Source organism: Vicugna pacos, unplaced genomic scaffold (assembly GCF_048564905.1).
Source record: "Vicugna pacos unplaced genomic scaffold, VicPac4 scaffold_21, whole genome shotgun sequence".
Classification (NCBI taxonomy): Eukaryota; Metazoa; Chordata; class Mammalia; order Artiodactyla; family Camelidae; genus Vicugna; species Vicugna pacos.
This window is the reverse complement of record NW_027328742.1, coordinates 483,952-628,130: the sequence shown is the minus strand read 5'-3', so window position 1 is coordinate 628,130 and position 144,179 is coordinate 483,952.

Genomic DNA, 144,179 nt, shown 5'->3' with positions numbered 1-144,179 from the left:
TTGGCCTCCCAGATCCTCCCACAGCAGTCCCCAGGGATGGCTTGCTGCTGCACTCAGGCAATATTTGTTAATAAGGCCCTTTCCTCATCTCTTCTGAGCCTCCGTTTCCTTCTCTGCACAATGAGACCGTAGACTAGATAAGTCCTTGTCAGTTTCTTTTAAAGCCATGTTTCCTTTGAGAAACAGAAAATGCAAATCTCTCCTCCCATTGTAACCCTTTAGATTTTGATACGTCCTCCAAGGATGACATAGCTGTTTGTGGAAAACTGATGCGATTGTGATTCCAGATGGCACAGAAAAAAACTCTTCAGAAATTTATTGCAGGGTAAGGGCAGGAAAGGGGCAGTATGTCACACTTTCTAGCATGAGCAATGGAGTTGGGGATTGGGTTTAAATACGGTGTCTGTTGTGTTCTCTCTCTAATCTTGCACAATGTGATAAACCTCTCTCCCTCAGTTTCTTCATGTGTCAAGTTGGGGTGATAGTATTTTAGGGTTTTTGTGAAACATTATACACATAATCAATTTGTGTCTTGGTAGAAATAAGAGGTGCTAGGGAGTCAGTGATTTCTTTAAAAAAAAAAAAATCTTGTCCATAGCACTCTGTCTGTGTGTATTTTGATGTTCCTGGAGGGTGAGTGTTGAAACTAAAGTCCATCGTGGGACAGGTGGCCCATGGTTCTCTTTGTCCCAGATTGCCCCCTCCTGCCCAGTCCTCTTCCCCTCAGTCCAGGATGAAGTTCCCTGGTAGATTTACACAGAGTTCTTGTGGAAATGGCTTTTCATTTTATTGTTTCACCAAGGAGGGCTGCCATCATGATCTCTGTGGTCAGGTTTTGGTGACCTGAAGGCTATGCATATGAGGGTTTCTATTTAATAAAAAGAAAAAAATTACAAATACAACCTTAGACCTAGGGTGGTGACAGGGGCTCTTGAAAGTGGGGACCATTAGCTTTGTTAGCTTCAGGTGCAGTGGCCTCTGGCCATGAGGACCCATCCTCGTGCTCTGAAGTTGGAGGGACCATTGGGTTCAGTGGGAAATTTAACTGAGTGTATCTCATGGTCTAGGGATTGTCCTATTTGTGCTGTGTGTTCCTTATTTGAGACAATGAACTCATTTAACCTCAATAGCCTCTTTAAAAAATTAGACTTTTAATTTTGTGATATAATGTAGATTCCCATGTAGTTGTAAGACATAATATGGAGAGGGCCAATGGACTCTTTGCCCAATTTTCCTTAATGGTTCAATCTTGCGAAATTCAGGTACAGTTCATTATTGACTCACTAACCCTTTGAGGTTTGTATTATTGCCCTTATTTCTATTCATGATTAAACTGGGGGTTATAGAAGCACATAGTCCTGCACAGTTCACCCACATGGTTAGTGTAGAGTCGGGTAAGCGTGGGCTTGGGACTTCCAGGCAGTACCATTATGATGGTCTTTGGCAGGGAGCAGCATGCACTTTGCTTGTTTATTCATTCATTCAACAAACATTTATTGAGTAACCTCTATGTGTCAGATGCTTTCATAGGGTTATCAGATTCTTTAGCAGTACTGAGAATCAGGTAATATTTTCTTTTTTTTTTAATCTGAGAAAATTAGCTCTGAGAGGTTATAAACCCCCCAAAGGAAATATAGCTCATAAAGGAAGGATAGTAAATTTGTACAGTCCCCCCTTTTAATGCAGGTGGTACCCTAGGCAATTTACATTTGCAAACTTCCGTAACCCAGATATATTCTTGTAAGGCAAGGATTTGATTTTTAATTGAAGTATAGTCAAGTTTACAATGTTGTGTCAATTGCAGGATGTTTTTTGAATTTTGAATTAAAGAATATTTTTTGAGGAGGTTAATTAGGATTGTTTATTTGTTTCATGTTTTAAAATGAGGTACTGGGGATTAAACCTAGGACCTGGTACTTGCTAAGCACGTGCTCTACCACTGAACTGTACCCTCCTCCCCAAGGCAAGTTTTCTTATCCATTATTCTGCAGCTTTGGAGTTCAAATAAGTTGGCGTTGAAATCCAGATGTTTTGATCCCAGTGTGGTTCTTTTCTTTATATTCTGCTTAAAGGGGTGTGGAAAGCAGTTCCTTTGTTCATTTCTTTATTCCTCAGTTTTGAGCAGTGACTTTGCATCAGTGTCTGGCTAGGTACTTGGAACAGAAAATAAGAAATTACCCTGCTCGGCAGGGGCAGGAAGCCTAGACCAAAAGCTGGGTAATGTGATCCGACCTACAGTAGCTATGTGCAGACACTGAGGACAAACTTTACCCCCGGCTTTGCTTGGACTTCCCTTGTCTTCTGGCTGGTACATACCAGGTCACCACAACCCAGAGGGGCCCACAGCCCACAGCAAAGTATGTATCTCGATCTCCTCTCCCCTCTTGGCAGGAGCTGAAACATGAGCATCCCTGACTACCTGCAGTGCGCTGAGAACGACCAGATTCTCCCCGTGGTGGTCCAAGCCGTTGGAATCATCTCAGAGGAGAATTTCTTTTGCATCTATAAGCGAATCTCCTTGGTGAACCAGATCAGGCTGTGCGGCTCAAATTGGGCACTCGGGCACCACTATGTGCCCGAGAATGGGTGGAGAAACTTCCAGACCTACAGCAAGGTAGTGGGCCTTGTCACCATTACCGACTGCCTGTCTGCCAAGGCCTTCGGGAAGCTCCGTGTGCAGAGGAGCTGTATGGCACCGCGCTTAATGACTCTCAGCTCTTTGTCTTTGTGCTGCGTGGAGAGGTAGCCTAGCAGACGCGCACCGACGTGGCCTTCAATCTACGAGTACTGCAGGCTGGTGAAGAGGATTGAGGATTTCACTGAGTCACTCTTCATCATGCTCAAGTCCGACTGGTTGGAAAGGGCCCCCGATAAGTCTGAGGACAAGATCCCCCTCCTCTGCACATTGTTTGAGAAGGAGGACTTCATGGGACTTGACACAGACAGCAGGTAAGTCTACCTGGAGGCCCGGACACCCTGGCTGTGTGCCGGATTGCTTCCCTACATCCAGGAAGGGATCAGCAAGGAAGAGGGCTGTCTTGTAGCCAAGGTTGGAGGGAGGTGAAGCCGGCCGGTTTACAGACATTTAAAAGTGAATCCACCTTTCTTTCAGAGAGATTGTTTTAGTGTTAGTGTGGACACTTCCTCCCGCTTTTCAGCCAGGAACCCTGGTGGGACCCCTGGAGTTGCTGTCCAATAAATTAGCCACGGCCACTGATACTAGGAGCTCTGGGGAGGAGGCTGGTCTGAGCTGACATGTGCTGTAGGTCAAATGCACATCAGACGCTGAGACTTATCTAGTAAAAGCAATGTAATCTATCTTCTTACTTTCTATAGTGATTACATGTCAAAATGATACTAATTTACATACAGTAGAATAATCAGTTTCTAGAATTTGTTTTCTGTTTGTTTGTTTGTTTCTTTGTTTACTTTTTAAATGTGGCAACTGGGAAACTTTCTTTACATAGATCTCATTTCATTTCTGTTGGGCAGCCTGTCCTGGGACAGTCTCATTCCTTTGCTTATACATGGGATGCTGAATCCCGAGATGCAGAACGAGGCTCTGGTTGAGCTGGGGATGGTGTTGGTGTCTCCTGCCTCCCAGGCCCAGCACCTGCACGGCTCAGGCCCTTTCTTCATGCCCGACAGCCACCATGCCAGTTTAGGATATCAGAAACACCGCCAGGGACTTCCGAATGAGCTCCTTAAGCAGGGAAAGGCATGTCACGGAGTATGGGACAGAGCAGTGAAAGATTCCTCCTCATTCTGTCCCTGTGATTAGGTCAACGGCCCCACTTTGCCTCGGAAGTGTAGATGAGATCTTCTGGGCTGCCTAACCCCCCACATTCTGCTCTGTTTCCCCGTGTGTCTATCGTGCTGTCCCTCGGGCAGAAGAGGGTGAGATGCCTTTGCCGAGAGGTGGTCCCCCTTTGCTGGGGAGAGTGAGGGAATTTGTGTCCCCCCGGCCTACGGCCTCGGGCCTTGAGTCCGGACAGCGCTGATTGCAACCCACAGGTGACTGTTGGAGGACCTGGCATGTGATGCCGGGACCGCTATGGAGGCAGTGCTCTGTGATTCTTGAAGTTACATAAGATCAGATCCTACTTTCTGGTTATTGGTCAGTTGGAGGAGAAGATGCCAGAGAATTGATAAAAAGAAATTCCAGACCAGCCCTGTGAGTGAGAGGCACAGGGGACCCGAGTCCCACCTGCGTGTGGTGCCTGGCGAACTATGGATTAATTTTCAGTTCCTCCCAGGAAATTCCTCTATGGCTTAAGGAAAGGGCAAGGAATTTCGTGGCCATGATCTGTACTTGTCTTCACAGGGACCTGTGATCTACATGTCCTCACTCCCCTTCTGCTCCTTGGAGTTGAGGTGGCAAGTTTAGGAGCCTGGGCACTGCTGAAGGCACAGCTACCAGCATCGGGCTTCGCCCAGACTGGCCCCGTTCACCTCACCTGTCACCTCCTGCTGAGCCCCTAGGCATCAGTCAAGGTAGGTGCATAAGTGCAACGTAAGCAGGGACCACCTTCTCCCCCTGGACACACTGGTTGGTGAGCAGTGGAAGCCTAGAACCATGCCCCGGTCCCCTGGCCAGTGCCTCGTCTTTTGTCATAGGAGGCACTGGTGACATTTTTGCTCAGCAACTGCTTGGCTCTGAGTCTGCAGACCCACCAGAGAATGCCAGCTTGTTTTTGCCTTTTGAAGTCTGTCCTCGGGATTTGGCAGAGTAGCTGGATGTGTGCTTAGCCCATAGTGGTCGACACTGTCACCATTGTTTACCAGAACCTCGTGTACCAGGCATGGCTCCTGGCATCAAAATACAGCAGCGCATTAAAACTGCCTCCTGGTGGGTCTGTCTGTTTTGGTACAATAAGCGCCCAGCCAGCATCTGAGCGTCAGTGAGGTAACGCGGCCAGTGAGCTCAGGTCAAGCACGTTCTCCTCCAGTCACTTTTACTCCTTGTTCCTTTTACTATTCCACAGTCATTAATTTATAAAAGAATGCTTTGGTGCAGGAGCAGAGCCTAATTTTCTCCTGCTACTCTTGGTGGGAGTGAGTAAAACTGTCTAGCCTGAAATGTGACCACATTTTGTAGCTCAAAAGCTATCTAGACGCATGTTGGTGGAGTTTTGGTTGGGGGCTCTGACCACGTTGGTGTCCCCCGGTAGCGCTGCTCCCCACAGGCCCCTGCCTTCCCTGGAGCAGGAGGTGATAGTGGGTCTCACCGACCCCACGTCCCTGTCCTCATCACACTCACGTAAGTTCTTGTACAGGCTGTCAAAGTCATTTTTCTTCTTGTGTGTTTCTAATTTTTGCTTGTTCCGCTTTTCCTTTTTCTTTTTTCCTTTTTCTCTTGTACTGCCCAGTGAGCATGTTGTTGCGTCTGAAAAGGTGGGCTGTGCACACCCTGCATTGGAAGTAGCTAGATCGCCCTCCGTGCTGTCTCCATCGCTTTAAAAAGCAAAAACTTAACAACTGCCTTGATCCATGTATTATCCTAGTCATCTATTTATTTTCTAATTTTTTGGAATATTTGCTTTGTTAGCACATCACCAACTGGTGTTTGATACCTGTTAAAATCCTTGCTTTGAGGAACCTGTTTGGTCCTCCTTATATTTGGTAACAAATGCTCCCTTATTAGATTTGTTTGTTTGTTTTGAAGAAGTGAGATGTGAATTGAATTAGGCTGCTGCTGAGGGATTCTTTTCATGGAGTATTTAAATTTGGAAAGTCAAAGTCTGCAGCAGCTTGCTCGATTTCTGCTTTTGCACAAACGTGCTTGGCATGTGGTTCCTAGCTGTCGCTGTGTGACGTGCGTGACGGCGCTGCCTGGCCGGCGGTCACTGGTGAGGAAGTGGCCAGCTCGGGAGTGAGCAGCTGCAGGGGACGCTGTGGGAGGAAGCATTAAGTTTTTTTTTTTTTTGCATCCAACTTCCACGTGCCATTTACTTTGCCTTCATAAATGGGCAGAATTGGGTCTAAAATCCATGCCACTCTTTTGTTTCCTTTACGAGGCTGTTTTTTCTGAGTATCAGGACAACATGGCCTTCTCCTTAGTAGCTGGCTCACCTGGATCTGGTGGACAGAGGGACCACTAAAGGGGACCGTGGCTTCCTCTGTGCTTCAGCCAGTGGGCATGCAGAGCCAGGTCTGTGGTTTGGCTCAGCAGCCATGCAGGCCTCCCTGCACAGGACTTTACCTTTAACACATGTTAGCAGTAAATAGCTGACTCCGTGTCTGTTGCAGCTGACGTCCACCACTGACGGCCGTGACGTTAGTTTGCGGTAGTGACTTTCCAACACCCCAGTCAGCCGTGTAGGAAGAAGCTTTGACCTACCTAGGACCTTGGATTCTCACCCCCACCCTGGTTCATCTCAGTCGGGGGAAGGGTTTGGCCACCACCGTCATGCTGGCCATGAGGCCTTGTTTGTCCTTTCATGCTCTGGTCCAAATGTGGACACTTCATCATTCACTGACTTGGTCTCGCTTGAGACAGGCCAGACTTTCTGAAAGAGTCCATCACATTCTTGGGGGGAACAGAACAGATTTAAGTGTCGCAAGTAGAAGGAGTCTAGGCTGTCCGGGTTGGCAAATGCAGGCTGGGATCTGTGATGGCTGGGCTGTGCCCTGGACACAGACCTTTTCTGTGGCTTCCGAGAGCCCAGGGGTTGGAGTGAGAACAGCCTTGCCTGGGTTCCCCCATCCTCATCTGCTCTCTGGCAAGTGTGTCTGCTAATTAGGAGCTTCCCCAGCCCTCAGGCCCTTCAAAGTTCAGACCATGGAAGAACCTTGAGTCACTTCTCCTGGTCCTCCTTGGTGAGAATCGAGTGCCTTCTGAGGTGACCTGTACCAGGAGATGCCTCCCCCTCCAGGGAGCACCCTTCGGAGGACTGTGACTCACTGCACCACGCTATGAGCTTGTGGGGTTCCGGCCGTGGTCCCTGCAGAACCAGACTTGAGATTGGCTTAGCGATGGAAATGACAAGACAGATTCCAGGGCAGGGCTGGGGGGAGGGAACAGGGGAAATTTAGTGTGACCTCAAACACCTAGGTGGGTGCTGGGGCTGTTACTAAAACTGGGCGCCTGGGAGGTACCTGCCAGGAATCGAATTCCAGAGTAAATGGTGGACATGAGGCATTTTTAAGATGCCATTTGTTATCCAAGTTAGGACTTCAAAGAGGCACTCGGGTCTATGAGCCTGGGGCTCAGGTGAGGAGCCGGACTAGAGATACACGTTGGGAGTCGTCATTCTTAGCTGGTGTTCACAGCCGTGTAGGTGGATGAGCTAATCTCTAGAGCTGCAGACTAAAGCTGAGGGGGGACAGAGCTGTGCCACGGTTGGAGGAAAGCCCAGACCATGCAGCTTTGGTGTGTCAGTCAGCGGCGTTTGCGATTTTCAGAGCAATGCGATTTGTCCTTAAGGGGCTGGGGGTTGGGCAGGGCCACCCAGGAAGAAATCTGAAGGGAAGGTTGTGGCCACGTGTGCGCGTCTTGGGAAGATCCAGAGGCTGCAGGGTCCTCAAGAGGAGACTCCTCAGAAGCTAGAGTTGGAGTGGGGAGTGGGGAGAAGGTAGTCACACTCACCTGTGAGAGAGGGAGGGAGGCCTAGGGAGACCCCACCTTACCGGACTCGCTTTCCCATGAACAGAAGGCAATCAGACAGAGGATCTGAGATGAGAAGGGATGGGCTCTGGGTGAGGAGCCAACCTGGAGGATGGTGCTTAGACAGTTCTGGAATAGTCTCCCTGCAAAATAGAGTTAAAAAATCTCAGAATCTTAAGAACATTGATCATGACTGGGGAGGAGACAGTCCTTTTACTGGCCTCCTAAGGGTAAGTCATGTATCTGGGGATACACAGAAGAATCAGGCAGTCTGTTCCGGGGGCTTGACCCTTAAAAGGGGGAACAGAGCAAGTTTAAAGGGGGAGAAGGGCAGTGGAGGGAAACTAGCCCGGCCCCATGTCAGGTACCAGTTGGCCGCGCTACTTGCGTGTTGCATTCACATCCATGCCTCTCATGTGGTCGGTGGCAGCCCCCTTTTGAAGGTTGGGAAGCCTTCTCAGAGGGATTAAGGAATTGGTCCATTTAGCGGCTAGTGAATGCTGTAGCAGGATTCAAGCAGGGCATTGGCAGACTTCAAGGTCATGTTTTCTCTACTAATTCTGGTACCTCCCTGCTGTACCTGGAATGGTGAAGGGGGTCAGTTTTGGAGCCTTTCAGAAAAAGTGCGATTTATGTGCCTCAGGACTGTTTCACAAAGCTCAGTGTTCTTTGATGGTTTGGAAGCACCGCAGTGCTTTTCGCCCCACAGAGGTAAGGTCTTACTCCTTTGACGATGACGTGGTTGCAAATGACGTACAGTTGCAAAACCAGACTTAGCAGCTTCTGAAGGGAAACTCTCCAGTTCTCCCTTGATAGGCTTTCTTCCACGGGATGTCACTGTGCTGCAGCGTAGGCCTGATGTTTCCGTATGGAGTGAGGGTTTGATATCCAAAGTTAGCATAAAGTTTTCAGATGATGAAAATCGACGTTGACAATTTATTTTTGGGTTTCATTAGACAAGGTATACTATCAGTTCATGGCCCATATAGCGAATGAAATTGAGTACAGAATATTGCATTTCTTCCTTTCTATTTAGAGTTCTCTTAGAGCATAAGGCTGCCTGCTTTGGAACATCAGTTCCACCACCAGGGCGCCAGTCAGTGTGTTGGTGTGATTGCATTTACACAGTGAATGTAATCTGGGCTTCCTCAGCCCCAAAAACTCCAGTGCAGAATCACGGGCTGTAGCTATCTGTTAGTCACGCAAATACTTCTAAAATTATATGATGATAGAAAAGAAAGAAGAGCGAGAGAGAGATTGCCTTTATTAAATGTCCTTTCAATTCTAACTGCAAACTGTTGTTGAGCAGCTTTGGCTTCCTTTGGATATGAATATATTCATTTCTTTGCATGTAACCTGGGTTTTGGATTAGAACACCAAGCTCTTGTCGTCCACAAGACACAAAAATAGTAGCCAAATTGCACACGTGTGAAATATTTTATTCTTTTCTTCTGAGAAATAAACCTTGAATTTGTGACTTGGGCTGTGATTTTTGCTTTTTGCTTCTCCCACCCCTCTTGTAATCTCTCACTCCTTCACACGTGGCCCCCAAGAGGTTGTGGTCTCAAAGGAGCGGGCAAACACCCAGTTGGTCGCCATGCAGTGCTGTTGTAGATGGAGCCCAGCCAAGACCTAAAGGACATCAGAGAGGACTTCCTGGAAGAAATGGGCTCTACATTCAGTTGTGAGGACATAGTAAGTGTCAGCCAGGAGAAGGAATCAAACGGATGGCTCACGTGGCAGGTGCAGCCCGGGCAGACGCCTGGAGGCTTGTGGGGTGGGGACTCGGGGAGAGTACATTGTGTGGTCCAGTATGGAGGGTGCCCTGCTGGGGAGGAAACTGGAGAGGACCTGGGAGGAGGGCTTTGGAAGAGGTTGGGTTTTACTAGAACTGACACAGGAGGCAGTGAAGGGTGTCAGCAAGAAGTGACCATCAGGAAAGTTACTTCTGGTTTTGCTTCTGATATTCTACAGAAAGAAGGGCTGGGAAGGGCGAGAGCAGGTATCTCTGTCCCTTTGAGACCCACCCTGTCATTCATTTATTCATAAAACGAGCACTTCTGAGTGTCTAGAGGAGAGAGGGTGGACCCACATTAGTAAGCAAAATGTATTTGCTTCTTGGGAGCTTAGCAGTGTCAGAAGTTGACTTAGCCTAGAATGTTCTAGTAACAGAGGAACGAAATGCGGAAATTGGAGGGAGGGAAGGCTTTCTTGAGAAACAATCAAAATGAGCCTGGAGGCAAGTGAGAAGTAGGAGCAAGTCAGGGGGCCCCTGAGGTCACTGGGGACCTGGGTACTGAGGTGAAGCTGGGCGAGCAGTGTCGCGGGGGCTAGAACTCCACCAGGGAGCCTCTGAAGGGTTTGAAGTGGTGGTGATGTAATCAAATTTGTGATTTGGGAAGGCTGCCCTGGCTCTGTGTGTGTGTGTGTGTGTATGTGTGTGTGTGTGTGTAGCGGGGAAAAGGGGGAGGGTGCCACCAACTGGGGGGGTGTCATTAGAAGACCATTCACAGGCTGGGAGGTGACCCGTGGGAGAGTGGCGTTGGGGCTCCTTGGGGACGGCAAGGGCAGTGTGGATGCCGGATTTCCTTATGGGGTGGGCTTGTTAGCGGGGCTGCCCTAGCGGCGCATTTTGGCTGGAAGAAAACAGATGGAGGCCGCCAGGTGGACTTTCCTCTTCTCTCCTTCCCTGCCTTGTGTGATGATCTTAGCTCAGCCAACATTTGGAACAGAAGAGCTAAGTTCCAGGGTAGCCCAGGACTTTGTTGAGCTCGTTCGAGGGAGATCTGATAGGATTTAGGTTTGTGTTCAGATCTGCATGTTCACTTAGCTAGAAATGTCCCATCTTTTGGATTTCCATAGGCGTTTGATTCTTGATAAAAATTGCTTTCTTGGTGAGAGGAAATTTAATACAGCTGTTATCTTTCTCAAAAAAAAATCATATCTTTTAAGAACATTAATATTCAAAAGACTAGGAATATATAAAAATGATAAAGTAAGACTTTGGTGTAGTTTCTTTGGTTTCTGAGTTAATATGGGCTTATAGCCTTCGCATTACTTAATAGCACATCCTTGTCAGTATGTAAAAAATAGATGTTAGTGAGTGCCCCAGGCCCCACCTCTCAAAGCATCATTAAAGTTTGCTCTGAAATAGTGAGGTCATAAAGGTCTTGTTTGCAGAAGCCAAACGGTTTATAAAATGCAGCATAGCTCCCTATATAAAATATTAATAGGATCAACATTAAGAAAGTGGAAGATAATTGTTTTTTTTTTAAAGCTGAAACATAAACTTTCTTGTGCTAATGTTGCAATTGGTAATTTTGAAAAGAAAAATCCTACTGTAATATCATCTACATTGAATATATGTGTGCCTTAAACATTTCAAAAGTAACTGCGCAGTGGTTTTTGAAGTCAGGAGCATTCCAGCTCAGATAGTGGCAAGGATGGTTGCTGGTTTTGAATGGAAGAGCCTGAATTTGCCTTCCTAGGTTTTTTTTTTTTTTTTTTTTTGTAGTGAGAGGGTTGAGTAGTGCTTTGCCAGCATGATATTGGGGCAATTTAGGGGCAGATGTCGTGTACCAGCAGTGAGATATTTCCATGCATTTTATTTTCCGGACATCACCAGGGCACTTGTGGGGTTTGTGCCTGCAGGCTGGGATGCTGCAAGACTCCCAGATCCATCACCATTATGTCGTGGAGCTGCTCCAGTCAGTGAATGATTTTCTGTGGCTTGGAGGTAAGGTGGTCTGATGCAGATGATCAGATGTGTAGTTAAGGTGTTATTACTTGAAATAAGAGAAATCAAGAAACATGGCTCTAAAAATACAGGATGAGGGAGGAGAACTGTCAGAGCTGCTTGCAGTGGGGCGTCTTCTCAGGTGACTCCCTCACCGTGATTCCTGCCAATATCCGCCTCAGCCCTGCACGATAGTCCTGCCGAAGCAAGCATGCACTTTGCTCAGAAACGCACTGAATTTCCTTGTGCCTCTGTTGACTATTTTTTTACAGCACATCTTGCCCTTTGCTTAATTGCCATCCCTGCTACTCACCTCTTAAACTCATTTTCTGGACTTCGTCCATACATAGCTGTTGAATGGATGAACAGAATGTAGTATCTCCATGTAGTGGAACATTATTCAGACATAAGTGTGAATAAAAATGAAAAAAAAAATTGAGAGGAAAATGAAAAAGGCCACCTGTTCTGGGAAGTCCACCCTGACTGCTCAACCAGAACTTTTCCCTTTGAAACCCAATCCCTTATGCTCCACTCTACTCTTTTTGATAGTACTTACCACCTTCTAATAAACTTTAACGTTTTCAAAAAAAGAGAAAGAGATACTGATACCACTTCAACATGGCCGTGCCTTGATAACAGCATGTTAATTGAAAAAAAGCAGACACAAACGGCCACATATTGTTGATTTCAGTGATCTGAAATGCCCAGAAAAGGCACATGCAGAGGCAGACAGCAGGTGTTGGTTGCAAGGGGCTTGTGAAGGGGGGATGGGGAGTGACTGCTAGTGGACAGGGGGTTTCTTTTGGGATGATGGAGTGTTCTGGAAATAGATGGTGGTGAGGGCTGCACAGCAGTGAGTTTGCAGAAGACTGCTGAGCGCTGTCTCTGGGAGTGCCTGTTGTAGGGCGGCTGTATATTGTTCTCATCCTGCAATGTGAAGAGTCATCTGGTGCTGTGGCATTTCTACTCCTGTGAGAGGTGAGGCTCTGAGAATTTGCAGAGTCATTTTTCTTTTTTCCCCCTTGCTAAGTGTAGGCAAAAAAGGTTTAAGCCTGAGAAATTGCTCCATCTGTAGAAATGTATTTCAGTTTTGCATGGTGTAAGAATCTTGTGAGCTTTTATCGTTGAGGACAGTCTGTGGGGGGAAATAGCCCGTGAAGCCTGGGTGAGACCGGGATGAGCCGCGCTTTCTTCCCTGACAAGGGTGCGGGTTTCACCCCCTTTCATGCAGTGAAGTGCCAGACCCGTGAGCGGAGTTGACACTCGTGAATATTTACGTGTATCCACTGCTTCATCTTGGATATTAATTTCAAGCTGAGTCAGTTTGTGGCCGCAGCCTCATCCTACATCAGGAATTCATAGTATCTGCTCTTTGAGGTGAAGACCAGACAGACTTGATTTTTTAACAGTCTCCCTTGAATTGATATCTCAGATTCCTTTGTCAGAAGCAAAACAACAGAAATACCGACATCCTTTAATGCCAATGTGACCTGGAATGGGTTTAGTCTCAGTGCCTCAGTGGCCTTATCTGCAGGTGGAGAAGATGATAACAGTGCTTCCCTCAGAGGGGCTGGTGAGGGGGAAGTGAGAAGCACAAATGGAGGACTTACACTAGATCCTCATGAATGACCGAATTTAGTGCTCTCAGCCTTGTGAGGCCTCAGGGGCAGAGATGTCAGAACAAAGCAGTCCTAGCCGGAGCTCGATTTGCGTTGGCAGCTGTTACAATCACTATCACCACTGTGGGTTATCAGGTAGTTTTAAGACATGGTAATATGAATTCTTAAATAATGTTAAAAGAATAGACAACTCAGATTCGGTTTACATAGTTCTCAAGATCTCCTCTGAGAAATGGGTGTTTTTTTCCCCATCTTAAATCTGAGTTGATTCTCTAAAAAAATTGTGTATTCTTCCATCATTTTGCTTTAATTCTCCATTTCTTATAAAAAAAAGTTTTTAAATGGAGTTATTGGGGACTGAATTGAGGGCCTCATGCATGCTAAACACATACTCTCCCAAATGAGGTATAATCTCCCTCTGATTTTTTTTAAACTTTAATTTCTTAATTTTCAGAGGTTACAGGCCTCTAATTCTTTTTCTGGAGGCTTGTCCATGAACCTGTAAGTCTATAATTAATGGACAAAATTGGTTTATTAAAAACATCAATAGAATATTCTGCAATCCACTCCAAAAGGAAATGCTCTTTGACTTAAAAATGTTTCTCCTTTATGGTGATTTCTTCTTTTTGGTCTAGCTTAATTTATTAACAGGCATCCTCATCATCATAATGACCAAACTCGCTGTGAGTGGACACCTACTTAAGGCTAAAATGCTTTCCTCATGTTTTACTTCATAGCAGGTGTTTGAAGTTAGGTATCAGTGTCTCCTTTTTTGCAGCTGAGGGATTGAGAGATGGAGCAGCTTGTCCCACATCACAGGCAGCTGGCGGTGGCTAGCTGGGTGCTGGAACCCTGGCTGCACAGGATGCATTCATAATTGCTCCTCTTATCAGCCTCCCTTTGAGGGGTTTCTGAAATCCTCTGAGTCCATAAATGGCCGGTTTTAGTGATCTCAGCCTGATGAGGCCTTGAAAGGAGAGACACCAGTGAGAATGTGAGACAGAGTGGCATACATTAAAATTGTACATTTTCACAAATGTTTTATTCTCAGGTAATGACTTAAAAATTTATTATTTTTTTTATTTTAGTGCTCTGTAAGCACTAAAAACAAAAGATTAAAAGTAATTATAGTGCAAAAGAGAAGTGGGTTTGAAAATCCAACCATTGCTCTAGATGTTGCTTGTTTTTCTCTAGTGGCTCTTATTGACAGAAATACAAAGACTGAATTGGTTTTATGTAGTCTTAGTATGGAAGAAAAGATTGTCAGTGAATATTATAAGTAAAATCTTTACTATTTTCTTTCCTGATGATGAATATGTAAGTTGTTTTCATGGCTTAAGTACATTTCTTCATTTGTGAAATTTGAGTGATATCTTTTACCTTGTCTGACTGTGAGAGTTAGACGCCTTGTATACAAAGCACCCAAGAGGTTCTTAATAAAAATATGCTGTCACAATGACAGATAGTTTAGAAGGATCAACTCTGAATACTAAAGAGGGTGGCTTATTTCTGATGCATATTCAATATGCATATATATGATATATATTAATATGGTTTAAAGTAAAAGGATTCTTTCTTTTTAGCCTGAGAAATTGCAGTATGAACTTTTAATGAAATCTGTATCATTCTAGTGAGACAGGGACTAGTTAAATTGCCTTAAGCAGACAACAGTGAAGATTATTTACTCAGAATAAGTATTGTTACAACTCAGAATTCATGTTGCCGTGTAACCATCCACTCAGACATTTAAATTCGTGTGATTCTGAACAGATCCATTAAGTTTAGAAAAATCCACATTGATCATTTTCAGGGAGTAAGCTTCTCTCTTTTGTGCTTAAAGAAAATTTTAATTTTTTCCCTGCACTCTTAACACGTTTAAAATATGAAAATATTGATTTGACGTGTCACTTTTAATAGAGAGAATAAAGCTCATGCTGTTTTATTATGTAAATAAATGTTTTTGTATTTCAAAAAATTTGTATGATTTCCTGGCTCTTTGAGGAGTATTTTGCAAGATACTTAGATTACCTACTGTTGGAAAAATACAGACGGGACATTTATGAATATAGGTCTAGTACAGATCTGTTGGTTTTTGCTACAGTGCAAGACATGAGGCCTAGGAGAGCTTTGCTGCTGATTGCCAGGAGGACAGATCTCAGGTCTCAGTCTCCCCTCCTGTAAAATGAAGTGGCTGGACTGTATTCTTTCCTCTTCTAAGAAGAGTTTCTATGAGCCTATGTCTTTTGTTTATATTCAGGACTATTAGCAATATCAGATTAAATACTGAATAGTCCTTCTTTCCCCCCGAAGCAAAGTGTAGTATGTGATACGTAAGCTTTTACTTACCTGATTCTCGTTTCTGTTCCTACAGGCAATTTTTGTGTTGCATGTTTACCAGGAACCTGGAAGGTCTTTTTAGCCATAGGTGGCGCTGTTGCACCTTCTTACAGTCTTAATTTTCCTGTTTGTAAAAGAAGGCTTAAACAACGTGATTTTATTTTAATTTCTTTGCTTAACACTTCAGAATAGCAAAATGTCCATTGTTTCTGTCTACCTGGAAAAATTATTCTGCTTACATCTCAGTTTTATTCTGTCATCTCGCTGTGAACATTTCAGACTTGCTGTGCAAACAATGGCAAAATCTTACTTTGCTTCCAGTGTTAGAAACCAGTGAGCTGGGATTTTATAAAACAGCTGGAAGCAGCCGCTGGAACACCTTAAATGTGAAAAGTGTATTGAGTTCCTTGAGTATTGACCCTGCCGCTGTGTGTTAATAGGTGGGAAGTGATTTGGCACATATAAGAAGGGGTGTAGTGCTTTGACTTGGGTTTGCGTGCACGCGCTGCCACTGAGCCATGTGAGACTGAGTCAGTTCGTTCTGAGTTTTTCCCTCGTCTGTGAGATGGGGACGCTCGTATCTGCTTTGTAGAATTTTGAGAATTAGAAATTATGTACATTGTTTACCACAGTGGGTATGTCAAGAGGGCTCATAAACTTTAGCTGCTGTTTTGTGTGAAGCCATCATTTAATGGTCTTTGGGAATTACTAAGAAACAGGAAATTAAGTAAAGCTGGTTTTATGATGAAAGATATTTGAGGAGGTTCCATAGTTCCTATACCCATAATTAAGCATCAGCAGAGTCAGAACTGTTACACAGTCACCCTGAAACAATGTTAAGCCACAGAATTTTTTGTTACTTCATATATGTTGGAGCTTAACGGGATCCAATATTTATACCCATGTTGTCTCCAGCAGCCAACTCAGAGATGACTGAAAAGAGTAGGCAGTCGATAAATGTCTTCTTTGTTACTGATGAAGCCACGTTCTCCATAAAATTCAGGGCTGTGGGAAAATGCATCTCGTGATACTGTGTCCCAGATGTAGAGACTCACCGTGTCCCATGTAGCTCTGTGCGACAGCGAGCCTTCCCTTGAGAGGACCTTCCCCTTCATGCACAGGGCTGTCCTGCCATGGAGTTGAGCATCCCGGGTTCTTCCTAAGGGTGGCCAACACTGGAGGGAAAGGAAGGGTTTCACATGCCCTGCTTGTCTCCCCGGACTCACATCTCACTCTGTATTGTGACAAGGGCTATCTGTGGGCCAGGGGTCAGCGGTGTGAAGGAAGAAGCACTCTCCATGGCCCAGAGGAATGGGGAGGAGGAAACTCCTCCCTCAGTTTAAACAGGTGGTGGGATGAAACAGAAGGGTGCTCCCCATGAGTTTATAAAAGGAGAAATAAGGATTTTCTTTGGGACTTAGACTAGCCAGGAAACATATAAGATGATTAGAAGGGAGACTTGTAAATTACTTTAATATTAAGTTGACATTTGTTGAGCACCAAAAATGTGCTACATTCTTTTCTGAGAGTTTTACAGAAATGAATCCTTCAATCTTCTCAACAAGTGAGTAAGGAAGGTTTGATTGTTATCCCAGTTTAACAGTGTGCAAATTGAGGCACACCGAGGGTAAGTAATTTGGCCAAAGTCAGAGAACTAGTAAGTGGCAGAGCTGGTATTTAAACCCTGGCTGTCTGGTTTTGAGGCTTACAGAAATAGGCTTTGGTTGTTTAGAGGTATCTGCATGCCTTGATCTCTGTACCCCTGTGCATCAGTTAGCACAGAAAGGACAGGGAAAGGAGAGTTTCTTATGTGCTCACAGTCGTGTCTCAGCCAATGTCCATGGAGAGTGCACCGTGATTAGAATTAATTGTTTTCCAGGCAGTAGACCTTTTCGTAAAACAGAAATTTAGTTCATTGAGATAATCTAGAAACACTTCCTGCTCTGCTTCTGTCCACGCTTGCCATGTGACTGCCTGCCCGTGATTGGGCCGTTGAGGAGAAAATGTGCTCATGGTTGATATTTCAGTCTGGTTCATAGTTGCACGTCTTCTGTTACATTAATAAGATACGTTTCTGGTTTTCTTGCATCAGTGTGTCATGAGTTTGGTTAATGTGAAACCAGTCCATGGGAGCCCAGGTGTGCTGACTGCATAATTTTTGAGCACGTTGTGGCACTTCTACCCGTGCAGACCTAACTGGAGGATGTCCGCCTTCCGCACTGATTTCCCCCAACAGCAGGGTCCTCTCCCACCCCCGGACATGAGGCTGGGAGCTCTCTGAGAAGGCCAGTTAGAGGCCAAGTCCACCAATCAGAAAATGATGAAGTACATGGAAGTGGGTTTAATGAAGGAAAGGACTTCCAGGTAGTCTGATGGGCTGTTCAAGTCCATTTGGTGAGGAGCTGTCCACTCTCTGTGCTTGAGCTGCTTCTTTGCTGTTGAAAAGTCTGAAGTAGATGAAGGGATTTTAAAAAGCAGAAAGAAGTGATTTCAGGTGGTACATCCACACCGGGCAGATGTCATGGATGACCGCCTATGTGAAGCATAGACAGAGTCTTACAAACTTCATGAAACCGCTTTAAAAGCTCTGCCATGTGAGTGCACTTCATATGGGGTCCAGTTCATAACTGGTCGCGCTGAGAGGGCAAGTAACTGATGATGGCAGAAAGGACACGGAGGCATCAAATAGGTCTCAGTCATGTTCCGTGTTTAGAGGATGCGGCACAGTGTAATATATTTGAGCTGGTTTTCCACTGAACACTTTTGAATGTTTTCTGGGACTCCCCAGTTCCCCAAGTTTCCATGCAGCTGGGTGTCCCCTCAGAGGAGCACTGTCAGCGCTTGCCCTGGGCTGACGTGGTGTCACGGGGAGCAGGACGGTCAGCGTCCCCGGCTCCTCCGAGCTCCGTCTCCTCATCCGCAGCGCTGGGTTTCTCATCCGTGTCTACTTAGTAGGGTTGCTGAGAACCACACGTGATGGTTGTCAGGTGTGATTAGTGGTTGTCTCTGTGATTGCCATATAGTCAATATTTGATAGAAACTTGTTTTTTATTAAAATTATGGCTCCTAGATTGCAGTGGTTTTTAGTCTGCATTTCTTTTTTTATAACTTTATTCTTATTTTTAAATAAGCACTTATTTTTATTTACTTTTATGAAGGTACTCGGGATTGAAGCAAAGACTTTGTGCATACTAAGCAGGTGTTCTACAACTGAGTAATACAGACCCTCCTTGTCTGCACTTAAAAATAAATATTTCAATACACAAAATAGCTCTTAAACACCATCATGGGACCTAGTGTCTGTATAGACAATTGAATACATATGCTATTTCAATAAGAATAAATGTTGTTGGGACATACTTTCTGAATCTGTTTAAGTGTTTAAAAATGATCATAGGTAGTGATAAACACGAGTCTTGGATCCACTTCTTCTTAGGGTCTGTTTTGCCATAATGGGAAATTATATTCTGCAGAGAAGGCTAATTGGGTCTCGTTGATATTTCGATGATTTAGCAGATGATGAAGGCCTTCAAAAGCTGACAGTTTTGTATTTGAAACTAACTACAAAGTTATCTTCTAGGAGTTGGAAGTCCTCAGCTTGTGAAGTGCCCAGTAATTCAGTGTGTACAAGTCTGTGTCTCTGTGAACGTGTGTGTGTGTGATTTCATGAAGGTAGAAATAAGTTCCATATAGACTTCTGATACCTTTCTCCTCCAGTTCAAGGTGTAGGCTTATATTTACACAAATAAATTGATATTCTTTTGTCATTTGGCATATTGGTGGGAATAAAATGTTCTCATACTTGTTTCAGAAGGGTTGGGGAGCATGAGCTTAGAAAATAGGAGGAGATAGGGGCAGGGAGGTTCTTTACTCTTTGTGCAGTATATGAGAAAGAGTAGCTTTTCTTTTTTCTTCTAAAGCAAACTGGCACTGAATTGTAACATACTATTACTCAGAATTGCTTTTCTGATCATATACAAGTGCCTCAGATTTTTCAAGGCAACATGAATGATGAAATGTGTTTTAGCAGTTATCTTTAAAAGTAGTTGTATTTTTCATGTAAAAGGCTATAGCCTGTTCTTTCTTCCAGTTTTACAAGAAGTTCTCATTGATCCAGGTACATGATAATTGTGCTTAGTTTCTTTGGGTTTTTGTTTTTTTTTTAAGTGCTTGTTTCATTGTGGTGTGAATGAATGTTTAAAATTTCTGGATTTTAATCTTTAGAATATACTGATTTATCAGAACTGTTAATAACCTGATTGTTGTTTGGTCCTCGTTTGGTGGGGCAACCTATTGAATTCTGTTGTCTCTTAAAGAGGGAAATTCTTCCTCTAGCCTGCAGATCATTAAGTGAATGGTTTTCAGTGTGCCTTAAAATTCTTTGAATGCTTTGAGCATGTTTGTCCAGTGAATTTTGAATTGAGTCATTGTAATGACTTTGCTTTCTTTCTGTGGCTTTTGCTCCTCTCCACATAAATTTGAATTCTCTGTTTCATTTTGTATACGTGTTCTTAACAGGGGAAGAAATATTGCATTTTTTACAGAGGTGGGTTTTCCTATCCCCTCTGAATGCCTCCTGTAATTGTTACAGCGAAAATCTGTTATTGCAGTGCTTAATTATTTCATAAAGTATTTTTTGGCTTAATCAAAACAATGACAAAGAATGATAATAAAAAATATGAAAACCTTCCTTCTTTGAAAAATAGAAATGAGGTGGTCAGGCTTAGGCATGCTTTGTACCTGACACCCTTACTTTAATGACATTGTGTATCATGATTCGGAGATGGAGTTGCTTCAGGTTTGTAGATTTTTGTTTTAACATTTGTGTTGAATTCATTCTCTAGGCTGATGTTTCCTGTTGGGTTTGTGGAAAGTGTAGATGAAGGGAAACAAATGCTTTGTTTTGTATTCAGGAGGCCTGAGTTGCTGATGAGAAAAGAGTAGAGGGTGGGCTGAGGAAAAGAGTGGCACTCCCTCTCCTACAGGCTGAAATTGATGAACAGTGAAATCAATTAGGTGTATCGGTATTTGACCAATAGATGTCAGAGTGCCCAGAATGTCTAATTATGCGCAATGGAAAGTAATGAATTCACCTGCAGAATTAGGTGATTTACCAAGTGGAAGCAGCTTAGAGCAATTAGAAAAATCAGTCCTATGATGAGATATAAAAAGAATATAATATCTATTATTTCTGAAACTTTTCTACGTTAAGTTGTGTAGAGCTAAAGTTAAGTTTCAAGCACCAGGAGTTAAGAGTCTGGGTGGTTCTGTGGGGTCGTTATTCAGGGATGTGTCTAGACCCTGCTGGAATGGCTGAAGCTGGCAGGAAAAGACCCAGAGCCTGGATTTGTCACCCTAGGGTGTCCTCCATAATAGTTCCATGTGGTAGCCCATGATTGGGTTGACAAATTCTAACAAACCCCAGACGCATGTCAAATTTAAGAAGAAAAAATTGTGCTTAGTAACTGCTTTCAAGCAAGCACCTGTGCGTCCTCACTCCTGTCTCCTTGCCATAAAAAGCAGAGACAATGCCTTGCTTACATATTTGAGGTTTTAGATAGCACTCTGCTGGTTGCATAGCAATGACCCATGCCCTCAGTTATAAACGCTGGGCTTGTGTGCTGTTAGATAGTCTGTTATCCCCAAAACAGGGACCTGGCTGGTCTGGTGGTCTGCTTTGTAATGAACATATCTAAAGAATGTATTTTGTTCCCCTCTCCCCATGACTTCACTAAAGGTAAACTAAGCCTTTTTACTCATGGTGGATTCTACAATCTCTGTCTCATCCTGTCTTTCCCCAAGTTCCTGCTTACTATCACACAACTGTTAAAGACTATTTGCTTTGATTATACACAATAAACATGGGAGCATTTGAGAGGCTCTTGGAATTGGCTCCCTACTTCCTCTCGCTTTCTTTCCTTTTTCCACAGTCTTGAGTAATTCATTCCCTGTAGGTAAGACTTCTGCCAGCCAGAACCCACAGTTCCAGGTGAGAAGGATGCAGGCTTTATCTCTCCTACCAGAGGGAGAGAGAGAAGAGAATTGAGATCTGCTCCCCCATCGTCCCTTCCTGCCCCAGGGCCACTCCAGTTCACCTACAGTCTTCTGGCCTCTGCTCTCAGTGCCTCTGTCCCAGGACTGACAGCAGCCTTTTCTTCCCTTGTCAACATTTCCTGTGCCTTTCAGAAGTTGGTCTCTTCTCTGCAATTCAACCCTGGCAGATGTATTGGTGGTCAGCGTGCTGGTGGGCAGTCACTTGGGGACTACCAGGAGCCATGCTCATTCTCCTGAATCTCTCATTAGGGGTACAGAACTGTCGAGCACCAGAGGAAGCCCATTTACGTGAGGTCAACACAGCATTATATCACTTTCATTTTATTTTTGACTTTTCAGTGGAGAAATTATTTGTAGCACACTGTTCCAGATTTTTGGCCTCCTGCTTTCCTCACCACCATTTCTTTGTTGGCTCTGGTGCTTGTTTTACGAACCAGGTTTCTTCTCTGGTCATTTCTAGCAGCTGGGCTTGCCGAAGCCTTAATCTGCATTTGAAGCAGAATGCTTCATCGTGATGTGAAACTGATTTTCCTATTTCTGAATATTTCAGCAACTATTTCAAGTGAAGTTCTCTTGTCCAATTTCAGTTAACTCACATTTGCTTAACTCCTGCTTACATGTTGAGGGCAGTTTCTTCTTCCTGTAATAAAAGTTAGCAATTTGTATTTACTATGGGAAGGTACTGGCCCGAGGTGCTTTTGTTCTTAACAGTTTTAATAACAATTCACCCATTAAAATGTACGGTCTTTTTTACTCTATGCCCAGAATTGTGAATCCCATTCAATCTTAGAATATTTTCATTCCCCCAACAGGATGCCCCATACGCATAAGCAGACATTCCCATATTCCCCATCCTCCCACAGCCACAGGGAGCCATTTTTCTCTCTCTGTGGGTTTGCCTGTGCTGGAAATTTCATATAAATCGAGTTACTTCATGTAAGTGGAACCATCTATTGTGACTGACTTCTTTCACACTGAGTAACGTTTTCAATGTTTGTCCACGTTGTGGCCTGGGTCAGTACTCTATGCTTTCCTATTGCTGAATAATATTCCACTGTATGGCTGGGCCCCACTGTTTGCCAGTTCATCAGGTGATAGGCATTTTGGTTGTTTCTGCTTTTTGGCTGTGATGAGTAGTGTCGCTGTGAATATTCCTGTAGGAGTTTTTATGTGAACATTTGTTTTCAGTTCTCTTACATGTGTGCCCAGGAAGCAAAATTGTCTGGTCATTCAGAAACCAAATGTTCAGCTCTCTGAGGACCTGCCAGGCATTTTTCCAATGTGGCCACACTGTGTTACGTCCTCACCAGCAAGGGCTGCGCGCTCCGCTTCCTCTGTGTCCTCATTAGTGCTTGTTACACTTTTTTTGATTATAAATTATTGTAGTGAGTGTGAAGCGGTTTCTCCTAGTGGTTTTGACTTGATTTCCCTTACAGCTAATGATATTGAACATCGTTTCATTGTGCTTATCAGCCATTTGTATATTTTCCTTGAAAAATATTTTTTCAGATCCTTTATTCATTTTTTAATTGAGTTGCCTTTAATTGTTGAGTTGTAGGAGTTTTTTTGTTTTTTTTTTGGAGATACAAATTCCTAATTAGATAAATGATTTGAAAAAATTTTCTCCTGTGTGTTGTTTTTTCACTTTCTGGATGGTGTCCTTTGAAGGAAAGTTTTAAATTTTGATGAACTCCAATTTATCTCTGTTTTCTTTTTTCCTTGTGCTTTTGAGGTAATATTTAATATATGAGGTATTTTATTTAAACTTTTATATACAAAATAACTTAATTCGTAGGACCGTTCTAGGAGACGGGTGCTGTTGTTGTCCCCAGTCTATGGATCGGAGACTGAGATGCAGAAAATTTCACTGAAATATCAGTGTCACAGCTACCCAGTGCTGTGGGAGTTCAGACCCTCATGTTTGTCCCTAGCATGTGTGCTCTTCACCACCATGCTCCACTCCTTCCTGGAATCGTTAATGAAAAAGTCTTTCCTTTTTTTTATTTCTTGTTAGTTTTTGTTTTTCTCATTGGGGACCTCATCTCCTCATTTTCCTTGCAGAGATCAGTGTAGGTTTATTTTAGGTCTCATGTAGGCAGAAGCATTGCTATCAGTTAACTTCTTTATTACACACTCTCCAGTGATGATTGTTGCTAGTTGACCTAATCAAGTCATGCTTAAGTCTTTCCTGCTCATGACACTAACAACACAGTCATGACTTACAGAAAGCTCAAAGAAGAGAGTACTTGATTGATTTTATTTTGCTAACCAATCAAACCGATCAAATAAAAACCCCAGAGTTGACACAGACTATAAGCCCTCCAGAATAGGGTCACTGTCTTCCTTCTGTTTCATTTGTTTGGTCACAGTGTCTGGATAGTGCATTGCTGTCCAGCAGTTTTGTTAGGATACAGTGCTCGTGAATCATTGTAAGGACAAAATTTTGACAACAGACAGTTCATTTCATGAGGAAAAGTTAATGTAGAAATAATGCTCAGATCAATTTTAAAATTAAGCTTGTAATTTTGAGAAGAATTCAAGAAACCGTACAAAGATCTTTTTCACTAATTTTAGATCTATCTTAGACACATTATGGTTATATAGCAGAGTAATTTAGCAAGTAGATTTGACAAGAGGAGTTTATTACTGATTATTTGTTTTAGTTGGAATATTCTACCTGGGATAAAGTAATCAGTGCCCATAAATGAACAAATATGTTTGTATTTCTATGAAACATGGGAGCAGACTACATATGTTTCTATATAATATATATGACTGTGTGTTTTAATTTGTCTGTCAGTGTTTTCTTAGTTTTTCAGCAATGTTGTAACTTTAGAATTCTTCTAATTAAATCACCCCTGATTCTAGTGCAGTTTGTACTGTGTATCCTGCCTTATGCATGGGATTCCACTCTCCCCTCAGTGAGGAATTTCCTCTCCTATTGAGTTAGTAGCAGAGTTAAAGGAACTGTGATTTCTAGGCCTTTGCTCTCCATGTGTTTGCAGTTGGCTGTCAATCACGATTTTCCCTTTCCTGAGTTTTCATTGTTCAATTAGAATTTTTGAAAATAACTATTAATATGTTGCATCTGTCTCCCTAGAAACTTGACGTGTTTGTGCTTTTCACTTTTCAATTTATGAAAAATGTAAATGCACTCTTGTTTTTAAGTAGTCCTTCTTCACTAGATATTTGTTTACATCTTTATAGTTAAAATATTTTTTCCCAATGAATGAATCGCTGTGTATGTTTTAAAAGATACCTTACTTTTTATTTTTCTTATTCTAACAGGTATATTCATTGTACAGAATTCAGAAAATAAGGATAAACACAGTAATAACTTCACAATGGACTGTAATCTCATCTGGAGATACAGTTGTAAGGTTTGAAATTGAGAATTACAAGTCCTCTCACGTTGTTCTTCTTTTTCAAGTACGTTTTGGTTACAGAGACCCTCGAATTCCCATATGAATTGTAGCAGCAGCTCATCAGTTTCTGCAGAGGAGCCCGCAGGAATTGTGATCCAGACCACATTGAATATACAGATCACTCTGGGGAGTACTGCCATTCCAAGAGCACTGTCTTCTGATCCAGGAATCTGCGTGGTGTGTCTGTCCTGGTATTTAGGTCTTCTTTAATTTTATTATTTCAACAATGCTTTGAGTTTACAGAGTTTTATTTAACTTTTTTTTTTTGCCTTTTTACTGAGGAAAAGTGTGCAATGTACCGGGATCAGAAGTGTATTTGAGCCCTGCCACTTGCTGCCAACATGGTCGCTGTGCTCTTGCATTGCCTGCTCTACAATCTTGCACAGCATAGGACCTCAGTAACTCTCTCTATCGAATGATTATATGATTGTTGGATGATGTTGAGAGTCCTTGTGATGATTATTTTCCCAAGCTTTTCCCAACTTCTTTACTATGCCCTTTCTCTTCCTTTCCTCCAGCTTGTGGTTCAGGCTACTTGTGGCATTGATTTTTCTTCTCTGTAGGCAATTCTTTTCACTGATTCACGATAATCTTACATGTGGGCTTTGGAAACTTGCTAGATGTCAAGAAAGAGGAAATCCATTTCATGCTAGTATTTTTAGATTGTGGTATTCTTTTATCGATTGAAATTAAATCAGGCTGACCCCCTGAGCCCTCCCGTGAGCTGTTTTCGCCTTCCTACAGGTGATACTGCCCTGGTTGCTGAATGTGCCCTTCCCCCAGCCTTGGTTTTGGAGTTAAGTCACCATCAGTGGAGCCCTCTCTTTAAAAGATGAAGAGAACATTTGCTCCTTCTCCCTGGTTGGGGACCTGGATGAGATAAGGTAACAGATAAAGTATGGAGCATCACCTCATTCTGACCCCCGCTCGTTCCGTTCTTTTCTCCAGGGGAAAAGAGTACAATTCAACAGTATAAAGATTAATGTGAGCTAATGAGATAGACAAGACAACCGATCATTTATTAAATATCCTTTCATGCCAGAAACAAATGTATTATACACACAAACAGCACACAAAGCACGGTAGTACCGTGGTTACAAACGTGGGTCTGAGTTCGAGTCCTGCTCTGGAGTGGCCAGTCCTATGAGATGGAGAACTGGTAGGTCAGCTTAGCCTCTCCCGGGCTTGTTTTCTGTCCTGCAGAGACGGGGGTCGCTAGGCGTCCCCCCCGTAGAGGTGCTGAGTGGTGTAAATGACGCACGTGCGAAGCCCGAGCACAGCTGCTCGTTCCTCATAAGTTCAGGATAGAATGGATTTGCAGTGACGGCTTTATGACCGCCCCGTGTAGACTCTCAGTGCTCCGAAGGGATGCGTTGCGGTTTGGAGATGGGATTCTCACTTCTGTAAATACCCAAGGATTGTGTTATTGGGCCCTGCTGATTTCAATCTATTCTTTAGAAAGTACATATTTTAGATATATTTCTCAAGCATGCATGCTTTTTTCCTTTTATTATTTATAGTTCTACCCTCTCATCTCTTGGTGTGACTTTTCATGGAATCCAGGAAACACTCCTAAGTCACCTGCCTCTTCACACTTCACCGTGGTGGTTTTCTTCCCTGACTAGAAGAGGGTTTTGACAGGAAATTTTCTTTGTTCTCCTTGTCTTGGAGTCTCTCTGTCTGTCTGCCCATCTCTCACCTGTTCATCTGTCCATTTCTCAAACCACTCATTCTTCTGAGTTTTTCCAAAATGCATTTCAGGCAGCTTACAGAAGAACATATACCAAATAAACAGGTGAGAAAATGGGGCCAAGTTTAGACAGTGAGGCTAGGAGGTGAGCCTGTGTGAGGGTTGCAGGCGCGAGGGACACGTCTCTGCCCTGTGACTTATAAGATCGACAGCAACATTATGCCTGAGGCTCCCATCAGACACAGGGAAACAGGGTATGTGGGAGATGCTCACTGGCTGTGAAATAAATTAGTGGCTTAGGAGAAGCCCAGCTTTTCCTGCTGCTAAGGCTTAGGAGAATATTTTGAGTGTCTTTCAAAATCAGAGTATTTCATCTTTTCTTTTGTCAGAATTCTATGTATAGTTGGTTACATTCTATACCTGGAAATTTCTCCAAAACTGATTCCCACGTGAGTCCCATGGCTCAGGAATGGGGTGGTTCTGCTCATTGATGGGGATTGGCCAGAAACAGAAAATGACAGCCTCCAAGGATCCTGGGATTTTTCAGTTATGTTTTGTCAGTACTGTAGTGTTCAAAAAATGCTTTCAAAGTATCTCTCCATCTGAGGCGGCAGCGTGCTCTCTTACCAGCTTCAGGAGCTCAGGGCAACGGGATGGTGTGGGCTGACTGCACTGCCGTCAAGACAGCTGAGCTAGTCACGGCAGGTGCGGTTCTTTTACATACTGCATTTCATGTTCTTTACTAGAATGTTTCAACAGGGAGTTAATTGAGTTAATTAACATTTAATAAAGATGATCTTTGTTGAAAAGACATTTATAGGCAGAATATAAGCTGTGAAGACTATAAAAACGGTTTCATTACTGAAATTTCATTTGGGAAGATAGTTTATCTTATATATGCCTCTCTTTTAAAGTAACAAAGAAACAAGACAGAAAAGGCAGAGGGTGATTTCTGTTCTTCCTCTTGGCTTGCAGGTGCCCTCACCCCCAATAGCATCAATCCAGACACCAGCACTGACACTGGCCGTGCTCAGAACTGCTTCAGCCCTGAAGACACTGCTGACAAATAGAAGGGGGCCGCGCCCTGTTACAGCAGGTGCTCTCACTTTGAGGGTCCTTATGTAACTGAGTGGTGTTATTGAGGATCGCCCATTCTACATTGTGTGACACTGCTATGGTGTCTCCTAGCTATTTGTTTCTGTAAGTACTCGTATATTGTTTTCAATGTGTGGTACTAAACATTTAAAAATGCTTTTTTCAGATGAAAAATAATGTGTACTTAATATAAAAGTCTGAAAAAAGGGACAAAAGTGTCTTCCTGGTCCCACTACTCAGAGATAATAATTAACACTTTAACATCTATTTTCTGTTCTTTTCATCAGTGTGTATTACCTCTGTCATAAAAACCAGTAAGCAATCTGTGCCTGTTTATTGTGTGGAGACCTCCATTTTCCATTCGGCTTATTACACGTTTTTCTACAATATTCTATCTCCCCTGGCATCATTTTTAATGACCAGTATAGCATTCTGTCTTCTGGAGGCAACGTCCATTTTACTGCGGACTTAAATAAACCTTTAAATTCCAAGTATACTTAACTGAAATACTGAAAAGAGGACTGTGGTGGTACCGAAAGGACCCTACATCCCTTCCCATTTTTCCTGAGAGTAAAAACTGCTGACAATGTGGTGTATATATTTCATGACCTTTATGCCTATGTCATATATATATACACACACATACATACACGTATATGAGAAATCTATGTATATGTGTGTGTATATATGCTTTATTGAAAAATAAGGCCATATTATATGTTTTCTGTAGCTCGGTATATTTACTCAGGTGTATATCATAGACATCCTCCCACTCCAGACTCACCCGGTCCTTTCAGATAGAGTAGGGGGTCTCCTGATCTGTAGGTTTGGCCTCTTGTGTAAGGACACTTTTGGTGGGAGAGTACTGTGGACAAGGCCTTGGACCACGCCAAAACTCCGTCCCCTAAGTGCCCACAGCTCACCTTGATTTACCGCATCATTGTCTTGATGGTGGTCACTTAAGTTTTCTCCATTTTCCACTGTCAGAAAGGATGTTTGAATGGCATCCTTCTTGTACAAACATTCCTGTGATCTTGTATGAGTATTCCTTTAGTTAAGGTTTCTGGAAATTTAATCCCTGGATGTGGCAATTTCATACATCACAAGGTCCTTTCAAGTGACTATAGAAATTCCTTCTCCAGTGGGGAATGAAAAGATGCACAATTACTTATGTAACCAATTCTCTGTCGCTGGATATAATTTCACTCCAGCTTTTCTTCCCACCATTGTAAAAAGTTCTGTGACAATATCCTGATGAGTACATCGTTTTGAACTGATTATTTTCCCTAACGAAATGATTCCTGAAAGTGGAGTTCAGTCTGTGTGTACACACGTTTTTCAGAGTTTACATATCCATTGACATGTCGTCCTCCAAAAAGATCGCTCACAGTTTGTTCTCTCAAAGATGGACACTAGCTAGAATATCTTTTAAAAATATTTGCCAATATGATGAGCAAAAGTGCTTTTTCATTGTTTTAGTTTGCACTTGATGACCAGTGAGGTATTGAGCATTTTTCACTCATTAGCCATCTGACTTTTAAAAAGTGAATGATCCCTTTTGACCTTTGCACACATTTAAGTTAGGGAGCTTCTTGTTGCTTTGTGACAGCTCTTTGTATGTTATGAACATTAACACCTTGTCTTCATCAACATGTATCACAGAGCTTTTCCTTGTCATTTCTTGCCTTTCATTTTGTTCAGTATGTTTATCTTTGTTGTGGCCCAAAATAATCTTAAGATAGTAAATGTCTACTTTTTTGGTTTTATCCTTGATATTATTCTTAGAAATACTTTCTTACAATGGTATAAATCTCTTCTATAGGTTTTTTTAATCTCTAAGTTGGAGATGATAATAGTACTTGCTATAGTGAGAGGAAGCTGAATTAATATGAGCAAAGAGTTGTATTTGCTTTTATTAGTACTTCCTGATATTTACATCACAATTACTAACTGTAATTTTTCTTGTGGTCATTATGACTGGAATAGAATTTCTTTTTCCAGGTGATTCTCTGATTGTCCCAGGACAATTAATGAATTCATAATTTGCTCTTTGATTTGAAATCCCACCTGTACAAAATACTCATGTACACTAGAGTCTCTTTTTGAGTGCATGGTTTATTTCTGTCAATCTTACTTTCATACTCCAGTGCTATATCTTATAAAAATTTATTTAATATTTGACAGTGCGATTTTTTTTTCATCCTTTTTTCCATCGCTAATTTTCTTGGCTAGTATTATGACTTTATTACTCCTGAAGAATTCTAAAATACTTTTTACAAGTTAAAAAGAAACAGATAAGAGCTGTCATGGGATTTTTTAGTAAGTTTTGAATTATCTTTAGGATAACGTCCATCTTTACAAAACTGTTTTCCTCCATACAATATGTTGATGTCTCTACATTCACACCTCTTACTTTACCCCGTAGTACAGTCTTGTACTTTCTCCATGTACAACATGGGCATTGTTTTTGAGTTTATTCCAGATTATTGTTGATGTTTTTGTTAATTTTTTAAGTGAGAATTTTTTGCTACTATATATTTTAACTGTTAAATCTGACACCTAGGAAGGCAGATTCGGTTTGTAAATATTCACTTTGTAACTTGTCATTTAAAATTGTAAGTATTAAGTACTTGTTCCAGAATCCTTTCTTTTCTGTTTTTAAAAATTTGTTTCCAAGATTCTCAAAATGGTCATAGCTAAGTAGTATAGGTGGGGAGACAGATGGAGAGAGGTAGTGTGGCTCATGTGCAAACTGTGAGCACTTTCATGGCTGCCTTTACACTGGAAAAGCCACTGAAGAGCCCAGGTCAGACCAGGGGTGGCTTTGTATGCACTAGAAAGCCAGCTTTCCTGCCTTTATGGTGAAGCCTGCTGGGCGAGGCAGGTAGATGATCAAGGTCGAATGGAGGTTATTGGCTGCACAGAGCACTGTGTCTGAGAACTGGAGACCATCGCCATGGGAAATGCTTGGTGCCGGGAACACTGCAGGGGAGCTGGGGTGCCTGTGTGTCAAGGATTTTCAAGCCCTGGGAGTGGGAAGATCAGACTCTGCATTCAGATCTGCGTTTGAATTTATCCTCTTTAGTTTACTGGTCATCAGACTTTTGTCAAGTTATATACCCTCTTTCAATTCCTGTTTTCTTGTCTCTAATAATAGGAGAATTACGGCCTGCTGCTAGAGTATTTGATCAGGGTAAATAATTTGTGTCTATAAGATGCCATGTACAGCCACAATCTCAGTGAGAAATGGGCTGTCGCCACTTATTCTGCAACTCAGTGCTTGACAAGACATGGGGGAAAGCCAGTCCCTAATTTGTGTGTGATGCAAGTAGGAACAAAATTAACGTCTTGCCTTTTCCTAGCAGTATTCGTACTCCTTTGCTTCATTTACTTCTTACCTCCTTTCCTTTCCCCTTTCCCATCCTCCACCAAAAGAGCCTGAGACTGTCTCAGATCACTAGTTTCAAATTACTTTAAAGGTTGGCTCATCCTCATGAAATGACAATAACATAAAAAAAATCTGTACACATCCCAGAATACATTGTATTTGATTTACACACACACACGCGCACACACACACAAACACAATCAGGCTACCTCCCACTTACTGAGGGAGAAGGAACACTTTTCCTGAGTTTTCATTCACTGAGCGTGAGAACAAAGTCTCTTATGCAGACATTCACCAGGCTTCGTGCATGGTGTTTTTAATTGGATTTCTGCTTTGTGGCCATAGATGTAGTCTTCTAATAGAAGAGAGAAAGTGGAAACATAGACATTCTGCTGAGATATTGGTGTCATCATATTTGAGTTGGAAAGGACTTAAAACAGCATGGAGTCGTAACTTTTTATGGGTGAGAATCCATGATGGTGTAACTTGGACAAGAAACTGGGTCTTCTGCCATCTTGTCCACGGGGGTGAAGAGGCAACTGGGCAGAGGATGGCAGGGATCCATCTTGCTTGAGTTCCATGTTCTTGCTAGTTTTCATTGCTCAGCTGCCTTTAGTTATGTCCATGAGGCCTCTCATGTGAAGGTCACTCTGCCCTGATAGATTGAGTTTCTTATCAGCAAAAAGCTCTGGACCCACTCATATTTCCCAGAGATTTATGCTGACCTGCTGACACTTTACATAAATGAGACCTAAGAAACTACTGAATATAAAATCCATATTGTTATCATTTGCCCTCAATTTCCATAGGAATGGGGTGTTGTCTCAGGCTGTCTAAAGCTAGGTCTGAACAAAGATAGGGTGATAGGCTGTGCTGCTGGACCTCCCCAGTCGAAGGGGATTTCCACCTTAGTTTTTAAAATCAGGCAGATGAGTTCAAATCTTGCCTTTACCAGTTATTATCTTTGACTTGGGGGAGAAACTGTACTTTTTTTGTGTCCAATTTTCTTTATCTGTAAATAAGTTCAGTATTTATTTTAAGGTTTCTGTTTTAGAATTGAATGAGCTAATTCCCTCATTTATACCTAAAATAGTGATCGCGTGGTTCTATGCTGGTGCCTTGGTAGTTGATTACTAAGGGACTCGGCAGTGAGAATGGGGGTGGGGGACCCCTGGATAATAGAGCTTATATTCCAGGATATGCTTGTAAAAGTCTGGATGTGCAGTGGATTTTTAGTAAATATCCACTCCTTTCCTAATCTGCATTGTGTATATATCTTTATACTAATATATGAACAATTTTTATTGTAATTTAAATCTTATTAGTATTTAAATATGTAGCTATAAAAATATGTGAAATAAAATGATTTGACTTTTATTTTCTTTTCAATAAGCAAAACAAAATAAAATAGAAAAGAAAAAAACTTTTGAAGCAGTAGAAATAGTTTTATTTCCGTGGAATCAATTCAGTATAATAGGTTTTTTGGTCGTATTGTTAAACAGCATATAAAATTGATAGGTTGTGACATACTGGAAATGAGGAAACAGTGGAGACATACTACCTCTAATGCAGTCATTTTGTTACCAAGTCCAAACTCGATCTGCTTGCTGCATGACAGGCCAATAAATCGGGAGATGAGATGTTGGAGTAAGGAATAGTGACTTTATTTGAAAAGCTGGCAGACCCAGAAGATGGCATAATGATATCCTGCATAACTCTCTTCTCCAAGTCAGAATTCAGTCTCCTTTTATACTAAAAAGCGGCAGGGATGTGGTTGGTTGTTGCAAACTTCTTGCTGTATGAATTGTTTGTCCTTGGAATTCTTTGATCTTGCAGTTGTCCATGTGGGTCAAATCATGGTGCCCCTGTAAAACCTCCAAAAAAAACCAAAGGCTATTCTGTATTTTGCAACTTGCCATCTCTACATAAGTGTAGAAGAGCAAACATCCTCAAAGATCAGAACCCGGAGAATAGGCTCTCCTGGATATTTCAAGCTAAAGGCAACTTTCTTTTACAAAAGGTGCAGAGCTAGAAAGTCTGAGCCTAGAAAACAGGGTAGAGGTTTAAAGCCAAACGAACACATCTAACATGGAGTCAAATTTGTTCTTTTCTATTACAATTTCTTTTTCCACATCATAAATACTTTTAGTAAGAAACATAAGCAATTTTTTAATTTTTGCTCCTCAATAACGGATAAGTGGGCCAACTAAAGTTTTGTGAGCAGGGATGCTGTGCATGCCTTGGGGTCACAGCAAACTCTTGTTGGGGGTGGTCGAACCTGCAACATGTCTGATACCCCGTGACTGTTGTTGAGAGTCCCCCTAAACAGAGGCTCTCTTCAGGAACAACCATATGGGCATTGACCTCTGGAGACCTCTTTTCAGCTGCAGGAAATTTTTTCAGATACTGTGATGGAAAAATCACTCCAGCTGGGGATAATCAGGGAATAAAGGAAGAGGAAAAGGGCTTGGAGTAGAGTAGAAGAGAAGGACAGAAGATCAGGGAGCCCGGGGGCTTGGCAGCGGGGCCTCGGAAGAGAGAGGAGCAGAGGTGGGGAGGGGCCCGGCTCCGGAACCAGCTCCTGCACCTGTCCCCGCACCCAAGCCACACAGCTTTTAATTGGGCCCAAGACTCTCTCCTATCTGGATGTCACCCTGGGCAGAACCTTGAGAATCGAAGGTAAGGGGTGGGCAGCACTCCCCTATGGGTCACTGAGGACTTTGGTCAAGTCCACAGTGCCTTTTCTGGTCATGTGCCTTCACCTGTTCTTTATCTCAGGATCTGAGAAGCAGGAGCAAGGAACTCAAGGAGAGATCCAGGAAGACATCTGACTGTGTTAAGAGACGACAATCACAGCGACACGGGGAGCAAAGACGCAGCAAAGTAAAATAACTTCACAATTATTGCATCAGAGCTGCAGGTGTGAGAGAGCTTAAGCCTGTCTCAGAGTGCAGGGGACAAGAGGAAAGGAATGGTAAAATTAACAATGACAATTGAAATTTTGTTAAATAGCATGCTACTGTTTATTGCATCACTTGAATATATGCTGGTGTATTTCAATGAGCATTTATAGGTTCACACAACCCCACCAGCCCCTCTTGCTCCCATAGGAGATGGGAGTTCTCAAGCACAGTGCCCCTCCTGCTTGAGTGGGCCACACTGCGGGTCCTCGCCTGGGGCCGGACTGCTACAGGACACTCAGTCTCCGAGGCACGGCCTGGCATACATGACAAGAACATTTCTGCTCTTGACTGGGGGCCTCCTATTCCTCCTGCAGTGTAAGAATGCCGGTGACTCAGTTCGAAGCATGCATCCAAGCCGTCCTTCTGTGTCATCACCATCTAGAATCGGTGACTGAATCTTCTGAATTTCTCCAGAATGTGGATTACAATCACCTTCGACAAGTGAGTGTGTGTCCTCTTTCAAGTGGAGGAATTACTGCCGTTTTCCTGGAACTTACTCACCACTAGTCCATCTGATTTTTCTGTGCTAGGATTCAGTATGGCCTGCTAAAAATTCTGCAGTCAGATCTTGAAACCCTGATGAAGAGGATTATTTATTTTATTTCTTTATATGATAGTATTTTACTTTCAAAATTCAGAGTTTTCGGTTTTGGAGGAATTTTTTCGGAGGTTGGAGAAACAAATTTGCTCTTACCATCTTTGCGACCTGTTGCTTTATGCCTCTCACCTGACTTCTGTCACTTGTGAGGCGGTTCCATTTGTGACCCTGTATATGTACCCTGTTCATGTTATAAAACATAAAGTCTGTAAAAGTACAGTCCCTTTTACTCCGAAGATATTCCACAAATACTCCTTAAATCTGGGTGTGGTTTTAAGAAGACAGAATCATTAGAACGTGTCCTTGCAGGTTGCTAGTGCAAAATCCCGAAATCAATAGTCTACCTCAACATCTAAAATCTTTCTAATCTACCTTGGATTTGTAGGGATAAGTGAAGCAGTTTGCTAAAAACTCAAGACCAGGTTTAGAATACAGGCTGGTGTAGCTCAGCAGGTCCTCCCAAGCTGATGCTCTGCCAGAGGGCAGGGCCGAGGGGAGAGGGCGTGTCCTGCCCTGCCTGAGCTGACAGTTTGACGACAAAGACTTTCACCAGGTGAAGAACTTGGAGTTTCTTCTAAGAACTGTGGGTTTGAAAAGAGTCCAAAATGCGCGGGAGTGACATAATCCCATTTGTCTCAAGTAGGGGAGAGTGGCTGTGGGGCCACTTGGGAGACTCGTGTGTCCCGGTGGGCAGTGTTGGTGGCTTCCACTTGAGCGGTGGGACGGTCAGTGTGTAAAAGGGAACAGATTGAAGGCATGTTTAGATGGTAAAAAGGAAAGGATGAATGATGTCTGTGAAGGTAGGATGGAGTAAGGCCCAGGTTTCTGTGTGGATTAATGAGGTAAATGATGGTCCAGCTTTAGTCTGAGGAGGGAAAGCTGCAGAGGGATTTCTGGAGGAAAAACTGATGAGTTCAGCTGTGGGTAAAGTGAAAGGCTGTTCGATGTTTGGTCTGGGAGCTCAGGTGAGATCCAGTAGTGAGTAGGGGGAGGGGAGAGACGCTTTCAAATCATTTTGTCTTGTGAACATACAAATAAGTATGAGTAATGACACACTTAACACCTCTATATTCTGGATTTAAAGCCCAGTAACATTTTGCTATTCTGACTGCAGACGTTCTTAATTTTATTTTAATAGAAATAAATAGAAACAAAATAGTAGAGTTAATGAATATCTTAGAGTTGATGTGTGTCCTTGTATGCATTTTTATACCTCATCTGTTTATAACCATAATCTACAAAAGTTAGCTTGCTTAGCATAAGAATTAAACAGAGGGCCTTGACACACACTCTTGTGTGTTGAAGCTGATCTTCTTGGGCAAATTATGTCACGTCTCTGTGCCTTAGTTGCATCTTCTGTGACTGTCCCTGGGCCCCTCATAACAGCTGATTTCCTAGATTAGATGTTGGGAGGGAGGCTGCTGAAGGGAGTAAGAAGTGGCAACTTCTAGGGATACTGAAGAAAGAGACAAAAACAGATTAAAGCCGAGAAACTGAGTACAAATACCCTCAAAAGAGAAAGAATCCCGCAGTGTTTTGAGCCACTTAGTGTAAGGGAATCAAAATCACGTGGACCCAAAATCTTGAGCATGAAATTATTGTGGGTGGGAGGGTGTAATCAGAAAAGGGTTGAGAAAAGCCTCTTCATTTCCCTTGACGTTTCCAGTAAGGATGGGGAGCAGAAGTGAAAACCCCCTGCTTCACAGTTGAAGGTGCTGTTTTGTGCGAAACTGACCAAAGGTTGGAAATCACTCATCAGCGATGCTGGCAAATGAGAGGCTTCGGATTGGCTAGGGGACTTGCTGTGACTTCCAGGTGACCTGCTGGCTTGGGGCTGTGAGGCGGGCAGTAGGTTTGCAGGGTGACCTGGGCATAATCCCTGGCTCTGGGGCTGCTGGTCTGACTAGCAAACCTGGGCGCACGCTGTCCTAATGCGGCAGCTCGGGATGTGGCCTGGGACAGCTGCCGTCCTGAGGGCAAGAGGGCTTCCCTGAGGGGGTGTCCCTGCGGAGAGTGGAAACGTCCACCTGCAAGAGAGGAAGAGCCTCTGAGCAAGGGGCCGGATGCACAGGCAAGACCAGCCTGAGCACGGAGGTTTCTGGGAGCCGGAAGTCATACAGTGACCCAAACCGCCTTGTTCCTGAGAGACTGGAGAGAAAAGATGCTGAAAAGTCAGACTAGGGTCACACCCTGTGTTGGGTTATGAGTGACAGGAGAGGACTCTTCAGGCAGGCACGAGAGAACCCTGTGGGCATCCCAGCTGGGGCGTCACGACGAAGGGAAGAACAGAGTTATAGACTTTGCCACTTATTAGCTGTGTGACTTTGAGCAATATCACCCCACCTCTCTATATATCTATCTTCATCTGTTAAATGACAGAGTGACCAGCTCGTGCCCTGAGAAGGCTTAGTTTAGCTCTGATCCTCTTTGTGCAGTCCTGTCAATGCTTCCCTGCAAGGTTCTACAGCGACTGCTCTTACCCTGAGAAGGGAGGGCGTAGAGGGACATTGTAGCACCCGAGGGCAGGAAGGGGTTGCTTTAAAAGCAGCCATGTAATCGCCTGCAGCTGCAGACCTGCAGGCAGCTTGGTTGACGGTCCTTGAGAGGACTTTGGAGGCCTTAGCATTGTCTTAAGTCTTGTTTTCCCTTGGGGATCGGATTTGCCTTTGCAGATTGATGTTGAAGATTTGGGCTTCTGGCAAAGCTGCTTTCAGAAATAGGCATATACTTAACATATAGTATAAAATAAAATGATTTATTTAACGTGTGCGACTTTGCAGCTGTTGGGAACAGCTCTGTTGGCCTGGTATCCACGGAGGACACCAAGTATCAGCAGAGCGTGCGGGAGGGCAGGCAGCCTGCGGTGCTGCTGTGGGGGGTTCTCCCCAGCACGGTGCTATGCTGAGTTGACTCTTCTATGAGTTTGGTTGCCAGAGGAGCAGACAGCAAACTAATGATTTCTGGTGGGATTGTATAATGACAGGAAGAAAGAGGGACGCGTAGGTTTTCAGGACTAAAACACGCTTTTGTTTCCTGATCCAGCGTGTTCCATTACAGAATTGATGAGTTGTGTCTATTCTGGGACTTCATTGAAATAAACGTTCAGCCTAAATGTTAAGGGCTTTGTTTTATTTGGCTGGAGGACTCGAGCCGGGATGACATCCTCTCAGATCACTCCGAGGGACTGCTCCCAAGAGGTAGGGGAGGAGCTAGGATATATAGAATCTTTACAACAAAGACCAGGTAATTGGAACAATAAAATATTGCTTGTTATCTAAAGAAAACCAGATATCTCAAGTTCAAGTATTTAGTGCTTTTCTATGTATGGTGGGATGCAAACATTTGGGTCATTGAATTCCTTCCTTTGGCAAGTACCAAGCTGTCTAGGGCCAGTATCCTGTCCTTTCTTACTCTGAGTCCGCTCAGAGGGCACCACTGTGAGTGGCTGAGAGGCTGGGCTGCAGGCATGTCCTCGCTGGGGGTTGGCAGCAGCCACTGATGGCTTGGTTTCAGCATTCTTTGTTTACTGACATGGTTGCAATATTTTCATTCACATTGTAGTATTTTCATTCACAGTGCTCCCCCATGATCCTAAGTTCGACCAATATTTTAAGAGACATTTCATGACCAATTTTGTCCCACGGTGCTAGGATGGCTCATTCCTAGTTCAGATGAAGAATCTTCTGAGTTGCCATTCAAGGTGTTAGTTTTTTTATCAGGACCTGTTGATACTAAAAGTTCTCTGGATCAACTGTCTTACTAGTCTATTATAATCCAGGAAGTGTTTACCCTTCATTGCTCATTCCCATACCTGGAATCACACTATTACAATTACTTTATTCAGGGTTATAAATTTTATCTATTTCTTCAAGATGTTTAGCCATCATCAATCTTGTAGGCCTAGTTACACATTTGGAAATATAACAGACAACAATTTTATAAAATAGACAGTATATAAGTAATAAAGCTAGTAACGTTAAAAAAGTCACGAGAAAAAATTTAATAGTCGAGAAGTTGTATTTTTGGGTTAAAATTTTGCTTGTGTTTCTGATTGAGTTTGATCTTATGAGAAAGTTCATATTTATGGTCAGGGTCATAGCAGGTATTAGTTGGCTAGGTGAGGTCTCCCACCTTGTAAGATCAACTGTGGCCTAAACAGAACTATAATTTCTTTTTAGAATAACGTTTCTGAGGGCTATCTAGTTAGAGCCTTGGAGTAGGGCAACCCACCAAGGTAACACAGAAGTACTATACATAGATAATTTACCATAAACTTAACAATTGGTGTAGTTCATAATCAAAGGTAGGAGAAATTATCAAAGTAATTGGCATACAGTCCTGGTCCGGTGTCTTGGGTCAGCTGTCTAACTCAGATGTCGTCGTCTCCTCATCCTGGCCTGGTAGATTTCTCTCCATTTGGGCATTGTTTTAAGGTGAGCAGTGCTCTATAGGCCAGTGCACTGCAGGGGCTGTTTCTGATAGGAAATGTATCCGAGAGTCCGTTTCCTTCAGATTTGGTTTGTATGGTCTAGTTAAGAGTACCTGAAAAAGTGTCCTTCCGTTCAGGTTGGAAACAGTTCTTTAAGTCATGCCTGTTCCAGTATGTATAATCCCCTGGCTGCAGGTCATGGGGCATTGGAAATTTACCCAAGGATAGATTACTGAGCTTCAGTAACAAACCTAGAGTATCCTTTTCATAATTCAATTAAACTGTACAGCAATGTGACATAACAACAAGGAATGATCTGGGAAGTGTCTTAGTAAATATGGACCTCAATTAACAAAACTAGAATTTAAAATCCACTAAAATATAATCTTTTTCTCTCTAAAGTTACCCTCAATTTTCTCAAATAAAGCCAAATGAAGATTAATTTCTTTACAAGTTAAGTCTGATTATTTGATCATATAGGCTTTTTTAAATTGGCTGTGTTGGAAGTTTTAATACAGAGTCTAAGGATAGAATGTTAATAAGGTTTGCTAAGGCCAGGAAAGCCATGTCAAGGCTTGTAATGGGTTTCTGTCTTACAGATTTAGGTAAATTCTTTTCTCTTTAAAATCCTTAAAATAACTTTATAGTCCTATATCTGTTAGGAGATGATCTTCCTAATTTGTCTGATAGAGCCACTGGGGACCTAAGTGTTTTTAGTCTCTTGAGGGATCAGATAGAGAGAAAAGATAACTGTTTGAAGTCTGATTACATAGGTATAATTTATCAAATTGCTGTGAATCATAACTAGCTTAAGGAGAAGAGATTCTTTATGTCTGGGAAACAGGTTAAAAGCGAGTAGTATTTCAGACAAAATCAAAAATTATAACCCTATACACCAGTTTACTCAGTCCCATGTAACTAATTTTTTAATGAGAGTTTTCATTAGAACTTTAAAATTTCTTAACCAGTTTAGTTCAGTGCTATAGTATGAAATTTATTAGAAATCAGTAAATCTCCTTGAAGAGAAAGCATTTAGCAAAACCATCAGAAGAAAACTATTAACTGTCTATAAATGACAAAAGATTTAAAAGCATGGTTAAACACCGTTACACTATAATGGATAAAGAAACCTGTTCACTATACCCAGAATTATCACTGGTAACATTTTAGATATACCAGAATTTTAGGGAGTCCATATAATTTCTACAATATCTATATTAATAATATTTTCTCATTCAATATAACCTTAGAAGATTTATTATTCATTTGACAATACCATGTTATTTAACATGCCAAATGAAACTTACTAGTTTAAAATCTCTCTTTGGGATGATTCAGGAGCCCTCTGAAGCATCCCAAAGTTCACTGGAGATTAAAAGATCTTTAATTAGAAATTGATTTTGGGGAGTTTGTTAAAAGATTTCAGAACACTTGATCAGATAAACATATAGATCACTGTAAAGTAGTACTTATTCATTAACAAGAAAATACGTCAAAGGTAAAGGCAGAACAGATCAGCTAAGTGGTATAAGAAGTTTTACAATCTGTTACTGAAGGTGGATTAACATTTTAAGAAAATTTTGTCCTCTTAACAGAGAGAAAACCAAATCTAGTCTTGTACCAGCTTATTTCTAAGATTCATTTACGTTGCCCAATTTGATTCTAAACTTAGCCAATTCTGACCACGTACAAAACTTTCCTCAGGTTTCCCCTTCCACAAGCCTTCCACAGCTTTCTGTACTCATATTAGTGTGTCCCTTATTTTCTCTTCCATTCAGAAGTAACCAGCTGCAGGAGAAAGTCACTATTTTTCATTAACAAAATATAATTCCATTCTTCTATCTTCCTTTACACATTTATAATACTTTCCTAGGATACTGAGATCAATCCCATGCTAATAGAGACTATTTCAGTGTTGCACCAATCATTTATTAATAATTCTAAACACCTTTAGTCTCACTGTAAGAGGAAGTTAAATGTTAAGTAATTCATATTTCAATCTTACTTTATCTGAAAATGGCATAGCTATTTAATAAAATCCTATCATTTAACTTAATTTAGCACAACTCTAGAATTTAAAGAAACCAAACATTTAGAGATTATCTTAAGCATACATTTTAAAAATATATTTTAATAATTTACCCAAAGCTGTCACCTCATTTGCATTTAATTTACATAAATTTTTCCACACCACATTACTATTATATTTTTCTTGACAAATCTGCAACAGATATAACAGGGTCTTATTTGACTTTCATTAAACCTAGGTACAGTAAAGGTATTATACTTAATATTGATGACTTTAAATATGTCTATATTAAGTAGAACATACTTGAACTAAAAAATATCAAATATTATCTTAATATTGAATATTTTCCAGTTCACGTGATGCTGAAGATCAATTTGTTCAGTTTTTATTTAAAAATACTTAATTTTTAAGTCAATTAAGCAGAGCTCTTTGACTTTAATTTTTCTTTTTTAGCAGTAGAAATATCTCACATCTATAATGTGTATGCAGGCTTATAAAAAGACATAAGCAAGAGACCTCATAGCTTCACTTTAAAACTTACTTATAAGATAGGTATAATAATAGTTGGAGTAAGCTGAATTTGCTGGCTCAAATCACTAAGGCTTACTATTTATGAAATAGACAGTTAAGATTGCTTGCCAAAGTCTGAAGGACCCGTCAGAGTTCTGAGTTCTAAAATGCCAAAAATTTCTTGGCCTTAAGTTCTATTTCATGGAGCTAATTAATTAGGCTCAGTCCTAGGTCACTGTTTGCTGTATTTACATTTCTGATCGGCAAGACAAAGACACACACTTCCAGTTCCCCAGGAAACTGCTCTGTCACCCAGACCCAATTTTATGTCCTTAATTGGCATGTTTTTATCAATGAAAAGAGGTGTAAACAAAGAATTCCATGTTTTAAAACTTTAAGGTTTACTTTATCATGTCTTCCAAAGCTTGCATAAGGCATTTAGTAAGGTCTCTTTTCCTTGAGTTGTAAGTTAAACCCAGGGTAAACCTTTTATTATATTTTTTATTAGCCACTGAATATTAGTTTTCAGTTTTACGTTATATTGAACGGCTCATGTAACTCTACTGGTTTCCTTTACTTTGTTCAATTAATATTTTCTGAGGGACAGATATGTGCCCAGCCTTATAATACCAAGAAGGGGAAGCATTTTTCCATTGAAATATATCTATCCCACAACATAATTAAGCAAAAGGTTTATATAAAGACCATTTAAATATACCAATTTTACAAACTTTTATCTCAATTTTATTAAATCTTATACCTTTAATTTTTATATTTATTAGGTTTAATCAATAATTCTTATTTCTAGAAGGAGTGCCAGAAGACTATTTTATTTGGTGCATTGTATATAATTTTATAGAAGTCTCTAGGATGCCCAAGTTTCAGCCAAACAGCTTAGGCCCTTCTCAGTTTTTAATTTGATTAATTGGTTTGTTGTCCCAATCATTGATCAGTATTTCAGTCTATATATACATATATTTTAAACTGTGGTGAATAAAACGGGCTTGTTTCAACTTTAATGTTGGGGGGTGTAGGTGTTCTCTTTGGCCCTTTTTTTTAAACTTTATGTAGTGTAGTATCAAAACCTTGTATCTAAATCCAAAAATGTCCATTTTATTTATCTCATTCAAAATAACAATATAAAAATATTTATCCATTTGGGATAAGCCCGTTATCTCTCTTTTTTTTTTGACATTTTCACAATCCTTTTTCCAGTTATTCAAACTAATTAACATTAATTATTCTACGTTTTTATTAGCATCTCTAGAACCATTTATCGGAAAGGAAAAACACAAATGTAGCTTTTCAAACCAGTTTTATTTTTGTAATAAGTTCTTAGGTTAAACATTAGATATATTTTTCTACCTTTAAACTTGATTATAATAGGTACCAATAAAACAGCTGTTTATAATTAGATCTCTTTCAACTTTCACCAATTTAAAATTTTTTTGAAATTAAAGGATCCATCATATGGCCATCAATTTATATATATATATATAGTGATTTTAAACCAATAACATGAAAAGGCTCTTCCACATGAGAGTGGTGGTGTTGCCTAAATAAAATTCAAAGGTTTATTCTCCAAAAGCTAAAGGCCTTTGTGGTCCAGGCTGATGCAACAAAGTTAAAGATGGCAAAATATCTGAAAACTGGTACAATCAAAGAATTGCTTAGAATCCCAATTTATTTGCGTGGCCACCATATGTACACAATACTTGAACCTTTTATATGGCAGAGTCAAAGGTTTCCTTTAAAAAATAAAGTAAACATGTATATACATACATACACACACTTAAAACACCCAGAGAAAGATAAAACATTTACATTTCAAGGACACAGTAAGAGAAATCCAAGTTCCCCCTAAAGGGGATTTTGTTTTTATAAGTTCAGAATTCCAAAAAATGTTTTTATCAGGCATGGTTAGTTACTTTCAGAGTGAGTTTTTTTTTTTTCCTAATTCCCAATTAATGTTGTAAGTTTTGTACATACATAAACCTGGCTGGGATAATAGTTGGAGGCTGACAATCTGTCATTTCTTTTCCTTTTCTTTTCTGTTTTTCATATTTTTTTGAAAGTTCTATTCCCCATTGTAAGGTCTGATTCTCAGAATAAATTTGCTAGTAAGATTTCCCGCAGGGACAACTCTGTGGCCTGAAGTCTTTGCCTCTACCACTCCTGCGAGATACTCTGTAACCCGAGAAAGCTGTTGCCAGCCAGGAGGAGGGTCCCATTTTTGGAGTTGAAAGGTTCCTCATAAGAGTTTTATTTTACCCTGAAAAATTCAATGGAGGTAACTAAATTGAGGAAAACATTAGACCAGCCTCTTACCTAACCACTCAGTCCTGAACCCAGTGTCTTTCAACTTGGACCCACTCGGGACGTCTCCACTGGGTGAATATTTTCCTCGTATGTTTCCATCAGCCCCACTTTGGACATCTCCTCAAAGTGGGTATTTCTCGTTATCTTTCAACCAGGCCCCAACCAGTATGTCTCCACTGGGTGGGTAATTCACCGCATTTTCTTTCAACTGGAGGGCCAGGTACCTGGATACACCGCCAGATAAAACTCAGGATCATCAACCAATATGTGAGATCCGAGAACCAGGAGAGACTCACGCAAATTCATCTGGACTCCCCGAGGAGGCGGATGGGTACAAAGGGCCACTGCTGGTACCAAGGCTCCGGTTACTCGGAGAGTTGAGGTGGAGAGAAGTCTGCTCTGGGTCCCTTCATGGTGTCCAAATCTGTTGACTGAAATACATGTGCAGCCTAAAATTTAAGAGTTATGTTTTATTAGGTGGGAAGACTCGAGCTGGGATGACAGCCTCTCAGATCTCTCTGAGGGAGTGCTCGCAAGACGTTGAGGACGACCTAGGATATATAGGAGCTTTACAACAAAGACCAGGTTGTTGGAACAATAAAAGATTGCTTGTTATCTAAAGAAAGCCAGGTATCTCAAGTACAAGAATTTAGTGCTTTTGTATGTATGGGAGGAAGCAAACATTTGGTCTCACTGAATTCATTTCTTAGACAAGCACCTAGCTATCGAGGGCCAGTATCCTGTCCTATCTTATTCTGAGTCTGCTCAGAGGGCACCATTGTGAGTGGCTGCAGAGGCTGGGCTGTAGGCCTGTCCTAGCTGGGGTTTGGCGGCAGCCTTTAATGACTTGGATTCAGCATTCTTTGTTTACTGACATTGTTGCAGTATTCTCATTCACATTGTAGTATTTTCATTCACGGACTGATTATGAATAATCTGCAACCTTGGAAAGCAACCGAGATGGAATTACTGCTGGTACCTTCTACATTAATAAGCCGTGTGCAAATATAAACATGGAAGAAGCATACATTTGGATTTGGTGGTGTAGGGAAATGTTTCTTCACATTACAGGAGAACGCAAGGCAGAATTCCTTAAGTCCACCTTTCTTTACTGTAGTGGTTTCTGAGGACAGTTTATGGTCATTAACCAACATTGATAAAAGGTGGCACACATTGCATTTAAGAGCTGGCCGGCTGTAAACTTGTGCATTGGACCAGTGGAATTCATAGGCAAGTGGTCAGGTGGGTGGGAGAGAGATGGAGCCCAGGCCTGGGCCCAGATTCCGGTTTAAATCGCCATTTCCTCAGCATAGGGCCTTGGGCTAGAATGTAACCTCTCTTAACCTGTTGGTGAATCTGTGAAATAGGAATGATAATATTCGTGTGTTTCTGGGATTGGTGTAAGTTCTAAAGAGTATTATAGCACACATGAAGCACTTAACACACTGGCACTTAGCAGTGCTGACTGTGTGCGGCCGCCCGGCTTAGCGTGTGTCAGATCCGTAAAGGCAGCATGTGTCTGTTGAGGATGCACTGGTAGCCCCTTGAATAGGTTGTGAATTTGGTGATTTCCTTTAATTCTTGTAACTCTATGTGCCATGGGCAGTTATTTTCATGGACAGATGAGGAATCTCAGGGTAAAGAAGACTGTGTAATTTGCCCAAAGTCAGACCATAATTTTGGGTGCAGGGGCCTCGGTTCAGCATGGGCCCCTGGGCCTTCTGCCCTCTCCGTTCAGCACCAGAGCCAGATGTGGGGTTGGCTGTTTCCCTGCCCAGAATATCCGGCAGTCCGCAAGACACACCTGGCCCTGTGCTGCTTGAGCAAAATCTCCGGAGGAGAGGCAGTTACAAAAGTGATAAACATAAAAACAGACGACTGCAAACTGTGATCAGCTCTGAGAAGGACAGGAACAGGCTTCGCTGTGCAGAGCTGGGAGCTTTCCCGTTGGGGCTGCTCTGGGGGCGTTCATCTCAGCTAAACAATCTCTGCTGCTGCACCAAAGCAGGAAGGCAGAGCATGTGTGGCCAGGTAGACAGGGCCTCGTTGATCATACTCATTCCACATTAAGTGGCAGCTGTCACGGGAACTTACCTAGTAAGCAGATGTCGGCAATAATCATCACGCACTTTGCTTGGTAGTTTTATTGGCCCCAGCTTTGAGATGAGGTCATTGAAGCTGGGGAGTGTGCTGCATGCCCGTGATTACCTTGGAAATACCCCACTGGTCTTTCAACCTAGACTGGTGTGGCTTTCATGTCCCAGCTCTGTGAATGGCATCGTGTAGCTTCTCCCAAGTGGCCCAAATGGCTGACATTGATATGCTTAATTCGTAGGAAATGGTATGTGGCAATAAGAGAAAAAGGTAGTAAGAAATTGTATGGAAAACTAGAAAAAAATCCAATTCTTCCCCAGCTGGGGGAGCGTACCCTGTGTCACTCACCCCACTGACTGCTTGTCACCTACTCCCTACCGACTCCGCGTTCAAAAGCCACTTTCGGCCTTTGAACAACATTTTGCCTCATGAGACTGTTGACTAGGACCTCTGACCTCTTTGTCCCTGGTTAACTCTCTCTTCAAAGCCATTTAAATTTCTTGCAGGCTCCTCCACTCAGATGTAAGAATAGCCTCTTTAAACTTTTTGATGCAGCTCCTTAATGAAGACCTTCGGAGGAAACCCAGCCAAAACCTGGGAGGTATGCACACAGTGACTGCAACCACAGCACTTTGTGAAGTTCAGAATCAGAGGGGTGGGTGACTCAGGAAAGGCTTTTTTAAGGTAACAAGGGGAAAGTGAAAGGACGCAGGCTGTGTGAGAAAGAAACATCTCCGTCCCAGCCAGCAAGGCACCTGCGTTCAGGATGGTGTGTGGAGAGTGCAGAGTTCTCACTAATAAAGAAATAGTGGGATGGGAGGGAGGACAGTTTGGTACCTTACTGGGGAGGGAATAAGTGGGTTGAACATTTCCTGGTTGAACAAGAGGATTGTGACATGATGTGCTTGTATTTTGGAGAGAAGGGTTTTGTGGGCACAGGCCGAGGACTACGCTGTCTGGCTGGGGAGTCAGCACCACAGAGAAACACAGAACGGGGCAGACCCCAAGGCCCATGCTGGGGGAGAGGCTGCCCGCCAATTGGGGCCCTGGAGGCTGCTTCTGTCCCTTAGCTGGGGCCTCCGAGCTCCCTTCACAACCCAGTCCTGTTGATACAAGAAGAAAAACGTGGGGCATGAGTAGGGTTGTGTCCCAGGCTTTGGTTGAGCCCCGGGGGTGTGCCCCACCAGATTTTGTTCCTTGGCTTCATGCAGTAAAGAATTCAAGAGCAAGCCAGTGTTGAGTAAAGGTAGATTTATTTAGAGAGATACATTGAAAGGCAAGAGAAACATCACTATGTGTGGGGGTTTGATGCTCAGATTAAAAGTAGGTACACACTCCACAGACTGAGTGTGGGCCTTCTCCGAAGAGGGAGAGAGTGGTGACCGCGAGGTGGCGCTGTGTTGCTTGTTTTCTTGGGCTTTGTGGTTTCATATGCTAATAAGTAGAAGGACCAGCCTTAGGGCAAGGGGCTGGTATTCCCAGGGAGTTGGCCATTTGCCACCCTATTACATTTTGTGGCTAGCCTTGGAATTGCCTTGGTGCCTGGGGCCCTGTTATTCACCATGTTACTATTATAATGGGTGTTTAATGAAGCTCAAGTTCTGCTAGAAGTTAAATCTCTTCATCCTGAGCCTCAAGGCCTATTGGGGGTTGAATCCTTCATCATTTTGATGTTAATTGCTGTGACCTTCCTTGAATGGCTGTGCTCTGCCCCCTTAGATCCTGTCTCACTGTGATGACACAGAGAGAGCAAAGGCCGGGCCCTGCCTGTGCTCCTGCATTTAACAGTGGGAGGGGTGGGGTGGGCTGAGGATGACTCTGAGTGGTGAGAAGGATGTTTCAGATTTTCCCACGTGAGACATGGGAACCTGCCAGCAGCCACCGCAGATTTATCTCACGGCAATTATCGCTTGTGCTGTTACGGAAACAACAGGCCAGCCAAGAAACAAGCACCACTCAGAGGGTGGGAGTACAGAGATTTATTATGCCGGCGGGCTCAGAGGGGCTTCTTTTCCAAAGATCTGAGCACCTCCAAGACCTGCACATGAGGTTTTATAGGGTTAATTACAAGTATGGGCTATTAGCCAATAAGGCTCAAACACCAAAAAGCAAGGAATCAGTACACTGAAGCTTACCAATTTGGAACAGATCACGTTACTGAAAATTGTTGACCTTGGATTTATGAGTTAGCTTGTTAGCCCAGTAAACTGACTCTAAACTTCAGATTTACGAGTTAGCCCAGCAAAACTTAGATCAGTAAACCGAATCTTATCACACTTAGAATTCTGACTTAGCTTGTTAGCCCAGCTGGGTGTTTACTTCACAGTGTCACTTATCTTTTCTATTTTTTTTAAGTATTTAATCCAAATTTAATATCAAGGATTTTTGGAAAAGAAATTTCTCTTTTTCTTTTCTTTGGGGCTCTATTGTGTGGGTAGGTAATTAGGTGTATTTATCTGTTAGTGGAGGCCCTGGGGCTTAAACTCAGGACCCCGTGCACGCTAAGCACACGCTCCACCACCCGCCCCATAATCTTTTTCTTTTTGCTTTAGCTGCCAAGAATCTTACAGCTGAATTTCTAGTCGGCCTTCAACACTTGCCCTGACTTCATGGAATCCATTTTTATGACTTTATCTCCCCCTGGTTTCATTTAAGTATTGAATCTCCATTTTTTCTTCACTCTCAGATTTGCCTTTTTGTTGTTATGGTTGTTAAGCTGTGTTTAAAAAATTGTTTAATTTCTCTTTTATCTGCGGGGGGACACTCATGACCTGAGGACTGCCGAGCACAGAGGTTGGGCCTAAACTCCCACAGTGCAGGGCGTCAGGCTCTGAGGTTGATCTCTCAAGGACAATCTCTGTCCCGCCACCCCTTTGAGGAATGTGCCAGATGCATTAAGGCCTGAAGGAACATCCTGAGCTATCAAGTCACTAAGGACCTTTGGAAGGAGAGATACAATCGGCATGCAAGTTAGTGATCTTAGCCTGAAGAACAATCACCTGAGATAATAGTACACGAGTCACGATGTTAGCTTAGAGGAACAATGCCTTAGTTTATCATCTTGGTTCCAGGAACTCTCAATCTTAGTTTTACGAGAACTGTAAACAATAATGATGTCTGTAACAATATACAAGTTAATGATTTTAGTACACGTTGTTAATGTGCCTTAAAACAATACCTTTGCCTACATGCAGGAATGTATGAGCTAATGGGTTAAAATCATATAAATTAACTGCAAGAAATAAACTCGTCGTCCACTCTTGACCTAGCGTCTTGCGGGCTAGAGTGAGACCCTCTCAACCCCACCTTTTAGTCTTGTCTTTCTTTCTCAGTCCTGCAGCACAGGTTTTCTGGACCTGATCGATTGTCGGCAGGCTCCGACATTTAGCAGGAGGCTGAAAGTAAATAAATATGTAATCAAACAGCACAATTAAATGCTTTTATATATTCTAAGCTGTGTAGTAGTTACTTAAAAACAGAATTGAATATTAAAGTGATAAGATTTTTACATTATTTTTTAATTTTTTATAAAGATATAGGTGATTTAAAATATGATATGTTTCAGGTGTACAGTAGATGCTCCATTTATAGTTACTGTAAAACATTGTCTGTATTCCCTGTGTTGTAATATACATCCCTCTAGCGTGTTTACATTACATGTTGCAGTTTGTATAAGAAAGTTGGGTAACGCAGAGTCTGGGATGTGGCTGTGTCTGACCCAGGTTCACGCTCACCCTGCCTGTCAGAGCTCAGGCCTCCACTACTGTCTGCAGGGGAGCGAGTGGAGGCAGCTCTCATCAGCGCTGGCACCACCCTCAGAGTGGCAGTGACAGCAGTGACTGTCTGTGTAAGTGCAAAGTGTTGTTCCAAGAGCTTTACATGCATTTCTGCATTTAATAATTAAAGCCCTCCTGTGAGGAAGTGTTTTATGTTCTTAATGAATAATACATTTTATTTTGATATTGATAGATTTCAAACCTACGGAAAATTTACAGGAGTAGTACAATAAAGGCTTAGATACAGTTCACCTTAAAGTGCACTATTTGGCCTTTTGTGTCTGACTTATTTTAGTATAAAGTTTAAAGTTTCATCCATATTGTAGCCTGAATCAGTACTTTATTCTTTTTGTTTGAAAATATCCTTTTCCTTTTTTCTCGTTTTTGGTCTATATAAAAATATTTTCATTGAAGTCTAGTCAGTTTATAATCTGTTACTTTCTTGTGTGCAGCATAACACCTTCAGTTAAATAGTAAAATTCCTGTATTAATTTTCATATTCTTTTTGAACATAAGTTACTATAAGACATTAAATATGTTCTCCTGTGCTATACAGTGTAAGCTTGCTGTTTATTCTATACATACTCTGTATCTGCAAATCTTGAACTCCCAATTTCTTCCTTCCCACACCCTCTCCCCTCTGGTAACCATAGTTTGGTTTCTATGCCTCTGTGTCTTTTTCTGTTCTGTAGATAAGTTTGTTTCTTTTTTCTTTTTTTTTTTTTAGATTCCACATGTGAGCGATCTCATATGGTATTTTTCTTTCTCTTTCTGGCTTACTTCACTTAGAATGACATTCTCCAGGTCCATTCATGTTGCTGCAAATGGCATTATTTTATTATTATTTTATGGCTGAATAGTAGTGTATTGGACAAATATACTACAAACTCTTTATCCAGTCATCTGTCAGTGGACATTTAGGTTGTTTCCATGTCTTGCTATTGTAAACAGTGCTGCTGTGAACATTGGGGTGCAAGTGTATTTTTGAATTACAGATCCTTTTGGATATATGCCAAGGAGTGGGATTGCTGAGTCATATGGGAGGTCAATTTTTTGTCTTTTGAGGAACCTCTATACAGTTTTCCACAATGGCTCCACCAAACTACATTTCCACCACAGTGTAGGAGGGTTCCCAATTCTCCGCAGCCTCTCCAGTATTTATTGTCTGTGAACTTCTGAATGATGACTATTCTGACTGTGAGAGTTGATAATTGATTGCAGTTTTGATTTGCATTTCTCTGATAATGATATTGAACATTTTTTCATGTGCCTATTGGCCATTTGTATGTCTTCATTGGAGAAATGTTTCTTTAGGACTTCTGCCCATTTTTGAATTGAATTGTTTGTTTTTCTTTCTTATTAAGTATAAATGCTGTTTACATAGTCTGGGAATTAAGCCCTTGTCAGTTTCATTTATTGCAAATATTTTCTCCCATTCCGTAGGTTGTCTTTTAATTTTGCTTACTGTTTCCTTAGCTGTGCAAAAGCTTGTAAGTTTAATTAGATCTCAGTTGTATATTTTTGCTTGTATTTCTATTGCTTGAGTAGACTGCTCTAGGAAAGCATTGCTGAGATATATGTCAGATGTTTTGCCTATGTTTTCTTCTAAGAGGTTTATAGTGTCTTGTCTACATGTTTAAGTCTTTAAGCCATTTTGAATTCATATTTGTGTATGCTGTGAGGAAGTAGTCTAACTTCATTGATTTAAATGCAGCTGTCCAGTTTTCCCTACACCATTTGCTGAAGAGGCTGTCTTTACTCCATTGTATGTTCTCACCTCCTTTGTCAAAGATTCAATGACCAAAAGTTTTGGGCCTATTCTTCATAATTTTGTTTATCCATTCATTGATGGATGGATATTGTTAGTAAATTTTGGCTACTCTGAATGATACTGCTTTGAATATTGATGTGAAAGATTATGTGAGAATATGTTTTCATTCTGTTGGCTGTACAGTTGACCCACCACATCTGTAGTTTCCTCTTCATGGATCCAGATGGCTGATTGTAAAGGGACTCAAACATCTTTGGATTATGGTATCCAGGGTGGGGTGTTCCTGAAACCAACCCCCAGAGGATACTGAGGGATGACTCTTTATGTAGGAGTGGAATTGCTGAGCCATATAACTCTAACCGTTTGAGGAAACACCGGGCTTTTCCAAAGAAGCTGCACCTTTACCGCTTTCCAATGGCTGCGTATTGAGGGTTCCCATTTCTCTGCCTCCTAACCGACACTTGTTATAATCCATGTTTTGATTATAACCATACTAGTGAGTGTAAAATGAGATCTCATTTTGATTTTGATTTCACTAGTGATGCTGAGCATCTTTTCATATGCTTATTGACCAATTGTGTATCTATTCAAATCCTTGGCAAATTTAAAAATTGGGTCGATTTTCTTTGTATTGTTCAGTTGTAAGCATTTGTTTTATATCCTGGGTACTAGTCTCTTATTAGATATATGCTTTGTAAAATTTTTCTCCTATTCTGCAGACTGTCGTTTCACTTTAATTTTTTTAAACATTAAAACAGTTTCTTTATAGGGGAGGTAATTAGATTTATTCTTTTTTTTTAATTTTGCCAAGCACGAACTCTATCACTTGAGCTACCCCCTTCCCCTTTCATTTCACTTTCTTGATGATGTCCTTTGTAACAAATGGTTTTAATTTTGATGAAGTCCATTTTATCTGCTTTTTTTTTTTTTTATCTCTTGTGCTCTTGGTATTGTATCTAGGAAACCATAGCCTATCCTAGGACCACAAAGATTTATACTATGTCTTCTTTTAGAAAGTTTATACATTTAGTTTTTACGTTTTTGTCTTTCATCCATTTTGAGTTAATATTTGTTATATAAAATACAGGGGTCCAGATTCAAGATTCATTTTTTGCCTGCAGATACCCAGGTGTCTCTGCACCATTTGTTGAATAGACTATCCTTTCAATGGAGTGTTGTTGACATATTTGTGGAAAACTGACTGTAAATGTAAGTTTCCCCCCTGGATTTTTTTGTTTTGTCTCATAGATTTATGCATCCAAACTTATGCCAGTACCATAATGACTTGAGTACTATAGATTTGTAGTAACCTTTGAGTGAGTCCTCCAAATTTCCTCTTCTTTTTCAAGATTGTTTTGGCTGACCTGGTTCCCTTGCACTTCCATATGAATTTTGGGATCAGTTTTTCAATTTTTCCAAAGAAGTCAGCTGGAAATTTGATAGGGATTCCATTAAATTTGTAGATCACTTTGGGGAGTCTTAACATTTTTAACAGTATTGTCTAACATTCATGAACATGGGATGCCTTCCATATATGTAGATCTTTTAAATTTTTTTTGGTGATACTTCAAAATATTCAATGTACAAATCTTGTAAATTTTGTTAAATCTATCTCTCATTTTATTTTTAATGCTGTAAATGGAAAGGCTGAGCTTCCTGAGGGTGGGACTATATAACAATTTGTTTATTTCTAGGATTCCTACACAGCAAATACCCTAGGTTTATATTTGCTACATAAATATATCCACAATTCTTCCCACCCCCGTGTTATAAGAAACCAATACCCAGGTTAAGCTACCTGAACACCTATGTGGAAGTGAGAAATGAGACCTTTGGGTGGGGCTTTGTGCAGATTTTACTGAGCGCTTATTCAGAATGGCTTCATCTTAAATTCTTTTCAACAATCCTTTCAGTCTATATAGTCAGATACATTAAGAACATGCCCTTTTGATGTGAGGAGGAGCTAAGATTATAATTTGCAAATAATTTCTAGAGAGAGTGTTGTACTTGAAACCTAATTTACATCAATCTTTGAAGATTTATGTTTCAGGAGCTTTGACTAAAGAACACCTGTCTTTATTCAAAAACGACAACTAAATGCTCAAGCAACATGTAAGAGTTTGAGCAAACTGCCCGCCCCGTAGTGTTGGGTGGCTGCAGCTATAACTGGGGTCAGCGCTTACCTCTCCAAGTACACTTGTGCTGATCTGCTCAAAGGGTTCGTCCAACAGTTTGTCAGTAGTCTTGGACAAAGTCATAAAACATTGATTGAAGGTTGCTGGAATGCAATATATTCTTATTAATATTAAGTAAGCACATATTGAGTGCTTACTGTATGATGGAATTGTTCCTCAGCCTCACATGAATATTATTTATCTTAAAACCTCACATATTTCCTTGTTATTCTCACTTTACAGATAAGGAGACTGAGAATTAGGTCTTCTCTCTTTTGGGGGGAGCTCATTATCAATGATTGGAAGTTGTAAGGAAAAAGATATAGAGTCATCTTGAGAAAACATTTTTCTAAGAGTCAGCAATGAACAGGGTGGCCACTGAAGAAGGTGATCATTGTTCGAGTGAGACAAGCCCTGGGTTGTGTGGAGTCAGCATCCCTGTCCGGGACACGGCACGTGTAGAGCTGCTTGGTGGGTGAGGCGCCGCGGCCGCGCAGGGAACGAGGATGCTGGGCCATTGGGCTGTGCTCAGGCCCGGTGGGGCTTTCTCCTAAGGGCAGTGGACCGTCATTGACAGATTTTAAGTAGGGGAATGGGGTGCTCTCGTAGTTCACTTTTGTCTTGTAGAATGCTTGGAAACATTTAGAAGGCTTGGCAGGAGGTGATGAGTCAGAGTAGGGTGGCTGCGAGCTGTAGCAGTGTTCAATTTTCAAGTGGTTTTCAGTCCCAGGCTTGTGGCTCAGTAGCCGTGTCACTTTGGATGACGCACTCAAGGAAGTGAAACAATTTATCTAATCAATTGAAGCAGTGATATACCCAATTCCCGGGACTGTTGTGGAGATCCAGTGAGATAAAGTGTGCAGTGTGCAGCGTGGTCTCCAGCACAGAGTCAGTGCTGAGTAAGTGCCAGTTAGTATCTGGTAGGTCAGGTGAGGGTGGTGGGATTCGGTGACTGAGGATATCTGGGCCCTGAAGGAGGGGTCCATTCACATCTGTGAGTGATGGGCCTGAGTTGGGAGAGGCAGGGAGACCTTACCCCCCGACCAGGTGCCCTGGGCAGGACAGCAATGGGACGAGCACCGTGAAGTCAGCTCTTTGCAGGTGAAGTTGGAGGTGCCCTTGAGACATCTAAGTGCGGTGTCACGAGCTGAAACAGGAGATCTGGGCCCAGGCTGTACATTTTCCTATAATCTCAACTCCTGAGGACGCCGAAGTATTGATCACTGAACGTGAAGTCATACTTTACAGGACAAATGAATAGTAGTATCATCTCTGTCGTCAAAGTTCACGTCTATTTATTCATCACTCACTTTGCTAATTGGGTACTTACAGAGCTCACTTCACCATCCTCCCGTGGGCTTAGGCTCCACAGAAAAGAGCTGGTGAGTCTCCCTCTTTTCCAGGAGAAGACACATTTAGCTTGTAGCCTTCTGTACCTCGCCAGACTTAGGATATTAGTTTGATAATTTAATTGTATTTTCTGTTGGCCATGTCCTGACAGGAGAGAAATTTTACATCATGGTCATGTTTCAATTAGATGTTACTGAGAATTGCTGATCTGATACATAGTGTATGTATTATATTAACTTTGTAGAGTAGTTATCATTTTTCTGTCTTTGCCCTTTAATTTTGTTTGCCCCTTCAATGTTCTATCCTATTTGAGGCCTTATTTTTTTTAATTAAAAAAGTCTGTTAACAGTTAAGAAAACAAAAGCAAAGAAAAAATGCACATGAGAACTAAATTTAGAAAATCTCTAGTGTGTTTTCTGTCTCAGCAATGGAGGGTTCTAAAAACTCGTGAAAACCTTCATTACACAAATTCCTTAAAATGCTGATTAAGAAATAAAACCTTCCTTCCTCATCTTTCAAGCTGCACAACTAATTGTCAAGGAAGTGTGGGGAAATTCTCAGAAGCCAAGACAAATGAGAAAGCAGGGATTCTGGGAGATAGGCAAGCCTTAGAATCCCTGGGGTGCCAGTTGGCTCCTGAACTGATTTTCAGTTGCCTTGACTGGAGGGCAGGAGGTGAGCCCCAGGCCTCTCACACTAGGAGTTGGATGGCTGATCATATTATCGGCCAAGCCCATCCTGAGAATCTTGGTTTACTAAAGGGTGAAATAGGAAAAAAAAAATTCCTCAAGGCAAGAAAGTAAGGAAAGTCAATTTTGTTGGAAGAGGGGAAAAATAACAAATCCAAATTAAGGATATAGTTTAAAGCTGTTCTGGCATGAGACTGACCACAAACTCCTGGCAGAAAAGCACAGCTACTCCTTGATTGATAAGTTGTGTTTTGAATGAATCAGTGAACAGCCATTCCAAAAAAGGCCTCCAGAGTCTTGTGGATCAAGATACTGGACAGCAAACACCTCTCTTCCAAGGTCTCATTCAAATAACCAGAAAGGTTTTAAAGGAAAGTAGCAATAATCATAGTTCTATTTATTGACATTACTATATGCTAAGAATTCAGATGTGACCATGGAGTTGTCTCCTCTTTTATGGAACTTACTTTCTCTTTGGGGAGACAAAATGACATAGTTGGGTATCTTGGTGGAGGGAGGTGTTAGTCTGTTGAAATTAGCCAGGAGAGGAGATTAAGAAAACAGTGAAGAGTGGGTGAACTTTTTAGCTGAGGACAGTCTTGTTCACTTGGCTTTTAATTGCAGGCTCAATGAGTTGTCACTGGAGGGAATAGATCTTACGGAGGATGGACTTGGCTCAGGCCTCTTTGGAATGGACAAATGAACCTGGAGAAAGACAGTCAAATCTGTGCAGACATTAAAGTTCACTTGAACGTGCTCCATCCCTGAGCCAAAGATAGGACAAATATGCAGCACTTCTTGAGGACAGAGGAGTGGTTTTTAAGGTTCTCCAAGAATGAATCCCAGGGAACCGAGATGGCCAGTTGTCAAACTGAGACTTTGCTCTTTGGACAGTGTACCCAGCAAGGTTATTGGTCTTTTATATGTTTCCATTTCTCTTTAATACATGTCTGTTGATGAGGACGTGGGCACAAGTGTTTGACACCTTGTCGAGGCGACTTTGGATACCTGCCTAGAAGCACGGGCACAGTTGCGGCTGCGTCATACATCTTGCAGCCCATCCCTTTCCCCGGCTCCGTGATAACGGCAGACTGATTCCTTGTTGACCTGTCCATCTCCTCTGTGACATCATAACCCATGAAAAGACCGGAGCATATTAACTTGGCTTTGTTAAAGTCAAAGGAACAAATCAAATATGGAGTCAGATTTGTTCTTTCCTATTTCAGTAGTGCCATGGAGAAGGCAGTTTGGTCAGCTTTTTGTAGTGTCCTGGAGGCTTTCTCTCTCAGCTTCTGGGCGCCTCTATTGAAAACCCTTCATAGCTGTCTGGTCTGCTGGAAAAGCACTCTGCCTGTTTTGCCCTGAAGATGTGTTCTGTTTCTAACTCATCTCTACACCTTGGAAAACAACTCAATAAAAACTCAGTTGGTTTTCCACAAGCCATGGGCAGGGGTGAGGTATACCATATTATTATTTCATGTAATAATAGTAATAATAGTAATAGTAACAACAACAACAACAATAATAATAATAAAAGAAGTCTTAAAACAGGAATGAGCACATTGGAGAGAATCAATAAATGCTTTCTGGCTTAAATCAAAAGTGATGACTCAGTGATTCCATGGATGCTGTATTTGCTAAGCTAGTTACTCCTTTGCTCCATTACACTTTTATTTTAACTGAAAAAGAAATACAAGCAAATGGTTAAAAAAAAAAAAACTCAAACAGAGCATAAAAATACACAAGTGAAAGAAGTTTTCCCTCATCCTCTGTTCTTTCAGCCCTCTCTGGAGATGCCACTGTTTACTATCCTTTGGGTGCTTTTCCAGATATGCTTTGCACATCCCCACCTATGTATGTAAATTCCTTTAAAGTTTTAGTTATTTTTAACTTAAATGGATTTAAATTCTCAAGTGGCTTCTGCCCCGGTAATAGAACAGAACAAATCTGACTCCATATTAGATCTGTTCTTTTGACTTTAAACCTATGCTCTTTCTCCTCGGCTTCATCTTGCTTGTAAAACAATGTTGCCTAGAGCCTGAAATATACAGGAGAGCCTATTCTGAAGGCTCTGACCTTTAAGGATATTTAACACTTTTTCATTCATAAAAAGATAACAAATTGCAGAATAGAAAATAACGTTTGTTTTGTTGGAGGTTTACGTGGATCTGACCCAGGCAGATAGCTGCAAGAACAAAGGATTCTAACAAGAAGGAATTCCTACACTAAGAAGTTTGCAACAACCAAGTACGTAGGAAAGGAGCCTGAATTGTGACTTGGGGAGATGGTTTTCCAGGACATTTGTTTGCCATCTAGGTCTACATAAACTAGCTATTCCATGCCCCAACACCTGGTCTCCCAACTTATTGGCATGTCCTGCACTGAGGAGAATGAATTTGGAATTGGTAACACTCCTATCTACCTAGAAAGCTGGGTACTGGAGCTGAGTGTTATGGAAACAGGCCAGCCAAGAAACAAGCACCAATCGGAGAGTTGGAGTACTCAGAATTATTATGCCGGCGGGCTCAGAGGGGCTTCTGCTCCGAAGTTCTGAGCACCTCCAGGATGTGCACATGAGGTTTTAAAGGCTCAATTACAAGTAAGGGGGTATTAGCCAATAAGGCTCAAAGAACAAAAAGCAAGGAATCAGTACACTGCAGCTTATTAATTTGTAAAAGATCACGTTACTGACACTTGTTGAGCTTGGATTTACAAGTTAGGTTGTTAGCCCAATAAACTGACACTAAACTTCAGATTTATGAGATAGCCCAGCAGAATTTAGATCAGTAAACAGACACTTATCACACTTACATTTGTGACTTAGCTTGTTAGCCTTGCTGGACTTTTCCTTCACATGAGGACAGCTCTACCACACCCAGGGAACAACTGTGAGCCCTTGATATTTCCACTAGGGTGGGGTGTGGTTTACCCAGGAGGGATGGAGACTATGCACCAACACTCAGGCAGTCTGCTCTGTCTGGGGCTCTAATCTTGTACCACCCTGCTCCCCGCCAGCCCAACACCTGGGACAGTGGAGCTAAGGCAGAGATCCTGCCTGCTTGTTTCCCAGCGTGTAAAAGGGGAATATGTACTCTTCCCAAGGTACTTCTGAGCGACAACACCTGCGGGTGCTTGGTTCTCAGAGCAACAGCAAACCCAGCTCCGCGTGGGGGCAACGGGTGTGATCCCCGTAGGGTTTCTGCAGAAGCATCGGATGGAGGGCTGGATCAGGGAGGTAAAACTTGAGCTGCGGGCCTTGAAGGGTTACCGAAGGGTAAAGAGGCCGGTCTGCTGCCTCCTTCGGGGTGCCCCAGAGGTAAAGCTTTTTCTCTCCATCTCAGCTACGACCCTCCCCTCTCCAGATCCCTCCCTTCTCTCTGCTCCGCCTGTCCATCTGCCTCCCTCCACTTTTCCCCTCCTCTCCACCCGCTCCCATCTTCTCCCTCCCTCGCTGCCCCACCTTCTCTCGAAGAACCCAGAAAGGATCGCTGGCCCTCCTGCGCATGCGCAGTCGGTGCTAGCTGATCCGCTGGTTGGAAGCTCCATCTCCGAGCCGGGGATCGGCCCCAAAGGCTTCTTAGCTCTGTCGCCCGGTAGGCCTTTGGCTCCTGCCCCGGGCCGGGGCCTCTGGCTGTGGAAGTGCAAGTTGTGGGGCTCCCGGGAAAGGGGTCAGGCGGCTGCTGGAGGGCGGTCCGCCTGTCACAGCCCCCTAGGGCGCCAGTCAGCGTGTGTTCAGCTGAATTGCTCCGGCCAGACCCCTCTACCCTCGCCACCTGCCCCGGCGCCCCGGCCACAGCTGTCCAGGGCCAGGTGTGCATCTGCCGCCTCTCGCCCCAGCCGGGCTCCCCTCAGTTCGCGGCTGGCGTCCCCTTCCCCGCTCCCGCCGCGAGTCCTCTCCTCCCGGGGTTCCTCTCCTTGGCCGCTGGCCCGTCCCTGCCCCTGGGCGGGCTGTGTCCCGGGCGGGCGGGGTCTGCGGATCCGGACGGGGGAGGGCGGCTGGGGCTGGGGCTGGCCTCCGAGCGGGGCTGCAGCCCGCGTTTCCACACCTCCCCGCTTTCCCTGCCCCTTGACCCCGGGGCTGCCCTCCTCTCCGTTTCCCCTCCCTGAGGACCAGCTCAGTGGCGTGGGCATTGCTCCCTGGGCTGAGAGCCTCCGGCTGGAACGCCCAGCTTCTCCTGGTGGAGTCGGGAAAAGGGAGCGCCAGTGCTGAGCAAGCTTCTGTCTCCTCCCTCAGTGTTTCTGCCCCAGGTAAGTACCTTGAACACTTTTCAGGTATGATGGCGGTGCTTGTTGATGTCACGTGTTTTTATAGTGAGAGGGATTACAGTGGTGAAAGCAGGGCTTGGTTCAGTTAAAGATGAGCTGAAGGGGTGAGGCTGTTACATCCTCCTTCCTTCCCTCTCCCAGGGTGAAACGTGTGACTGTCGATTTTAATGATAGTTACAGTCCCTAACTAGCCCAGCCCAGCTAGTGTGTGTTAACAGGAATGGCACCACCAGAGGCATTGGAGACCCAGAGACATTGCAGTCCTAAAGAGCTCCTGGCACAGTATGGTTTGTTGTGTTTTTTTTTTCTTAAATTGTGGGGCAGACTAGTTGTATAGAGGGAAAAAAATTTGTCAAGAAATATTTTTTCATATAACAGCTTTATTGTGATATTTTTCACACACCATGTAGTCTATCCATTTAAATGTTACAATTCAGCAGCTTTTAGCATATTCACAGATGTGCAACCATTATTATTCCAGAACGTTTTCATCACTTCAGAAAGACCAGTGGAAATGAATGACCTATCCACCCCTCCCCAGTGGTGGTTCTAAAGAATTTTCTTGGCTGTTCCTGATCATAAATTAACTTGTTATGTGAAGGAAAAGCCCAGCTTGGCTAACAAACTAACTCGCAAATTTAAGTGTGATAAGTGTCTGTTTACTGATATAAGTTCTGCCGGGCTAACTCGTAAATCTGAAGTTCAGTGTCAGTTTACTGGGCTAACAACCTAACTCGTAAATCCAAGCTCAACAAGTGTCAGTAACGTGATCTGTTCCGAATTGATAAGCTTCAGTGTACTGATTCCTTGCTTTTTGTTTTATGAACCTTATTGGCTAATAGCCCATACTTGTAATTAACCCTATAAAACCTCATCTGTAGGTCTTGGAGGTGCTCAGAGCTTCGGAGCAGTAGCCCCTGTGAGCCCGCCGGCCTAATAAATCTGAGTACTCCAATCCCCCGAGTGGTGCTTTTTTCTTGGCTGCCCTGTCATTTCTGTAACAGTTACATTCCATGAAAAATATGGTAGGAATTCTCATCAGAATTGCATTGAATCTGTCTATCAAAGCAGGAAGAATTAATGTCTTTGTGGCATAAACTTCTTCTACCCATGAATATATTTGGCACCCTATCTTTTCATCTGTCCACAGCCTGGCCCATGGGAAGCCCTCACTAATTTTTGGACTTGTGAATGATGGGATTCTATACATCGTTAGTTGCAACTGTAGCCTTTCACAGAAGAGAAAAGTAACCTCAGTGAAGCCAAGTGACTCTCTGATGGTCAGAAAGAGTGACAGTCAATGCTGGAGAGATCCAGTGGACTTCGTGCTTGCAACCAGAATTCTCCACCACATAAAGATAAGGGGATTACAGTGTTCTTTTATTTTTTCTTAATGGCGTTACTTTTATTTTTACTTTTTTTAAAATTATTTTTTATTGAAGTGTAGTCAATTTACAATGTTAGTTTCAGGTGTTCAGCAGAGATTCAGTTATAAACATATGCATATGTATATACATATGATTTAGATTGTTTTTAGTACAACTCATTACAAGAAATTGAATATAGTTCCCTGTGCTGTATAGTAGGTCCTTGTCATTTATTTTATATTTATTAATGTGTATCTGTTAATGCTCCCTTTCCTGCCCGCTAACCACAGTTTGCTTTCTTTGTCCATGAGTCCATTTCTAGGAGCACCGTTTTTTCTAGTAATATATGCTGCTTGGCTGCTTTCAGTTTCAGTAATTCCATCTTATCTGTGGGTGCTTTTCTTCTGGTGGCCTTTATGTGGTTTGCACACGTGGTAATAGAGATCTGTATTTGGGAGAACTCCAGGCCTCGTGTAGTCCCTGGTACAGAGTGCCCACTGAATTGATGCTTGAACTGGGAAAAAAGCACTGTAAATATTGGAATTTCCTCTATGTTTGAGACTTCCAGGTTTCTATAACCTGTTTAGCCCACCTTAATATTGGCTGCACCCATACTGGGTAATTGGGTGGAAATTCATGGTATAATGGTGTAGAGACAGGGCCTTGTATGCTTCTTCTCTTTCCTTTTTCTAGCACTCATTCTCCTGGGCCTCCCAGATCCTCCCCCAGAAGTGCCCAGGGCTGGCTTGGTGCTGCGCTGAGGCAATATTTGTCAATATGGCCCTTTCCTCATCTCATTTGAGCCTCAGTTTCCATCTCTGCACAATGAGGGCTTAGACTAGATAAGTGCTTTTCAGTTTCTTTTAAAGCCATGTTTCCTTTGAGAAACAGAAAATGCAAATCTCTCCTCCCATCCCAACCCTGTAGATTTTGACAAGTCCTCCAAGGAGTGACATAACTCTTTGTGGAAAATTGATGTGATTGTGATTCCAGGTGGCACAGAAAAGACTCTTCAGAGATTTATTGCAGGGAGAGGGCAGGAAAGGGGCAGTATGCCACACTTTCTAGTGTGAGCACTGGAGTAGGGGCTTGGATTTATATACGGTGTCTGACGTGACCTCTCTCTAATCTTGCACAATGTGATAAACCTCTCTCCCTCAGTTTCTTAATGTGTCAAGTTGGGGTGATAATATTTTATGGCTTTTGTGAAACATTATACACATAAGCCATTTGTGTCTCGGTCAACAAGACCTGCTAGGGAGTCAGGGATTTCTTTAAAAAAAAAAAAATCTTGTTCACAGCACTCTGTCTGTGTGTATTTTGAAGTTCCTGGTGGATGAGGGTTGAGTCTAAAGTCCATCATGGGACAGGTGGCCCAAGGTTCTCTGTGCCCCAGATTTCCCTCTCCCCCCCAGTCCTCTTCCTTTCAGTCCAGGAGGAAGTTCCCTAGTAGATTTACACAGAGGTCTTTTGGAAATGGCTTTTCATTTTATTGTTTCACCAAGAAGGGCTGCCATCATGATCTCTGTTGTCAGGTTTTGGTGATTTGAATGCTATGCAATTAGGGGTTTCTATTTAATAAAAAGAAAAATATTACAAATACAACCTTAGACCTAGGGTGGTGACAGGGGCTCTTGGAAGTGGGGACCATTAGCTTTGTTAGCTTCAGGTGCAGTGGCCTCTGGCCACAAGGACCCATCCTCGTGCTCTGAAGTTGGAGGGACCAGTAGGTTCAGTGGGAATGTTTACTGAGTGTATCTCATGGGCTGGGCATTGTCCTATTTGTACTGTGTGTGCCTTATTTGAGAGAGTGAGCCCATTTAACCTCAAAAGCCTCTTTAAAAAATTAGAATTTTTATTTTGAGATGTAATGTAGTTTCACATGTAGTTGTAAGAGATAATATGGAGAGGGCCTATGGACACTTTGTCCAATTTTCCTTAATGGTTCCATCTTGCAAAGTTGGGGTACAATTCATCACTGACTCACTAACCCTTTGAGGTTTGTGTTATTATCCTCATTTCTATTCATGATTAAGCTGGGGCTTAGAGAAGCTCACAGGCCTGCCCAGGTCACCCACATGGTTAGTGCAGAGTCGGGTGGAACGTGGGCTTGGGATTTCCAGGCAGTGCCATTATGATGCTCTATGGCAGGGAGCAGCATTCACTTTGCTTGTTTATTCATTCATTCAACAAACATTTATTGAGTAAACTCTGTGGGTCAGATGCTTTTAGAGGGTTATCTGATTCTTCAGCAGTACTGAGAATAAGGTAATATTTATTTTTTTCTAATCTGAGAAAATTAGCTCTGAGAGGTTATAACCCCCCCAAAGGAAATATAGCTCATAAATGAGCGATACTAAATTTGCACAGTCCCCCCTTTTTATGCAGGTGGTACCCTAAGCATTTTACATATACAGACTTCTGTAATCCAGATACATTCTTGCAAGGCAAGGATTTTTTTTTTTAATTGAAGTATAGTCAAGTTTACAATGTTGTGTCAATTGCAAGGTGTTTTTTGAATTTTGAATTAAAGAATATTTTTTCAGGAGGGTAATTAGGTTTATTTATTTGTTTCAATTTTTAAAATGGGGTACTGGGGAATGAACCCAGGACCTCGTACATGCTAAGCACGTGCTCTACCAATGAACTGTACCCTCTTCTCCAAGGCAAGTTTTCTTATCCATTATTCTGCAGCTTAGGAGTTCAAATAAATTGGAGTTGAGATCCAGATCTTTTGATCCCACTGTGGTTCTTTTCTTTATACTCTGCTGAAGGGGGTTGGGGAAAGCAGTTCCTTTGTTCATTTCTTTATTCAGCAGTTTTGAGCACTGACTTTGCATCAGGGTCTGGCTAGGTGCTTGGAAACAGAAAACAAGAAATGACCCTTCACTGAAGGGACAGGAAGCGTAGACCAAAACCTGAGTAATGTGATCCGACCTACGGTAGCCATGTGCAGACTCTCAGGACAAACTGTACCCCGGATTTGCTTTGGCTTCCCTTGCCTTCTGGCTGGTACACACCAGGTCACCACAGCCCAGATAGGCCTGCAGCACACAGCAGAGTATTTACCTTGATCTCCTCTCTCCTCTCGGCAGGGCCTGCAACATGAGCATCCCTGACTACGTGCAATGTGCTGAGGACCACCAGACTCTCCCCGTTGTGGTCCAACCTGTGGGGATCATCTCAGAGGAGAATCTCCTTGGTGAGCCAGATCAGCCCATGCGGCTCCCATTGGGCACTCTGTATCCACTACAGGCACCACTATGCGCCCGAGAATGGGTGGAGCGGCTTCCAGACCCACCGCAAGTTCGTGGGCCTTGTCACCATTACCGACTGCCTCTCTGCCAAGGCCTTCGAGAAGCTCTACGTGCAGATGAGCTGTATGGCACCGCGTTTAATGACTCTCAGCTCTTTGTCTTTGTGCTGCATGAGGAAGTAGCTGAGCAGCCGCGCACCGACGTGGCCTTCAATCTCCCAGGACTTCAGGGTGGTGGAGAAGAGGATCGAGGAATTCACTGAGTCACTCTTCATCTTGCTCAAGTCCAAGTGGCTGGATGGGGCCCCCGAAAATTCTGGGGACAAGATCCCCCTCCTCTGCATCCTGTTTGAGAAGGAGGACTTCATGGGACTGGACACAGACAGCAGGTAAGTCTACCTGGAGGCCCGTCTGCCCTGACTCTGTTCCGGGTTGCTTCCCTACATCCAGAAAGGGATCAGCAAGGAAGAGGGCTGTCTTGTAGCCAAGGGGGGAGGGAGGTGCAGCCCGCCGGTTTACAGACATTTTAAAGTGAATCCGCCTTTGTTTCAGAGAGATCCTTTTAGGGTTAGTGTGGACACTTACTACCGCTTTTTAGCCAGGACCATGGTGGGACCCCTGGATTTGCTGTCCAATACATTAGCCACAGCCACTGATGCTAGGAGTACTGGGGAGGAGGCTGCTCTGAGCTGAGATGTGCTGTAGGTCAAATGCACATCAGACGCTGAAACTTGTCTAGTAAAAAGAATGTAAACTATCCTGTTACTTTCTATATTGATTACATGTCATAATGGTAGTATTTTACATACAGTAGATTAAGTAAGATCTGTTCTTAAAGTCAGTTTCTAGTATTTGTTTTTTGTTTGTTGGTTTGTTTCTTTGTTTACAGTTTTAAATGTGGCAACTGGGAAACTTTCTTTACATGGTACTCATTTCATTTCTGTTGGGAAGCCTGTCCTGGGACAGTCTCATCCCTTTGCTTATAGATGAGATGCTGAATCCAGAGATGCAGAAAAGGCACTGGTTGAGCTGGGGCTGGAGCCGGTGTCTCCTGCCTCCCAGGCCCAGCACCTGTTCGGCTCAGGCCCTCTCTTCCTGCCCGACAGCCACCATGCCAAGTTAGGACATCAGAAACACCGCCAGGGACTTCTGAATGAACTCCTTACGCAGGGAAAGGCATGTCACGGAGTATGGGACAGAGCAGTGAAAGATTCCTCCTCATTCTGTCCCTGTGATTAGGTCAACGGCCCCACTTTGCCTCGGAAGTGTAGACGAGATCTTCTGGGCTGCCCACACCCCCCCCCACATTCTGCTCTGTTTCCCCGTGTGTCCATCGTGCTGTCCCTCGGGCAGAAGAGGGTGAGATGCATTTGCCGAGAGGTGGTCCCACTTTGCTGGGGAGAGTGAGGGAAGCTATGTCCCCCCGGCCTACGGCCTCTGGCCTTGAGTCTGGAGAGTGCTCATGGTGGTCCCACATGTGACGGTTGGAGGACCCTGCACGTGCTGCCGGGCCCGCTGTGGAGGCGGTGTTCTGTGATTCTTGAACTTACCTAAGATCAGATCCTGCATTCTGGTTGTTGGTAAGTTGGAGTAGAAGATGCCAGAGAATTGATAAAAAGAAAATCCAGACCGGTCCTGTGAGTGACAGGCACATGGGACCCGAGTCCCACATGCGTGTGGTGCCTGGCAGGCTCTGGATGAATTTTCAGTTCCTCCCCGGACATACCTCTGTGGCTTAAGGAAGTGGCAAGTCATGTGGCCATGATCTGTACTTGTCCTCACAGGGCCCTGTGCTCTAACTCCCACACTTCCCTTCAGCTCCTTAGAGATGAGGTGGCAGTTTTAGGAGCCTGGGCACTGCTGAGGTCACAGCTACCAGCACAGTGCTACACCGAGGCTGGCTCCATTCACGTCAACTGTCACCTCCTGCTGAGCCCCCATGCATTAGTCAAGGTAGGAGCAACGGTTCAACGTAAGCAGGGACCACCTTCTCCCCCTGGACAGACTGGTGGTTGAGCAGTGGAAGCCTGGAGCCCTGCGGCAGCCCTTGGCCAGTGCTTCCTCTTTTGTCATAGGAGGCACTGGTGACATTTTTGCTCAGCAACTGCTTGGCTCTGAGTCTGCAGACCCACCAGAGAATGTCAGCTTGTTTTGCCTTTTGAAATCTGTCCTTGGGATTTGGCAGAGTAGATGGATGTGTGCTTAGTCAGTAGTGGTTGACACTGTCACCATTGTTTACCCAGTACCTCGTGTACCAGGCATGGCTCCCGGCATCAAAATACAGCAGCGCATTAAACCTCCCTCCTGGTGGGTCTGTATGTTCTGGTACCATAAGGGCTTAGCCAGCATCTGAACGTCAGTGAGATAACGCAGCCAGTGAGCTCGGGTCAAGCACGTTCTTCTCCAGTCACTTTTATTCCATTGTTGCTTTTACTATTTCCACAGTCATTAATTTTTAAAACAATGCTTTGGTGCAGGAGCAGAGCCTAATTCTCTCCTGTTACTCCTGGTGGGAGTGAGAAAAATTGTTCAGCTTGAAATGTGACCACATTTTGTAGCTCAAAAGCTGTCTCCACGCATCTAGGTGGAGTTTTGGTTAGGGGCGCTGACCACGTTGGGGTCCCCCGGCAGCGCCGCTCCCCTCAGGCCCCTTCCTTCCCTGGAGCAGGAGGTGATAGTGGGTCTCACCGTCCCCACGTCCCTGTCCTAATCACACACACATAAATTCTTGCAAATACTGTCAGATATTGTTGTTCTCGTGTGTTTCTAATTTTCGCTGTTCCTCTTTTCCTTTTTCTATTTCCCTTTTTCTCCTGTACCGCCCTGTGAGCATGTTGTTGGTCTGAAAATGTGGGCTGTGCACACCCTGCATTGGAAATAGCCAGATCGCCCTCTGTGCTGTCTCCATCGCTTTAAAAAGCAAAAACTTAACAGCTGCCTTGATCCATATATTATCCTAGTCATCTTTTTATTTTCTAGTTTTTTGGAATTTTCGCTCTGTTAGAGCATCATCCACTGGTGTTTGATACCTGTTAAAGTCCTTGCTTTGAGGAACCTGTTTGGTCCTCCTTATAGTTGGTGACAAATGCGCCCTTATTAATTTTGTGTATTTGTTTTGAGGAAGTAAGATGCGAATTGATTTAGGCGGCTGCTGAGGGATTTTTTTCATGGAGTATTTAAACTTGGAAAGTCAAAATCTGCAGCACCTTGCTTGATTCTGGCTTTTACACAAACCTGCTCGGCACGTGGTTCCTGGCTGTCGCTGTGTGACGTGCGTGACGGCGCTTCCTGGCCGGCGGTCACTGGTGAGGAAGTGGCCGGCTCGGGGCTGAGCAGCTGCAGGGGACGCTGTTGGAGGAAGCAGTCACCGGTTTTTTGTTTTTTGGTTTTTTTTTTGCATTCACCTTCCCGGTGCCATTTACTTTACTTTGCATTCATAGAGGGGCAGGAGCGTGTCTAAAATCCATGCCACTCACTTTTTCCCTTTACTAGGCTGGATTTTCTGAGTATCATGACAACATGCCCTCCTCCTAAGTAGCTGGCTCACCTGGATCTGGTGGACACAGGGACCGCTAAAGGGGACCGTAGCTTCCTCTCTGCTTCAGCCAGTGGGCATTCAGAGCCGGGTCTGTGGTTTGCCTCAGCAGCCGTGCAGGCCTCACTGCACCGGCCTTTTCATTTAACCCTCGTTGGCAGTAAATAGCCGACTTTGTGTCTGTTGCAGCTGACGTCCACCACTGACGGCCGTGTCGTTATTTTGCGGTAGAGTCTCCAACACCCCTGTCAGCCGTGAAGGGACTTTGCATTCTCACCGCTACCCTGGTTCATCTCACCCAGGGGAAGGGTTTGGCCACCACCATCATGCTGACCATGAGACCTTGTTTCTCCATTCATGCTGTGGTCCAAATGTCGACACTTCATCTTTCACTGACTTGGTCTCGTTTGAGACAGGCCAGAATTTCTGAAAGAGTCCATCACGTTCTGGGGGAGAACAGAACAGAAGTAAGCATCGCAAGTAGGAGTCTATGCTATCTGGGTTGCAATGCAGTCTGGGATCTGTGATGGCTGGGCTGTGCCCTGGAAAGATGCCTTTCCCGTGGCTCCCGAGAGACCAGGGGTCAGAGTGAGAACAGACTTGCCTGGGTTCTGCCATCCTCATCTGCTCACTGGCAGTTGTGTCTGCTAACTAGGAGCTCCCCCAGACTTCAGGCCCTTCAAAGTTCATACCACTGGAGAACCTTGAGTCCCTTCTCCTGGCCCTCCTTTGTGAGAATCCAGTGCCTTCTGAGGTGACCGGCGGCAGGAGATGCCTCCCCCTCCAGGGAGCTCTCTTCGGAGGACTGTGACTCACTGCACCTTGCTGTGAGCTTGTGGGGTTTCGTCCGTGGTTCTTGCAGAACCAGACCTGAGAATGGCTTAGGGACAGAAATGACAAGATTGATTCCAGGGCAGGGCTGGAGGGAGGGATCAGGGGAAATTGAATGTGACCTCAAACACCTAGTTTTGTGCTAGGGCTGTTACTAAAATGGGGAGCCTGTGGGGTACCTACCAGGAATCGAACTCTAGAGTAAATGGTGGACATGAGGCATTTTTAAGATGTCATTTGTTATCCAAGTTAGGACTTCAAAGAGGCACCAGGTTCTATGACCCTGGGGCTCAGGTGAAGGAGCCGGACCAGAGATACACGTTGGGAGTCGTCATTCTTAGCTGGTGTTCACAGCCGTGCAGATGGATGAGCTCATCTTGAGAGCTGCAGACTGAGGATGAGGGAGGGCAGGGCGTGCCTGGTTTGGAGGAAAGCCCAGCCCGTGCAGCTTTGGTGTGTCAGCGGCGTTTGCGATTTTCAGAGCAATGCCATTTATCTTTAAGGGTCTTGGGGGGTGGGCGGGTCCAGCCAGGAAGAAATCTGAAGGGAGGCTTTTGGCCACGTGTGCGTGTCTTGGGACAATGCAGAGGCTGCAGGCTCTGGGAGGGGAACCTCCTCAGAAGCTGGAGTCGGAGTAGGAAGTGGGGAGAAGGTAGTCACACTCACCTGTGAGGGTGGGAGAGAGGCCTAGGGAGTCCGCACCCTAGTGGGCTCTCTTTCTCACGAACAAAAGGCAATCAGACAGAAGATTTGAGGTGAGAAGGGATGGGCGCTAGGAGAGGAGCCAAAGTGGAGAATGGTGGTTGAACAGTTCTGGAATACTCTCCCTGCAAAATAGTTTTAAAAAACCCAGACTCTTAAGAACACTGATAGTGACTGGGGAGGAGATACTTCTTTTTCTGGCCTCCTAAGGGTAAGGCATGTATCTGGGGATACACAGAAGAATCGGGCAGTCTGGTCCGTGGGCTTGACCCTTACCAGGGGGAACAGTGCAAGTTTAAAGGGGGAGAAGGGCAGCAGGGGGAAACTAGCTGGGCCCCGTGTCAGGTACTAGTCGGCCGCCCTACTTGCTTGTTGCATTCACATCCATGCCTCCCAGGTGGGCGGTGGCAGCCCCCTTTTGCAGATTGGGAATCCTTCTCAGAGGGGTTAAGGAATTGGCCCGTTTAGTGGCTAGTAAATGCTGTAGCAGGATTCAATCAGGGCCTTGTCAGACTTCAAGGGCGTGTTCTCTCTACTAATTCCAGTACCTCCCTGTTGTACCTGGAATGGTGAAGTGAGTCAGTTTCGGAAACTTTCAGAAAAAGTACAATTTAAGTGCCTCAGGACTGTTTCACAAAGCTCAGTGTTCTTTGCTGGTTTGGAAGCACCACAGTGCTTTTCGCCCCACAGAGGTAAGGTCTTACTCCTTTGTCGATGACGTGGTTGCAAATGACGTACAGTTGCAAAACCAGACTTAGCAGCTTCTAAAGGGAAACTCTCCAGTTCTCCCTTGATCCGCTTTCTTCCGCGAGTTGTAACTGTGCTGCAGCATAAGCCTGAGCTTTCCGTATGGAGTGAGGGTTTGATATCCAAAGTTAGCAAAGAAGGGTCAGATGGAGAAAATCGACGTTGACAATTTATTTTTGGGTTTCATTAGACAAGGTGCACTATCGCTTAATGGCCCATATAACGTATGAAATTGAGTACAGAACATTGCATTTCTTACTTTCTACTGAGAGCTGTCTTGCAACGTAAGGTTGTCTGCTTTGGAACTTTAGCTCAGCCACTAGGGCGCCTGTCATTGTGTTGGTGTGATTGCATTTACACAGTGCATGTAATCTGGGCTTCCTCAGCCCCAAACACTCCAGTGCAGAATCATAGGCTGTAGCCATCACTTAGTTATACAAATACTTCTACAACTATATGATACAAAAAAAAGAGAGAGAGAGAGAGAGAGATTGCCTTTATCAAAGTTCCTTTGGATTTTAACTGCTAACCATTGTTGAACAGCTCTGGTTTCCTTTGGATATGAATATATACATTTCTTTGCATGTAACTTGGAATTTAGACTAGAACACCAAGCTCTTGCTTTTCCATGAGCCACAAAAATCTTAGCCAAATGACATATGTATTAAACATTTTATTCTTTTTTTCTGAGGCAGAATCCTTGAATTTGGGACTTGGGCTATGATTTTGCTTTTTGCTCTTCCCACCCCTCTTGTCACCTCACTCCTTTTTCCCACATGTCCTCCAAGAGGTCACGGTCTCAGAGAAGCAGGTGGACAAATACCAGTTGGTCGCCAAGTAGTGCTGCTGTAGATGGAGCCCAGCCAAGAGCTAAAGGTAATCATCAGAGAGGACTTCCTGGAAGAAATTGGCTCTACATTCAGTTCTGAGGACAGAGTAAGAGTCAGCCAGGAGAAGGAATCAAGAGGGTGACTCAGGTGGCAGGAGCAGCCCGGGCAGAGGCCTGGAGGCTTGTGGGGTGGGGACTTGGGGAGAGTGCCCTGTGTGGTCTAGGGTGGAGGGTGTCCCTGCTGGGGAGGACACTGGGGAGGGCCTGGGGGTGGAGGGCTTTGGAGGAGCTTGGTATTTCCTAGAACTGACACAGAGGAGGCAGTGAAGGGTGTCAGCAGGAAGTGACCCTCAGAAGAGGTACTCCTGGTTTTGCTTCTGATGTTCTACAGAAAGAAGGGGTCGGGATGGGCGAGAGCAGCTCTGCCTGTCCCTTTGAGACCCACCCCGTCATTCATTTATTCATAACACATGCAATTCTGAGTGTCTAGGGGAGAGGGGGTGGACCCACAATAATAAGCAAAATGTACTTGTTTCTTGAGAGCTTAGCAGTGTCAGAAGTTGTCTTAGCGTAGAATGTTCTAGGAACACAGCAGGGGCACCTAACCCAAAGTGCGGAGGTTGGAGGGAAGGAAGGCTTCCTTAACAAACAGTCAAAATGAGCCTGGAGGCAAGTGGGAAGTAGCAGCATGTCAGGGGGCTCCTGAGGTCACTGGGGACCTGTGTACTGAGGTGAGGCTGGGCGAGCCGGGTCGGGGGTGGGGCTAGAACTCTACCAGGGAGCCTCTGAAGGGTTTGAAGTGGGGTGATTTAATCATATTTGTGCTTTGGGAAGGCTGCCCTGGCTCCATGTGTGTGTGTGTGTGTGTGTGTGTGTGTGTGTGTGTGTGGCGGGGAAGAGGGGAGGTTGCCACCAACTGGTAGGGTAATTAGAAGACCATTCACAGTCTGGGAGGCCACCAGTGGGAGAGGGGCATCGGGGCTGCTTGGGGACGGCAGGGGCAGTGTGGATGCTGAATTTCCTTATGGGGAGGGCTTGTTAGCGAGGTCGCTTTAGCAGCGCCTTGTGGCTGGAAGAAAACAGATGGAGGCCGCCAGGTGGAATTCCTCTTCTCTCCTTCCCTGCCTTGTGTGATGATCTTAGCTCAGCCAACATTTGGAACAGAAGAGCTAAGTTCCAGGGTAGCCCAGGACTTTGTTGAGCTCGTTCGAGGGAGATCTGATAGGATTTAGGCTTGTGCTGAAATCTGCATGTTCACTTAGCTAGAAAAGTCCCGTCTTTTGGATTTCCATAGGGGTATTTATTCTTCATAAAGATTGCTTTCTTGGTGAGAGGAAATTTAATACAGCTGTTGTCTTTATCAAAAAAATCTTATCTTTTAAGAAATTTAATATTCAAAAGAATAGGAAAATTTAAAATGATAAAGTTAGGCTTTGGTGTAGTTTCTTTGGTTTCTGAGTTAATGTAGAGTTAGAGCCTTTGCATTACTTAATAGCACATCCTTGTCAGTATCTAAAGAGCTGTTAGTGAACACCCCAGGCCCCGCTTCTCAAAGCATCATTAAAGCTTGCTCTGAAATAGTGAATCATAAATGTCTTGTTTGCAGAATCCAAACAGTTGGTTTATAATCTGAAGCATAGCTCCCTTTATAAAATAATAATAGGTTCAAAATTAAGAAAGTGGAAGATAATGGATTTTTTTTAAAGCTGAAACATAAACTTTCTTGTGCTAATGTTGCAACTGGAAATTTCGAAAAGAAAAATCCTACTGTAATAACATCTACGTGAAATATATATATGTCTATCACGTTTGAAATGTAACTGCGCAGTGTTTTTTGAAGTCAGGACAATTCCAGCTGAGATACTGGCAGTGATGTTTGCTGGTTTTCAATGGAAGACCCTAAATTTGCCTTCTTAGCTGTATTCTTTTCTTTTCTGTTCTCTCTCTCTATTTTTTTTTCTTCTTTTTTTGTAAAGAGAGGGCTGAGTAGTGCTTAGCCAGCATGCTTTTGGGGTAGTTTTGTGGCAGATATCGTGCACCAGCAGTGAGATATTTTCATGCATTTTACTTTCCGGTCATCACCAGGGCACATGTGGGGTTTGTGCCTGCAGGCTGGGATGCTGCAGGACTCCCTGGTCCATCACCATTATGTCTTGGAGCTGCTCCAGTCAGTGAATGACTTTCTGTGGCTTGGAGGTAAGGTGATCTGATGCAGATGATCAGATGTGTAACTAAAGAACTGTTACTTGAAATAAGAGAAAACCTAGCAAAAATGGCTCTAAAACACAAGATGAGGGAGGAGAATTGGCTGAGCTTCTTGCAGTGGGGAATATTCTCAGGTGACTCCCTCATTGTGTCTCCTGTCACTCTCCCCCACAGCCCTGCAAGGCTGTCATGCTGAAGCAACCATGCACTTTCTCAGAAACGCGCTGAATTTCCTTGTGCCTCTGTTTGTTGGCTTTTTTTTTTTGAAAGCACATCTTGCCCTTTGCTTAAATGCCATCCCTGCCTAGTCACCTCTTACACTCATTCTTCTGGACCTCGTCCATATATAGCTGCTGAATGGATGAACAGAATATAGTATCTCCATGTAGTGGAACATTATTCAGACGTAAGAGTGAATAAAAATGGAAAAATAAATAAAGGGGAATATGGAAAAAGCCACCTGCTCTGGGAAGTCCACCCTGACTGCTCAAACGGCCCTTTTCCCTTTGAAATCCCACCACTTATGCTCCACTCTACTCTTTTTGATAGTACTTACCACCTTCTAATAAACTTTAACGTTTTCAAAAAAAAAAAGAGAGAGAGATGCTGAAACCACTTCAAAATGGACAAGCCTTGATAACAGCATGTTAAGTGAAAGGAACCAGACACAAACGGCCACATATTGTTGATTTCAGTGATCTGAAATGCCCAGAATAGGCACATGCAGAGGCAGAGAGCAGGTGATGGTTGCAAGGGGCTGGGTGGAGGGGGATAAAGGAGTGACTGCTAGTGACAGAGGGATTCTTTTGGGGTGATGAATTGTTCTGGAAATAGATGGTGGTGAGGGCTGCACAACCGTGAGTGTGCAGAAGACTACTGAGCGCTGTGTCTGGGAGTGACTGTGCTTGGGGCGGCTTTATTTTGTTCTCATCCTGCATTGTGAAGAGTCATCTTGTGCTGAGGCCATTCTACTCCTGTGAGAGGTGAGGCTCAGAGACTTTGAAGAGTCATGTGTTATTATCCCCCTTGCTGAGTGTAGGCAAAGTAGGTTTAAGCCTGAGAAAGTGCTCCATCTGCAGAAATGTTTTTTAGTTTTGCATGGTGTAAAAATCTTGAGAGCTTTTTAGTCGTTGAGGGCAGTCTGTGGGGGGAAACAGCCCGTGAAGCCTGGGTGATACCTGGAAGTGCCGCGCTTCCCTCCCAGACATGGGTAGGGATTTCACCCCCGTTCAGGCAGAGAAGGGCCCAGACCCGTGAGCAGAGTTGACAGTCATGAGTATTTACGTGTATCCATTGCTTCATCTTGGATATTAATTTCAAGCTGAGTCAGTTTGTGGTGGCAGCCTCATCCTACATCAGGAATTTATAGGATCTGCTCTTTGAGGTGAATACCAGACAGACTTGATTATTTAATAGTCTCTCTTCAATTGATATCTCAGATTCCTTTGTCAATAGTAAAACAGCAGAAATACAGACATCCTTTAATGCCGATGTGACCTGGGGCATATTTAGTCTCTGTGCCTCAGTGGCCTTATCTGTGGGTGCGGAAGATGATAACAGTGCTTCCCTCAGAGGGGCTGGTGAGGGGGGAGTGAGGAACACAAAGGGAGGACTTACAGGAGATGCTCATGGATGACAAAATTAAGTGCTCTCAGCCTGGTGAGGCCTCAGGGGCAGAGATGTCAGAACAGAGCATTCCTAGCCGGAGCTCGATCCGTGTTGGCAGCTGTTATGATCAGCATCACCACTGTGGATTATCAGGTAGTTTTAAGACTTGGTAATATGAATTCATGAATAATGTTAAAAGACTAGACAACTCAGATCCGGTTTACATAGTTCTCAAGATTTCCTCTGAGAAATGGATGTTTTATTCCCCATCTTAAATCTGAGTTGATTCTCTAAAAAATTTCTGTATTCCTCCATCTTTTAGCTTTAATTCTCCATTTCTTAAGAAAAAAATTTTTAAATGGAGTTACTGGGGTCTGAACTGTGGGCCTCATGCATGCTGAGCACATACTCTCTCAAGTGAGGTATAATCTCCCCCCTGATTTTTTTTAAAATTTACTTTCTTAGTATTCAGAGGTTAGAGGTCTCTAATTATTTTTCTGGAGACTTGTCCATGAACCTGTAAATCTATAATTAGTGGACAAAATTTGGTTTATTTAAAAACTCAATAGAACATTCTGTAATCTATTCAAAAGTAAAAGTTCATTGACATAAAATGTTTCTCCTTTATGGTGATTTCTAATTTTTGGTCTGGCTTAACTTATTAACAGCCATCCTCTTCATCATAATTACCAAACTAGCTCTGAGTGGACACCTACGTAAGGCTAAAATGCTTTCCTCATGTTTTACTTCATAGCAGGTGTTTGAGTGTAAGTATCAGTGTCTCCTTTTTTGCAGCTGAGAGATTGAGAGATGGGGTAGCTTTTCCCAAATCTCACACAGCTGGTGCTGGCAGGCTTAGTGCTGGAAACCAGGCTGCACAGGATGCATTCTCAATTGCTCCTCTGATCAGCCTCCCTTTGAGTGGTTTCCTGATCTCCTGTGACTCCATAAATTGCTGATTTTAGCTATCTCAGCCTGTTGAAGCCTTCAAAGGAGAAACACCAGTGAGAATGTGAGACAGAGTGGCATAAATTAAAATTGTACATTTTCACAAATGTTGCATTCTCAGGTAATGGCTTAAATAGTTTATATTTTTTTATTTTAGTGCTCTGTAAACACTAAAAACAAAACATTAAAAATGATTATAGTGCAAAATAGGAATGGGCTTTGAAAGCCCAACCATTGCTAATGATGTTGCTTGTTTTTCTCTAGTGGTGCTTATTGACAGAAAAATTTACAAAGACTGAATTGGTTTTATGTAGTCTTAGTATGTAAAAAAAGTTTGTCAGTGAATATTGTAAGTAAAATCTTTACTCTTTTCTTTCCTGATGATGAATATGTAAGTTGTTTTCATGGCTTAAGTACATTTCCTCATTTTTGAAATTTGAGTGATGCCATTTACCTTGTCTGACTGTGAAAGGTAGATGCCTTGTATACGAAGCACCCAAGAGCTGCTTAGTAAAAAGGTGCCGTCACAATGACAGATAGTTTAGAAGGATCAACTCTGAATACTAAAGAGGGTGGCTTGTTTCTGATGCATATTCAATATGGATATATATGAATATATGAATATGGCTTATAGTAACAAGGATTCAGGGTTTTGTGTGTGTGTGCAGTATGAAGTTTTAATGAAATCTGTATCATTCTAGTGAGACAGGGTCTAGTAAAATCGCCTTAAGCAGACGGCCTTGAAGATTATTTACACAGAATGTGAATTGTTACAACTCAGAATTCATGTTGCCGTGTAACCATCTACTCAGACATTTAAATTCGTAGGAATCTGACCAGAAGCATTAAGTTTAGAAAAATCCATATTGATCATTTTCAGGGAATAAGCTTCTCTCTTTTGTGATTAAAGAAAATTTTGATTTATTTTTCTGCACTCTTAATAGGTTTTAAAATATCAAAACGTTGATTTAACATGTCACTTTTTTTAATAGAATAAAGCTCATGCTGTTTTAATGTGCAAATAAATGTTTTTGTATTTCAATACACTTGTATGATTTCCTGACACTTTGAGAAGTATTTTGCAAGATACTTAGATTACCTACTGTTGGAAAAATACAGACGTGACTTTTATGAATATAGGCCTAGTACAGGTCTGTTGGTTTTTGCTACAGTGCAAGACATGAGGCCTAGGAGAGCTATGCTGCCAATTGCCAGGAGGACAGATCCCAAATCTCAGTCTCCCCTTCAGTAAAATGAAGTGGCTGGACTGTATTCTTTCCTCTTCTAAGATGAGTTTCCATGAGACTGTGTCTTTTGTTTATATTCAGGAGTATTAGCAATGTCAGATTAAATACTGAATACCCCTCCCTTCCCCGAAGTGAAGTGCAGTATGTGCTAAATATCCTTTTAGTTATCTGATTCTCGTTTCTCATCCTACAGGGAATTTTTGTGTTGCATCTTTCCCGGCAACCTGGAAGGTCTTTTTAGCCATAGGTGGCGCTGTTGCACTTTCTTACAGTCTTAATTTTCCTTTTTGTAAAAGAAGGCTTAACCAAAGTTATTTTGTTTTGATTCCTTTGCTTAGTGCTTCAGAATAGCACAATGTCCATTATGTCTGTCTACCTGGAAAAATTATTCTGCCTATATATTAGTTTTATTCTGTCATCTCTCTGTGAACATTTCAGACGTGCTGTGCAAACAATGGCAAAATCGGACTTCTCTTCCAGTGATAGAAACCAGTGAGCTGGGATTTTATAAAAGAGCTAGAAGCGGCCTCTGGAGCAACTGAAAGCTGAAAAGTGTGTTGAGTTCCCTGAGTATTGACCCCGCTGCTGTGTGTTAATTGGTGGTAGGAGATTTGGTACATATAGGAAGGGGTGTAGTGTTTTGACTTGGGTTTGGGTGCACGTGCTGCCACTGAGCCACGTGAGCCTGAGTCAGTTCGTTCTGAGTTTTTCCCTCGTCTGTGAGATGGGGACATTCGTATCTGCTTTGTAGAATTGTGAGAATTAGAAATTATGTAAAGTGTTTACCGCAGTGGGTATGTCAAGAGGGCTCATAAACTTTAGCTGCTGTTTGGTGTGAAGCCATCATTTTACAGTCTTTGGCAATTACTAAGAAACAGGAAAATTAGAAAAGCTGGTTTTATGATGAAAGATATTTGAGTAGGTTCCATAGTTCCTATACCCATAATTTAGCATCAGCAGAGTCAGAACTGTTACACAGTCACCCTGAAACAACGTTAAGCCACAGAATTTTTTGTTACTTCATATATGTTGGGGCCTAAAGGGATCCAATACTTATACACATGTTGTCTCCAGCAGCCAACTGACAGATGACACAAAAGACTAGGCAGGCGAAAAATGTCTTCTTTGTTACTGATGAAGCCACGTTCTCTATGAACTTCAGGGCTGTGGGTAAATGAGTGTCATGATACTGTGTCCCAGAAATAGAGACTCACCCTGTCCCAGGTATCTCTGGGTCACAGCGAGCCTTCCCTTGAGAGGATCTGCCAATCATGCACAGGGCTGTCCTGCCATGGAGCTGAGCATCCAGGGTGCTTCCCAAGGGTGGCCAACACTGGAGGGAAAGGAAGGGTTTCACATGCCCTGCTTCTCTCCCTGGACTCACACCTCACTCTGTTAGTGTGAGGAGGGCTAGCTGTGGGCCAGGGGCCAGGGGTGTGAAGGGAGAAGCACTCTCCATGGCCCAGAGGAGTGGGGAGGAGACATCCCCTCCCTCAGTTTAAACAGGTGGTGGGATGGAACCGAAGGGTATTCCCCAAGAGTTTATAAAAGGAGAAATAAGGATTTCCTTTGGGACTTAGTCTAGCCAGGAAACACAGAAGATGATTAGAAAGGAGACTTGTAAACCACTGTAATATTAATTTGACATTTGTTGAGCACCAAAGATGTGATACATTCTTTTCTGAGCGTTTTACAGAAATGAATCCTTCAATCTTCTCAACAAGCGAGTAAGGAAGGTTTGCTTGTTATCCTAGTTTTACAGTGTGGAAATTGAGGCACACAGAGGGTAAGTTGGCCAGGGTCACAGAACTAGTAAGTGGCAGAGCTGGAATTTTAATCCTGGTTGCCTGGTTTTGAGGCTCCCAGAATGGGCTTTGTGTGCTTAGATATATCTGCATCCCTGGTTTTCTGTAAGTCTGTGCATCAGTTAGCCCAGAAAGGACAGGGAAAGGAGAGTTATATAGGTGCTCACAGTCGTGTCTCGGCCACTGTCCATGAAGAGTGCACCGTGATTGGCGTTGTTTTCCAGGCAGTAGATCTGTTGGTATAACAGAAATTTAGTCCATTGAGTTAATCTAGAAACCCTTCCTGCTCTGCTTCTGTCCACGCTTGCCATGTGACTCCCTGCCTGTGATTGGGCCGTGGAGCAGAACATGCAATCATGGTTGAACTCTGATATTTCAGTCTGGTTCATAGTTTCACATCTTCTGTTACATTAAAAATTTAAATTTCAGTGTCTCATCAGTTTGGTTAATGTGAAACCAGTCCATGGGAGCCCAGGGGTAATGACAGTATAATTTCTTAGCATGTTGTGGCACTTCTAGACGTGCAGACCTGACTGAAGGATGTCCGGCTTCCTCACTGATTTCTCCCAACAGCAGGGTCCTCTCCCACCCCAGGATGTGAGGCTGGGAGCTCTCTGAGTAGGCCAGTCAGAGGCCAAGTCCACCAATCAGAAAATGATGAAGTACCTGGAAGTGGGATTAATAGAAGTAAAGGACTTCCATGTAGTCCGATGGGCTGTTCGAGTAATTTGATGAAAAGCTGTCCACTGTCTGTGGTTGAGCTGCTTCTTTGCTGTTGAAAAGTCTGGATTAGATGAAGGGATTTTAAAACACAGAAAGGAGTGATTTCAGGTGGTACATCCACCCCGGTGAGAAGTGATGGGCGACCGCCTGTGTGAGGCATAGACAGAGTCTTACAAACATCATAAAACAGCTTTAAAAGCTCTTCCATCTGAGTGCACTTCATAAGGGGTCCAGTTCATCACTGGTCGCGCTAAGAGGGCAAGTAACTGATCATGGCAGAAAGGACACGGAGGCATCAAAAAGGTCTAAGTCATTTTCCCTTTTTCAATGATTCGGCACAGTGTAATATATTTGAGCTGGTTTTTCACTGAAAAATTTTCAGTGTTTTCTAGGACTCCACAGTGCCCCAAGGTTCCATGCAGCTGGGTGTCCCCTCAGAGCAGCTCCGTCAGCGCTTGCCCTGGGCTGACGTGGTGTCACGGGGAGCAGGACGGTCAGCGTCCCCGGCTCCTCCGAGCTCCGTCCCCTCATCCGCAGCGCCGGGTTTCTCATCCATGTCTACTTAGTAGGGTTGCTGAGAATCACACGTGATGGTTGTCAGGAGTGATTTGTGGTTGTGTCTGTGATTGGCATATAGTCAATATTTGATAGAAACACTTGGTTTTTTATTGTAATTGTGGCTCCTAGATTGCAGTGGTTTTTAGTCTGCATTTTTTATAACTTTACTCTTAGTTTTAAATATGCACTTATTTTTATTTATTTTTTTCGAGGTACTGGGGACTGAAGCCAGGACATTGTGCATGCTAAGCAGGTGCTCTACAATCTAGTAAAACCCACCTTCCTTGTCTGCACTTAAAAATAAATATTTCAATACATAAAATAGCTCTTAAACACCATCATGGGACCTAATTTCTGTATAGGCAATTGAACACATATGGTATTTCAATAAGAATAATTGTTGTTGGGACATACCTTTCTGAATCTGTTAATGTGCTTAAAAACAATCATAGCTAGTGATAAACACGAGACTTGGATCCAGTACTTCTTAGGGTCTGTTTTGCCATCATGGGAAATTACATTCTACAGAGAAGGCTAATTCTGTCTCTTTGATATTTGGATGGTTTAGCAGATGATCAAGGCTTTCAAAAGCTGACAGTTTTGTATTTTAAACTAACTACAAAGATATCTTCTAGAAGTTGGAAGTCCTAAGCTTGTGAAGTGCCCAGTAATCCAGGGGGAATATGTCTGTGTCTGTGTGAACGATTGTGTGTGTGATTTCAGAAAGGTGAAAGAAGTTCCATATAGACTTCTGATATATTTCTCCTCTAGTTTAAGATGTAGGCATATATTTACACAAATAAACTGATATTCTTTTGTCATTTGGCATATTGGTGAGAATAAGTTGTTCTCATACTTGTTTCAGAAGGGTTGGGAAGCATGAGCTTAGAAATTGGGAGGAGAAAGAGGCCGGGAGGCACTGCACACTTTATGCAGGTTATGGGAAACAGTAGCTTTTCTTTTCTCTTTTCTTCTAAAGCAAACTGGCACTGAATTGTAACATACTATTACTCAGAATTGCTTTTCTGATCAGATACAAGTGCCTCAGATTTTTCAAGGCAACAGGAATGATGAAATGTGTTTTAACATTTATCTTTAAAAGTAATTTTATTTTTCAAGTAAAAGGCTATAGCCTGTTCTTTCTTCCAGCGGTACATGAAGTTCTCATTGATCCAGGTACATGATCTATGTGCTTAGTTTCTTTGGGGTTTTTGTTTTTTTTTTTAAGTGCTTGTTTCATTTTGGTGTGAATGAATGTTTAAAATTTCTGGATATTAATCTTTAGAACATGCTGATTTATCAGAACTGTTAAAAACCTGATTGTTCTTTTGTCCTTGTATGGTGGGACACCCTATTGATTACTGTTGTCTGTTAGAGAAATTCTTCCTCTAGCCTGAAGATTATTAAGTGAATGGTTTGCAGTGTGCCTTTAAATTTCATTGAATGCGTTGAACATGATTGTCCAGTGAATTTTGAATTGACTCATAGTAATGACTTGGCTTTGTTTCTGTGTCTTTTGCTCCTCTCCACAAGAGTTTGAATTCTCTGTTGCATTTTGTATACGTGTTCACAGGGGAAGAAATTTTGCATTTTTTACACAGGTGGGTTTTCCTATCCCCTCTGAATGCATTCTGTAATTGATACAACAAAAACCAGTTATTGCAGTGCTTAATTATTTCATAAACTAGTTTTTGGCTTAATCAGAAACAATGAAAGAGTGATAATAAAAAATAGGAAAACCTTCCTTCCTTTGAAGAATAGAAATCAGATGGTCAGGCTCCCGCATGCTTTGTGCCTGACACACTTACTCTCATGTCATTGTGTATCATGATTCGGAGATGGAGTTGCTTCAGATTTATACATTTTTGTTTTAACATTTGTGTTGAATTCTTTCTCCAGGCTGTTGTATCCTGTTGGGTTTGTTGAAAGTGTAGAAGGGAAAGAAATGCTTTTTTTTGTTTTCCGGAGGACTGAGTTGCTGATGATAAAGAATTGAGGGTGGGCTAAGCACACAGTGACACTCCCTCTACTCCCAGCTGAAATTGATGAACAATGAAATCAATTAAGTTTATCGCTATTTGACCAATAGAAGTTAGCGAGACCAAACTGGCTAGTTATGCCCAAAGAAAGTACTGAATTCACCTGCAGAATTAGGTGCTTTACCAAGAAAAGCAGCTTAGAGCAATCAGAAAAATCAGTCCTATGATGAGATATAAAATGAATATAATATCTTTTATTTCTGAAACTTTTCTACGTTAAGTTGTGTAGAGCTAAAATTAAGTTTCAAGCACCAGGGGTTAAGAGTGTGGGTGGTTCTATAGGATCGTTATTCAGGGATGTGCCTAGACCCTGCTAGAGTGGCTGAAGCTGGTAGGAAAAAGCCCAGAGCCAGGATTTGTCACCCTAGGGTGTCCTCCATAATGGTTCCATGTGGGAGACCATGATTGGGTTAACAAATTTTAACAGACCCCAGCCGCCTGTCAAATTTAAGAAGAAAAAAATATGCTTAGTTAGTGCTTTGTAAGCAAGTGCCTGTGCATCCTCACTCCTGTCTCCTTGCCTTAAAAAGCAGAGACAGTGCTTTGCTTGTGTAGTTGAGGTTTTAGATAGCACTCTGCTCATTGCAAAGCAATGACCCAGGCCCTCAGCTATAAACGCTGGGCTTGTGTGCTGTTAGATAGTCTATTATCCCCAAAACAAGGACCTGGCTGGTCTGGTGGTCTGCTTTGTAATTCACATATCTAAAGAATGTATCTTGTTCCCCTCACCCCATGACTTCCATAAAGATACACTAAGCCTTTGTACTCATGGTGGATTCTACAATCTCTGTCTCATCCCTCCTTTCCCCAAGTTCCTGCCTACTATCTCACAACTCTAAATGACTGTTTCCTTTGATTATACACAATAAATATGGGAGAATTTGAGAGGCTCGTGGAGTTGGCTCCCTACTCCCTCTTGTTTTCTTGACTTTTTCCACAGAGACTTGAATAATCATTCCATGTCGGTAAGACTTCTGCCAGCCAGAACCCACAGTTCCAGGTGAGAAGGATGCAGGCTCTATCTCTCCTACCAGAGGGAGAGAGAGAAGAGAATTGAGATCAGCTCCTTCGTGGTCCCTTCCTGCCCCAGGGCCACTCCAGTTCCCCTGCAGCCTTCTGGCCTCTGCTCACAGGGCCTCTGTCCCAGGACTGACTGCAGTCTTTTCTTCCCTTGTCAACATTTCCTGTGCCTATTAGAGGTTGGTCTCTTCTCTGCAATACAACCCTGGCAGATGTGATGGTGGTCAGCGTGCTCGTGGGCAGTTACTTGGGGACACCCAGGAGCCATGCTGATTCTCCTGAGTCTCTCATTCAGGTTACAGAACTGTCGAGCACCGGAGGAAGCCCATTCACGTGAGGCCAGCACAGCATTGCGTCACTTTCATTTTAATTTTGAATTTTCAGTGGAGAAATTATTTGTAGCTAACTGTTCCAGAATTTCGGCCTCCTGCTTTCCTCACCACCATTTCCTTGTTGGCTCTAGTGCTTGTTTTAAGAACCAGGCTTCTTCTCTGGTCATTTGTAGCAGGTGGGCTTGCGAAATCCTTGATCTGCATTTGAAGCAGAATGCTTCTTCATGATGTCAAGCTGATTTTCCTATTTCTGAATATTTTGTATACACTCAGCAACTGTTTCAAGTGAAATGCTCTTGTCCAATTTCGGTTAACTGATATTTGCTGATATCCTGCTTTCATGCTGAGGGCAGTTTCTTCTTCCTCTAATAAATGTTAGCAATTTGCATATACTATTTGAAGGTACTGGCCCTAGGTGCTTTTGTTCTTAACAGTTTTAATACAATTCACCCATTAAAATGTACAACGGCTTTTACTCTTTGCCCAGAATTGTGCATCGCAGTCAATCTTAGAATATTTTCATCCCCTAATAGGAAGCCCCGTATGCACAAGCAGTCATTCCCATCTTCCCCATCCTCCCCCAGCTCCAGGCAGCCACTATTGTCTCCCTGTGGATTGGCCTGTGCTGGACATTTCATGTAAAATGAGTCATTTCATGTAAATGGAACCGTCTATTGTGACTGACTTCTTTCACACTGAGAAACGATTTCAATGTTTGTCCACGGTGTGGCCTGGGTCAGTACTCTATGCTTTACTATTGCTGAATTATATTCTACTGTATGGCTGGGCTCCACTGCTTACCCATTCATCAGGTGATAGGCATTTGTGTTGTTTCTGCTTTTTGGCTGTGATGAGTAATGGCGCCGTGAATATTCCTGTAGGAGTTTTTATGTGGACATTTGTTTTCAGTTCTCTTACGTGTGTGCCCAGAGAGCAGAATTGCTGGGTCATTCAGAAACCAAATGTTCAACACTCTGAGGACCTGCCAGGCTGTTTTCCAAAGTGGCCACTCTGTGTTACGTCCTCACCTGCAAGGGCTGCGCGCTCCGCATCCTCTGTGTCCTCATTAGTGCCTGTTATACTTTTTTTTATTATAACCTATTGTAGTGAGGGTGAAGCGGTTTCTCCTAGTGGTTTTGACTTGATTTCCCTTACAGCTAATGCTATTGAACATCATTTCATTGTGCTTATTGGCCATTTGTATCTTTTCTTTGAAAAATATTTTTTCAGATCCTTTATTCACTTTTTAATTGAGTTCCCTTTTCATTATTGAGTTGTAGGAGTTTTTTATTTGGAGATACAAATTCCTAATCAGATAAATGATTTGAAAAAATTTTCTCCTGTCTGTTGTTTTTTCACTTTCTGGATGGTGCCCTTTGAAGCAATGTTTTATATTTCGATGAATTCGAATTTATCACTGTTTTCTTTGTTCCTTGAGCTTTTGGGGTAATATTTAATATCTGAGGTATTTGATTTAAACTTGTATATATAAAATAACTTATTTCTTAGGACCGTTCTAGGAGACGGGTGCTGTTGTTGTCCCCAGTCTATGGATCGGATACTGAGTTACAGAGAATTTGACTGACATATCAGTGTCAAAGCTACCCAGTGCTGTGGGAGTTCAGACCCTCATGTTTGTCCCCAGCATCTGTGCTCTTCACTATCATGCTCCACCCCTTCCTGGAATCATTAATGAAAAAGTCTTTCCTTTTTTGATTTCTTGTTAGTTTGTTTTCTCATTGGGGAACTCATCTCCTCATTTTCCTTGCAGAGATCAGTGTAGATTTATTTTAGGTCTCATGTAGGCAGAAGGATTGCTACTAATTTACTTCTTTATTACTCACTCTCCAGTGATGATTGTTGCTAGTTGACCTAATCATGCTTAAGTCTTTTCTGCTCATGACACTTAAAAGAAAGTCATGACTTACAGAATGCTCAAAGAAGAAAGTACTTGAGTGATTTATTTTTCTAACCAATCAAACCAATCAAAGAAAAACCCCGGTGTTGGCAAAAATTATAAGCCCTCCAGAATAGGGTCACTGTCTCCTTGTGTTACATTTGTTTTTTCACAGTGTCTGGATAGTATCTTGCTGTCCAGCAGTTTTGTCAGGATAAAGTGTTCGTGAATCATTGAAAGGACAGAATTTTGACAACAGACTGTGTTGTCCATTTCACGAGGGAAAAGATCATATAGAAATACTGCTCAGATCTATTTTAAAATTAAGCTTGGGATTTTGATAAAGTTCAAGAAATCATGCAAAGATCTTTTTCACTAATTTTAGATCTATGTTAGGTACATTATTGTTACATAGCCGAGTAACTTATCAACTAGATTTGACAAGAGGAGTGTATTATTGATTATTTGTTATAGTTGAAATATTCTACCTGGGATAAAGTAATCAGTGCCTATAAATGAACATATATGTTTGTATTTCTATGCAACATGGGAGCAGACTTCATATGTTTCTATATAATATATATGGCTGTGTGTTTTAATCTATCTGTCAGTGTTTTTATAGTTTTTCAGCAATGTTGTAACTTTAGAATTCTTCTAAGAAAATCACCCCCGATTCTAGTGCCGTTTGTACTGTGTATCCTGTCTTATGCATGGGATTCCACTGTCCCCTCAGTGAGGAATTTCCTCTCCTATTGAGTTAGTAGCAGATTTAAAGGAACTGTGATTTCTAGGTCTTTGATCTCCATGTGTTTGCAGTTGGCTGTCAATCACGATTTTCCCTTTCCTGAGTTTTCATTGTTCAATTAGAATTTTTGAAAATAACTATTAATATGTTGCATTGGTCTCCCTAGAAACTTGATGCATTTGTACTTTTCAGTTTTCAATTTATGAAAAATGTAAATGCACTCTTCTTTTTTAAGTAGTCCTCTTTCACTAGATATTTGTTTAACTCTTAGTAGTTAAAATAATTTTTCCCAATGAATGAATCGTTGTGCATGTTTTAAAAGATACCTTACTTTTTATTTTTCTTATTGTAATAGTTATATTCATTGTAGAGAATTTGAAAAATGAGTATAAACACAATAATAACTTAAAAATGGCCTCTAACCTCACCTGGAGATACAGTTGTAAGGTTTGAAATTGAGAATTATAAGTCCTCTCAAATTGTTCTTTTTCAAGTACATTTTGGTTACTGAGACCCTCGAATTCCCATATGAATTGTAGCAGCAACTAGTCAGTTTCTGCAGAGGAGCCCGCTGGGATTGTGATCGAAACCACGATGTATGCATGGATCGCTCTGGGGAGCACTGCCATTCCAAGAGCGCTGTCTTCTGATCCGGGAATCTGCGTGGTGTGTCTGTCCAGGTATTTAGGACTTCTTTAATTTTTTTCAGCAATGCGTTGAATTTACAGAGTATTATTTTTCTTCTTTTCTTTGCCTTTATACTGAGGACAAGTGTGCAAGTTACCGGGATCAGAAGTGTATTTGAGCCCCGCCACTTGCTGCCACCATGGACGCTGTGGTCTTCCTTTGCCCTTTGTAAAGTCTTGCACAAAATAAGACCTCAGTAACTCTCTCTTGAATGCATGATTGATTATATGATTGGATGATGTTTGAGAGTCCTAGTGATGATGTATTTTTCCCAGCCTTTCCCCTCTTCTTAACTATGCCCTTTCCCTTCCTTTCCTCCAGCCTGGGTTTCAGCCTGCCTGTGGCATTGATTTTCCCTGTCTGTAGACTCTTCCTTTCACTGGTTCACGATAATGTTACAAGTGAGCTTTGGAAACTTGCTACATATCAAGAAAGTGCAAATCCATTGCATGCTAGTATTTTTAGACTGTGGTATTCTTTTATCGATTGAAATTAAATCAGCCTGACCCCATGAGCCCTCCCGTAGCTGTTTTTGCCTTCCTACAGGTGATACTGCTCTGGTTGCCGCATGTACCCTTTCCCCAACCTTGGTTTTGGAGTTGAGTAAGTCACCATCAGTGCAGCCGTCTCTTTAAAAGATGAAGAGAACATTTGCTCCTTCTCCCTGGTTGGGGACTTGGATGAGATGAGGTACCAGATACAGAATGGAGCCCCAACTCATACTGACCCCAGCTCTTTCCGTTCCTTTCTCCAGTGGAAAAGAGTACAATTCAACAGTATAAAGATTGATTGTGAGCTAATGAGATAGACAAGACAACCGACCATTTATTAAATATCCTTTCATGCCAGAAACAAATGTATTTACACACAAAAAGCACATAAATTACGGTAGTACTGTGGTTACAAACATGGGTCCGAGTTCGTGTCCTGCTCTGGAAAGACCAGTCCTGTGAGATGGAGAATTGGTAGGTCGGCTTAGCCTCTCCCGGACGTGATTTCTGTCCTGCAGAGACGGAGCTCGCTAGGCGTCCCCCCCCCCCCGTAGAGGTGCTGAGGGGTGTAAATGACGCACGTGGACAGCCCGAGCACAGCTGCTCGTTCCTCGTAAGTGCAGGATCGCATAGCTTTTGCGGTGACGGCTTTATGACCGCCCTGTTTAGACTCTCAGTGCTCCGAAGGGATGCCTTGTGGTTTGGAGATGGGATTCTCACTTCTGTAAATACCCAAGAATTGTGTTATTGGGCCCTGCTGATTTGAATCTATTCTTTAGAAAGTACATATTGCAGATATATTTTTCAAGCATGCATGCATTTTTTCTTTTATTATTTATAGTTCTACCCTCTCATCTCTTGGTGTGACTTTTCATGGAATCCAGGAAACAGTCCTCAGCTACCTGCCTCTTCACACTTCTCCGTTGTGGTTTCCTTCCCTGACTAGAAGAGGGTTTTGCATAGGAAATTTTCTTTGTTCCCCTTTTCTTGGAGTCTCTCAGTCTGTCTGCCCATCTCTTATCTGTCCATTTGTGCATTTCTCTACCCATTCATTCTTCTGACGTGTTCCAAGAAGCATTTCAGGCAGCTTATAGAAGAACAGATACCAAATAAACAGGTGAGAAAATGGGGCCAAGTTCAGACAGTGAGGCTAGAAGGTGAGCCTGTGTGAGGGTTGCAGGCGTGAGGCACATGCCTCTGCCCTGTGACTTATAAGATCAACAGTAAGAGTGTGCCTGAGGCTCCCAGCAGACACAGGGAAGCAGGGTTTGTGGGAGATGCTCACTGGCTGTGAAATAAATAAGTGGCTTAGGAGAAGCCCAGCCTTTCCAGCTACTAAGGCTTAGGAGAATATTTTGAGTGTCTTCCAAAATCAGAGTATTTCATCTTTTCTTTTGTCAGAGTTCTATGTATAGTTGGTTACATTCTATACCTGGAAATTTCTCCAAAACTGCTTCCCACGTGAGTCCCATGGCTCGGGAATGGGGTGGTTCTGCTCATTGACGGGTGTTGGCCAGAAAAAGAAAATGACAGCCTCAAAGTAGACTGGGATTTGTCAGTTATGTTTTGTCATTGCTGTGGATTTCAGAAAATGCTTTCACAGTTTCTCTCCATATGAGGCGGCAGCGTGCTCTCTTACCAGCATCAGGAACTCAGGGCCACCGGATGGTGGGGGCTGACTGCACTGCCGTCAAGACAGCTAAGGTAGTCACTACAGGCGTGGTGCTTTTACGTAGTGCATTTCATGTTCTTTAATACAATGTTTCAACAGGGAGTTAATTAACTGAGTTAATTAACATTTAATAAATATGATCTTTGTTGAAAAGACAGTTATAGGCAGAATATAAGCTTTGAAGGCTTTAAAAACGGTTTCATTACTGAAATTTCAGTAGGGAAGATACACAGTTTACTTATTTATGCCTCTCTTTTAAAGTAAAAAGAAACAAGACAGAAAAAGTAGAGGATGATTTCTGTTCTTCCTCTCGGCTTGCAGGCGCCCTCACCTCCTGTGGCATCCATCCAGACACCAGCACTGACACTGGCTGTGCTCAGACCTGCCTCAGCCCTGAAGACACCGCTGACAAATTGAAGGGGGCCACGCCCTGCGACAGCAGGTGCTCTCACTTTGTGGGTCCTTATGTAACTGCGCGTCGTTATTCAGGATCTCCCGTTCAACATTGTGTGGTGCTGCTACCGTGTCTCCTAGTTTCTTGTTTCTGTTAGTACTCGTGTATTTTCTCCAATGTGTGGTACTAGACATCTAAAAATGCTTCTTTCAGATGAAAAATAATGTGTGTTTAATATAATAAGTCTGAAAAAAGGGGCAAAAGAGGCTATCCTGGTCCCACTACTCAGAGATAATAATTAACACTTTAACATCTGTTTTCTGTTCTTTTCATCAATGTGTATCACCTCTGTCATAAAAACCAGCGAGCACTCTGTGCCTGTTTATTGTGTGGAGACCTCCATTTTCCATTCGGCTTTACATGTTTTTCTACAATATTCTATCTCCCCTGGCATGATTTTTAATGACCAGTATAGCATTCTGTCTTGTGGAGGCATCGTCCATTTTACTTTGGACTTAAATAAACTTTTAAATTCCAAGTATACTTAAATGAAATACTGAAAAGAGAACTGTGGTGATACTGAAAGGCCCCTACATGCCTTCCCCTTATTTCCTGAGTATAAAAGATGTTGACAATGTGGTGTATACATTTCATGACCTTTATGCCTATGACATATATACACATACATACATACGTGCATACATACACGTATATGAGAAATCTATGTGTGTGTGTATATATGCTTTATTGAAAAATAAGGCCTTACTCTATGTTTTCTGCAGCTCACTTTATTCACTCAGGTGTATATCATAGACGTCCTTCCAGTCCAGACTCATCCGGTCCTTTCAGATAGAGTGGAGGGGTCTCCTGATGTGCAGGTTTGGTCTCTTGTGCAAGGACATCTTTGGTGAGAGAGTGCTGTGTACAAGGCCCTGGACCACGCCGAAACGCCGGATCCCTCAGAGCCCACAGCTCGCCGTGATTTACCGCATCATCGTCTTGATGGTGGACACACGTTTTCTCCATTTCCACTCTCAGAAAGGATGTTTGATTGGCATCCCTCTTGTACAGACATTCCTGTGATCTTGTATGAGTATTCCTTTAGTTAAGGCTTCTGGAAATTTAGTCCCTGGATGTGACATTTACATTCATCACAGGCTCCTTTCAAGTGACTCTTGAAATTCCTTCTCCAGTGGGGAATGAAAAGCTGTAGAATAACTTATGTAACCAATTCTCTATTGCTGGATATGATTTCACTTCAAATTTTCTTCCCACCAGTGTAAACAGTGCTGTGTAAATGCCCTGATGGGTAAATCTTTTTGAACTGATTTTTTTTTTCTAAATGACACGATTCCTAGAAGTGGAGTTGAGTCTGTGTGTATGCACGTTTTTTAGAATTTACATATACATTGACATGTCGTCCTCCAAAAAGATCGCTCACAGTTTGTTCTCTCAAAGATGGACACTAGCTAGAATATCTTTTAAAAATATATGCCAATATGATGAGCAAAAGTGCTTTTTCAATGTTTTAGTTTGCATTTGAAGACCAGTGAGGTATTGAGCATTTTTGACTCATTAGCCATCTGACTTTTAAAAAGTGAATGATCCCTTTTGTCCTTTGCACACATTTCAGTGAGGGACCTTCTTGTTGCTTTCTGACAGCTCTTTGTATATTATGAATATTAACCCCTTGTCTTTATCAACATGTATCACAGAGCTATTTCTTGTCATTTCTTGCCTTTCATTTCATTCAGTAGGTTCATTTTTGTTGTGGCCCAAAATATTCTTAAGATAGTAAATGTCTTCCTTTTGGGTTTTATCTTTGGTATTATTCTTAGAAATACTTTCTTACAATGGTATAAATCTCTTCTGTAGGTTTTTTTAATCTCTAAGATGGAGATGATAATAGTACTTGTTATAGTGAGGAGAAGTTGAATTAATATGGGCAAAAAGTTGTATTTGCTGTTATTAGTACTTTCTAATATTTACATCACTATCTGGAATTTTTCTTGTGGTCATTATGACTGGAATAGAATTTCTTTTTCCAGGTGATTCTCTGATTGTCCCAGGACAATTAATGAATTCATAATTTGCTCTTTGATTTGAAATCCCACCTGTAAAAAATACTTATGTACACTAGAGTCTCTTTTTGAGGTCATGATTTATTTCTGTCAATCTTTCTTTCTTACTCCAGCGCTATATCTTACATATTGTAAAAATTTATTTAATATCTGACAGTGTGATTTGTTTTGATTCTGTTCTTCCATCCCAAATTTTCTTGGCTACTATTATGACTTTATTATTCCTGAAGAATTCTAAAATACTTTGTTCAAGTTAAAAAAAAAAACAGATAAGAGTTTTCATGGGATTTTTTAGTAAGTTTTGAATTATCTTTAGGAGAACTTACATCTTTACAAAACTGCTTTCCTCCATGCAATATATTGATGTCTCTACATTCACACCTCTTACTTTACCCCTCAGTACAGTCCTGTAGGTTTCTTCATGTAGAAAATGGACATTAGTTTTGAGTTTATTCCAGATTATTGTTGATGTTTTTGTTAATTTTGTAAGTGAGAATTTTTTGCTATTATATTTTTTAACTGTTTAAACTGACACCTAGGAAGGCAGATTCGGTTTGTAAATACTCACTTTGTAACATGTCACTTAAAATTGGAAGTATTAAGTACTTGTTCCAGAATCCTTTCTTTTCTGTTTTTAAAATTTGTTTCCAAGATTATCAAAATGGTCAGAGCTAAGTAGTATAGGTGGGGAGACAGATGGAGAGAGGTAGTGAGGCTCATGTACAAACTGTGAGCACTTTCATGGCTGCCTTTAGGCTGGAGAGGCCTCAGAAGAGCCCAGGTTAGACCAGGGGTGGCTTCATATGCACTTGAAAGCCAGCTTTCCTGCCTTTATGGTGAAGCCTGCTGGGCGAGGCAGATAGTTGATCAAGGTCCGATGGAGGTCATTGGCTGCACAGAGCGCTGTGTCTGTGAGAACTGGAGACCATAGCCATGGGAAATGCTTGGTGCCAGGAAAATGCAGGGGAGCTGGGGAGCCTGTGTGTTAAGGATTTTCCAGCCCTGGGAGTGGGAAGATCAGACTCTGCATTCAGATCTGAGTTTGAATTCATCCTCTCTTGTTTACTGGTCCTCTGACTTTTGTCAAGTTATATACCCTCTTTGAACTCCTGTTTTCTTGTCTCTCAAAACAGGAGAATTACGGCCTGCTGCTAGAGTGTTTGATCAGGGTAAATGATTTGTGCCTATAAGATGCCACTTACAGTCACAAGCTCAGTGAGATATGGGCTGTCGCCTCCTCTTCTGCAAATCGGTGCTTGACAAGACATGAGGGAAAGCCAGTCCCTAATTTGTGTGTGATGCAAGCAGGAAAAAAATTAAAGTTTTGCCTTTCCCTAGCAGTATTCTAACTCCTTTGCTTCATTTACTTCTTTCCTCCTTTCCTTTCCCCTTTCCCCTCTTCCACCAAAAGAGCCTGAGACTTTCTCAGAACAATAGATACAAATTATTTTAAAGGTTGGCTTATCCTCATGAAATGACAGTAACATAGAAAAAATCTGTTCACATCCCATAATTCATTGTATTTGATTTACACACACACACACACGTGCTCGCGCGCACGCACACACACACACAAAATCAGGCAACCTCCCAATTACTGAGGGAGAAGGACCACTTTTTCTGAGTTTTCATTCACTGAGTGTAAGAGCAAAGTCTCTTACGCAGGCTTTCAACTGGCTTCGTGCATGGTGTTTTTAATTGGATTTCTGCTTTGTGGCCATAGAAATATTCTCCTATTAGAAGAGAGGAAGTGGAGACATAGACATTCTGCTGAGATATTGGTGTCATCATATTTGAGTTGGAAAGGACTTAAGACAGCATAGGGTCATACATTTTTATGGGTGAGAATCCATGATGGTGTAATTTGGACAAGAAGCTGGGTCTCCTGCCATCGTGTCCACGCAGGCGAAGAGGCAACTGGGTGGGGGATGGCAGGGATCCTTCTTGCTTGAGTTCCAGGGTCTTGCTAGTTTTCATTGCTCAGCTGCCTTTAGTTTATGTCCATGAGGCCTCTCATGGGAAGGTCACTATGTCCTGAGAGACTGAGTTTCTAGTTAGCAAAAAGCTCTGGACCCACTCATATTTCCCAGAGTTTTCTGCTGACCTGCTGACACTTTATATAAATGAGATCTAAGAAACTACTGGATATAAAATCCTTATTGTTATCATTTGCCCTCGAGTTTCATAGTAATGAGGTGCTGTCTCAGGCTGTCTAAGGCTAAATCTGAACAAAAATAGGGTGATAGGCTGTGCTGCTGCAACCTCCCCAGTCGAAGGGGATTTCCACCTTAGTTTTTAGAATCAGGCAGATGAGTTAAAAGCTTGCCTTTACCAGTTATTAGCTTTGTGAACTTTGGGAAGAAACTGTACATTTTTGTGTCCAATTTTCTTTATCTGTAAATAAGTTCAGTATTTATTCTAAGATTTTTGTTTTAGAATTGAATGAGCTAATTCCCTCATTTATACCTAAAATACTGATCGCGTGGTTCTATGCTGGTTCATTGCTAGTTGATTACTAAGGGACTCGGCAGTGAGAATGGGGGTGGGGGACTCCTGGATCATAGAGCATTTATTCCAGGATATGCTTGTAAAAGACTAGATGTGCAGTGGATTTTTAGTAAATATCCATTCCTTTCCTAATCCGCATTGATTGTTTATATATCATTATACTAATATGTGAACAATTTTTTATTGCAATTTAAATCTTTGTAGTATTTAAAATATGTAGCTATAACACAAATACATGAAATAAAATGATTTGACTTTTATTTTCTTTCAATAAGCAAAACAAAATAAAATAGAAATGAAAAAAGTTTTGAAGGAGTAGAAATAATTTTATTTCCGTGGAATCAATTCCCTATGATAGGTTTTTTGGTTTTGTTGTTAAACAGCATATAAAATTGATAGGTTGTGACATATTGGAAATGAGGAAACAGTGGAGACATACTACCTCCAATGCAGTCAGTTTTTTATCAAGTCCAAATTCGTTCTGTTTGCTGCATGACAGGCCAATAAATTGGGAGATAAGGTGTTGGATCAAATAATAGTGACTTTATTTGAAAATCTGGCAGACCCAGAAGATGGCAGAATGATATCATGGTGAACCCTCTTCCCCAAGTCAGAATTCAGTCTCCTTTTATACTAAAAAGGGGCAGGAATGTGGTTGGTTGTTGCAAACTTCTTGCTGTATGAATTGTTTGTCCTTGGAATCCGCTGTTCTTGCAGCTGTCCATGTGGGTCAAATCATGATGCCACTGTAAAACCTCCAAAAAAAACAAAGGTTATTCTCTATTTTGCAACTTTCCATCTCTACATAAGTGCAGAAGAGCTAACATCTTTAAAGATCAGAGCCCGGAGAATAGGCTCTCCTGGATATTTCAGGCAAAAGGCAACTTTGTTTTACAAAAGGTGCAGAGCAATCAAGTTTGAGCCTAGAAAACTGGGGACAGGTTTAAAGCCAAAGGAACACATCTAACATGGAGTCAAATTTGTTCTTTCCTATTACAATTTTTTTCCACCTCATAAATTGTTTTAGTAAGAAACATGAACAATTTTTTTTATTTTTGCTTCTTAGTAACGGAGAAATGAGCCAACTACAGTTTTGTGAGCAGGGATGCTGTGCGTGCCTTGGGGTCACAGCAAACTCTTGTTGGGGGTGGCCGACCCTGCAACATGTCTCATGCCCCGTGAGTGTTGGTGAGGGTCTCCCTAACCAGGGGCTCTCTTCAGGAACCACCATATCTTCATTGACCTCTGGAGACCTCTTTTTCAGCTACAGGAAATTTTTTCAGATACTGTGATGGAAAAATCACTCCAGCTGGGGATAATTAGGGAATAAAGGAAGAGGAAAAGGGCTTGGAGTAGATTAGAAGAGAAGGACAGAAGATCAGGGAGCCTGGGGGCTTGGCAGCGGGGCCTCGGGAGAGAGAGGAGCAGAGGTGGGGAGGGGCCTGGCTCCGGAACCAGCTCCTGCACCTGTCCCCGCGCCCAAGCCACACAGCTTTTAATTTGCCCAGGACGCTTTCCTGTCTGGATGACACCCTGGGCAGGACCTTGAGAATCAAAGGTAAGGTTGGCAGCATTTACCTAGGGGGTAAATGAGGACTTTGGTCAAGTCCACAGTGCCTTTTCTGGTCATGTGCCTTCACCTGTTCTTTATCTCAGGATCTGAGAAGCAGTAGCAAGGAACTCAGGGAGAGATCCAGGAAGACATCTGACTGTTAAGACATGACAGTCACAGCGACACGGGGAGCGAGTACACTCGCAGCAAAGTAAAATAAGTTCACAACTATTGCTTCAGAGCTGCAGGTTTGAGAGAGCCTAAGCCTGTCTCAGAGTGCAGGGGACAAGCGGAATGGAATGGTAAAATTAACACTGACAATTGAAATTTTGTTAAATAGCCTGCTACTGTTAATTGTATCACTTGAATGTATGCAGGTGTATTTCTGTGGGCATTTATAGGTTCACGCAACCCCACCAGCCCCTCTTGTCCCCATCGGGGATGGGATTTCTCAAGCACAGGGCCCCTCCTGCTTGGGTGGGCCACGCTGCGGGTCCTCGCCTGGGGCCGGGTGCTGCAGGGCACTGAGTCCCTGAGGCACGGCCTGTGAGACACGACAGGAACATCTCTGCTCTTGACTGAGCTCGTCCTTTACCCCCTGCAGTGTTAGAATGCCGGTGACTCAGTTAGAAGCATGCTTCGAAGCTGTCCAGGTACTTGCCATCCAGAAGCGGAGCCTGGAAGCTTCCGAATTTCTCCTGAATGCGGTTTACTTTCACCTTCGACAGGTGAGTGTGTGTTCTTTTACAAGTAGAGGAATTACTGCCGTTTTCCTGGAACTTACTCACCACTAGTACATCTGATTTTTCTGTGCTAGGATTCAGTATGGCCTGCTAAAAATTCTGCAGTCAGATCTTGAAACCCTGATGAAGAGGATTATTTATTTCATTTCTTTATATGATAGTATTTTACTTTCAAAATTCAGAGTTCTCGGTTCTTTGAGGAATTTTTTCGGAGGTTGGAGAAACAAATTTGCTCTTACCATCTTTGCGACCTGTTGCTATATGCCTCTCACCTGTCTTCTGTCACTTGTGAGGCGGTTCCATTTGTGACCCTGTACAGATTGTTCATGTTATAAAACATAAACTCTGTGAAAGTACAGTCCCGTTTACTCCGAAGACATTCCACAAATACTCCTTAAATCTGGGTGTGGTTTTAAGAAGACAGAATCATTAGAACATGTGCTTGCAGGTTGCTAGTGCAAAATCCCCAAATCAATAGTCTAGCTCAACATCTAAAATCTTTCTAATCTACCTTGGATTTGTAGGGATAAGTGAAGCAGTTTGCAAAGAACCCAAGACCAGGTTTAGAATACAGGCTGGTGTAGCTCAGCAGGTCCTCCCAAGCTGATGCTCAGCAGTGTCCTGCCCTGCCTGAGCTGACAGTTTCATGGCAAAGACCTTCACCAGGTGAAGAACTTGGAGTTTCTTCTAAGAACAGTGGGTTTGAAAATAGTCCTAAAAGCGCGGAAGTGACACAATCCCATTTGTCTCAAGTAGGGGAGAGCGGCTGTGGGGCCACTTGGGAGACTCGTGAGTCCAGGTGGGCAGTGTTGGTGGCTTCCACTTGAGTGGTGAGACGGTCAGTGGGTAAAAGCGGACAGACTGAAGGCATGTTTAGATGGTAAAAAGGAAAGAATGAATGCTGTCTGTGAAAGTAGGGTGGAGTACGGCCCAGGTTTCTGGGTGGATTAATGAGGAAAATGATGGCCCTGTCTGTGCTCTGAGGAGGGAAAGCTGCAGAGGGAGTTCTGGGGGAAGACTGATGAGTTCAGCTGTGGGTAAAGTGAAAGGCTGTTCGATTTGTGGTCTGGGAGCTCTGGTGGGAGCCAGTAGTGAGTAGGGGGAGGGGAGAGAGACCTTCAAATCATTTTGCCTTGTGAACATACAAATAAGTATGAGTAATGACACAGTTAACACCTCTATATTCTGGATTTAAAACCCAGTAACATTTTGCTATATTGACTGCTCGGGTTCTTAATTTTTTTTAATAGAAATAAAATAAATAGAAACAAAATAGTGGAGTTAATGAACATCTTAGAGTTGACGTGTGTCCTTGTATGTATTTTGATACTTCATCTGTTTATAACCATAATCTACAAAAAGTTAGCTTGCTTAGCATAAGAGTTAAACAGAGGGAAGTGACACACACTGTTGGGGGTTGAAGCTGATCTTCTCTGGCAAATTATGTTGCCTCTCTGTGACTTAGCTGCATCTTCTGTGACTGCCCCCCCCCCGCCCCTCATGACAGCTGATTTCCTAGAGTAGATGTTGGGAGGGAGGCTGCTGAAGGGAGTAAGAAGTGGCAACTGCTAGGGATACTGAAGAGAGAGACAAAAACAGATTAAAGCCGATAAACTGAGTACAAATACCCTCAAAACAGAAAGAATCCCGCAGTATTTTGAGCCACTTAGCGTAAGGGAAACAAAATCACCTGGACCCAAACTCTTGAGCATGTGAGTATTGTGGGTGGGAGGGTGTCATTAGAAAAGGGTTGAGAAAAGGCCTTTTGGTTTCCCTTGACATTTCCAGTAAGGATGGGGAGCAGAAGCGAAAACCCTCCGCTTCAGTGGAAGCTGCTGTTTTGTGTGAAACTGACCAAAAGTTGGAAACCAGCAATCAGCGGTGCTGGCAAATGAACAGATTTCTGGATTGGGTGAGGCACTTGCTGTGACTTCCAGGTGACCTGCTGGCTGGGGGCTCTGTGGCGGGCAGTAGTTTTGCAGGGTGACCTGGGCATAATCCCTGGCTCTGTGGCTGCTGGTCTGACTAACAGACCTGGGCACCCGCAGTCCTAATGGGGCAGCTCGAGATGTGGCCTGGGACACCTGCTGTGCTGAGGGCGAGAAGAGGGCTCCCCTGAGGGGGTGTCCCTGCGGAGACTGGAAACATCCTCCTGCAGGGGAGGAAGAGCCTCTGAGCAGGGGGCCGAATGCACAGGCAAGACCAGCCTGAGCACTGTGTTTTCCGGGAGCCGGAACTCATACAGTGGCCCAAACCGCTTTGTTCCTGAGAGACTGGAGGGAAAAGATGCTGAAAAGGTAGGCTAGTGTCACACCCTGTGGTGGGTCATGAGTGACAGTCAGGGACTGGTCAGGTAGGCACGAGAGAACCCTGTGGGAGTCCCAGCTGGGGCGTCACGCCGGAGGGAGGAGCAGAGTTGTAGACTTTGCCACTTATTTGCTTTGTGACTTTGAGCAGTATCACCCCACCTCTCTATATATATATCTTCATCTGTAAAGTGACACAGTGACAAATTCGTGTCATCAGAAGGCTTAGTTTAGCTCTAATCCTCTGTGTCCAGCCCTGTCAGTGCTTCCCTGCAAGGTTCTGCAGCGACTGCTCTTACCCTGAGATGGGAGGGCGTAGAGGGTCATTGTAGCGCCCGAGGGCAGGAAGGGGTTGCTTTAAAAGCAGACATGTAGACTCCTGCAGCTGCAGACCTGCAGACAGTTTGGTTGACGGTCCTGGAGAGGACTTTGGAGGCCTTAGCATCGTCTTAAGTCTTGTTTTCCCTCGGGGACCGGATTTGCCTTTGCGGATTGATGTTGAAGGTTTGGGCTTCTGGCAAAGCTGTTTTCAGAGATGGGTATATACGTAAAATATCGTATAAAATAAAATGATTTATTTAACGTGTGCGACTTTGCAGCTGTTGGGAACAGCTCTGTTGGCCTGGTCTGCACGGAGGACACTAGGGGTCAGCAGAGCGTGCGGGAGGGCAGGCAGCCTGCAGTGCTGCTGCGGGAGGTTCTCCCCAGCAGGGCACTCTGCTGAGTTGACTCTTTGCTTGTGAAGGAAAAGCCGGGCTGTTCTAAAAAGATAACTCACAAGTCTAGGAATGTGAAGGAGAGGCTGGACTGCGCTAACAAGTAAACTCACAAACCTAAGTATTGGAATACTGATCTGACTTCGGTTAAACTAAGTTGTAAATCTAAGTTAATTAGTGTTGATTTGCTGTTCATGTGTTTTGCTAGCCAGCTGGGATTTCAAAGATACATATCTGGCTTTGGGATATTAGTTTGCTGCCTCCCCACCTCCACCTTTGTGATGATAATGCTGCTAAAGCTGTTCCATGCCTATTGCCTGTATACCCCAAGCTTGTACTTTACCCTATAAAACCTCATGTGCACGTCTTGGAGGTGCTCAGAGCTTCGGAGCAGAAGCCCCTCTGAGCCCGCCGGCGTAATACATCTGAGTACTCCAAACCTCCGAGTGGTGCTTGTTTCATGACTGGCCTATTGTTTCTGTAACATTTCTGGAGGCCCCAGCGAGATACAACCATGCCGGCCCCTTGAGCCACTCGACTGGTGGCTCCGGCCGACCGAGGGACGGGATTCCGGCAGCGAAAGAGGTGGAGCCACCCGACGGTATTCTGGGTTCTCCTCCGTGACGGCACTCGACCCCCGGGTGGCTGGGCTACAACCAGAGCCAGACTCCGTGGAGGGATGGACAGACTCACCAGGTGCCCGTCCAGCAAGGTAGGAACCTCCGGGAGGAATCAGGTCCTGTTCCACTGGACAGAAAAGGAGTCTGATCCCCTCCTACTGGCTCTCCGTCTGATGGTATTTCAGATGGGGAAATCAGGAATCAGGTCAGGAATCAGGTCCTGTCCCAGTGGACAGAAGAGGAGGCGGATCCCCTCCTACAGGAAACAGGATATTGGTATTGGTGGAGAGAATGTTGTTAACCTCTGTGTGTGTGTGTGTGTGTGTGTGAGTGAATGAGCGGCCTGTGAAGCATGTGATCAGGCTCGAGTTTGTAGCTCCACGGCATTCTGCTTCAAAGTTCAAGAGAGTCCCAACCTGCCGTTCCGCGGTGACCTCATACGGCTCAGGGCAGTATCGATCCCTCAGGGTCCCAATCGGAGTCAGCGGCTTATACTGACCCGCCAAAGCTAAGAGGCACCTTCTTCCCTGCGAGGGGAGCGGCCAGGAGGACGCAACGAAAATCCTCCCTTGTCTTGTCTGCGACACCAGCACAGGGTGGCTACACTGGGAGGGAAAAGGACATAGCCAATGAGTCAACGCCCCCGTGCCCTCGGAGGCAAGGATGCTATTTCTTTGAGAAAGTCTCCCGCCTGATTCTGTCACAGAACACCTGAGACTTAGTGTTCCCCTACAGAACAGACCCAAGTAGTGCCCATTTTGCCTAGCCTCAGACCCCCAGGACTCAAGTTTAGAAGACGAATTCCTTCAGGACCGGGCTCACCCAGCCTCGGAGGTCCCTTTTCTAGTCCATTTGTTTTACCATCTGCCGTCAGTCCCACACCCCTGCTACGTTAGTTCAGGATATAGAGAGGATTTAATGAAAAAGTCCCTGGAACTGCTTGAGGCCTTGAGCTCCAGAGACATCAGCTGTGACTGGAACCCAGAGTCTCTGACCAAATTAGCCTTCAGACAACTCATAGACCCAGCAAGAGAGCAGTCTCTCTGGGAACTCCGGTGTTTTGAGGAGTGAAGAAAGAAAAGATATAAAGGCTACCTTCACATACATCTAAAAAGAATGGGAGGCTCTAAGTCAAAACCCACCACTCTAGACTGCATGATTAAGAATTTCAAAAAGGGGTTCCCAGGAGACTATGGAATTCGAATGACCCCTGGCAGGCTCCGCACTTTGTGTGAGCTTGAATGGCCGGCCTTTGGAGTTGGGTGGCCCTCAGGAGGAACTCTGGACCTAGCAACAGTGCAAACAGTCTATCAAATAATCATTGGAACCCCAGGCCACCCAGATCAATTCCCTTACATTGACTCCTGGCTGAATATCGCCCAGACTCTAACCCCATGGTTTCGGTTCTGCTCAAATGGACCTGGACAATGCAAGATATTAGCAGCCCAGCCGGTCCAGGCCAAAAAGACAGACAGAAAAAAGCCTATTTTCCAGGGAGATGCAGAAGACAGATATGCCTACCCCTCCGTATGCCCCCGGGGCATCAACACCTCCCCAACCTGAGGACCCAGAGGCAGAGCCCAGCCCCCAGCCTGAGCCGGTAGGGAGGAGACTCCGCTCAGCACAAGCCATGAAGCCAGCACCACCGGCACTCCAAATGCCGCTGCAGGAGAAACAAGTTCCGCAGCAATTTGGGGAAGACGGGACTGTTCAGCCTGGGCACCCCGTACTCTACTACAAACCCTTTAGCACCACAGACCTCAATTGGCGCCATCGTACTCCTTCCTACTCCGAAAAGCCGCAGGCTATGATTGGCCTCATATAGTCTATCTTCCATTCTCACCGGCCCACCTGGGAAGATGTCGCCAGCTGCTTCTGACTCTTTTCAATACAGAGGAGAGGAGATGCATTCTCACTGAAGCACAAAAATGGCTGCAGGGCCAAGCCCCTGGGGACACAATGGATGTTGAGGGATGGATCATGACACATGCCCCTGACACCAGACCAGATTGGGACTTTAACACCCAAGAAGGAAGAGAAGCGCTGCGTAAGTACCAGGAGGCCATCCTACAAGGGCTAAGAGCAGGAGCCAAGAAGCCAACTAACATGACTAAAACGACCACAGTGACCCAGAGGCCAGACGGAACCCCCATTGACTTCTATGAGAGACTATGTGAAGCATTCTGAGTCTACACTCCTTTTGATCCTGAGGACCAAGAAAACCAGCGGATGGTCAACGCTGCCTTTGTAGCCCAATCATAAACAGATATATGCCGGAAACTCCAAAAACTGGATGGATTTGCAGGAATAATTGCTACACAGCTGCTGGAAGTAGCAAAGTTTTTGTAAACTGAAAATGGGAAGCCCAGTGAGAAGCAGACCAGCGAATGAAGCAGAAAGCCACACTCCTTGCAGCAGCCCCGAGGAAAACAAGCTTCAGCCAGAATCCTGCACCTCCCAGAAGAGGGGACCCCAACCATGGGTGCCCCTGGGCCGAGACCAGTGCGCATACTGCCGGGAGACAGGACACTGGAAGAACGAGTGCCCAAACAGAAAGGATGGAAAGAGAGCACCCTCAAAAGGCCTACTTATCAGCTGGGGCCACCAGCCAGTAATCACATCGGACCGGCTGGGGTCGACTCAGAATAGGAGAGACCAGGCTCCCTGCCCCTGGGCCCCTGGGAGCCCAAGGTCAAGATGTTTATAGGGGGCCAACCAATGACTTTTATGGTAGACACAGGAGCAGAGTATTCTGTGGTGACCCAATCTGTAGCCCCCATGACCAAGAAAAAGGCGACTATTATAGGGGCTACTGGGGACTCAACTGCCCACCATTTCTGCCAACCACAATCCTGTCAAGTAGGGGGCCATCTAGTGACACATGCCATTATTCACTGTAAGGGACCATATTTAGTGGTATTAACTACCCCTACAGCTGTTAAAGTTGCAGGAATCACCCCTTGGATCCACCACTCCAGGGTTAAGAAAGCGACTTCACCTCAGACAGAGGGTCCCTGAAAAATTAAGTGTCCCGGGAGACCCGCTCAAGATCAAGATCAAGAGAGACCAAAAAAGGATCGACGAGCCCTGCTCTAGCCACACCCGGAAGCTGGCTAGTCAACGCTCGGCTGAAGCTTGAGGAAAGGTCAACGCAGCTGTTAAAAGTATTTCTTTTGTGCTCCCTTGCCTCTTTCCTTGTTTGCTATACTAGTCTGCGTACTAGCAGTGGGGCTAGCTAGCGCCGGCCCACCTGACTGGAACATAGGCCATAGAGTCCTGATAGCTATTTTATATCTTGGTATAATTAGTGCCATCACTGCAGCATCATGTCTAAGATAATCGTAAGGCTGATGTTACTGACGCTAATGCCCTCACTCTCCTTGGCTGTACAATGCACCTGCATGGAATCGGGTGACAAATGGTCCATGTACCAACCTGTATTTTCAGCTTACAGGTGAATTCAGCCACGATCTCCAACAAATAGCAGAAACCCTGGGAACTCTGCAAAATCAGATTGACTCTCTGGTCGAGGTGGTCTTACAAAACAGGAGGGATCTGGACATACTCACGGCCAGAGGGGGCGCTATGCCTCTTCCTAAATGAAGAGTGCTGTTTCTGTGCCAATCAATCAGGAATTGTCAGAGGGATGGTTCAAGAGTTACAAGACTGAGTGGAAAAGAGAAAACATATTTTAGATAAGAGCCCATGGACAGGCCCCTGGGTCTGGACCTCCTGGCTATCACCATTCATAGGTCTCTTACTCCTGATTTTTGCAGTTCTGCTGTTTGGGCCCTGTGTCCTAAACTTCCTGACCCACTTTGTCTGTGAGTGGATAAAGGCTATAAAACTTCAGATGTTAGCCTCTAATTATGAGCCCCTGCAACAGATAAGTGATGATGCTTACTCCAACTAGAGTGGTGAAAGCATCAAGAGGGGGGAATGTGAAGGAAAAACCGGGCTGGTCTGACAAGATAACTCATAAGTCTAGGAATGTGAAGGAGAGGCTGGGCTGGTCTAACAAGATAACTCACAAATCTAAGTATTGGAATACTGATCTGAGTTCTGCTAGGCTAACTAGTAAATCTAAGTTAATTAGTGTTGGTTTTCTGTTTATGTTTTTTCACTAGCCAGTTGGGTTTTCAAAGATACATATCTGGCTTTGGAATGTTGGTTTGCTGCCTCCCCGCCTCTACTTTTGTGATAATAATGCTGCTAAAGCTGTTCCATGCCTATTGGCCGAATACCCCAAGCTTGTACTTTACCCTATAAAACCTCATGTGCACGTCTTGGAGGTGCTCAGAGCTTCGGAGCAGAAGCCCTTCTGAGCCCACCGGCGTAATACATCTGAGTACTCCAACCCTTCGAGTGGTGCTTGTTTCTTGACTGGCCTGTCGTTTCCATAACATAAGCATTAAACCAGAATGCAGTGAGCATCTCAGGCAGTCAGCTAAGAGATTGCAAAGGCAAAAAGAAATGTCACTGTTCTATATAGCCAAGCAGATACAACCCATTATATCAAAAAATTTAAAGTAAACAATAACTAGTTTTCAAGTCAGAGAAATTGGCAACACCATTTGTCACACATTATTCATACTAATTTTACCTGGTAACTGTACTAACCATCTGTGTTAGCTAATTAGTTTTATCTAAAAGAATAACAAACTTTTCATTATTACAACAAGAGATAGTTTTGCATCTTGGAGCAAGAAGGCCACCAAGAAATTAGACTCCTACTCTCCCACAAAAACTGAGAGATCAGGAGTCCTATCTCCCTTGATGCTAGCATTTCCAGGAGATGGCACGCAGGTTCTTGAGAAAAACTATCCTGGGGCATAAAGCTGACAAAAGGCCAACTAACAAAAGGCATATTTAACCTTCAAAAGGATGATAAGAAACTGCTACAATTACAAGCTTCCTGTGAATGAAAATACTGCAACCACATCAGTAAAAAATGCTGAAATCAGGTCATCAGCAGCTGCTGCCACCCCCCATCGAGGACAGGCCTGCAGCCCAGCCTCTGCAGCCACTCACAATGGTGCCCTCTGAGTGGACTCAGAATAAGAAAGAACAAAATAAAACACCCTAGATAGCTAGAGGCTTGTCAGAGGAATGAATGCAGTGATCCCAAATGTTTGCTTCCTCCCATACATAGAAAAGCACTCCATTCTTGAAATTGAGATGCCTGGCTTTCTTTAGATAACAAGCAATCTTTTATCATTCCCAATACCTGGCCTTTGTTGTAAAGCACCTGTATATCCTAGCTTCTCCCCTACCTCTTCGGAGCAGCCCCTCAGAGTTCTTCTGCCAGATGAAACAGAACTCTCAACTTTTAGGCTGTGCATTTATTTCAGTCAACAACACCAATTAGGTCTCAGAGATCCTGGACTGAATAGGAGTCCCAGGATTGGATGTTTTCCATTTTAGTATGCCTTGCTGGTCAAAGTGGGATCAAAGGGTAAACTTTCCATCACTAATCAGATCTGAAGAAATATTAGATATTGACACGATATTTCCATTCACATTATTGATAAAATGGTAACTCAAGCTATTTAATTGACTTTCCCACAGGTTAGATCATGACTAGTAACTTTTTTTTTTTTAAGTACCTGTCTTTTTAGCTGACCAGTGATTCCCTATTTTGGTGCATGGCACATTCATAAAATCCCACTCCTAATAATTTATCTTTGTCTTTACCTCTTATATACCCTAAAATGGAATCAAAAGTTTAAGACTTAGTATGACTAAAATGATTCTGTAGAGCTGAATACTTTCTTTGTATCTTCTGATAGAATTGTCTAAGAATTTCAACATTTTTCCTTTTCTTAGAATTCCACAGTAGCCATAACTCAATTCCCAGAATTTCCCTCAAGAATATATTATTCTTTGGGTTTTTTTCCTAATAATTTATAATGAAGTCAGAAGCCATGGCCTCTTAATGTATATGCAGACTGTCTAGCACTCTGATTTTAGGTATATTAAAAATTATATTATATATGCATATATATAATATATAGGCATGTGAGTATTTATATAAAGTATCACTGGAAATATCAGAATAACAGTGGTGATTTATGTGGATAAGAATAGAGCTGAAAGGATGAAAAAAGATAGGAAAAAATTAAAATGTTCAATGTAACCTTATTCCTCAGAGTCTTGTAATAAATAGTGCACCAGTGGGCCATAGCTGGTCATGGTGCCTAAGTGAGGGCACAATATGGATTTGCTAAGTGTGCTTTACTTTGAAATGGAGGCTCTTCATTCTCTGGTTATTGATGGTATCATTTGTAACATTATTTTTATTCAACCATGAACAATGGAAAATTAAAACGACTTTGATCACTTTGGAAATTCTCGGCATGGCTTTTCATTTGTAACTATCAATTATTTAAGGAATAGTTTTAAATGGCTCTCAGAGCCCTTTTGGGGGTAAAATTACAGTAACTTAGGTAGCAAATGTGAATGATCTAAGTTTTTAGTTCCATATGGAATAAAAATGCCTTATAAAAGAGTCACACTGCCACCTACTGACAACTTTTTGTAAAAGAACCAGCATTTTCTCATTAGCCTAACTGACTGTGCACTTTAATGATCTATTACTTGGCATGTGGCTGTATGGAAAAAAGGGGTAACAAAGTGTATCCATTGCTCAGTGCATCTACTTGAAATAATCTCACCATTCACAGAGGCCATTTCAAGCTATTCAGTTTTTAACTTTTACATACTGCAATTAGATACATTTTTTTTCAGATACATTTATTAACGGCATTACTGCATAGTATTTCATAACTGATAAAACTATTTTCAGGAAAGTGACTGCAGAGTGTATGTTAAAAAATCTGCCCTGCATTTATAGTGCATAGAGACTTGCTAATAGGATTTTCATAACAGCATTCATCTCCCAGCACATTTTATAGTACCAACCACTATGTAACAGTAGTGTTGTTATTACATTATGTGAAAAATAGGATTTGTTCTAAGGACACGTGTTATAACCTGAACTGTGAAAGTACAATGGTAGTTGAAGCACCTATGCACTAAACCATTTTCATTCCTATCCTTTTCTACCTTTGCCAGAGTTGATATAAGAAAAACATCCTGTGCTATTATAAATAGATCAAAGATTCATATCAGTATTTCCCATGAACTAGGAGCTCAGGAGTGTAGCATCCTTCTGTACAGTGACTATGATGTTGCAGATAGCAAGAATCAACTCCTCCCAATTAGTAGCAATCATCATCAAATGGAATGTATTCCTCAGCTGATTTCCATGGAATCATGTTACTGATTTCTCTTTCTTCCATGTGCCAAGATGTGGAATTTCTCTCCAAGTTAAAGTTTAAATTCAAAGCATTATTTTTCACAAGAGAAAATTCATGAGTACTTTTATCAGTTTTTCAGATAACCACGTGCTGTGCATATTTTAAAACAAATACAAAAGAAAAAAATTGCAAACTTGGCCAAACTCATAATCCCTTACAAAATAATCCATACACAAAACCCGAGCTCTGAGCCCCATGTAACAATAGCCAAGTACCTCAGTTGTTCATAATCCTCACAAACAAAAAGAAACAATTTTCAACCTAAAACTGCTTAAAATAGCTTAAATGTAGGTAAAAATCAATCAGAGGACTTACCATCAGCCTACTGTTTTACATATTTGTTGCCTGAAGTCAATGAAAGGAGAATACACAATACTGCAGAGCTGAAAGCCATGCACTATTCAGGTAGGGCACATGATTGCATATATTGTCATAACTGGCTTTCCTAAGATTTATTATGAAACACAGTGAATTAAAGGCTCTCTTGAATGGGGACCCAAGAAAGCATAACATTCTGCTCTCAGAACTCCATCTCAGTTTGAATAAGAAATCACTCAAGAAGATATGAAAGGCCTAGATTTTCATGCCACCTTTTAACTAGGTCTAAATAAATGTTAAAGATTCTTGCTACATTTCTTTGCCTTACAAAATAGAGCATTTGCAAATGATAATCCAGTTATAGCCACTACAAAGAGCATCATGACTGAAAGATATCTAGGCTTTCTTTTCCCTCAACAAAACACATTTAAAAGACTGCAGAGAAATGCATATAGAATATGGAACATTTCCATTAATAGCACTGTTATTTTATAGAAACTTGACAATGAAATATTTATAGTTGAACTATTTTTCACTTTATTTTGCTTGTTTCAGATCATTTTGCGCCACATAGTAAATTAGGATTTATATTTATCTTCAGATCTGTCTTTTGATTTTTTGGCTTAAATTAGCTGGATACTCTAATAATGGCTGAACCCTAATTAATTCTAGAATTCTAGAATCATAACGCTGAATCAGAAAGACCTTAGAGTTTCAGCCCTCCCCCTTAACAGGCAAAGAAAATGCTCCTGGCGGTACAGGGATAATGCCAGCTGAAAATATTCTGGGGAGAATGCAAATTAGAAATGTTAGAGTAATCTACCACACTGCAAAAGAGAAATTTCTTTTTTCTGAATTTAGATCTGATATAGAAATGAGATTTACATCTGTGGAAACTCCTTGTGGTGAATTTCAACTGGAGACTTTAAAGTCAAAACAAAGCCAAGATGTTTTATATGGAAAGAGAGGAGGAAGGCATTTTCTGTCTTTTTAATTGCAAAAACATATCTGGCCGGCTAGCACAGAGGATATTTAGAAGATTGAACAGTCATAGTTCAGCCCTGGATCTCAGATCCCTGAGAAAGTTTAAGCCACTGATTATGACCCTTTTTACTGGTAAAGTGTCCAGTGTTTATTTTCCTCAAAACAACCCTTCCACCCCCAAATCTGCAGTTTTGTTTTTATTGATTCTGAGCCAAATACTCCAATGTGTGCTGATCTAAGCACGTACATGTCCTGGGTTGCCCTGACAATCCCAAATTCTGCTTGTTACCCAGAAGTAGATAATAATAGTGGCTCTTTTATGGTTGATAAGTTCCATTTTAAGTTATTCACGCCAATTCTAATCCAAGTGCATCTGTGACTGCCACCTTTTGCCTGCTCAGTGGAATTTTGTGGGTGGTCTTATTGTGAGTGGGTGGTCTTATTGTGAGTTGGTGGGTATAGCCTGAAACATCAGTGGACCCTCAGGCTCTAGCTCCATCCTCCCAGGAGGGCTTCAGGGCTTTTAGGCAGAAGGAATAGCATATTGGGAATGACTGTCAGTCCTGGTCTTTTCCAACACGTTTTCCTGAAACAAGGAGGATGCTTGTGGGTGGGAGGAAGCTTCCAGGGAAGAAGGGAATAGTACAGCTCGTGCTGAAAGAAACTCAAGACTCATTATTTTCTTCTGCATTTGTTTGGAGAACATTTAATGAGGATGTGTGTTAGATACTTGGAAAGTAGGATGACATAGTCCCTACTATGAGAGACTCTTTGTTCAGAGAGAGAAAAGGTCAAGTCAAGTAACAGTGGATACACAGGGACATTTAATCACTCAGCTTGAGGATATGGGGACATGAGTCACAGAGAGATTTAGGGAGGGCAGTCACTTGAACTACAATTTGGAGGACATAATATGAGTTAACCAGGCTGGGGTGGAAGGGATGGGAAAGGACCTCTGGGTAGAGGGAATAGGACCTGCAGAGGCATAGTGTATGTTTTGTACCAGTTAACTTTTGCTGTGTAACAAGCCATCCCCCTCAATTAAATAAAAAAAAAAAACAGCATTATTTAGCTTACCCTTCTGTGGGTTGGCTGTGTTGCCAGAGAGTAGGTTCTTGCACAGGAAAGGATTCAAGAGTGAGCCATAGTAAAGTGAAAGCAAGCTGACTTAGAGAGGTACACATTCCATAGGCAGAATGCATCCATCTCAGAAGAGATACTGACCATGAGTTCTGGGGGTTGTTGGTGTTTATGGGCTGGGTAATTTCATATGCTAACAAGTGGGAGGATTATTCCAACTATTTGGGGGGAAAGAGTAGGGATTCCCAGGAATTGGGCCATCACCCAGTTTTTGACCTTTTATGGTCAGCCTTGAAACTGTCATGGCACCTGTGGGAGTGCCATCTAGCATGCTAATATATTACAGTGAGCATAAAATGAGGCTCAGGGTCTACTGGAAGTTGAATCTTCTGCCATCTTGGTGCTAATTGGGTCTAACCAGTTTATGTCCTATCCTCAATGGCTGTGTCATTCTTTTAGTGGTTGCACCCTGTCCTCTTCCCTCTTGTCTCAACTGGAGGTCCTTCTTGCAGAGCAGCTTGGTTGATATCTTCTGGGCTGGGTTGTGTGTCTACAGATAACTAATTTGGTTTTCTTCTCCTTCACCTTGAAAGGATTCCACATAGATTTGTCTGTAGGAATTGATGTCTCCACCCCCAGGAGGCAAATTCAGCAGTCGCTTGAAGGGTTACTGCCAGAGCTGATGCAAGAGCTAGCCTTGCTTTCCAACATCAGCTGTAGCCTTCCTGGTCAAACCGACGTGATGTTCCACTATGTGGTTCCTGGTTCAAGTGGCCAGCTCATCTTTGACTCAGGTTTTGAAAAGTACAGTGATGGGAGAATTCAGAAGTTCTTGATTCAGCAGGCTGCCAATAGCAACCACATGGATGTGGGTTTTTTGCAGTCCCTGGGAGATAGTGCTCTCCGCCTCTCTTCTGCTAAAGTGAAGGTTACAAATGCTGAGAACCCACATTATCGAACCATTAGGCATGAGGAGGGATAAGGCTTTTGGGACTGAGGACAAATAAACTGTTCTTCACTGAGGATCATGCATAGAGGAAAACTAGTCTTATTCAGTCAAGATTGACAAGAGATGTGTTTTCATTCAATCAACAAGTATTTACTAAGCGCTAGAGGCTCTTTGCTAAATGTCATTAGAGGTAAAAGGTTAAAGTCACTGCCCTTGGGTTGCCCACAGCTTAGCGATCCAGGTTTTCCACGACATAAATTCCTTCCAAAGACAGCTTGGAAGATATTAGCTCCTCATGGTCACTCATTGTAAGAACCCATTGTTTCTCTCTTTCTTTCACTCTCTCTCTTTCATGATTTTATTTATTTATTTGTTTGTTTATTTATTTTAATTGACATATAGTCAATTTCCAATGTTGGGTCTGTTTCTGGTATACAGCATCATGTTTCATATACATACATCTATTCCTTTTCATATTCTTTTTTTGTCATCAGTTACTACAAGATATTTAATACAGCTTCCTGTGCTATATAGTAGAACCCTGTTGTTTGTCTTTTTTATATATAGTAGTATCTGCTGATCTCACACTCCCAATTTATCCCTTCCCAACCCCTTCTCTACTCTGGTAACCATAAGTTTGTAGGACCCATTGTTTTTGTAATCAGCCCCCTGAACCATCTTTAGTGACAGTTAATGGCTTGTTAGCATAACCCCTCTCCTCCCTTTCTGCTGCCCCAGAACCATGCACCCACAGAAGTCATAGAAGTAAAAAGATCTCATATGACATCTATTAGGAAAAGACCTCCCCAAACTTTGAAAGTTACATTGAGTTTTTCCTTCCATCATGCATCCGATGGATTTATTTCTTAAAAAATGTAATCCACTTTCTAAATTCAATTTTTCTATGAGTAAAGGTAACATAGATAAAGAACATTGTAAGACAATTTTTGGACGATATCTTTAAGTGAACACATTAAGCTGCTTCAAATTCTTTTTCAGCGGTTGGGGGGTGTGTGTGGGAGGACATGGAGGACAAGTGAGTGTGTAATAAAGTAATAAATGAATGGGTAAAATGGATTAGAACAGGGTGAAAGGCTGGTTATAGCTTACCCTTGCATTTTTTAAGAAACGTGCAATATACAGCATCCATCTTTTCCATTGCCCCTCCCCTCTGTCCTCCCTTCTTCTTCTCCCTGGTCCCTCTGTTCCTGCATCTCCCATACCCCCCTCTCATAAACAACAGGTCCTTTTAGTGTTTACAGATGGATTGGATGATGATTTAGAGAGACTGAAGGAAACGTCCCAGCTTCTCCGCAGCAAAGGTAATTGCATGTTGTTGTTCCTCCCACAGGGGCAGAGATGGTCTTTCAGATTCCGGATGGCCCAGGAATCTCTGAGCCCCCGAAGGCTAAGCCAGGTAATTGGAGCTCAGTGCCCAAGAGGCTGCTGCCCAGTTTCTGGCTTCGTATGAATCAGGGGGCTATTGAGGGCTGAGAGACCCCTAGGTCTCTCTGACTGAGACAGGGCTGACCAGTTACCAGTCCAGCATCTGGTTCAGAAGGTTGTGGGTGCAACCCCTGCTTCATGGGAAGTGGGTGCTCTCTGCTCTTTTGAGCTACCCAGGGGTCCAACCGTCTCTCTTTCCTAAACTCTAAAATCACCCTAAAGCTGCGTCTTACTTTTTCTACTGTCCTTCCTCCCTGATTCTTCCTTATCCATCTCCAAGGGCTGCTGCATACATACGTGTATATGTACATATATATGCATATAATCAAAGTATAGTTGGTTTGCATTATTGTATTAATTTCAGGTGTCCAACATAGTGATTTGATATTTTTGCAAATTATACTCCATTTAAATTTATTATAAAATATTGGTTATATTCCCTATGCTGTACAATATATCCATGTAGCTTATTTATTTTATACATAATAGTTTGTATTTCTTAATTCCCTCCCCCAACTTGCCACTCCCCTCTTTCTCTCCGCACTGGTAACCACTAGTGTGTTCTCTTTATGTTAGTCTGTTTCTGTTTTGTTATATTCATTTGTTTGTTTTATTTTTTAGGTTCCCCACATAAGTGATAAATAATATAGTCTAATCTTTATCTGATTTATTTCACTAAACGTGATACCCTCCAGGTCCGACTATGTTGTTGCAAATGGCAAGATTTCATTCTTTCTATGACTGAGTAGTATACTTTTGAATATACAGTTGACCCTTGAACAACTGGGGGTTAGGGGCACCAACCCTGAGTACAGTTGAAGACTCATGTATAACTATATTATTGCAGAAAAATGTGTGACAGCTCAGTGGTACAGCTCAGTGTTATGGCTTGGTGTTACAGCTCAGTTGTGACAGCAGCCTGGATCCGGGTGAGAGACCAAGCAGCACCTGAGAGTTGGAGAACTCAGGTTTATTATGCCGGCGGGCCCAGAGGAGTTAACACTCCAAGCTCTGGACCCCATCTGCAGGTTTACACAGGCTTTTAATAGGCTGCCAGTTTACACTTTGCAACATCATATGCAAATAAGATATAACAATAGTTGTCTAATTAGACCAATCAGGAGGGAGAGAAATAACCAATCAGGTGTAAGCTCCATGCAAATGAAGTACTACAAATGGACCAATCAGAAGTTAGGGAAATGTACCAATCAGGAACGAAGGAAATAACCAATCAGGAGTGAGCTCAGGGAACAAATAGAATTTTAGGGGTAAGTTCCACTTTCCTAGAAGTAAGCTGTTTCAGAGGCAAAAAGTGAGATAGAGCCACTGGGCCAGGGAACTGGATGGTGCTGGCAGGAGAGTAGTGGTCGTGCCTGGGGGGGGGGGGTCCTGCCGGTCTTTTTTATGGGGCTTCCCACCTCAATATAACCTCTGTATCCACAATTCATCCATAGTTGAATCCACAGATTCAACCAGCCACGCATCATGTAGGACTATAGTGGTTATTTATTGAAAAAAATTCGCATGTTAGTGGACCCATGCAGTTCAAAGCCATGTTGTTCATAGGTCAACTATATATACCACATCTTCTTTATCCATTCCTCTATTGATGGACATTTAGGTTGCTTCCATATCTTGGCTATTTAAAAAAACTGCTTCTATGAACACTGGGTGCATGTGTCTTTTTGAGTTAGTGCCTTCATTTTTGTTGGAAACATACCAAGGAGTGGAATTTATGGATCATTTGTTAGTTCTGTATCTAGTTTTTTGAGAAACCTCCATATTATTTTCCATTGTGGCTGCATCAATTTACATTTCCACCAAAAGTGTACAAAAGTTCCATTTTCTCTACATCCTTGCCAGTATATGTTGTTTGTAGACTTTTTGATGATAGCCATTCTGACAGATGTGAGGTTTTGTTTTACTGTGATTTTCATTTGCATTTCTCTGGTGATTAAGGATATTGAGCATCTTTCCCTGTGCCTGTTGGCCATTTGTATGTCTTCTTCGTAAAAAGGTCTATTCAGGTCTTCTGCCCATTTTTTGATTGAGTTGTATGTTTTTTCGATATTGAGTTTATGAGATGCTTATATATTTTGAGTATTGACCCCTTATTGGTCATATCATTTGCAAATATTTCTCCCATTCAGTAGATTGCCTTGGTTTTGTTGATGGTTTAGTTGATGGTTTCCTTTGCTGTGTAAAAGCTTTTACGTTTAATTAGATCCTATTGATTTTGCTTTTGTTTTCTTGCCAGATCCAAAAAGTTATTGCTGCAATTTAATGTCAAAGAGTGTTTTGCCTGTTTGTTTGTTTTTTTTTTTTTTTTGAAGTGTTTTATGATTTTTGGTCTTACATTTAGGTCTTTAATCCATTTTGAGTTTATTTCTGAGGTTTATATGATGTGAGAAAATGTTCTAATTTCATTGTTTTACATGTAGCTGTTCAGTTTTCCCAGCACCACTTATTGAAGAGACTGTCTTTTCTCCATTGTATGTTTTTGCCCCCTTTGTCATAGATTAGTTGACCTTAGGTGTGTGGGTTTATTTATAGTCTCTGTATTCTGTTTCATTGATCTCTGTGTCTGCTTTTGTGCCAGTATGTGTCTGTTTTGATTACTGTAGCTTTGTAATATAGTCTGAAGTCAGGGAGCATGTTACCTCCAGCTTTGTTATTTTTCTCTTAAGATTGCTGTAGCAAATCAGGGTCTTTCATGGTTCCATATAAATTTTAGGATCATTTGTTCTAGTTCTGTGAAAACTGTCATGGGTACTTTACTAAAGATTGCATTAAGTGGAATATTTTCTGACAATTTGCTTTCAACTAAATTTACTGCATAGATTTCCACTGAAAGTTTAAAATGTTGCAACTTTTCTGGAAGGGAACTGGGAGTTCATGACAAAGGACTGCAAACTTTGCCTACGAGCTAGATCAGCAATTCCATTTCCAAGGATTTATTTTGAGGAGTAATTAAGAATTTGTATACAACTTTTAATCACAGGATTTTAAAGCAGTTTGTTTGCCATAGCCAAGAGCTGATGTGTGTGCATGTGTGTGTGAATTTACTGTTTAAGTATTAACGGTAATATTTGTTTGGAAATTCTACTTGACTTCTGGCCAGATTTGAGAAATGTTCTTGTCACTGTGTTTTCTGTTACATGGAAAAACCCAGATGATCTCTCAGTGTCTGCATCAGTAGGAGACGGTTGTTATTCTGTAATGACCACCTTCAAATCTCAGTGGCTTAAACTAGCAAGACTGTCTCCATCTTGTACCTCGTGCCCTTTCGTTCATGCCTCTTTCTCATCAGTCGAGGACCCAGGCTGAAGGAGGGATCTGTTTCTGTGGGAGGGGAAAGAAAATGGGCTGAAGTGTGCACTGCTCTTAAAATTTCTCCCAGGGAGTGACCAGTGTCACCTCTGCTCATATTTCATTGGTCAGAGCCAGCCGTGTGGACAGTTGTAACTTTCATGAGATAATATTTTTGCAGGTAAAGAATTGGGGCTTAATGAGAGCTTATAATTTCCCCCAAAAAGTGAAGTCCTACCTCGTCCTCTTTGGTAGAGGAACCAGAATATTTGTGAACAGCCCGCAAGATGGTCACAGAGTAAACCACAAGTCTACTTCAAGCATGGGGTTAAAGGATGTAACTTCATACCATAACGGAGGAAAACTCTCTTTCAAATAGAAAACTGGGGCTATAAGAGCCCGGAGGGTCCTTTGTGGTTCCATCTAACTGTTTGACTTTCAGCTGCAGGGATTGAAAGATGTCAGACCAATTCTTCAAGAAGGCATGTCATGAGCTAGCTTTGATTTTAAAAGAAATGCAGTTTGAGACAAGATTGATGAGGTTGTAGGAGGGGTGATGGATATTGGGGCCCAAAGATAGACCATTCAAAAGATGTGCAAGGAAATCCCCCACCTGTTGGTGTTTTGAAGGATTCTCTGGACTCCTTACTATTGGCCTGGAAGGTGTGTATAAATTGGAGGAGGTCCAGGAGCTAGAATTTGGCAGAGGATTTGCATATCATCAACCTCTCAGCATCACACTGCCATCCCTCCCTAGCATCTTATGGAAGCAACTTGTAAGTTGTTTTTAGATTTTAAATTAATTAATTACTTTTTTATTGAAGTATAGTCAGTTTACAATGTTGTGTCAATTTCTGGTGGTCGTTTGTTTTTGACACCATCCTTCACCAGATCTGTACATTTTAATAACTTTAAAAACCTTGAGGGAATTTTGTTTCTTTAGTGTGTCATGTGACATAGGTTCATACAGATGAAAAAAAAAATTGTATGTGATGTGGATTCTGTTTTCAGGATGCAATTGTAGAAAGAATGTGCTGCAATACATATGCAAAGTGTTTTGGAGACGATGGGCACAGAGGTGATGGTGGAAGCCCTGGGAGGAAGGTGAGGATTTGTTGGGGGGGGTGTGGGAGAGAGATGACATTTCGCATCCACTGCACACCAGTCTGTGTTATGCCTTTAACATGCCTTTTTTAGTTCTGTGCTCTTTACAACCTATTTTACAGGTGTGAAATCGAGACTCAGAGAGGGAACACCACTTTCCCCAAAGTTGCATGGTTGCCAAGAGATATTTTGGGATTTAAGCCCCTATGTCTCCCTGACTCCAAGGTGTACTTCCTGTCCACCCTATTGTGCTGTCTACTTATATTTATTTTACAGACACTTTCCCTAACTCTAGGACTGATTGGTAGGAAAAAGATCACTTCATGCTTTTCAGGGAGAATCTTGTTAGAAACGGTCCTCAGCTATCCAGGGACACACGGGACGACAACTTTACGATGGGGGTATAATCAATCACCAATTCACGTGTAAGGTTGAATCACACCCATGGGCTTTCATGTTCTCTTGTTGTAAGGTTTCCCATGAGGTGGTTGGAACGAGCTCTTCCTGCCTTTGCAGATCAATCTTTATTTTGAACAGTGTATAATTACTTTTTGAAAAATAAATTATAATTATGCCCCAGCACTAGAATTTTCTCCCCTCTTGTTGTTCTTAAATATGGGATTGGAGGTTCAGAAAATCAAGCCTGGGAATCTCTTGACATGTTTTTGGGCAACTTGAGGACCATGCCTCAAAGGCCAAAGATGGGAGTGTCCTGAATTCTTGACTTCTCTGCTCAGAATTCAGTGCTTGGTTATGTTACTTTCATATCTTTGTTAATTACAAGGAGACTATGGCTCCCACATCTTGTTGACCAGGTTTTAGACTAAATAAACACCTCTGGCTATAAAATGTTAAGCCAAACTTCCTTGACAGGAAATGGTTTGTGGGTTTAGTTATCTAAGAAGAGTAAAAAAAAAGAGAGACTAAACAGTTTAGTCACACAGAAATAAGCAACCATTTCTCATAAGTAATGTGGGCTGTAACACCTTTGTTTACTGACATTTTGTAAAACCAGCTCAAAGCCCCCTTTAAAGTAATAGTCTTCCTGAAATGTTTAATTAGAAACTAGTTTTGGCTTTGGTTTTCACAATAGCATGGCTTAAAAGATATTTTAGAAAAATAAAAATAGGCTGGGGTCCCGGACTATAAAGACAAACAGGTATGCAAGTTTCACTCTAAGACAGGCCAACAGTGTCTCTACATCTCTGTGTTACACTCCACATTTAGTAGAATCTCAGTAAAACATCAACTAAGTGAAACAAGGGTATCTATTAATAACCATTTTTAGTTCACATAGATTTGAGAAATGAAAGATTTGGAGTCCAAATTTTTTATTTTGATTTTTTCTCAGGGAGAGAGGGGTTTTGATGGATTACCTGGTCACCCTGGTGAAGAAGGTGGTCCTGTAAGTACTGAATCTGTTTTTCTCTTTGAGGGAGTATGGTAAATGGGTCAACTATTAGGAATACTTAATTGCATTAAGCCATCAAAGTTTTTCACATCCATGCCATTTAAGGTGGATTTAAAATATCTATATAAAAATAATCATCTGTTACAACAAATGTTTGGTGAACTGAGTTTGTAAAGATATAATCTCCAGAAGGTGTTTTGTGATGAAGTATGGTCATTTTGGTTTTCAGTCAGTGATTCTTGGACAACTGAAAATGTGCTCTGTGTCTAACAGGCATACATTGAAGAGTAGTTCTTAATCATGAGCTGAATAACAGGTAGTTTGTTACCATTAAGGAGATAGCCATGCTTGTAAGTGGTTTAACAGAATCAATTAAAGAACTAAGGCTGTTCTTACAACAAGATCACTCAGATGCCTTCCTGAGTGACTGAAAAGGTGATGAAATTGTCATCACCTGCTGACAATTTGTATGTAACCCTGGATACATCCCTGGGCAAAGAAAAGTTACCACATGATTGGCTGTGGAGAACAATGCCTGTTACAGAGACAGTTGTTAGCTTGGGGACTGGAATGTGGTTGAGACCATCTTTATTACATCATATAAATACTGAAAGGATTTTAAAAGCCCATCATTTTCAGTTAATTTTAAATAATGGAAAACCACTTACCCACAGGGGTCAATTTTAAAGCTGACTTGTATATACTACTGATTCTTACACTTTGTGGTCTCAAGATAGCTTTGCATTCTAAAAGATTATGGAGCTCGAAGAGCTTTTGTTGGTGTGGTTTCTAGCTACCGATATTTACCATGTTAGAAATTAAAATCAAAGTAATATAAAATCATTTATTTTCTTTCAAAATAATAAAAATGAACCCATAACATAAATCACATATTCCTTCATGAAAAACAACTATTTTCCCAAACAAAATACATTAGTGAGAAGAGTGGCATTGTTTTATGTGTTTTTAAATGTCTTTAATGTCTAGCTTATTAGAAGGCAGCTGGATTGGTATATCTGCTTCTGTATTGAGTCTGTTGTGATATCGCTTGCTTTGTGACCTCTTAAAAACTACTGTACACAGACATAGAGAACAAACTTATGGTTACCAAGGGGTAGAAGGGGTGGGAAGGGATAAATTTGTAGTTCAAAAATTGCATCTCTTGGGGAGCGATGGAAGTGTTAGCTGTCTAGTTTGTGGTGGTGGTTTCATGGGTGTACACATGTATCAAAATTCATCAAATTGTACATCTGAAATATGTGTAGTTTACTGTACAAAAATTATACCACAATAAAGTTTTTTTAAAACTCTGCTGCACACTTGGGAAAGAATATGAATGAAAAAGGAAAAGACAGCATTTTAGTGTAATTGGGAAAAAAGTTTTAACTTTGTGAGCATCCCCTCCCAAAGGGTCTTGGGGGCCTGAGGGGTCTTTGGGCCAAACTTTTCACACTCCTGGTATACACAAGCATTAGTGTTTTAATTGCCCCAGCTAGAGTAGTCTGTTGATTATTAGAAACTTTAGGTTGCCTGAGCTTGGAAAGGAAGCAGAAATTAGAGAAAAATGCAGCCACTGAGATTTGTGTAAGCCCACCCTTTTCTTTGGTGATGTTTGTGGAAGAATCACTCCACTTTCCTCTTTATTTTGCTTCAGTAAGCGTAGTCTCAGATGTTAGAAATACGTTCAGAAGTGTGAATTGTGAGCTTCCATGATTTTGCTGAGTAGTAGTGAAATTATTTCTTCCTGTTTTTACAATGTTTTAAAATGTCTTTTAAGTGTTATTTTTTCTGCTTGGCCTCTGGTTTCATAATATGCCTGATCAAAGTTAAGAGAATAACTTAAGGTCTGACCAGCCCATTAGGACCACTGACGCCAATTTGAGACAACTTGGATAAGCCAGCAATGCCTGTCTAGGGTGGAGGATGATTTTGTCCCCTTTCTCTGCTGTCTCAACATCTCAAAACCAACATATTTTATAAAGACCGTCTAGTACAGAGCTAGAAATAGAATGTGAGTGACGTATGTAATTTTATATAATGAAAAAGTTTTTAGTAGCAAACTTAAAGAAAGTTAAAAAAAAACAGGCAAAGTTAACTTTATTAGCATATTTTATTTAACCCAGTATATCCAAGATGTAATCATTTCAACATGTAATTAATATAAATATTGATGAGATAATTTACTTTTAAAAATATGCTACTTTGTAATCCAGTGTGTATCTGCATTTTGAGCTCAATTGGACCAGACACATTTTAAGGTCTCAACAGCCACCTGTGGTTACTGATTGTGACACTGCCTTCTGTAGGACTCATTCTCTTTTTGTTTCATTTCTCACAAGAGAGGTGACTTCAAACTACATCACCCTCTGAGTGGCTTTTTTTTTTTAATTGAACTATAGTCAGTTACAGTGTGTCAATTTCTGGTGTACAGCATGTTTCAGTCATACATATACATACATATATTCATTTTCATACCTTTTCATTATAGGTTACCACAAGATAGTGACTACAGTTCCCTGTGCTGTACAGTAGAAACATGTTGCTTATTTTATATATAGTATCTACAAATTTTGAACTCCCAATGAATAGCTTTTTTAAAAATTGAGGTATAGTAGGTTTACAATGTTGTGTTAATTTCTGGTGTATAGCATATTGATTTGGTTATACACATACGTATATATTATTTTTCACATTCTTTTTCACTATAGGCTATGACAAGGTATTGAATATAGCTCTATGTACTACACAGTAGGACTTTGTTGTTTATCTATTTGATGTATAGTAGTTGGTATCTGCAAATCCTGAACTCCCAATTTATCCGTCCTCACTCCCATTCCCCTGGGTAACCATAAGTTTGTTTTCTGTGCCTGTGAGTCTGTCTCTGTTTTGTAGATAAGTTCATTTGTGTCATTTTTAAAAGATTCCACATATAAGTGATATCATGTGGTATTTCTCTTTCTCTTTCTGGCTTACTTCACCTAGTATAACAATGGCTTTTAATGTCACTTCTCCGCAAAGCAGATCAGGCTGGTCTCCTCTATGGCAGAGACAGCTCTTGCTGGTGGACAGGTTTCAGAATCTGCCCAGAATTCGTAGGTTCAGGAACGTTCAAAGTGTAAGGAAGACAGATAACAAACTCATTGTTCCCATTATCTTTCCATCCCCGTTCCCACTTCCCAAATAGCAACAACAACAAACCCAGACACAGCCCTTAGTGTTGCAGAACAGCAGTCACCCTCTAGGACTCTGTGGGTGGCGAAGCTGAGAGGGGAACGGTGGGCAGTCCTATGCTGGGTGTCTAGGGTATCAGCTGGGCTGGAGGACCCGAAGTGACTTCCTTTCCCTGCCCTGGTGAGCTTCGGATGCGAAAGGGCAGGTAGAGGTGGTCCTGCAAGGCTGCTGGGTCTCACAGGGAGGGACGTACTTGAGAGGGAGCAACCAAGGGATCGGCCTGAAGCCACCGGGCTCTGAGCATGCTCAGAAGTCAGGCGGTAACTTGCCGGCCACAGTCTGCTGGGTCCAAGGGCGTCACTAAGTCCCGACCAGATTCAAGAGAAGGTGGGTGATCAGAACCCTCGTCTTGAGACGGGAGTGCAAGGCCATGTGCATGGCAGGAGAGCTTGGAGCTTTTGGTGTGGCCATCCTTGGAAAGCACAATCGGTCAGACTCACGAATTCAGTGTATTTTCAAAATTTACCTACTGTGAGATGGTGGTTTAAATATGCACTGGTCACACATGAAGCCTTCATTAGATAGTACAAAAGTCAGCTTATCTATGGTCACAAAAAATAGTTACGTAAGAAAACCGGCATGCCGCGAGGCAAGGGACGCCTTCTCGCGAGAAACTGGCACCTGGCTCTTGGCATCTGCCCGCCCTTCCACAGGCGTCGCCCTCTTCCTCTTGGAACTTCAGCTTCCTGCCTCTTGAAGTGTACGGACTGTGTTGTTTCCTCATCTGTGTGGAAGGATAGCCCTATCTGCCTCCTAGGTGTGCGGACTGAATGAGCCAAGGTGTGAAACGCACTTGGAACAGCGTCCAGCAGGGAGCAAACGCTGTTACTGTTGGTGGTGCTTTTCCGGCTGCTCTCTGACTTGAACGTCCAACCCCGTGCCCAGGACGCATCCTCTGAGTAAGCGCGGGGCTCGTCCAACCAGCCTTTCCTCCGAGCAAGCTTCCTCCAGGGCCGGCACCAGGCCACCTTGCTGCAAACCATTGGCCACGGATGGGGGAGGATTGGTCACCGCACCCAGGGGAGAACATCATTAAGACACACAACAAGGGGCACAGATAGTGGGGGGAGCATCCCTGGGACCAGCAGTGCCGCTGGAAACCAACTAAAAGCTCTAACAGTAAACAGCGTTTATGACTTTTAACAGCAGCAAGAAGCATCACAGACAACATGGCAGCAAATGACTAAAAGCAGGCGTGAACGTGATGAAAGTTTAATGGAAAACACAAAGGAGACTGGGTAATGGGGCCAAATGGAGTCACCCACCATCTTCGTGGATGGGAGATTCAGCGTGGGAGAGTCCAGGCTCTGTCAGGCAGAACTGCAGTTCAGTGCGGTGCCAGTATGGAGTCAGTGGGCGTGACTTGGTCCTGCTGTTGGGCTGAGCGATGCTGGTGTTTTGGGGAGCCTGCCCCACAGATCACGGGGACAGCCCTCAGCGTGGTGTTTAAAAACAGAGCAAGGGCTCTAAGAAAGGACTTCAGTGCATATGAAGATTAGTGTGACGTAGGATTAATACCTGGCGTGGGACAAGTGGTCCTTCATGGGGTGTAAGAGGAGAGAGCACTTCACCCCACACAGACCAGAGTTGCTGCAGATGCAAGAGCCAACCGTGAGCGTTTAGTTATGAAAGTTTGAGTAGTAACAGAAGTCATATGGAAACAACACATAGTTTGTTACTGTTTTTATTGAAGTACTGTCAGTGACAATGTGTCAATTTCTGGTGTAGAGCACAATGTTCCAGTCATGCATACATACATAGATTTGTTTTCATAGTCTCTTTCATTAAAGGTTATTATAAAGATATTGAATAGTTTCCTGCACTATACAGAAGAAACTTGTTTTTCAATTTATTTATATTTATTAGTTAATATTTGCAAATCTCAAACTCGCAAATTTATCCCTTCCCACTCCCTATTCCTGGTAACCATAAGATTATTTACTGTATCTGTGAGTCTTTCTGTTTTGTAGATGAGTTTATAGTGTCCTCTTTTTTCTTTTTTTTTAGATTCCACATGTAAGTGATATCATATGGTATTTTTATTTCTCTCTCTGTCTTACTTCACTTAGAATGACAATCTCTAGATCCATCCATGTTGCAGCAAATGGCATTATTTTATTTTTTATGGTTAAGTAATATTTCATTGTATAAATATACCATAGCTTCTTTATCCAGCCCTCTGTCAATGGACATTTAAGTTGCTTCCAAGTCTTGGCAACAATTGATAGTTTTGACTCCAAATTTAAGAGTTGCATTTAAGGACAGACACCATGGATAAAGTTAGAAGGACAAGCATCACATATGGAGAGAAATGTACCAGTCAAACAGTGCAAATATATCTGGAACACAGAGAAATGTTCTATAAATTAGTAAGAGGTAGACATTCAGTAGAAAGTGGGCAATGGATAAACTAGCAATTTGCAGAAAAAGAAATTCAAATGGAAAATAAGTACCCAAGAAGATGTTTGACTTTGTAAATATACATGAAAATGAAAATAAGAACATATTCTATTTATGCTAGCCTGATTGAAAAAATGTAAAAGATTGATAATATCTGGGGCAGGGAAGTGGCCACTCTCATCACTGTTGATTGCAAGACACCTGTTTTTTTGCAGGATAATTTGGAAGAATTTATCAAAAATTAAACTATGCCTGTTTTTTGACCAGCAAACCCACTATTAAAAAGCCATGTATAGCTCTCCAAGACTTCAGACAATACTATAGAGCTACAGTCATCAAGACAGCATGGTATTGGTACAAAAACAGACATATGGACCAATGAAACAGAATGGAGAACCCAGAAATGAACCCACAATCTTTTGGTCAACTAATCTTTGACAAAGGAGGCAAGAATATACAATGGAATAAAGACAGTCTCTTCAGCAAATGGTGTTGGGAAAACTGGACAGCAGCATGTAAAGCAATGAAGCTAGAACACTCCCTTATACCATACACAAAAATCAACTCAAAATGGATCAAAGACTTAAACATAAGACAAGATACAGTAAACCTCCTAGAAGAAAATATAGGCAAAACATTATCTGACATACATCTCAAAAATATTCTCCTAGAACAGTTTACTCAAGCAATAGAAATAAAAGCAAGAATAAACAAATGGGACCTAATGAAACTTACAAGCTTCTGCATAGCAAAGGAAACCATAAGTAAAACAAAACGAATGGGAGAAAATTTTTGCAAATGATGAAACCAACAAAGGCTTGATCTCCAAAATATATAAGCAGCTCATACAACATAATAAGAAAAAAGCAAACAATGCAATCCAAAAATGGGCAAAAGACTTAAACAAGCAATTCTCCAAGGAAGACATACAAATGATCAATAGGCACATGAAAAAATGTTCAATATCACTAATTATCAGAGAAATACAAATCAAAACTACAATGAGGTATCACCTCACACCAGTCAGAATGGCAATCATTCAAAAGTTCACAAATGACAAATGCTGTAGAGGCTGTGGAGGAAAGGGAACCCTCCTACACTGCTGGTGGGAATGCAATTTGGTGCAGCCACTGTGGAAAACACTATGGAGATTCCTCAAAAGACTAGGAATAGACTTACCATATGACCCAGGAATCCCACTCCTGGGCATATATCCAGAAGGAACCCTACTTCAGGATGACACCTGCACCCCAATGTTCATAGCAGCACTATTTACAATAGCAAAGACATGGAGACAGCCTAAATGTCCATCAACAGATGACTGGATAAAGAAGAAGTGGTATATTTATACAATGGAATACTACTCAGCCATAAAAACTGACAACAACACCATTTGTAGCGACATAGATGTCCCTGGAGAATGTCATTCTAAGTGAAGTAAGCCAGAAAGAGAAAGAAAAATACCATATGAGATTGTTCATATATAGAACCCCCCCAAAAGAACATAAATACAAAACAGAAATAGACTCATAGACATAGAATACAAACTTGTGGTTGCCAAGAGGGTGAGGGGTGGGAAGGGACAGACTGGGAGTTCAAAATCTGTAGATACTGACAGGCATATGCAGAATAGATAAACAAGATTATACTGTATAGCACAGGGAAATATACCCAAGCTCTTGTGGTAGCTCACACACAAAAAAAAGTGACAATGAATATATGTATGTTCATGTGGAACTGAAATATTGTGTTCTACACTGGAATTTGACACAACATTGTAAAATGACTATAACTCAAAAAAATGTTAAAAAAAAAAAGCATGTATATTGGCTATTGGGGTAAGTGGAACAAGTCATGCAGAGAAAGACAAATACTGCTTTAGCTCACTTATATGTGGAATCTAAAGAAAGAGAGAAGGAAAGAAAAAAAACGAACTAAACTCATAGAAAAAGAGATGAGACTTAGTTACCAGCAGGGTGGGGGAAGGGGACCTGGAGGAAGGTGGCCAAAAGGTACAAACTGCCAGGTGTGAGGTAAGTGCACGCTAGGGGAATAATGGGCCACGTGAGACACTCGTTACCACTGTTGTGTGATCCACGGGAAAGTTGTCAAAAGAGTCAACGTTGAGTTCTCATCACAAGGCAAAGAGCATGTTCCCTTACCTTTTGTCTTTGTGTCTGTATGGGACGGTGGGTGTTGACTGAGCCCTCCTTTCACAGCGGGTGGAAGTCAGAAACCTGCATCTGCTGCGTGGGGGTGGGCTGGGAAAACAGATAGGAAAGAAATAAGAAAATCCATGTGTGAAGATGTGTGTACTAGTGTGATTACTTACCAGCAAACAGTGGGGAGCAGTCTAGACCTTTCCCCCTGGAGACCTGGATACGGAAGTTGTGGTGCCCGGAAGCCAGCTTTTTGGCTGGCAGTGAAATGTCACGATTACACAAAGTGTACATGTTATATAGAAGTTCCTTATAGGGCCTTAATGTTTAGACTCTCCCTGCCCATAGAGGATGGAAGCCTTGGTCAGGGCGGGGAGAGAACGCGGGCTGCAGCCGACGGAAGGAGAACCAAGAACCCGGGGAAGCACCTCCGGGGAGAAGCTCCCTGAGAGCGGTGGGCTGAGCCCAGCCCGGGAGGAAAACGCGCCTGGAACGCGGCACTCCTCCCGCTCCCGGCGCGCACGCCCTGACCTCTCGCCTGGACTGTTGCGGGAGCCCCCCCACCACGCACAGCGGTCAGAAGGGCCCAGATGGAATCTGTCTGGTGGTGCCCCTCGCCCCTCCACTGCTCAGGGATCCTGGTTTCACCTCGACGAGAAGGAAGCCTGGTGAGGCCCCTCCGGGGCTGCACCGGGGGCCACACCCCACCCTCGGGCTCCGACGGCCTCAACCCACCGGGCTGTTCTGGGACGACACAGGCTTCTCCCGCCTCGTGGGCTGGGCCGGGCTGGCTGTCCCTCAGCCTGGACGGCTCCTTCCTCACCTCCTTCAAGCCTGTTCTCCGACGTCACTGCCCACAAGAGGCCTCCAGGTGACAGTCTGCACCGCCCTTCACGTCCGGGAGCCCTGCGTCCTGTCTCTGCAACTCTTATAAATCTAAAATTATTTCAAAGTAAAACGTTTAAAACACACACACACACACACACACACAACCAGCTCACATTTGTTGGGAGCTTTGTATGTGTTAGTTGCATGGCTACACGTGCGTATGTTTTCTCTTCTTATCTCATCCACAATATAAGATGCTTTTCTTCGTCTTATTCCCTTTTCTCATAGAATAACTTGCACCAGCCCAGCATTTGAAAAGCTTTGTTGATGTAATTCTCTCCATTATCCTGATTTTAATCAATAGCTTTAAGCAGCCCCTGTGAGCAATCGATCATCGATTTTTAAATGCAGTAGAACTTAATTCCTAATGAAAAACACAGGGAGCCCAAATTGCCCTCTCAAAAACAATTTAGCCTATTGCCCATCATAAAGCAATTTCCATTTCTTATGAGAACATCCTGGAGCTGTTCTGCCCAATTAGAAAACAGGATCTATTAGGGATGCAGGTGAATTGAACAAATATTTACTTACAATATTTAACTTAGTTACAGCTGAGATTCCATGGTACCCAGGGTCCATCCTGGGAAAGGGTCCTGATTCAGCCTGTCCTGGGTTCTGCCACTTTCCTTTATCAATTTGGGGGATGAGTCTACTCCCCAGGGCTCAGTCTCTCTATCTGGAAAATGGGCACAGTGTGAGTCCCTCCATGTAGGGATGTTGTGAAGGTTGGTGAAGTGACACATAAGAAGCCTATGTGCACTGGGCAGACCAGTGGCCCCTGCTGGGTTTCTGATTTCCCCTGAGATGCTTCCTGGGGGCCGGATCCACAGCTGGAGGAAGGATGAGGCCCAGCCCTGGAAATTCTTTTTTTTCTCATATTTTATCAAGCCATTTTTTTCAAAGCTCTTCCCATGTAATTTCTTTCTTAATTTATTGAAGTATATTTATTCTTTTTTTATTGAAGTATAGTTGATGTACAATATTATATGTTACAGGTGTACAATATAGTGATTCACAATTTTTAAAAGTTATGCTCCATTTATAGTTAGTATAAAATATTGACTATATTCCCTGTTTTGTGCAACATATCTTTGTAGCTTATTCCATGTAATTTCTATATTTCTTTGGCATTCCTGGAGCCACTTTCTGGAAGCATCGCACCGGGTTTTCTTGAGTATATTGTGTTCACTTCTAAATGTTTTTCAGATAAACCACTTTTAAGTTTATTTATGAAATCTGTCACTGCAAATTTTACTTCTGGCTTCAAAAACCTGTTGCCTCATTTTTCTTGTGAGAGTATTTTTAGGCACTCAGGAATGTAATTACAAATTCTGCTGTTTGTAAAAGTGATTTTTAAAAGTCCTGTTTCACGATCTAACATTTGAAATTGTGAGGTCTCACCCTCAAATATAATAAATAATCTCTGTCAGATTTCTTTATCTCCTTTCTTCTTTAACTGATCTGGTAGGTGACTTCCATAAACATCCCATAAATATCTCAAATTATCTCTGACTGGGTGTCAATCCTACGCTGTTCAAAGCCAAGTAATGGAGAGAGGGCTCTGAAATACGGGAGACTTTGTGAAGACTCAAATTAAGGATACTCTTTTCTTCCCTGAGGACTGATTTTGAAAAAACACATACCTAATCATGTAGATACAACAACTGGAACTTTAGAAATTATAAATAGAAGTCATAGGAGTGGGTTTTTTCCTTTTTCATCACAAGTTTCTTTTTAATTTTTAAGTGTAGTAAAACACAGGTAACATAAACTTGATGGTCCTAACTGCTTCTAAGTGTGATGCTCAGTGACGTCAGATACATTCACGTTGTTGTGAGGCCCCTCCCCCCACCCATCTCCAGAACTCTTCCATCTTGCAAACTGGAACTCTGTACCCATTAACACTACCTCCCCGTTTCCCTCTCCCCTAGCCCCTAGCCACCACTGTTCTACTTTCTGTCTCTATGAATTTGACTACTCCACATGTCTCTTTGAGTAGAATCACACCGTATTTGTCTTTTTGGCTTATTTCACTCAGCATAATGTCCTCAAGTTTCATCCATGTTGTAGCATGCCAGAATCTCCTTACTTTCCAAGGCTGAATAATATTCCTTGGTATCTGTATGTCCCCTTTTGTGTCTCCATCCATCCATCAATGGACACTTGGGTTGCTTCCACCTTTTGGCAGTTGCGAATAATTACTGTGTATGTGGGTATGCAGAGATCTCTTTGAGACCCAGCTTTCAATTCTTTGGGGGTGTATATTCCGAAAGTGGAATTGTTGGATTAAGTGGTAATTCTGTTTTTACTTTTTTTTTGAGAAACTACAATACTGTTTTCCATATCAGCTATATTCTTTTCTGTTTCCACCCCAAATGCATTGGGGTTCCAACTTCTTCACATCCTTGCCAACATTTGTTTTTGTTTGTTTATTGCTAATAGCCATCCTGAGTGAGTTTTTAGAAATTTTTTTATTTTTCATTTTTAATTTCCAAGATTAACTTACTTACTTACTTACTTTATTTATTCATTTTATTGATGTAGAGTTGATTTACAATGTTGTGTTAGTTTCTAGTACACAGCATAGTGATACATATATATATATATGTTCTTTTTGGTATTCTTTTTCATTAGAGGTTATTACAAAGTATTGAATAAAGTTCCCTGGGTTATACAGTAGGATGTTATTGCTTGTTTATTTTATAGATAGTAGTTTATATCTGCTAATCCCAAACTCCTAATTTATCTTTCCCCCCTTTCCCCTTTGATAACCGTAAGTTTGTTTTCTATGTCTATGAGTCTCTTTCTGTTTTGTAAGTTCATTTGTGTCATTTTTTTAAAGATTCTGAATGGGTTTATTTTTAACGTTTTGTTAAAAATAAAACTAAATTTTTCCTCAGTGTCCTTGCTTTATGAGGGATGTTTGTTTTATATATAACAATTATTTTCTAATAAAGATGACAACCATTTATTCATGATTGATGACACTGGATAGTGCAATGTAAACCAGCAGATCTGTGAGGGTTACATTTTCCAGATGAAGCTTAAACACCATATATTGAACGTAAAATTTCTTATAGGCTAGGAAGAAAGAGGAGAACAGACATTTATTTGGCACCTACTGTGTGTTAGGCTTTGCATCAGGCACTTTGTGTATATTTTGACACAACCTTCATCACAGCTCTACTGATATGTGTTAATACTTTCATTATGTATATTCAGAAATAGAAACTCAGAGAGAGTAAGTGACTTGCTAAGGTCAGGTAGACAGCATTGCAGATGTGTCCAAACCCATGTCTTTTTGTTTGTTTGTTTTTATGAGGGGGAGGTAATGAGGTTTATTCATTTATTTCTATTTTGAGGAGGTACTAGAAATTGAACCTGGGACCTCGTGCATGCTAAGCATACACTCTACCATTTGAGCTATACCCTCCCCACCAAACCCATGTCTTGTGTTGTGCTCTGCTATCACTTGCTGTCTGTTAGGCATAAAACACCTCATTTGTCCAATCCATGTGGTTTCTGACATCCTTTCAATACAATAGCTCATGCGTTCAATACAACAATCCTATGAGTGGTTAGAATCCATGTTATCCAGATCCATTTTTTTTTTTTTTTTTTTTGCCAGTGGAGGAAATTGTAATTCACAGAGTCATGTGCTCACAAAACTTGCTGGAGGCAGAGCTGGGACTCAAACCCAGGTCCTTTCATTCCAGATCCGGAGGACCTCTCACTTTACCGTGATCCCTTTTGCTGTCCTGGGCAGCTCACACAGGGAAGTCATCCAGCCTTGTTAAGAGAAAGTTAGATATTACATTTTGTAGACCCTCTTTTTGGTGAAAGGTCTTGGGATGTACAGTGCTTTCTAATTTATATTTGATCAACTTAGTAAAAGGCCTGACATCTCCCATTCCGTTCCTTATTCAATACCTAGATCAAAAGGTTTCGTTCATTAACATAATTCAGGGAATCATTCTTCAAATCCTGATTGGATGTTACTGTGTGCCAGACGCTGTACTTAGGGCTGGAAATCCAGAGATAAATAAATGAGACATTGTCCTTGTCTCCAGGAAGCTCACAATATACCAGGAATATAACACAAAAACATAATAACAAGCAATATAACAGTAAAAGCTTCTCAGGAGAGAACGTATGACATATGATCTACACCTTAGACGGTGGCTGGATTTCATCTAGAAAAGAAAGAGTTAAATAGTGGTTTATTCTTTGTGGAGCCACGAGGAAACCTTCATCCAGTTTTAGCTGCCTGAAGGAAATGTTCAGACACAACTTCTGTTTGATTTGAATGCTTAGGTTTTTGCCCATGTGGCTTGACTGAATTGATCGAACATAGAGTTCAGATTCGTGTGATTTGGAGTCATCAGCGTGGGCAGTTGATGGGTGAACATTCTGATTGCCTTGCAGGTCATCCAACCATGTCTTTGAGGATGTAAAAGTGATTGCAAGGACCATGTCGTTAATTTACCCGTTCTGACAGTTGCTCATTGCTGGCTGGAATTGGTCGGATGGGGACAGAGATTGTTGCTCGACTGTCTCCATGTGTATCTTTACTCCACAGGGAGAAAGAGGTCCCCGAGGTCTTCCTGGACTCCAAGATGAGGACGGATGCCGGGGCAGGAGAGGACCCAAGGTGAGTGTGGCCTCAAGCTGTGGAGGTCTTTCCCTGTCTCTGGAGTTTGAGGAAAATCTTAATTCTTCAGCGTAGTTCTGGTGTTTTAGCTCTTTCTCAGACTGAGGGAGTGGAGCAGTGGAGCCCGAGGAAAGGCATCCAGTGCAAAACCTAGTGTTTATTTTGGGGGTGGGGTTGGGGGTCACAGTAAACCCAAGTAGGGGAGTAGAGAAGTTAGACAAAAGGGAAGGTGGCCTAAAAAGAGTGCATTATTATTTGATTACACTGTGGGTGGATAGAGCTTAATCCTGCTGAGAAGCAGTGGGGGCAGTGAGTGCAACTCGCCCCCAGGGGGAGGGAGCGGGGGTATGTGTGCACCAGATCCCATCGGGCATTAGTTGAGGGCTGCTCCCAGGGGACACTGGTGCCCCAGCACTTCTGGCCAGTCCCGTGTGTGGACAGACCTCCGATACCAGGAAAAGCCCTCAGGAGGAGACCCTCAGAGGTGGCAGTTGGAAGCTGGGCTTGAGAACAATGAGATTTTAAAGGCTCAGTGGTAGACTTTGTGCTTAACAAGCACAAGGTCCTGGGTTCAATCCCCAGTGCTTCCATTAAAACAAACAAACAAACAAACAAGCAAACAAACAAATAAATTAAAAGCCAAATTGAGGGATCATGAGTGGGAAACCCTTTTTAGTGGTTGCTTTAAATGTCTCTTAACCTTCTAGGATTAGAGAATGTCCTTTAATAAGGCCAGAGAATTCTTTTTTACAGCCAGCTTCAGAGTCCTCTGGAGTTTTTCTGATCACAGTGACCATATTCTGTATCTTCTACCAAGTTTGTCTTTCAATTACTTTGTCTTATGGTTCCCGGAAGCCTTTGCATGCTTGTGACTGTGTATTCCCATTTTTGTTTGGAAGAGTATGATTGTTGTCATAAACGACAGGTTACTGCTGTTTATGGCTCTCCCCCTACTGTGGGAGGAGTTACAAGGTGCACTTTTCTCCACGTCGCAGTGCAGGGGAGTGGTAATAATCAGTGATGTCCATATGGTCACTAGAGGAGAAATCTCCATTTTGATCCAAAACTTTCAGTTTCTTTTTTTAAAATTTTATTCTCAATTGAAGTGTAGTTGACTTACAGTGTTAATTTCAGCTGTACAGCAAAGTGATTCAGTCATACATACATACATATATATATATTTCAGATTCTTTTCCACTGTGTGTTATTACAAGAAATTGACTATAGTTCCCTGTGCTAGACAGTAGTTTCTTGTTGTTTGTCTATTTTATATATAGTAATGTGTGTATCAAAATTGCAGTTTTTTGAAATTAGGGAACATATGGTTTCCTAAATGAAACAGTGGCTTAAAAGTGTCATTCAAGCTCAGTTGTTTTTATTTGTTTTGAATTTTAGAGAGCAAGAGGATTTTCTGGAGAAAAGGTGAGTGGTCTTCCTTATTCTTAAACTGGGGAGTGGCTTCTTTGGGAAACACAACATCAAGTTCATTGATTTTTTCTTTTGCTTGAGTAAGGTGGGGCTTAATACTTGGGGATAGATGTGTCAGGTGGTGTTAACAGCCAAACTGTCACGCTAATGAATGGCTGTCTGTAAGGTAAGTATTCCAGGTTTGAATCTGGATCTATAAGATAATTTTCAAGCCTTGCTGACTACAATGATGGAGCCACAAGATTATCATGTTTATCTGAAAGAGTTGGTTCTGAATTCAAGGTGTGTTCAGGAGGGTTTGGTCACGTGAGGTGTCACGTGGGAGAGGGATGCAGGACAGGGCTGGTAAGGCACTGGTGCAGCAGGGAGTGGCTTTACATCCAGATTCAGAAGCCAAGTACCCATTTGCCCATTCATTCATTCATTCAACAAACATGTATTAGGTACCTGCTCTGTTCCCTGCATTATCCTAGGGAATGAATACCAAGTGATGAATGAATCAGACAAGGGCTAATGGATCTCATTTACCAGGTCTCCTGGGACCACTATGTCCTGTGCCAAACGTAGCACGTGATTCTATTCCTAGAGTTTCCTATGTGTATTTTCATTCACTAAAATCAGCTGTCCTTTGGCTAAAAAAAATGTCTGAAACTTGATTTCCTCGTGTGGCCAGTAGGAGTACATTGACCACCCCACGTGTGTAAAATGCATTTTATTCTGCTTGCAACACTCTGGATCTTTTTGTTTTTTCTTCAGAAGATGTTTTATAATAAATAGATTCTCTGTCCTTTCGAGTTGGTTGGTAAAACAACGAGCCCGTGATTTGAAAGCGATGGAAAGCTTGATGGGGTAGCACAATGCCGCGGCCAGTTCTTACTCTTATCGTAGTCAGCCCCAGCTTTTCAGCTCTTCTCTAAAGAAGTCTTTTTTTTCTTTTTTTAAGTCATAAGTCTTTCCAAATGCACACACGTCCAAACACACTCATTTAATTCCTGCTTAATCTGTGATCTTTGGAGTTTCCATTATGCAGATTAATTCAGGCATGGTTACCAGTCTTTTTATTTACTTATTTATTTTGTTGGGGGAAGATAATTAGGGGTGTATATTTATTCATTTATTTTTCTAATGAAGGTACTGGGATTGAACCCAGGACCTAGTGCATGTGGGGCATGCCCTCTACCACTGAGCTATACCCTCCTCTCTTTGCCAGTCTTTTTACATTAAAAAAAAAAGGTCAATGACACAAGGACCATCGTAGACAACCAGTGAGAAATGTTTCATTCAGTCTGGTGAGAGTTACCGTGCTTGTCCCAGTGTAAAAGTTTAAAAGGAAGTCTTTCTATCCATTCAAAATCTGAATTTCTTTTTTTCTTCTATTTTTCTTTAGCATCTGAAACTGTCAGGAAAAACAGTATATATTGCTAATATCCATTTCAGGAAGAAAATAATCACTGCTTTTTAATACTTGAATGCCGAATATAAATGTTGGTTGGAAGACCTAGATTCTTCTACCTTCTGAGAATAATATTAGCAAGGAAATTAACATGCAAGCAGTAACCAGGGACACCTGGTCCTCTGGTCCCTAACGTCCTCATCTTCCTTTGCTCCACAGGGCAGCCCTGGTGAGGAAGGTCTTGACGGCTTGGATGGAGAACAGGTACAGACAGTTTCTCACTCTATGTCCCCAGCTCTCCCCACCCTCATGAGTTTGACATTAATACTCTCCATATATCTCACAACTAGTCTGGAAATTTAAATAAACACGCATGCTCACCAATGTCTAAAGTTAATTTATGTGTTTGTTCTTGTGTTCAAAATACAAGGAACCTATAAACTTAGCTCTCATATCACATGTTGTTGTCGGAGTTTTATTTTCACCTTTTACTTTTGTTAGTTCTAGTAACTGGACATTGTTATAATGATTGCTTTATTTAATCAGTACTTACCTAGCTTTACCATCATATTTATTAGTCACTGATGCCTTCAAAGGAATGTGAAAAGATCACGCTTCTTTTGCCTAAAATACAACTTGTAGATTTTTTTCTTTGATGAAAGTTGTAAATGCTCCTGGTTGTTTTTTTCTCTGACAATTTCATGATTTCACCATTTTTCTTGAAAGATCACTCTTGGGTATACAATTATTTTCCCCCAGCACTTTGGAAATGTAATTTCATCCTCTCCTGGCTGACTTTCATCTTTGCTCTTAAGTTATCCATCAAGGAACTGTTGTCCCTTTGTTAGCGATCTTTGAAAAAAATATCAGACTGCTTTACAGTTTCCTTTGTTTCTCATTTTCTGTAGTTTCAATATGATGTTCCAGGCATGAATTTCTTTTCACTTATCCTATTTGGGACTTAGTAAGCTTTTGAATCGGAGCATTTGTGTCTCCAGGCTTTGGGAAATCCTTAGCAGATGATCATTTTGAAATTTTAATCTTTCCCACTTTCTCTCATATCTCCTTCTGGAATTCTAATTAGAAATTTGTAGACCTTCTCAATTTATCCTCAATGTCTCTTAGCCTTTCTTTCATATTTTCTATTTCTTTATCTTTCTGTGCCACATTCGGAATAACTTCTTCAGTTTCTAGTTCACCAATCCTTATGTTAAATGTTTAATGTACCATTAACCTGCTGATTGGAGTTTTGATTTCATTTATTCTAATTTCACTTCAAGAAGTTCTGTTTGATTCTTTCTCATATCTGCTTGCCCCCCACCCTTTTTTAAAATATAGATGCTTTTTTTTCCTTAGTTCATTTTTTGGGTTATTTAATTAAAGAAATTTATTTTACATTGTGATAATTCCAACATCTATAGACATTATAAGTCTAATGTGTTGTCTGTTGGATCTGCTGGCTTCTCCGTCATGGTGTCTACCTCCTATGTGTTGTAATTTTTGATTGACACTCATTTTTGATGGCACTTTATCTGTGAGAAGCCACTGAGTGGAGGTTGTTTGCCTCTGCCACATACTTGGTGGCACTACCTCCTGGGACCACTTTAAAATAAGTGATCACCTTGTGGGTTTTCACACCACATATGTCCAGAGTGATCAGGAGTCCTCCAGCAGCCAATAGCTGTGACTCTTCTAGATTCCTGCTTTCTCTTTGTCTAAACTCTAAGCATCTCTTTTTCTTTATCAGCTCATGGATCCATGTAAGATGTAATTTAATTTGTTATTTGGATTTTAAATTGTTTTTTGAAGGGAAGATTGTTCAGGGCAGCTAGTCTGCCACATAGTCAGATTTAGAACTTTCTACTCTTGGCTAGAATGTGAAACCATGTGAAAAAATTTCCTGGTATGTGTGACTTATGTAATACAGATTCTTTTTGTATTTCTTTGTTTTTTTCTAGGGTGATCGTGGAGTCCCAGGGTCATCTGGAGAAAAAGGAAACAGGGGAAGTCGGGTAAAGTGTGAGAAGATTCTTCTCCCACATCTCTCAGATTCCTGCTGCAGAAACTGACCTGGACAGCTTATTTCTAAGCTCTGGGAAAGCGTCATCTGGTAGCACTAGTACTGGGTTGGGAGTGAAAGGGTGATAAATATTAGATTAGTCTTTGGAACTTCTTCTTAAGGCCTGACTCTGCTGATAGTGAAATGGGTCATGGGAACCAGCTTACTTAACTTTTTGTGCTTTATCATGGGTATCATTCCCTTTTGCTCAAGCTTTTCATGGCTTCCTGCCACCAGTGATGTAGTCTGACACGCAAGGTCTTTCAACCACATTCTTCACTAATCTCAGTCCAAAAGTGTCCTTCCCAGTCAAACTGGGCTCCTCACTGTCCCCTGGAGATTCCTTCTGCACGCCGAGCTCTGTGTCTCACCCTCACTCAGTACTTCATCCTGGAACGCCTTTTCCCTGCATCTATCTTCAGTGTTTACTTGAACCTCACCTTTCCTTCAGTTTCCACCTCCTCTCTTTCATCCTAATAATGCCCTCCTTGACCATGTTGGTCTGTAGTGACCTCCCCCTTCTCTGCATCCCCAGTGTCCATTGTTTGGACTATATGCTTGACTGTGACTATGCACTGTGCTGGTCACTCTCTCCATGTGAGGGAGGGCAGGTACCTGGTGTATGTACTGCAACTCCCCCTTCCTGTGCCCAGGCAGACATTACTAATCAATTTCCCTTCCCGTGCCCATCCTTCCCGTGCCCATGCAGACATTACTAACCGATGATGGATTCCAGCCTGAAGGATCCAACTTGACACAGCACTGTAATCAGCTTCTGTTGATTCACTGGATTAGATAAAGGGGGTTAAATTTATTTACTTATGTTTCTATTACCCCTATGGAATTAGAGCAATACTTTTACCCTTAGGCGTGGATTGATTTCCTAATACATGAAACAGAGAGTTGCAAGACATGACTCTTTATTGAGGTTTAATTTCCAACCTGCAGTTTGTGGATCAGATTTTGGAGAAGGTAGAGCACACTACATTCCCTTCAAGACTGGAGAGCCTTCAGTTTCCACCAAAATTAGTTGAACTCAGTAAATGCCTGTCAAGTGCTTCCTACCTGTAGGGCATTTTGGCAGACACAAAGAAGGGTTCAGAAGTAAATGAGTCAAGGTTATGACCAATAAAGAGCTGGTTTGCTGGTGCAGGAGATAAGATTTGAACAGGAATAACTCTAATACAAGATAGGATAAGAAAAAGGCTGTAAGAATGGTACAAATAAAGAATCAATGGGAGCCCAGTGACTTGGAGAGGAATCTCAGGTAGACTGGCCTTTCTCCATCCAATCAGTCAACAAAATTCACTGAGCATCTATTGTAATTTAGGGAAGACTGTAGAATGGGGACCAAAATAGGCATGAGTTCTGTTTCTCAGGATTTACCTCTATGGGGTGAAACAGATATTAATGAAATAATCATGGAAATAGGTGTAAGATTACTGCTGAGATAAGTATGTGAAAGGCAGGGAAATGGCACAGGGATCTGATCCAGCCTGTGCAGTCAGGAAGGCTTCAGTGAGGGAGTAATGATGGAATGAAATTTAAAAGATGGTGAGGGAGGAGGAAGGGGACGTGAGACCAGCCTTCCCTACTGAGGCCCTGTGGCATTTGAGAATGTGCTCAGGGTGGAGAAGACTCAGGCATTCCCAGGGAACACAGGAAATCAAGACATTATCCACTGAGACTTCTGTGAGAGACAAACACACACACAGAGTATTCCAGGTTAAGAAAAAGAAAAGGCTTAGATTAAAAGAACTCAGAGTGGTTTTGGACAAACGAAGATTCCACTTCAACAGAAGTGGAGGGTGAGATCAAAAGTATAAAGTGTGGGAGGACAGTCTGGAAGGGCAAGTCGGAGCCAGTTTGATGCCATATTTTAAGGGTTTTGTTCTTTTCTGCTGAGTCACCAGGTGCTGTTGAAAGTTTCTAAGCAAGGAAGACATGTGTTCAAAGCTACAGGTTTGGAAGATTACTCTGGAAGCCAGTGTCTGGGTCAGAAAAAGGAAGGACTATATGTTGGACAAAACATAATAGGCACCATATGTCAGGCCCTGTACTCAGTATTTTAATTTACTATTCCATTGAATCCCTGTAACAGCCCTATAAGATAAGTATGTCTATTTCATCGATGAGAAAATTGTTTTGAACTGAGAAGTCAAAGAAATTTGCCTTGGTTGTCAATTAAGCAGCAGGATTAGAATTTAGAATTAACTAATTATCAGACCGGGGAAGACGTGAAGAAAGGTCTCCAGTGACATTATGAGATGGCTTCTTGTGGAACCCAGAGAAAATCCCATTTCCTGTGTGTCTGAGAGTCAGATTTCAGAGGGGGCCCCACTTTACTATTCTCACTATTCTCAGGGTGTGGTGTGTACCCTCCAGAACCAGGTACATAACATCATCCGAGGAAGGCTCCTGCAGTGGGGGGGGCTCTCCCCAATTCTGTGATTCTGTAGGAACTATGGCACAGAGGTGGTACCACTAACAGCAAGGTTTAACAAAATTTTTTTTTTATTGAAGTGTAGTTGACTTACAATATTAGCTTCAAGAGTACAGCAAAGTGATTCATTTGTACATATACATACACATATAATTTTTTCTTTTTATATTCTTTTCCATTATATGTTATTACAGGGTATTGAATGTAGTTTCCTGTGCTATACAGTAGGAACTTGTGTTTATCTATTTTAGATACAGTCATGTGTATCTAACAGCAGGTTTTAAGAGAAGCAACCATTTGCTTTTCATGTCATAGTCTTATGGCAAGTTCCTCCACCTCTCTGGTTCCCTGCCTGTAGCAGTCAGGAGCTCCAGAAGCATTTCTCTCTCTTTTCTTCTCTTTTTCATAAGATCTTGCGCTGCTAGTACTGATGGAGAAAGCCTTCTTTTCCTTACATGTATTTCTGTGTAGGAGCATCAGAAATTTGTGAAAAGATCCAGGGTATTGGTGGTAGGGGGACAGGGTCTGACTTCTCTGAGCCTCAGTTTCCTCATATGTAGCAGGTTAATTCTTGAATTGTGAGGCAATGCACATATAAGGCCAAGTGTATCCCAGATTTCCAATAAAAGTATGTTCTTTTCTGTGTCTCACCCTCACCTCTTTGGCAGCTAATGCTTTAAACTTCACGTACTACATTGCTCTTTTAATTTGAATCTCATTTGCCATTTCCCTTTAGGCAATAGATGATTTTAAAAAGTGACACTTTTTAAAAATTTGATTTAAGGGCTTGCCTGGACCACCTGGACGACCTGGCGAGCGTGGAGAGCCTGGGCTGAGGGGAGATTTTGTGAGTAGTGGGGCTTCAGGGATTTCTGCTGCTCTAATCCAGGGACTGTGAATTGTTTGCTTGGGCACAAAGGCAGAGGACAATGAATAATTCATTAATGAGGCATCTGTTCAGCCTGTCTTAGTATTGTGACCAATAGGAGATTTGAAAGGAAGTCCATCTTATACAGCGTTTGGGCTCTTAAAGAGTTTAGAATTTTAACTGCACTGGGTATTTTGAATACTGAGCAGGCTCAGACAACTGAAAGGGTCCACTTTGGTGCCTTTTCTTTCTTAATAATCATAATTTTCCTACCCATTTGAGCTAAGCAACCTTTTATTTTCTCAGGGAGATCCTGGAATTGATAGATTCACCCAAGGCCCCAAGGGGGAAAAAGGGAGGCGTGGACACCAGGTAAGACGGTCTCCATCCCTTTGGGGCTACTGGTGCCCTGGGAGCAGATGCTGGCTGGGGCAGGAGTCGTGGGCATTCAGGTTGGATCAGTAGAGAAAACCACAGTGAAAATGTATGGTCTCCACTGTCCATGGGGACAAGAGCTCTGAATGCTAATCTCTACTTATATCCTTGTCCTAGCATCTTTGTCTCCTGGTTTATTATTATTTTTTTGTACAGATCTTACCTCCCACAGCATTAGTAATTTAAGTTACTTTACCTCTTTTGTCCTTGGTTTCCTCATCTCCAAATTGAAAATATGGGACTCAATGATGCCTAAGCCCTTTCAGCTTTAAAATTCTCCAATTTTATAATGATGCCTCGATTTAAAAAATGCTCAGGGTCATCACCCCGCTGGCTTGCTTTCTGTCATGGCATCTGTCAATTGATGTGTATGGGGTACCATCCATTTTTAAAGATAAGATCTTTGTCTAGTTCTAAATACTAGAAGCATTGTGATAAGAGTCATCACAGAAGGAAAAAGACTTGCTATCTTGACAGAGACCAATTTGTTGAAAGGTATTTTTAGATTTTTACTCCCAAGACATTAAAATGCAAGATTCTGAATAATGACTGAAATAACCCAGGTACCTCCAGTTGTTTTGGACCAACTGTAAGGATTTTATTTGGTGAGTTGAGATCAGAGAGCCGTGTGAATTGCCTCAATCAGCTATGGGATTGAGCTAAGGGAACAGCAGGGCAGCCACCCTGAACCCATCCCGGCCCTAGTTTCCTCATCCGCAGGGTGGGACTACTAGAGAAACCATTTCAAAGTTTCCAGGAGTCAGTGGTTGTCATGGCAAGAAATGTCTTGATCTGTATCATCTGTGGTTTGCTCATGGTTTCACTGCTGGAAAGGAACTCAGGTCTCTAGACAAACTGTCTGCTGCTGCGTCCGTCTCAGCACCGGGGGGACCCTCCTGCTCACAGCTTTCCGAGGTGTCTGAGGTGTCCATCGCTGACTTTAGCTAAAGGGTTAACCTTGAACACCGGATGCCTGAATTGTGCGTGCAGGCAAAAAGGTACCTGAAACAGCGCCACGTCATGCTGCATTTTCCTTCCCTGTGCTCGCTACTCCCATGCTGAGCTCAAAGAAGGCTCCTAACTAAGGGTTCTTTGAGTAGATTTGGTTGATGGAAGTCACTCCTGCCAGTTACACAAGCCTGCAGCCAGTGCATGCTGACGGCCTAGCCTGTTAGGTGCCTTGAGAAGAGAGCCCTCTAGGGGTCAGTCTTTCCTTGGTTTTACCAAAGAGCAGATTGACTGTAACCTGGATGGAGAAGGGGCCCTGATGAAGCCGTCTTTCAAACCACAGAGGAACTTTATTCTATGCCTAGAATTTGGGGAAGGGATGGGAAACCAGTGATGGCTTCACACTTCCGGGAGAATGAAAAGCAATACGACCTTTATGGAAGGCAATCAGTCAACATATGTCAGTTAGAACGGCTGTTTTTTGTTTGTGTTTTTTAATATGCAAGTGACAGAAAGCCTGACCGGCAGGCTTTAGCTGATAAATGTGTTTGATAATCCAGGTGGGGGCAGGTTTGGTACACAAGCTCAGCGATGTATCAAAACCCAGTGATGTCATCAAAACCCAGTGATGTCATCAGGGACTCAGCTCCTTTTTCCAGGGTGCCATCTGCAGTGTGGTTCTTGGGCTGGGCATTAAGGATTTCATCTCCACTGTTACATGAAATGGCAGCAGGAGAAGGGCTTTCCTTCATCAGGGCACTCCCAGCAATACTCTGTTTATAGCTCATTTGGCTCATTGGCTGGGTCCTGGGCTCCCCACCCACCCTCACCCCATTTTAAGAGTGCCAGAGAAAGCACATCTCTCACAGAGGAGATGAGATTGTCATGATTGGCTTAGACCTGTTGTAACTCAGCCCTTAGGGTGGGGCGTGTTGCACCAAACAAAACTGAGATTTTTGTCAGCAAGGAAGAAAGGGGAGGGTTTGTTGCATGGTCGCCAACTGTGCCTGGCACAACTTAACATGTGCATGTCCTTTGACCCAGTCTTCCCAGCTCTAAAAATTTATCCAGAAGTGTATCATGGATCAAACAAGGTTTTAACTCCAAAGATGGTTAAGGTGATGATTTTTAATCACTGCAAAGCCTACGTGTTCAATGAAAAGGGATTGTTCATATAAATGATGGTGTACCAACACGATAAAATATTATTAAGCCATGAAAAATAATTTAGAAGACTATTTCTAACAAGGAAAACATTCATGGTATGATATTAAGTGAAAAAAAAACCAGATTACAAAACTCTGTATTCCACAAGGGGTCCAAATGGGTAGAAGATACCCGTATCTATTTTTCCTAGAAGGATAAACAGCCAGAAGTTCATTTATTTTCTTTAACCTTCTTCTCTGAATTGTTGAAATAGTATGTGATGAACCTGTTCTACTTTTTACCTCAACTTTTTATTTTGAAAACTTTTAAACCTGCAGAAAAAGTTGTAGTTTCAAGACAAGTGTAACGAACACCAATTGTTACCACTGACCCCGCTTTTCGTCTCTCTGTGCAAATACATGGGTAATATATGTACATATTTTGCTGAGTTATTTGAGGACTAATTGGAACAAAGGCATTCTCCTATACAAGCAAAATACAGTCATCACATTTGAAAAATTTTTATATCAATGCAAAATTTTTTTCTAATATACAGCCCACATTCAGATTTCCACACTTGCCTCAATAATGCCCTTTACAGCTATTTTTATTGTTGTCCCGGGACCCAGTCAAGGATTATGTGGTGCATTTCATTGTCTTGGTCACAGCTGTTGCCCAGTCATTTATTTGTTCACATGACATTGATGATCTAGACCAGTACACCAGCATCCCTCAATTAGAATTTACCTGATTGTTTCCTCATGACTAGATTCAGGTTAGCATTTGTGAAAGGAGATTAATCAATGCTGGACCGTTCTCAGTCACCAGGTGGGACACTGCCAGTCTCCCTCATTATTGGTGCATTAATTTTGTCATTTGATTAAGATGGTGTCCACCAGATTCATCCACTGTGAACATACTTTTCCCTCTGTCCAGTGATTAATTTGGAAGAGACTGCATAGTTCTTATTTACCAACCATCTTTTACCCAATGATTCTAGCATCTGCCCAAATAATTTCTTTACTATGCTGGCTGCAAATAAATTACTTACTGTTGAAATGAGAAAATGATAACCAATTTAAGAAAGAATCTTTATTACATCTGGACAAATTGTGAGTGTTTTACCTAAAGCCTTCTCCCTCATAAAATCTACTTCATTGTAAAAATTCCGATTATAAAACTAACACCACAGATATTTGAGAGTACAGAAATGTAAAACATAGAGAAAAAAATTCAGCTGTTCCAGTAACTAAGAAAATCATCAGCTTACTAGACCTTCCTAACTTGTTGATGGCAAAGTTACTCTCCCTGAGACATTCAGATGAGGATCCCATGAGCTTATTAAAAAATGTTCTAGAACAATATAAAAAATTAGGAATCACCATTTTGTCTTTCTCCTTATCTGGATAAATTATTTACTTACAAAATTTAGCATACTTGGAAAGAACAACATGATAGCACAATTTTTTTCTACTTTATAAACTTCTGATAAATATAGTTTTTGATTGTTTTTATACGATTACAAAAGCATTTCTACCATAATGTAATTAACACATCTCTCACTTCATGGAATATTTAAATTGTATCAGAATTTGATCTGTTGTAAATAACAGAAGAATAGCTTTGCACAAAGTGTTTTTGTTTCTGTATTAAAAAAATTTTTTTAATTGAAGTACAGTCAGTTACAATGTATTGATTTCTGGTGTACAGCATCATGTCCCAGTCATGTATATATATACACATATATTCATTTTCATATCTCTTTCATTAAAGGTAATTACAAGGTATTGAATACAGTTCCCTGTGCTGTACAGCAGAAACTTGTTTTTTAATCTATTTTCATATATGGTGGTTAACCTTTGCAAATCTCAAACTCCCAAATTTATCCCTTCCAACCCTCTTTCCCCCATTAATCATAAAATTGTTTACTATGTCTGCGAATCTGTTTCTGTTTTGTATGTTTCTATATTTCATATTCTTTGCCAATTTATGGATTCTTACTGAGTTAGCATGCAACTTCACTGAGTAATTATCTAAAATATCCCTATTTGGGACCCAAGATGTTTTTTTCCATTCTCCTGAAATGTGGACTCAGTTTGGTTTTCTCTGGACACCACTTATTTTCCCA